Below are 115,858 nucleotides of genomic sequence, written 5' to 3' on the forward strand. Positions count from 1 at the left end.
TGATTTGTGAAGCCTCTGAGGACAGGACAAGCAGCAATGGGCTTCAACTGCAGCAAGGGAGGTTTAGGTTGGACACAAGGAAAAACTCCCCAATGGTCAGGGTGGTTAAACACGAGAATAAACTGTCTGGGGAGGTTGTGGAATCTCCATTGCTGGAGACACTTAAGAGCAGGCTAGAGAGACACCTGCCAGGGATGGTCTAGATGGTGCTTGGCCCTTCTATGGAGGGCAGAGAACTAGGCGCAAGGACCTCTCAAGGTCCCTTCCAGGTCTATTATTCTCAGACTCCAAGCTACAGCCCAACACAGCCATCCCCCAGACTATAGCCAGTTTCTGTAGCTGCTGCCACCTGCCGGCTGTTTGGTGCCTGCAAGGAGGTACAGCTTGTGTCACTCCACAGCCCAATGTATTACAAGGCGCCTGTGGTCTCAGGGTGTCCACATTACACTGGCACCAAGGGCGAGTTGGCAACAGCCAGGTAACCCTACCACTGCCATTCCCAGATCTTTGGCCAGCAGGTCATGCTGGGACAGGTGCCGAATAAAGAACTGACGGCAAGACCAGTTCTTTACAACCTCGGAGAAGGAAACCCGTCCCCAGACCAGAAACCTGCTGCAGGGGCAGGAGCTCAAGGCAGCCGGTCTGGGCACCAACCTGTGTCTTGACTTAAACCCTTGGACTCCGCGTGAAGCACAGGTCATCTCCAAGCCTCCTCCACGTCACTCTGTCTCGGGACAAAACTTCCAGCTGGCCCGGACAGTTCTCCAGTTGATGTCCTTCTGCCAGATGTTTGCACATGGGGACAGCTCCTTGGGGGTTTCACAAGAATTTCGCCGGTTGTTGTTGCGGAAGGGGGCAGAACCAGCAGGAGACTGATTAGAGGGCTGGAAAACCTGCCGGGTCGTGCCAGACTCAATGAGCTGAAGAGTGTAACGAAGAGCAGGTGAAGGGGTGACTGGATCCTGGCTTAGCTGGTTCAGCCCGGCCAACAAAGGCCGCTGTGAGCCACTGGCTGGAAGCTGAAGGGAGATCAGCTCAGCCTGGAAATCAGATGCAGATGAAACAGTGGAAATGAATGGTGGCAGCAAGCCAGCGCCGAGTATCCAAAAGGTTGAGAAACTAAAATGATTAACGGCAACAAAGGGTCCTGTGGCACCTTATAGACTAACAGAAAAGTTTTGAGCATGAGCTTTCGTGAGCACAGACTCACTTCATCAGATGCTGGTCTTGGAAATCTGCAGGGCCAGGTATAAATAATGCCCCTCTGCTATATACATCGGACAAACTGGACAGTCTCTACATAAAAGAATAAACGCACACAAATCAGACATCAGAAATTGCAATGTACAAAATCCCATAGGAGAGCACTTCAATCTCCCAGGCCACACAGTAGCAGACTTAAAAGTAGCTATCCTGCAGCAAAGAAATTTCAGGACCAGACTCCAAAGAGAAATTTCTGAGCTACAATTCATCTGCAAATTCGACGCCCTCAGCTCAGCCTTAAACAAAGACTGCGAATGGCTGGCTAAATACAAAAGCAGCTTCCCCTCCCTTGGTGTTCACACCTCCAGATCAACTGCTGGTAGTAAGCCTCACCCTTGCTGACTGAGCTAACCTTGTTATCCCCACCCTTGCTCTGGCTTATTTATACCTGGCCGTGCAGAATTCCAAGACCAGCATCTGATGAAGTGAGTCTGTGCTCATGAAAGCTCATGCTCAAAACTTTTCTGTTAGTCTATAAGGTGCCACAGGACCCTTCGTTGCTGTTACAGATCCAGACTAACACGGCTACCCCCCGATAAAATGATTAAGGGTTTGGAATGGGTCCCATACGAGGAGAGGCTGGAGAGACTGGGACTTTTCAGTCTAGAAAAGAGGAGATTGAGGGGCGATATGATAGAGGTGTATAAAATCATGAATGGTGTGGAGAAAGGGAATACAGAAAAGTTATTTACTTGTTCCCATAATATAAGAACTAGAGGACACCAAATGAAATTAATGGGTAGCAGGTTAAAAACTAATAAAAACATTTTTCTTCACACAGAGCACAGTCAACCTGTGGAACTCCTTGCCAGAGGAGGCTGCGAAGGCCAGCACTCTAACGGAGTTTAAAAAAGAGCTCGATAAATATTTGGAGGTTAGGTCCATAGATGGCTCTTAGCAAGGGGTAAGGTATGGTTCCTAGCCTTTTGTCGAAGGCGGGAGATGGATGGCAGGAGACAAATCGCTTGATCGTTGTCTTCAGTTCACCTCCTCTGGGGCACCTGGCATTGGCTGCTGTCGGCAGACAGGATACTGGGCTAGATGGACCTTTGGTCTGACCCAGTACGGCCGTTCTTATGTTATGTTCTTATGTTGCTGGTGATCACATCCTGCCCCCTGTGCCCGCCACCAGCCCGCACTCCTCCTGGAAATTCCCCGCCCGCTCCCCGGGTACCCACCTCTCCGGCATCCGCTCACCCAGAAATCATTCCTCAGGCTCGGTGTTTCGCCAGCAGCCTCCTGTAAGCATCCCCCTTCTGCCCCTCACTGCCGAACCCCACACTGCAGCCATCCCCCCCTACCCCCCACCCCCACTCCACAGCCCTTTCCCACCCCCAAACCCCACGCCACAGCCATCCCCCCAACTCCCCACCCCCGAGCCCCACTCCGCAGCCCTTTCCCACCACCAAACCCCACGCCACAGCCATCCCCCCCCACCCCCACACTGCAGCCATCCCCCCTCTTCCGCTCCCACCCCAGGCCCCTGCACATTCACCCCCACATGCTCCATACACCTCAGGGCCCCTCACTCCCCTGCTGCAGGCCTAGTGCAGCCCACGTCACACGTACCTGGGCCTGCTGCAGCCCGAGTCCCTCACCCCCCGGGGCAGCCGCCCCACAACACTGGGCGAGCCCCTCTCAGCTGCCCTCCCCTCAGCTGCAGCCCCACCAGGCCGGCCCAGCCGCGCCTGGGAGCCTGAGGCTGCCCACCCCAAAGCCAGCTGCAAAGGAAGCGCTCAGGCGGCCCGTGCAAAGGCAGCTTTATTCGCAGGGGCTCGGGGAGCCGAGCAGGACAGGCGAGGGACGCACCCAGCCAGGGTGCCTACGTGCGCCCACCAGGCCAACCTCCCGCAGGGTCTGCTCCTCCGCCCGCAGCGCCTTCGGCCCCTCCTCAGCGCGACAGGGACTTCTCCAGCAGCACCTTCAGCACCGCTCCCAGCTCCTGCGGGGGCAAAGCGACAGCGTGGGGCTCAGCCCAGCCAGGGCCAGGGCGGCCCTGGAAACCCCCAAGCCCGCCCCAGGGGCCGACGGGACGGGACTCGCCGCTCCTGGACAGCGGAACAGCTGGGAGGGGCCCAGGGAAGCAGCGTTTGCGCCAGCAGGTGCCTCGGTGAGCCCCTGGGCAAGTGGGGGGCAGTTCCATGCTCCTGAAAGGGGCAGAGCCTCGGGGGGAAGGGGCGGCAGGCAGCCCTCAGCGCTGCTCAGACCATGGCTGACACCCCCCCGCCAGCCCTCACAGCTACCTGGTTGCCAAGGAGATGGGATGCCTAAAGAATGGGGTTCGGGGCGGAGGAGGCGGGGTGCCTGCAGTGGGGGGGTTGGGGGGAGGAGGCGGGGTGCCTGCGGGGGGGGGTTCGGGGGAGGCAGGATGCCTGCGGTGGGGGGGGGTTCAGGGTGGAGGAGGTGGGGTGCCTGCGTTGGGGGGGGGTTTGGAGGAGGCAGGATGCCTGCGGGGGGGGGTTTGGAGGCGGAGGAGGCGGGGTGCCTGCGGGGGGGGGTTCGGGGGCAGGGGAGGCGGGGTGCCTGCGGGGGGGGGTTCGGAGGCGGAGGAGGCAGGGTGCCTGTGGAGGGGGGTTCGGGGGCGGGGGAGGCGAGGTGCCTGCGGGGGGGGGTTCGGGGCGGGGGAGGAGATGGGATTCCCCCCCGCACCCCAACTCACACCTGGGCACTGTGTGAGCAGCAGCACAGCCCCAGGCCAGGTGTCACCGTGACTGGCGCGACTTTCACACCGATAGAATATCCTGCCCTGACGTGAGGTGCTGGCAGCCACCTGGGTCGGGTTTCAGGGACAGCTGGCCCAGAGAAGCGCTGCGCTCCAATTGGCTGGGTGCGGATTGCCCAGTAACAGGCAGGCCAATCGCATCACACAGGGTGTCAGCAATGCCTCCCTGCTGGTCACCAATAGCCAGGAGCCCCCCCGAGCTCTGCAGTGTCCATCACCCTGGTTCAGATACCTTCACCTGGAAGGACCATCTAACGTGTCCGTCGGGTGCACCAAACCCATTGCCCCAGAGCCTCTGCTCGCTCAGCACCCAGTGGGACCAGCCCTCTGCGTGGGCAGAGGTGGCATGACCTGCCTCAGGGAACGTACCTTAAGCCCTCAAGCAGGTGGGTTCCTGCTAGGCTGGTTGGTCCCAGTCTCAGACTCTCTCCTGCACAGAGGTCCACCCAGCGCAGCAGAGGAGAAAGGCTATCAGGGAGCTGGATTGTTCTTGATGGATCTGCACTGGCCCGGACAGATTGGAGCAGCCTTGGGGCTGCTCTAACTTACATCACCTGGCCATGGCTTCAAAGGGTCTTCTGCCAGCTGCAGCACGCCTCCTTCTGATACACCCCCTAGCTCAGGCCAGGAGAAGTTGTTGCAGTCCCTCTCCCTGGTCCCCTCTCAAGTAACCAGTCCCAGTCCTTTCCCTCTCTCGTAGCATAAGCCTTGTTCCACACCCCGACCGTTTGCTGACGCTTCACTCTGGATAGGCAGCTCTCAGCACTGCCCAGTGCAGGCCAGTTGGGGGATGCTGGCACGGCGCCCTGTGTTTGCAATTACCCTTCAGCATCACAGGGAAAGGAGACTCGGGGGCTGTGTGCGGCGGCAGCCGGGGGTAGAAGAAAGTTCCCTGGGGGGACATGGGCTCTGCTACTGGACCTGGAATGGCACTGTGGGCTGGGTTCAGCTAACTGGCATCACACGCAGGGCCACCACCCTCCTCTCCCTGGGGGGCAAAGTCTGTGCATGTGGAACTTCCACGGTTAGAGGGATGCGACTCGTGTTCCTACCCGGAACTCTTCCCGCTGGCATTTACGCCCCCCGTTGAGTGAGATTAGGCTCCGGCTCCAGGAGAAACAGAGCCAGGGAGATGGGTGGGATGGCAGGGGCATCAGTTACACCCTTAAAGGGGACGAGACTCAGGCTGCTCTTGGTCTCTGGTGGCGATGCTCCAGACCCTCGGCCCGTCCTCCCAGGAGGCCGTGGAGAACCGCCCCTTGGTGCAGTCAGCCAGAGCACTGCTGCAGGGCCTGGGCACTGGGGGGTTATCGCCCCCCCCCGGTCCTCACTGTGCTGTGTGGTGCAGAGGCCGCCAGCAGATCCAGGGACCTTAGCCTGGCTCATTTCATGCCGTGAGGAAACTCCCAGCTGGTTCCTGCACATGACAGGTGCTGCGTGAGTGCAAAGTCCCATGGAGGGCAGCAAGGCCAGTGCCATCGTCTAGCACACACGGACACAGAGGGCAGGTCAGGACTGCACTGGGCTGATAACATAGGAACGGCCACACTGGCTCAGACCAAAGGTCCATCCAGCCCAGTAGCCTGTCTGCTGACAGGGGCCAGTGCCAGGTGCCCCAGAGGGGTGGACTGAAGACAGTGATTTGTCTCCTGCCATCCATCTCCCATCTCTGACAATCAGAGGCCAGGGACACCGTTCCTACCCCTGGCTAATAGCCTTTGAGGGACCTAACCTCCAGGAATTTATCTAGCGCTTTCTTAAATTCTGTTACAGTCCTGGCCTTCACGGCATCCTCTGGCAAGGAGTTCCACAGGTTAACAATGCGCTGAGTGAAGAAGAACTTTCTTTTGTTAATTTTAAACCTGCTACCCATTAATTTCATTTGGTGTCCTCTAGTTCTTGTACCATGGGCACAAGTAAATAACTTCTCCTTATTCACCCTCTCCACACCTGTCATAATTTTTCATGTTCCCCCCCTCAGTCCCCTCTTTTCTAAACTAACAAGTCCCAATCTTTTTAGCCTCTCCTCATACGGGACCCGTTCCAAGCCCCTAATCATTCTAGTTGCCCTTTTCTGAACTTTTTCCAGGGCCAGGATCTCTTTTTTTCAGGTGAGGAGACCACATTTGTACACAGAATTCGAGATGTGGGCGTACCATAGATTTTTATACGGGCAGTAAGATACTTCTTATCTTATTTTCTATCCCTTTTTTAATAATACCTAACATCCTATTTGCCTTTTTGACAGCCTCTGCACACTGCGTGGATGTTTTCAAGGAACTCTCCGCAATAATTCCAAGATCTCTTTCGTGATTAGTTGTCGCTAATTAGCCCCCCATCATATTGTAAGTGGTTCAGCCCCCAAGGGGAGAAAACCCTCCACAGGGACCAACCAACAAGAAATGAGAAGACGAAACAGCAGCTTTGCTCTTCGCTTCTTTCATGGCCTGCAGAGCTGGCGATCTGGGCCAGGAGGAGAAATCGTGGGGCCGGGGGTGAAGGGTGTTATTGAGCCTGGCGAGGGAGCAGGCAGCTGGAAGGGGCCATTATCGGAGCAGACACAGGCAGGTGAAATAGCATCTCTTGGTACCACGCTGCTGTAACAACGCAGCCGGGATGCAGGGCCCAGGCAAAGCGAAGCGGCAGAGGTGTGCGAGCCCTTCAGGGTGACCGAGCTCTGGCCGGCACCCGCCTCACCTGGGAGCGAAGCTCTGATTTCCCCCAGTTCTCGTCGATTGGCCGCCCCTGCGCCAGGCGTCTGAGGAGCTCGCTGGCGAGCAGCTCTTTCACGCCCTCCACGGCGGCTCGGAGAGTCGGGCTGAAACCCAGCGGGGTGGAGTTGTGTGCAGCATCCCCTGGAGACTCCAGGAGCGGCGAGGCCGCGATGCTCTTCTTCCCCATGAAGTGACCTGAAACCACACAGAGCACATGTGTTCAGAGGGGGCGGGACGGCTGGGGGGGGTGGGGGAGGGAGGTTTCAAGCACCAGCACAGGGATGAAAAAGCTAGACGGGTCCCTAATGCCAGTCGGCCTTGGAAATCGGCTGCGGCAGCTGCCACGGCCCTGACGCAGGGGCGTCGTTCAGACTCAGAACACTGTCGCACAAACCCCCCTGCAGCACAAGGAGGCAGAAGGGAGGGGCAGTGGGCCAACGGCCCTGTGCTTTGCTTCTGGTGGTCTGAGCTGGCGTGGGGAGTCTCAGGGCCCCGTGACTGGATGTGACAGGACGGGGTTTCTGGGCACAGCTGGCGAAATCAATCCAGGGTACCTCTGCTTAAAATCCAGGCCACTTACAGCCCCAGGCTGGGATTTCCTTCTCACCAAGGCAAACCCAACCTGCCTGGGGCTGCAAGTAGCCCGGAGTTTAGGCAAAGGTAACCTGGATTGATTCTTCCAGCTGTGCCCAGAAACCCCGTCCTGTCACACTCCGAAAGCCCCTCGGCAGCTCACCTTTCAAACCAACCCTCCAACAGCTCCCGAGGGAGCTTCGCAGCTCGGGGCCAAGGCAGCATCTCACGCAGGTGCTAACGCAGCGGCAGAGACCCGGGGAGCTGGGAAATCAGCTGAGATTTACCGCACATGTGGCTCTCACCCTCTCGGCTCCGTGGATGACACTGGGCACCTTTCACGACTGCCCGCCTGCTTTGCACACAGTCAGTAGTTGGCTGTGTAAGCCTGGCTCTCAGCCCCTCACACCCAGCTCCTCGTACCTGTCCTGGTGGCGCCTGGCGCCCTCGCAGGCTGGGGCGGGGTCCTGGGGGTTAACAGTGCAGCTCGGGAGCCAGTGGACTAGGAGCCAAGGTAGCCCAGGACTGGAGGGAACAAGCTTGTTGGCTAGCAAGGGGACTGGGCCAAGCCAGGCTGGGGCTCAGTGCGCCGCCGGAGGTGCCCCAGGAAGACAACGTCCATGAGTGACACCCCAGCTCTTAGAACACGCCTGGGCCCATCAGGGTAATTGTTTCAGCTGCTCCCGGATGCGGCACACAGCACCCCTACGGGGCCAGAACACCAGGATCCACAGCAGTGGCTTGAAGGTGCCTAAAAACATTCAGCCACATAGACACCAGCCCCGGTGGGTCCCAGTGATGGTCACCTCCAGCCCCTGCCCACTCCCAACTACTGGGCTCTCTGGGGTTCAGCATCCAGCAGCTCCACCCCTGCCGGATCGCCCCGGGCAGAGCCAGCACTGCTCTTATGAGAGACGGACGCCATCTGGGGGTTTGCTCCGCACCACGCTGTGCTGCAGGGTCACTGGAGGGCAGCAGGGGGTTTCACGGGGACGATTCTTGGCTTGCCAAGCGGAGCTAGCGACTCCTCAGTGCTTCCATCCTCCACCCCCATTCACACGTCTCGGCTGCAGGAAGCTACATGGCAGTTTTCTCCCACACACCACCCTCTTGCTCGCACTCCTTTCGAGAACCCCATTTAGCCGAGTTTCACAGGGGCACCCAAGGAGTTGGAACAAAGGGCTTGAATGCGCCGATTAACAGCTGAGAAACGGATTTGGTTTCCTCTATCTCAGAATAGCCTGAATCTGGAAAGTGTTTCTGCTTTTTCTCTGCTTTGCCTTAAATAACAGCCAGGTTCTCTGCTGTGCATTTTAGCCGAACGAGGCTTTACTCTATGCAGTTAATTTTAGCTACGTCAGGCCCAGGCTATTAGAGAGATGAGGCGAGGGAGGGAATTTCTTTTTACTGGACCACTTTCAGGTTGGGGGGAGAGACAGACTTTCCAGCTGTGACGCAGTGTGGTGTGCGAGGATTTCATTCCCCTGGTTAGGCTGCAGGTGTTCCCTGCTGTCCTGCAGCAACCCGAGGTGTGTGCCTCAGTTTCCCTCAATACAGCATCAGTGCATAGTGGTGAGAGGACCTTTGGTGTGATGAGTTCTCACGTGTAGGCAATGGTCCTCCCGGCTCTTTGTAACCTAGGCAACCAGGTGACACCTTTTTCCTTGGGAAACAGGACGGAGGCGGGCGGAGGGGCCTGGCTGGTTGGAATTGGAACTGGGCCGGTGAGTGGGGCAGCCTGGTCTGGCTGGGGAGGGAGGAAGGGGACCAGGGCCCGGCTCAGGGACCCCTCTGGGCCCCTCTCCCTGAGACGGATCGCGCTGACGGCTTCTGGTTTCCATGCTGACAAGTCTGTTCTACGCCGTGTCCCTCTCGCCTCGGAACCTCCTGCCGAGCGAGAGTCACGTCTGCCTGCGGCTGGGGGCAGGGCTGGGGACCCCCCACCCTGTGACAGAAGCAACACAGAGCTCTTCTTTCGCGGGTCTGGGTCGGGGTTTCTCCATATCCAGGGACTGACACAGGCACAAGAGCGCCGGTCTCTTGTCCAGACCCAAAGCAGCGCTCTGCCTGCCGGAAAGCCACCTCCCCCCCCACCCACGAAGGGAGCTGGCCCAGTAAAAGACACGACCTCACTCCTGGCAAGATCTGATTCCCTTTGGTGCCCTCAACCCTGGGTCGACTCCCCCAGGATCAGGCACAGAGGCGATCGCGGCGCCCCGTGGAGTCCAACGCCGCTCCCAAAGGTGGAATTTGAGGCCTGCGTTGGAGCGTTTGCAGCTGGGGTTGAATGGGCCGGGGACAAGCGCCACCTCCCCGCGACCGTGACGTGTAACAATTCACCCACGGCAGGAGGAGCCAGCAGCAGGAGGTCGGTAACGTGGGCCGGGCGGCGGAACTGTTGGCTCCCCACCGACAGCTGTTGTGTCTGTTCCGTTCCCGCCTGCTCCGGGCTTTGGGTTTCTGACGTTTAACGGGGGGCACGTGGTGTCCCGGGTGCGGGGGTGGGGGTGGGGTGGGCAGAGCCCTGGGAAGTGGGTCGCTCCCATTTTGGGGGTCTACACAGCAAAATAGGAGGGTGAGTGACGCGGGGTCACGCAGCAGGGCAGACCCCACTAGGGCCCTGTGTGTGGGTTGGCAGCCCAGGGCAAATCCAAGGGTCTCCACCACGGCTGGGAGCGAGTCTCCCGGCCAGGCAGGGATTCGGGGCAGTGGGGCTCAGGACAGCGGTGTGGACGTGGGGCTCCGGTAGCAGCTCACGCGGACCCCCGGGGCTCTGGCGGCCTAGGGAAGCCCAGGCTGCCACCCGGAGCCCCAAAGACCACACCTGCCTGCGCAGGGCGGACCAGCTCCGAGCCATCGGCCCAAGGAAGAGCTCCAGTAACACCAGTTATTTGCCCGGCTGCCCCAGGACTGGCCCAGGTGAGCGCTCAGCACAGATCCGCCAGCGGGGCCCAGGGCTGGCGCTGCCAACAGCGTGGGGGTGAAATGGGGGGGTGACACACGGCAGCTGCCCCTTTGCCCCCAAGCTTTGGAGCCCTCCCTCCCTTGTGTCCGTCGCCCCCACCCTGCTGCCTGCAGCCCCCAACAAAGGGCCCCGGGCAGAGGCTACGCCTGCCCCTTGGCCCCCCTTTCCCGGGGCGGCGCTGAGCTGGAGCGGGGGGAACCTGCGCTTTGCCCCGGGGCCGCAGTGGGGCTTTCAAAGCGCCGCCAAGACCCCGCGAGCGAAGGTGCCGCCTGGCCCGGGCGCAGGGCAGGCGTGGGGGAGCCTGTCCCGCGGCCGGGCCCCGGCAGCCGCGCTGGTAGGGGTGGGGGGCGCTCTGGGGTGGGGGGTGCAGGGGGAGCCCCAGCCTCGCGCGCTCCCCGGGCACTGCCCCCCACGGGCGGGAGGGGTCGGACCGGCGCCCCCCCCCCCCGGAGGTCCCGATCCAGCTCCGGGGCCCGATCCCTGGCAGCTCCCTCCCCGCCGGTACCTGTGGCCCAGAGGTTGCCGCGGGGGTTGACTTTGATCCGGGCCGCTCGGCTCCGCGGCGGGGCCAGGTCGGGGCGGGCGGCGGCCGCCAGGCAGGCGAGGAGCAGCAGCAGGCAGCGCAGCAGGCGGCCGGCGGGCAGCGCCCCCATAGCTCCCCGCCGCCTCCGGGCGTTCTGCCTCCCCAGCCGGCGCCGGCTGCCCTTTTAAAGCCTCCCCGGGGGGGCGGAGCCTGGATCAGCCACGCCCCGATCCCGCCCGGCCACGCCCCCGCCGACGGCCACGTGCGCCGACGGCCTGGCTCGGGCGCTGGGGTCGCGCGGCGGCCGGAGCGGGAGCCGCTACCAGGCCCGTGCCGCCCCTCCGGGCAGTCCCTGGGCTCGCTGCCGCGGCCGGAGCAGCAGCAGGCCCCGGCCCTGGCCCCGTCCCCGAGCCCAGCCGTGAAAGCGCAACGGCAGAGCCTGGACGGGGCCGCTTCAGTCCCGTTCCCGCCGCGCCTGGCTGCGGCCCGTCCTCCCCCCGGGGGAAGAGCCCCCCCCCCAGCCTGAGCCTTGGGGAGCTCTCCCCGGGACCTGCTGCCGCTGTGGGGGGAGGTGGGGAGAAAGGAGCAGCCCCCCCCCCCATGCTGCGCAGCGCCTGACCACCTCCCCGAGGTTCTGTCCCCCGCTCCTACCCTCCCACCCGAGGACGGGCTCCTCTGCCCCCCGCCCCGCGGGGAGTGCAGCAGAGGTAGGGACAAGCCCTGTTCTCCGGCCAGCCCTGCCGGCAGACTGCCCAGAGCTGGTGGCAGGACTGGGCGCAGGTGCTATGGGAGCTTTCAAAGCAGTGGGATGAGGCTGGCCTTGCCCCACCCCACTCCACTGAGATGGGGCCTTAGAGTCTGTTCCCATGGCCCTGTTAGGCTGGATCGTCCAGCAACAAGAAGCCCTGGGGTACCTGACAGACTAACAGATATTTTGGAGCACAAGCTTGCGTGGGCAGAGACCCAGTTCCTCAGCTGCATCCTGGTCCTATGCAGAGGGTCTCACCTTTGGTATCTGAATGGCCTTTCCTCCGTCCCTGTCCCCTGCCCAGGCTGCTGGGAGCAGCAGTGCCCTGGCCTCTCTAGAGCCAGGACAGGCAATCACTGTGGTCTGTAGTTGGTGCTATTTGCTGATACAGCGTCTCTTCCTCTTGCGAGCCAGGTATAGTCGTTGCCAACAAACGCCACCCTCCGTGGTGGGCTTCCTTAAGAGTCACATGGGCTCATGGAGCCATCACAGAACTTCCTGGAGTCTGAAACCTCCCGGCTTGGGTGTGCATCCCACAGGGACAGGCAGTAGTGGGGGCGCCCCTTAGAAATGCTGACTGCAAACAGCATCACCCAGCAGCGAGCTCAGACGGCTGGAGGGGAAGAGGTTACGCCCTGGCTCCTGCCCTGCTCGTCTCTCTGCTGAGTTCCCTCCCTCTGGCTGGCCCTCGCAGTGACAAAACCAGACTTCAACCGAGAGTCAGACACCTCACGATTCCTGGCTGCTGCAGGGCTGAGCCTGAGGGAGTGGCACTGGGGTCTTCCCCTTGCAGCTACCTCTGGGGAGTAGCCCCTTCCACCTGTTTCCTACAGCGCTGCCCCTCACATCCAGGGCTTGCTCTTCGTGGCTGGGCCTGGCCAGGTCACACTGTAGCTCCCCCTTCTGAATATTAACTTCTTGCCATGGGAACTGGCTCAGGCAGCTTCCAAGTCACTGCCCTGAGTGTGCCACACACTCCCCCACCAGCGGCAGGGGAACCCGGCCTGGCCACTACTCCAGCTTCCCCACAGGGACACTCAAATCAGCGGACAAAGCCTGCCCTGCCCTGCCCTGACTCAATTTACCAGCATTTTGCTCAGCCTCTTCCTCCCTCTCCCCTCTTTCTGAGCAACCCCTTCCTGCACGGCCTGGCTCCCAAGCCTTCTCCTCCCTTGGGTCACCTCATCGCCTTCGCTAAGCCCCAAGCCACTGCAGCCCCCTTTCAACCCTCTCCTCCTCCAGCCCCAGCTGCCCTCCGAGATGGCCTATCCTGGCCGAGCCCCATTAACCCTTGCCAGGTTAGTGTGGAAATCACCATTTCAAAGAGGGTTCGGGTGGCCCCAGGCTGGTTGTTCTCTGGAGGACCAGCATCCCCTCCTACGCTGTACTTCCTGCTTTCAGCCTGAAGCTGGCCCTGGGCAGAGTAAATCCCCACCTCTCCCACAGCTGCAAGGCACAGCAGGGGAACACCTGTTGTGTGTGTGACTCAACCACTGGGCAGCGCTTGGGGAAGGAGTCGCTAGGGCTGGAGGGGCTCTAAAGGATTACAGGACGGATGTTCGAACACTGGCTTCAGCCTGGGATTAAGTGGTACCAATTACAGCAAGAAGAAAGCCAGAAGCCGGTGCCGACGGGGGCCAATTACTGCAGGCACTACAGTGCGACCAAGGTTTAAGTGCAGCTTTCAGAGCAGCAGAATGCTGCCCCGATTACCTGGGCAGGGAGCTCGAGTTACCATATTTGAACGCTCAAAAAGGAGGACACAGCTCAGTATCTAGCAGCTGACGTAAACGTGTTAGAGAAAACACGCACGCATGGCACAGAGCTGAGGGGCTTGCAAAGATCTAAGCCACCAAAAGGCCAGATGGGAGGTGTGGTGGGGCCCTGCCTGAAATAAATCAGCCACACAGCGAGCTCTGGCTCCGGAAAATGAACATATCCCAACTTTCTCTGGCAGGTAATTCCCCCACTCACCTGCCCTCTAAGTCCTTGGGAAGTCCAGCCTGTGAGCAACAGCAACGGTCTTCTCCCTAAAGCCAAACTCTGCAACAGGCTCCCCTCATGCGCCCTCTCAGCTGTCGCTTTTCCAAACCGAACCATCCCGTTGCCTTTCATCGTCTCTCACTGGGCGTGTTCTCCAGCCCGTTAACCATTTTAGTTGCTCTTCTCGGGACCCTTTCCAATTTCTCCCCATCTTTCCTGAAGCGTGGTGTCCACACCCGGGCACAAGACTCTAGTCGAGGCCTAACCAGCGCAGAGCGGAGCAGGAGATTGACTTCTCGCCCCTTGCTCACAACGCTCTCGTTAATGCAGCCCAGAATCAGGTTTGCTTTTTTTGCAAGCGTCATGCTGTGGACTCGCACTCAGCTTGTGGTCCACTACGATCCCTCCATCCCTTTCTCCAGGGCTCCAGCCTAGGTAGTCACTTCCCGTTTCGTATACGTGATCAGGATCAGAGGTGCTCAGGAAGTTGGATGCCCATTGAGAGAACCGCACCTGCTCCAGGACCGTTCCAGAGGTGCAGGTGTTGACAAGATTGAGGATCAGCCCCTCACTACCACCCAAGAGGTGCAGCAGAGGGCTGGACACATCTGGGGAGAACAGACACGCCCCCTGCCCCCCCAACTGCATTGTGGCCAAAGAGCAGCTGTCCCCTGACTCCAGCTGCCATCTGGCTGCGTTGGCCAAGTTGTTGTGAGTCTCCTGCAGGAAGATACCTGCACTCCCTGCCCCACAGGTAAGAAAGTACCTGGCACCTGCAAAGACTCACCCTACAGCCGCTGCTGTGCTATGGAAGTTGGCTTCCTCAGGGAGGGGGCCAGGGATACTGGTGGCCAGAGCATCATTGCCCGCATCCATCCGTAGCAGCACTCCAACCCACGCTCAACCCCAACAGCTATTAGACAACTGTGGAAGCTTCAGGCCTCCTAGCAGGTGTGGGACGTGCTGAGGCCCGAGTATAAGTAACAGTGAACAACAGTAGACCCGGCCTTGGCGGAAGAGCAGCAGTCGGGATTCGGGAACACCCAGGAAGATCATTCCTGGCTGGAGAGGGTGATACAGGTACCCCCGACGACTCTAGTACAGCACTAACCCATGAGTTAGAGATCATACAGGGACACACTAGCTAGGCCAGAAGAACGGCCGAGGATGTTTTGTTCATGTTGGCAGGTACAAGGTCCAAGCAATAAGAAACACATGGGGCGTAATACAAACCGGGTTTGTAGGAGGGCATCGAAGGAGAAGTTCTAGGAGGGGCCAGTTTGCATCAGCTGCAGGGACAGGGCCCTGGCTTCCTGACAGAGCCTTCACCTTGTTGCAGGCATGCAATGTGTTGGTGGCCCTGTGACCCACTGGACAGGGTTGTCTGCTTTGCAGACTTTGCCACCGGGCCGAGCCTGTGGCCTCGCTAAGAACCACGAGTCAACTGAGTTAGCAAGCCAGCGCCGTGAATGCTGGAGCTCCAAAGCCATCGGCACTCACCCCCTGGCCACCCCAAATGGGCACCTGGTAACTGCTGAAGCTGCCACCACTCAAGCTCACAGCCTCCAAGCATGGTGGGCCATGTGGCCGGAGAAAGTTCCGCATCCTGCGAAATGAACAGCTTACATTCAACCGCAGGGGGACGGCGCTAGGCTCAGGTGCTTACACGGATTGTTAGAGGCTGACAACGGGGCTTTGCCGTATTCGGTTAATTCGGAGACAGAATTGTTGTTTCTGTTCATGCTGGACACAGCAAGATCACAGCATGGATTTCTCTTTGGCCTGTCTACAGTAAACCACCTGCCAGGAGTGGAAACCAGGCCACAGCTGTGCATTGGTGTGCGACGCTTAGGAAAGAGGTATATTATGGCTACTGTTCCTGTAAGGGCTCCAGGCTGGGAAGGAAAGGTCTCGGGGCACCCTGACCCTTTTCATCTCACACCTACTAGCACTTTATGTGGGATGGCTTTGAGCACCAAGATGGAGCCCTCCAGTCCCCCGGCTCACCCTAGGTCTGAAACACTGAACCGAACCTCCAGCCTGACGCTAAGGACTCTTTGCAAGTCCAAAGCTCCCCTTCTCTGCCATGAGGCTGGCCTCAGAACCAGACCCCTTTGTGCAGAATGCTTCTAACCAGTTCTCTTTCCGCAGGTCATTTTAGTTCAGGCAAATTGGCAGTATAAGTGTGTACTTGGGTAAGAGCTGAAAAATTCATTAACCTGGGAGCTCCTGTGTCTGATCCTTTGGGACTGGTACAACTTTCATATTTAGCCTGGGAGACAGCCCACAGGCTGGGTTACTTTTCAGGGAACTGTGTTTTGGCTTCTGGGTAAGCAGTAAGGTATTACAGAAGCTGTTTAGTGGCTAGATCTGAGTATTAGACTAACCAGCTGTAAGGCTTATCTGCTCCTAGCTTTGCAGTTTGCCCTGAGTAATCTCAGCGTGGCTTCCCTGGGGTCCCAGTCACGCTACAGAATCCTTCTTCCCACCCTGAGTTTGATGAGGAATGGAACCACCTGGCACTGAGTTACGGCAACCCCTATAAGTTTAAATAAAGTGGAGAGAGTGGGACTGGAATAGGTACGGCCCTGGTGGAGCCTGTAGCCTTGAAGTAGAAGAATAAGAGTAAAACAGACTTTTGCAGTAGGGCCATGGGATGGCGAAGACGATAACTCACAAAACCGTCGAGGCAAACAACAGGAAAAGCAAAACAGAACCAGACACAGCACCAGAGCAGTGGAAAGGCCGGCAGGGCAACAAGTAGGGGTAACAGATCCTTGGTCTGACCAAGGCCTGCAGCTGTGGTTCCCAATCTTTTTACTAGTGCAGACCCCCAAAAGCACCCCCCAACCATTCGTGGACGCCCCCCCCAAACCCAATTCTATTTTCTATGATGATTTTTATTTATCTCCCTATGGTCCCCCTGCAATAAATAACGTTACAGACCCCAGCATGGGAACCACGTGCCTACAAGCTTACAGCAAGTGGTGGTGGTGGTCTTCCCCCTCCTCCAAGGGTGAGGGGGCCAGACCGAACCCCCCATCACACCCTAAGATAACGGGCAAGGCGCCAGCCGGGCTGCATGGAATCTGCTTTTACAAACACCCTTGCTCAGTAAAATCAAGACATTGTCACAGATCTGCTGCTGGGATCCACTCACTGAAAGCGCTCAGGAAAAAGGCCCCCGGGGCAGCTTGCACATTCAAGGCCTCTGAACTCAGCTGCAGGGCTGGACAGGAGTTGAATAACTACGGATTAGGCAGTGCCAGAGAGGTAGCCGTGTTCGTCTGTTCTGATTACGAAGCAGTGGCCCGGACTCTGACACTGGAGACGCAAAAGCAAAGACTGTAACCGCCCTGACTCGGTTTCAATCAAGAGGCCAGACTGCATTCAGCGCAGTAGTTGGTTTGCTAAAGCGCTCCTTGCGAGCTCCTCCGTGCTGGAGAAAGACCTCTCGCTGTACAGATTTCTCTCTGGGACGAGCCCTGAGGCTACACAAGTCAGTGCTGTTCTGCAAACAAACCACATTCTCCTGCCACTACAGGTCCGCAACCAAAATAGCGACAAGAGCCATTGTTTCAAATGCACTTACCGAATTGGTACTTCAAGCCGCGATGCACGCGAGCACGAGACTGGCCTTCGCACACAACGCCAAACCGGCCTGCGCACCGCCCCTCTTTTAAGACCAGCGCACACAATGGGTCGTACCAGTTCCAAAGTTCAAGTTACTTTCACCCTGGATTGGAGGGCAGATGAGGACAAGGGAAACATGGCGCCTGGGGATAGGCTGGTAAGCAGGAAGGAGCAACGTTTGCATTGACCCATGCACCACCGCCCATTCCCAGGCTCTACCCCCCGACCCTCAAATCCACCCCCCATCTCCTGGCTTAACCCCTCTCAGCCCCAAACCTGCGTCCCCATCCCCAGGCTTTACCTGCCTCAGCCCCCAAACCTGCCCCCCAGTCCCAGGATTAACCCACCTCGGCTGACAAGCTCCTGCAGCTGCGTGTCTGCCGCTGCTCCTCCGTGGCCACCGCCTCCAGCAGGGGTGGGCTCTGCCGCCCCTTCCCCCACCTCTCCGGTGGGCTTGGCCTGTCCCTCATGTGCAGTGCAGGCAGCTCCCTGCCCTGCCCCGCTGAAATAATGGAACTGGTTTAACAGCCAGAGCCCTCCCGCTCCCTGTTAAACCAGTTACATTTAGTTCCATTATTTCAGCGGGGGCAGGGCAGGGAGCCGCCAAGTGGCTCCTTAAAGAGCCACACGTGGCTCCAGAGTGGCAGGGTGCCGACCCCTGTGCCGTTACATCGCATCTAGGACTTGGTTAATTGTGCTGAAGTGGGAGGTGCTTGTCTTGATCTGCTCATGCCATGTGTTATAAAACCAGGCCACGAAGCAGTCCAGAAGCAACTGCTCTCTGCAGCCTGCCTGTAACTCAGCAGAGCCAGGCACGTGCAGGGAAGCTCTCTGCTTCACCCACACTCAGACAGGCTCTCACAAACCAACCCAACCCACCACCTGTTTCGTGGACAATCCTCATCTCCCCTAAGCTGCTGTGAGCCCCGGGGACTCTTGGGCTCCATCACTGGCAGACCTTATTTCAGCTCCAAAGCAGGGACCCAGCAAGCACACGCAACTATGAACAGAGGAGCATTAGCACCCCAGCCTGCTCAAATCTGGCAGGTCGCCGGGTGCCCCGGGACTTGGTCCTGCAGAGTGGAAATGCTGGGGCAGCTTCAATGTTTAGCAAATCAGCTCTAAAAGCCAGTCGTGCACTCCATGGACTCTCGCTTGCTTTGGCATTAAAGTTCATCTCCGACACCGTCCCTGTGTCAATCCACCCCCATCCTCACCCTGAGCCTCCAGAGTGGCACTACACCAGCTCTCGGGGCGGGGAGGGGCAGTTGTGCTCTTTTAAGGACCTTGGAGACGTGGGATGTCCATTTTCTGGGTATTTCTGCTGCAATCAGCAGCCATGAAATAACTCACCTGGCACCTGCTGTCGTGTTGCAGAGATAACACCCGCTCTGCTGGCTGGAGCAGGCCACACGCGGCTTCCTCCGGCTGTAGGAAGCCACCCAGCAGCGTGGCCCTGCACGTTTGCAAGGTTGTCTTTGCCAGCGCAGGCCCTGTGTTCTGAGCCCAGGAGCCAGCAGGGTCCTGCCTACACCTCTCTCAAGCTCTCCCTGGTGCTGCTTCAGCCCTGGAATATTTACAGCAGCTTTTCGTTGATGACCCCAAACGGGTGGCAAATCACCGGAGCTAAACTCACCCCACTTCTGCTCCCTAGTCCCAACCTGCTCCTAACTAACTACACTCCAATTCCGGCTTCTCTCTCTCTTCCAGCCGGAGGTGGTGCCCAATGCCACATCTGGCCAGTCCACAGCAAGGCAGCCCATGACTTCCCTACCGTGCCACATGCTACCTCTGTACAACAGCTCCTCACAGCACACCCCTCATCTCCCTCGGGCAAGGGGGTCCCCCTCTCTCTTTCCAGGGAGGCCCAATGGGTGGGATTCTTTCCCCACAGATGCAGGGGTTGAAATTTACCAGTTCGTCCTACTGGCTTATTCTGCTCTAATTGGGCCCCTTTGGTTCACTGCACGTTCCTGACCCAGGCTCACCTGGAGCTCTTCCTGCTGTCACTCGTGCAACAGCTGTAGCTGCGCTCAGCTGCCCCTAGCGCCGACACCTGCGGGCAGCAATTGGTAACAGCTGTGGCGTAGACACGCCAGGAGCCACTGCACAGGCCTCCCTCTAACAGAGAAGCAACTCCTCTTCCGCCACTCAGCTTCTCCTCAACTCTCCTTGAGGCAGCAGCCCTACAGCCCTAGGCTAGCGCAGGAGCCCGGCCCCAGCCTCCGCTTCTGTCTTTCCTGTTATTGTCACCAAGCTAATGCATGTCGCAGGTACCGCGGCTGCCAGCCAAGCGCTGACACGGGTGGGAAGGTGACAGGACTCAAGAGAGAACCACGTCATTGGCACCTTCACGGTTTAATGAAGGCACGAGGTGTTGATGAGGAGAATTTAGAAGAAGCCTCCTTAGCCTGGGAGCAGCTGACGGACTTAAGAGTTCACGCCTATGGACCACCTGGCCTGCAGGCAGCCTGATGCTCGGCGGGAGGAGATAAGCTGCACCAGCCAAGGGGTAGGCATTCAGACCACAGGGTCCAGGGACTCTCCCCTGCATTCTGCCACTAGCAGCGCTGATGTTCTAGCAGCTGTTTGCAGGCTGTTGCCGCATTCTGCAGCCTGCTTTCCCATCTCCGTCTCTCACTTGCAGAGAGGCAGCCATGTGCCAGGGCTCCACCCCCAGTAGCTCCAATAGCTGGAGCAAAGGACCCAGAATACAAAGTTCCACTACGGAGCCAGAGATCTCCTTTGAGGGCACCTTCCCTCTCTGCAGATCGGTGCCTGCCCCTGGGGTCTCAAAGTAATCCTGCTTCATCCCACTCTGAGAGCAGAGCCTGCAAGTTATCAAAGGGGTGACTGGCTCCCTTTGGCTGGGGCCCAGGAGAGTGGCTGGGTTCTGGGGTACAAACAGCAGAAAGGCAAGAAGTTCAGGGGCACGCCACTGCTCCTGAGGGAGCTGATGGGCTCCGTAAAGTTCACCCCAGAGCTGGCCTCGCTCCCACCCTGAACTCAGCCACCCAAGGGTCTGGTCCCATACGGCTCCACGTAATGGCTGCACCCAGAAGAGAGCCTGTCTTGAGTCAGGAAGCCAGTTATGTCTCAACTGAGGCAGCTCTGCCCTGTTCGTAGGTGAAAGCTGCGACTGTCCTCTGTGGGGCTCGTTCCATGACGCCACGGTGCCCAGCCCAATGATGATTGCCTGTTGGTGCCAGCACCCTTCGCAGGGAATCAGGCTTTGGGAGACGTGTCTCATGAGGAACTGGAAGAGTCGACTTTCTGTGGCCTCTCCTCTGCAGGGAGGGCGGCTCAGGGGTTTAAAAAGCAGGGAATTCTGGGAACAAAAACCTGCTGAGAGATGTGGAAACTGTTTATAGCAAGAGGCCTGTCATTTGCAAACAAGCTACGGGCAGCCTGATGTGAAGCAGCACCAGCAGCTCACACGTCAGCACGAGGGGGTGGTGCGGCTAAGCACTCCGTAACGGCTGCCTCCGGAGGCAGGTGGGAGCCCCTCTTACAAAGGAGTGAACGTTAGATCCAACATCCTCCTAGGGGTCAGCAGCAAACAATGACTCACCCAGTGCAGCCAGTGGGACACAACAGGTAAAGGCCCAAGCTACAACACCGTCTTCTGTAGCCTGGACAAACCCCAGCCAGTGACTGCATCCTACCCAGGCTTCAGCAACAACTGCCGACTTCCTGTCGATCTCAGGTCCTCTGCGGTTGCTCTGCAGTGCACGTGCAGCCGGGGGTGAAGCAGCTCCCGCCACCATCCAGGACACGCAAGTCGTTTCAAGTGGGTTTTGAGATTGTCAGAACATTTAAGTTAATCGGAAGATATGAACTTCTTGCCCCTCAAAAGAAAGCCGAAGTGGCAGCTGCTATTTTACTGCAACACAGAAGCAAGACAGCTTAGTTCACGAGGCCTTCTTTAAACAGCAGCACACCACCAAGTTCTTGAGCTTCTCCATGAGGCCTCAGAAGAATTTGCGTTCCAGCTGTGTTTAAAACAAGACCACGGCCGGGAGCGTTTTGGAGGAGATGCAAAAATCTTTTATTCACGTTTCGAAGGACGATCCAATCACCGCAGTAGGTTCCTGCCCGCCCACTACACGGTCACACTGCAGACTGGCGGGGGGTTACTGATTTAGGCACTTCAGAAAGGAAAGCTCAGTTTCAAGGACACACACCCAAACACTTCGGCTTAGACTTTTAATATAAAAACTCATCAAAGTACAAAAAGGCTAAAATGTGACAAACCATTGGAAATACTGCGATTAACACCCTTCCTCACACGATAGAAAAAACAAAACAAACCCCAACGGGTAAGCACTGAAACGGACATTTTCCTCTCTCACCACACATCAAACCAAACTCCACTCAAAAGGGTTGGTTACAAAAAGCGTGGCATCTTCTCTAGGGACTTCAGTGCAACCAGGCTATTCTCGATGGACCAGCACGAATAAGCCCAGTAAAAAGAGGACTGCGTACTGAAAAACAAGATGGCAGGATAAGGAGTCAGGAGATGCATTCGGCTCTACAGACCCACAGTAACACAACAAGCACGCTAAACTGTTCATAGCAGCTGCTCTTCTAAGCTTGTGTGGACGACTCCTTAGCAGACCAACAGTGAAATCATTTCTCAGTGTAACTCAACAAACGTAAGGATGTCGTACCTTAAATTTGGGGTAATCGTTCATTAAAATAGTCACAATTCCAATGTAGGGTACAAATCTACAAGAGAAAAAATTTGTTTCAGACAGTTTTCAGTAAAGATTTGCACAGGTTAGGGCGTGCCCTGGGAGAGAGAGACAGCAACTGCCAGCCAGCAGCACACCACCAAGTGCAGGATCCTGCCTGTGAGCAGCTGCTTTGGTGAAAGATGAAAGGCTTCCGCTAGGGAATGTTTCCTCCTTGACTCTCTTTAAAGAGACGGTGGGTGAAGCTCTGAAGCAGTCAGGTTTATTTCCCTCCCCAAGTTCCTGGTTTTTAGTATAACAAATTGGGGTATTCTTCTTGTCGACAAGTCTCCCCCGCCTTCTTTTTGGAGCGCTGTGAGCTCTTGGCCTGGGTGCTATCTCTTGGCAAATCACTTACTTCAGCTAATTATGCACCACTCAACAGCATTTACCTTCAGTTTCAAGTTTGTAGCATCTCACTTTCATGGAATGTCCCCGTGTTCTCGTACCATGAGACAGGAAGACAGAGTTCCACTTCTACCTTCTCTACAGCATCGGGGTAGCCGTGTTAGTCTGCATCCGCAAAAACAACGAGAAGTCCTGTGGCACCTTATAGACTAACAGAGCTTTTTGGAGCATGAGCTTTTGTGGGCAAAGGCCTGTTTCCTCAGATGCATGTAGAGGAGAGTCCAGGGCTCTACATTGCATCTGACAAAGCGGGTCTTTGCCCATGAAAGCTTATGCTCCAAAAAAACAAAACCTGTTATTCTGTAAAGTGCCACAGGGCTGCTTGTTATCTTCTCCACAGCATTCATCATTTTGCGTTGTTATGGTGCCCTGCCTTATACTAAGATAATCAACTGCAGTATCTTCATACAGAAGTTTTTCCAAGCTCCTGATCGCTCTGGCCCTGTCTACACTTGGCCAAAATTTCGGAAGGGGCATGCTAGTGGCCAAATTGGAGAATACTAACAAGGCACTGAAATGAATATTCAGTGCCTCATTAGCATGCTGCCGGCCACGGCACTTCGAAAGAGCTGCGTTTCGCTCATGCACAGCTCATGTGCATAGGGCCCTTTTTGGAAGGGCCTCACAAACATCACAGTCCCCTTATTTCTATCAGCTGATAGTGGTTCAGAGTCTACCAGAGTCAGCTAATAGGAATAAGGGGATTTCGACGTTTGCGGGGTCCTTCCACAAAGGGCCCCATGTAGACGAAACGCGTGCGAGGGAAACTTGGCTCTTTCAAAGTGCCGCAGCTGGCAGCATGCTAATGAAGCACTGAATGTTCATTTCAGCGCCTCATCAGCATGGCCCTTTCGAAGTTTTGGCCAAGTGTAGACACAGCCCCTAGGTCTCTATTGGCTTTTTGGCAGACTCTGAACCACTGACCTATAGGACGACACTAAAGACCTTGATTGTTGCTCCCAACTCCCATACGTTTGCTCTTCTGACTGCTGCTGTCCACCAGGCAGAGATCGCCACTGAACTGCTCCCAACAGGACTTGTCATCTAGCAGCTGGCTATTTTAGGCCCAATAAGTCGTGGGAGTAATTCCACCGATTCCCTGTGGTGCACAATCCTATGCTCCACTGTAGACCCAATCGAACTAAGCGAATGGGCCTCCTTAAGCGTGAGGTTTGACTACTCGAGTCTAAACAACCGGCTAATGCTGCAAATTCCCACTTCCCTGTGCACACGCAGGTACTTTAACCAAACGAAACGTGTATGCCTGGTGCTTGCCCTGTGAGCTGTGCAAGGTGGTTATTGATACAGGTTGAACCTCTCTAATCCGACACCCTTGGGACCCGAGCGGCGCCAAGAGACCAGAGAATTTTCTGAACCACGGGAGGTCAATATTGTCTAGCAGCGCGACCAACACTTCCGCTGCTGACTGGGCTCTCGGAAGACGTTTAGGGAGTAAATTACACCAAAATAACAGCACAGAACACTGAGAGCCAGGACTGGCGACTACAAAACTTTATGGGACCAAGGGAAACTTGGCCACAACCACGGCAAATCCAGCCAACTAAAATGCCGGATTACAAACACTGCTGGATGAGGGCTCCAGACTGGAGAGGTTCAACCCGTACCCTGCTCACAATGAAAGTACTCAAGACGCAAAAGGGAAGTGCCACTCTGGAGTGACTGCAAGACATCTGGAAGTTCAGGCCAGATGGACTCTGCAGAGATAGGATGCCAGAAGTCCAGCCAGCATCTGCCGGTTTGGGGGTGGTCCTCTGAACTGAACTTTCTGCCCCTATAGTCCACTGGGACACAAAGGACAAGCCTGAATATTAGTAAGGAGAGCCCTTGAGAAACACCCACATTTTAACTGGCTCTTCAGGATACTGCCTGGCTCCGGGTCCAGAGCAGTGGAACCTAAGGCCCATGCTGTAGGCTGTGTGTACCCCACCATACGGACTGCCTCTGTAAGGGACAATTGTCCTCAGAGCCCTGCCGTATCAATGGACAAGGGACTCCGACCTAGTTCAGCACTTACTGCTGCAAGACACCGGCACATCCTGGGAGGCGGAAAAGTATTAACCCCAGTTTAGAAGTCAGGAGATCTGAAGCACAGACGGGTGACATGGATTGGTCACAGCCAGAGTTAGGCAATCTACGCCTGCCCCCTGCCCAGGTTTATGGCTTTAGAAAGGATCATTCCTTACCTGCAGTTCCACTCCCTGAAGATATCGTTCGACTGGACAGTGGACTGGACTAGCCAGTGTCAGATTAGAGGCTGCATTAGGCCAAGTCAGTATAAGGTCTGCAACCGTGACTTACCTACTCAGAAACGGATGTCACAGATTAGATCAAGATTTTCAGAAGTGGTGACCAAGTCTGGGTGCCCCCCTGAAGACGCCTAACAGGAGCCAGACTTTAAGAGGGCAGAGGCTCATCTTGCAGCGGGGCACCCAAAGTCACCAGCCACTTCTGGGATCTTGGCCTAAACCAGTCTCCCTGAAAAACACATTTGCAGGGAGATTTGTCCACAAGTTCCTCCCTCCTGGTGCTTCCCGAAGTGTTTGGGTCTGGACGTGAATTTTCAGAATCCCTACATCCCAGTCGTCCTTTGGCTCCAAGGCCTGGGCCTCACTGTGCGCCTCCCAAGAGGGAGTCAGCCAATCATCTCTTTTAATCAAGCTAAAATGATTCACTTGAGAAGATCAATAAATGAAACATGTCGTTCTTCAATCCACCCGTTCGACAAGGCAACGAAAAGCACCGTACGTGTGTAGCAGCAGCTACTCCTTAAGCCGAGCTGATCTTCAGCACCAGACAGGTTTGCTACTCCTCTTTGAAAATTTTCATCCAAGTGCGATTGACATTAAACAATTTCTTTTTTTTTCCTAGACTTCTGCCTCTGCAGTAAACCCTTGATTTTACGGACCCCAATTCGCGGGTTTCAGGAACAACGGACAACCCTGTTGTTCCCAAAATCCGCCAGGGTTGGTAAAATCCTAACCACCCCCCGGCCTTAGCACTGCCCTGCTGGGAGACGCCAGTGTCAGCTTCTCCAGCCACGTGTGAGTTCCCAGCTTTTGGAGGGGAGAGGGTGGAGCCTGGGGCTGGGAAAGCCTAGTGTGGGTAGGTGGGTAGGAAACCCTCAGATTTAACAGACTCTCAGGATAACAGACACTCCTCCCCTGCATTAGTTCGTTCAATTGAGAGTTTACTGTACTGGATTCTTTATGGTGGGTAAAAAACCTGAAAAGGGGCTTTTAAAAGTTTTCTACGGTCCGCGTCAAGAATGTTGAGTTTATGGATTCCTAGGTTTGCGGGGAACTTCCTGGGAGTCTCTGGGACATTTACGGAGCTCTTGTACCTTAACTGAAGTGCTGAACCTTTGATGGAGATGGCTTTTCTCCCAACTGTTCATTGATCATTAGAGTTAAATGGACATTAACCAGTCCGACTAAAAAGATCTCCTCCCTCTTCAGTTGCTAAACTTTCATCATCTTGCATTTGTGGCAAAATTGCACTATTGCATAATTCACTAGGCAGTCAAGACCTGAACACAATGTAAAGAGACTTTCCAGCCTCCTTTACCCAGCATAAAACAGTGAAAGGGCCCGTCTCTGTCACGAATCGTGGGCAGTTAGCATGAGTGAATAGTGTGACTGGTTGGTATGAGTGAACTGACAGTAAGGAGGCCATCCTGACTCAGTGCCCTGGTGGATTATAGACTTGTTCACCGCTTAGGGTCTAAGCCAGTGCCCCAGTGGCTTATGGACTTGTACCAAAGAAGGCCCGTTCCCAGATAACAAAAGTTCACAAGGGAAAAACAAACCCCAACGACACATTCTTGCCTGTGGCTGAGGCAAGCAGAATTAGGGTGATGTGAGCAGGATGTTCCAAAATTGGCCCTGGGCAAGCACCCCACCCGGACTGAAGGGTCCGGCCACTGAACTGAACACTTCCTCCAATATGCCTCCTAGCAAGAAGATAAATCGTACATCAGTTTGCCACACAAGTCAGGGTCCTTCAGTGCGGCGGCGTGCACACTGGATTCTCACCTCAATCAACTAACCAACATTACTTGGGGTCTGGCCAGCCCCAGAGGGTGAGGGCAAGCGGGTGTGTGAATGGGTTGAGGAGTGGGTACGTACCTAACTGGGTTCGTACCCAACTGGGTTCAGAATTAGGCTGTTAAATTGGGATAAAAATTAGATCATTAACCATTCAAGCTACACACTCCTTTTGATTTGCTTTCTAACTGTTAATGGTTCCAGTTTAAAACCCCCATTGAAATGTTCCCACGGGTGCATGCAATAAAATAATCTCTGCTATGGAAATTAATTGCGCTCTGAGTTCTCACCCGGGACCTGCTGCCAACCTGACCAACTGTGCAGCAGTGCCCGGTTCGTGACACCCCCACTGCAGATCGCCTGCCTGTGAGTTCTGAAAGGGACCACACGAAAGCTCATTGACCTGCCAGGCAGCAAGTGAGCAGAACGCAAGGGCGTAGTTCCCACCTGGAGACCTTTGGCCAAGGCAAGCCCAGCAGTGAACTTCCTTTCGTTGCTCAAATCTCCACGTTGAAACGGTGTGTCGGTGGGTAAGCGAAACCACGGAAACCCCAACAGAAGAATGCATTTTTCAGCTCACGCCACCAACCAAGCATACATCCTCTGCTAGTTAACGTCACTTACCCTCTCGCTCGGCCCACCACGTCTTTCTTCTCCAGCCAGTGCTGCCCTTGTTTGTACAGACCTCTGTCGTCAACAGCATTATTGTCTCCCTTTGTCAAAAATTTGATGTCTCCGTTTTGCCTTACAAAGAAAGGAGACCCCAGTTCAGACAAGCCACTTGCAGGTATTACGCTGGAGCACATGAATGCAGAGACGAAGATAGACGAACATTATCAGGCACAGGTTTGCCAGAAGTCCCAGCCAAGAGGAGTCCTCCTCCTTCAAAATCTTTTAGGAAGGGTAGATCAAAACTTTACGAACATTTAAACCTAAAAGAAGTGCCTGACCTGGCCAATCCCAACACACTGATGTTCCTTCCTGAAAAAAGGTTCTGGATGGTACCGATAAGGTGTGATTGCTTCTCTCTCCTGCTCTTGAACCTCCTGTGTCCCTTCCTGCTGGCAACTTCTCCAGACATTTCCTTCCAACTTTTCAGAGCTCCCACCTAATGCTTATCTCCAAGTGGCAGTCTGCAAGGTGGTGCTGCCAACGTGACTTCTGCATGTTCCAGCTGGAGCTGCTCTTTACCTAATAAATGGTTAGTCTTTAAGGTGCTCCAGGACTGCTTGTTTTTTGTGAAGCTGCAGACTAACACGGCTACTCCACTGAGACTACCACCCCCACCACTGAGGCTTCCTGCCCTTCTGAAGTTGAGATGATTGACAGCTTTGGGGTCATTCTATATTCCACTGCTCCTCAGTACCCACCCAGCTGTGGGCAACTAGAACTGCACTGAGACCGAAGATGGACAGCCACAGTAATCCTCGCGCATGTCATCTCTACTCTCCATTAGTGCAATACACTGAAGCTGGGAATGACTCCATCAGTCCCGATAAAGCAGCAGGCTATTCAAATGCAGCACTGGCAACTACCGGGAGCCCATCGCCTCCGGGAGGCGCTCTCTGCTTTCACTTAACATCGAATTTAGGATCTAATTTAAGAGCTAAGTCTCAAATCCCTCCCTGGGCCTGGCCCAAGTCATCAGAGGAACTGCCCCCATGTGTGACCATCACCTCAGGCTACTGGAAAGACAGAAGAGGGAGTCTCAGGCTTAAACAAAGACTGCGAATGGCTGGCTAAATACAGAAGCAGCTTCCCTTCCCTTGGTGTTCACACCTCCAGATCAACTGCTGGTAGTAAGCCTCACCCTTGCTGACTGAGCTAACCTTGTTATCCCCACCCTTGCCCTGGCTTATTTGTACCTGGCTGTGCAGATTTCCAAGACCAGCATCTGATGAAGCGAGTCTGTGCTCACGAAAGCTCATGCTCAGAACTTTTCTGTTAGTCTATAAGGTGCCACAGGACCCTTCGTTGCTGTTACAGATCCAGACTAACACGGCTACCCCTCCGATACTTGTCAGCCGTTCAAGAGGGTGTTTTCGTAGAGGCTGGCCCAGAACTTGCTCAAGGAACAAACCAGACTTCAGACTCACAATGCGCAAGACTCACTTTGGTTAAGATTTACAGAGAGGAATGACACCGTCCAGGTAACCAGGCCTTCCTAAGCTAGACTTACCCCGCCCCAGAATGAGAACAAGGCATTTTAAATCAAACACACCTCACTCCCCAGAGGAGCCCAAAGCTGTAAATATATAGAAATTCTTTTCCTCACCACTGAAATGCTGTCGCCTCTGGGGCGGAAGAGGGCAGCTACGGAACAGCGAACATGAACGCTACCCGATGGCACAGGATGAGAAAGGAGCAGGACAATAAATGCTCGATTTAACGGGCTAACGAACGCCGAATGCCCATTTAATGCCAAAAGTCTGTTAGATGGGAAGGTTTATCTGTACTATTCGCCATAGCGTGCCCCTGCCCCCAGGCTGCTGCGCCCCTCCCTCCTGAAAATAAATGCCAGCAACTCACCAGAGCCGCCACGTGCTCCTCCCACCACGGGTGGGGCACGTATGTGAGCGCTGCCTGTCCGTGTAGGCGCCCCACCCCCGGTGAGAGGGGCACGTGGTCGCTCCAGAGGCGGCCCCAGCAGCAGCTTGGTGAGTCGCCTCACTTACTTTCGGGGGCGCCCGCCGCATCGAGGGGCTACTGTCCTGTGTTCTAGTGATGCTGCGGGGGAAGTTACGGGAGGCAGAATTGCCCATAGCTGGGCAGGGCCCCAAAGTAAACCCCCAACTTACGAAAGAAGCCAGGAGATCTTTAGCACAAGCGGTCAGGACCTGACTGCAATTCATCTGGACGAAGACCCGTCCTTCAGCATGCGGCTTCCTGGCACTCTGGCGGGGACTCCCGGCCAAAACCGAGGAAACAGCACTTTCCACGGTACCTGGACTTTGCTTAATGTTTCCCATCTGCTTGCCAGACAACCCTGCGAGCTCTGCACGGCACCCGGCGATACGGCTACGGGCATCTGCAACACAATTACCACCAAGGCGCTATACCTACTTTTCGTGAATTTTCAAGACTCGATGAACTATTGGAATTTCCCTTCCTTCTATCCTGAAGACGACAATTTCTCCCACTCTGATGGGATCTTCAATTCGATTGGTTAAAAACAGGAGATCACCTCTGTGAAAAGCAGGTTCCATGCTGCCACTGAAAGATAAGGAAATAGCCATTATGAAACAAGGACACTTGAAAAACTAGAAGCTGTGTTTGAACCCTATCCTCCCAGAAAAGCCTCGCCTGTCCTCCCGCAAGGAAGAGCCCCGAAAGACACGGTAATAGTTAAACTACATCCCCTCTCCTCCGCTTGGCTTTCCTGCCTTTCCACTCTCCTGAGACTTCCCCCTTTCCCTACAAAACATGCAGCTTCATCACACACCTCCCCAAAAGATGCTTATAGGAATTGTTACAAACACACAATGCATTATGGTCATGTTTAATCTCAGAATTAAAAAGCAAAGGGAACGGTTAATGATAAAACAAGATACGATCAATAAGCATGTGCTGCTTAACGGTTAATTTGGTATGACAAGATGCACTTTTGTACTGCTCCTGTATATCAAGATAATGTAACTATGTCTCATTGCGCATCAAAGTAGCCATTTAAAATAAGCCTAATGCCCTCCTCCCACTGCAAAAATAAAGTCCCCGAGGAAAACTGCTGAAGCCGAGACATTTCAGTGACGCCTGTTCTATGCTTTGACTTCCTGCTGCTGGTGCAGCTCTGCAGGAGATAAAGCACTGGGAATCAATCAGCATTGCCGCCACAGTTGCAAAGAGGCTGGAGGTCACCGGCGACACCAGTCCTTTCTCCCCTCCCGCACCCCGCGCCCTCTGGTACAGCTGCCGTGAGACTACTGCGACATCTGTGCTACAGACTTCAGTTAACGCAGGCTTTACCAGCATGCAGTCTATTGCTTTGGTGTGGGCACGCTTGATTGCTTGCATCAGCGCTACATGTATTTGCCCAGAGTATGGATGCTATGTAAAGTGCAGTGCGTCATCCCAAGTACGGAACCTGTGTGCCACCTGGCCCCATGCTTTGCGGGAATTTTCACGATCACAGAGCACGAGGCACTGTGGGACAGCTGGAGGGCTGCTGGGGTCAATCCAGATCATATAGCATTCCCCACTTGCAGCGTGTTGAGCTCAGAGGTGGTTTTACCACACTGGTGCAACAGGGCACTTATGTCAAATGCAGAAAAACGTGAGTGCAACAGATACGATCCCAAATAAGTCAGTGCAAGGTGACTTACGTCAACCTAGCTTTGTCGTGCAGACCAGGCTTTAAGGTCAGTGTAGACACCTCCCTTGTGACTCCACATTATGCTCAGAGCAGAAAGGCTCTCCAGTTCCCAGACAGGCTGGGCTAGAGGTCAGTTCTTGTGAGTCAGCCGGTAACCTCAAACAATCTCACCACAGGCGCTCCTATTCCACTTCTTCTTCTGTTTTGTAAATGGCAGCCCGTCAGATGAAATCATTAGGAAAGGAAGGGATGAACTTCAAGCACTGCATCGTGCCTGGAGATATCAGGCAAAGGCTGCTAATCAGAAGATAAGATCAGTCCACTGAAAATGGCAGGTGACCTTGTGGCCTCCCATCTTACTGGGCAGGAGATGGATAAAGCCCCTTCCGCTAGCACACTGAGGAATCAGCAGTAAGAGGTAGAAGGTTCATTAGTTTGTTTTTAAAAGTGACATGTTATGACACACACTGGACAAGCGAGAAAGGAGCAGTCAAGTCCAGACATGCATGTTCTGGGGAAGTCCTATACCCACAACAGATACATTAGAACCTCGCTTACAAAACTTCTATTCCCAAGGTGTTTGTCACTCTGAGCACAACATCAGAGCTGTTCTTTCAGAACTTTACAACTGAATATTGACTTAATATGGCTTTGAAAGTCTCGTATGCAGAAGAAAAAAAAATACTGCTTTTAACCACCTTAATGTACACGAAACAAGCACAAATCTAGTCAAATCTATACTCATATACATCTAACACTATTGCACTGTCTGATTTTATTTTATTTCTCTGGTTTCTGCTACTTCCTGACTGAATACTAAGTGGTTGACTGGTCAGCTTGTAACTCGGGTGTTTATAACGGTGAGGTACTATTGTATAGCCACTGCCCCAGGAATGTCGTCAACAACAGGAAGCCATTTCATGTCACAACTTGCGACACCAGCCCTGCTGGTTTCTTATAGCATTTTTTAGCTCACACAAAGCTAAGATGCCACGTCCCACGAACAGATTGTAGCCAGATCGACTGAAGTGAGAGGGACAACAGGTTCAGTAGTCTACAGTTCATCAGATGGCCAGAAAATAGAACACTGGGTGTGGACCACTCCTAACCTTGTTTCAAGAACGCACCACAACACATTCCATTAAGACTCTAAACAACTCTCCTGACATTTGTTACAGCAATATCAGTTTCCCTGCTGAGTGTCTCCATCTGTTACATTGACTTATTCATGATTTCAATTTCACCACCATTAACAGCTCTTTGTATACTTTAAATATACATGTAGCAACAATATGGCAAACAACAAAGACAGGAGAAAACAATGCATTTATATTTGCTGTCGTCGTCCACAATTTAGTTTCAGTTAAAACCGTTGTTCTTTTGTGAAGATAGTTTTCATAACAAATAGATGCACGGCTGTACAAATAATCTAGTCTTGCAGACAATCAATGGACACCATCTTTACCGACAACCATCCTCCTCTGTCAAGTCTTAATCTAGACATCTTCATGTTAACTTCTATGCTGCCCTGAGGCCTGGAAGGTCCACACTGAAACCATTCATAAGGCCATTACATTGCTTTCCTTCCACAGCTCACAACGTCACAAGACTTTCTTGTCAAATTTCTCCTGGTCCTAGCCAATACGGTCATGTGTTGGTCAGGCTTTGGTGTTTTTTTTAACCCCCCCAGTTTGAGCAAGTGGGCCTTTATTGCCTAATCCTTGTACCAACGACAAGGTCACACTTCTGGCAAGCCCCTCTCCCAGAGCTACTTCTACCTACGCCCACGTGAAATTAACATCTAACAGCTACGTTGAGTTTATATGTTATGTACGGACAGTAGGGTCTCAACATTCGCAAACGTAAGGTTCGTGAATTCAATTATTCCCGAGCAGCCACTTCCCCAGGGCTCCAGGCGGGGAGCGGTTCCCATATTTGTGAAATTCAACATTCGTGAGGGTTCTCAACACGGAACCCTTGCAAACGCTGAGGCCCTGCTGTCTACCAGCATCTGCTTTCCCTGTCTCCCTCCCCTCCCCTCCCCAGACCCTCACACCCTGCTCCTCCGAGAGCCCAGCTCTTCGAGGCAGGGACTGTGACTTCCGACCGGCGTCACACCCGAAGCCCGTTTCAAGCGATTCTAAAAATACTCCTGACAGGAGTTTAACAGCCTTGAGTTTCCCGAGAGCGCCACCTGCTCTACCACACGCCCCGTGTGAGGCGTGTCCCCGGCGCGCTGCGCTTCCTGGGTTCACAGTGTCTGCGGGTGGGCTTCGTTTCTCACAGCGCTACCGTCACACGCCCCCACCCCCACCCCCAGCACTCACGTAGCGTTTTAAAGACGAACGAAACAACACGTTAGGTGATGAGCTTTGGCGGGACAGACCCGCTGCTTCAGACCCAGGCCCACCAGCGGCCCTGCGGGGACGCGAGGCGGAGAGAGGCGCAGCACAGCCGCAGGCCTAACGCCCGCGGAGCAGAACGAGGGAAAGGGGAAATCCGGCCCGCAGGAGACGCTGGGACTTCGCACAACTGTGGTCCCGCCCCGACTCCAGCCGTGCCCCGGGCCACGTTACGCGCCAGCAGCCGCGCGCCCCGGGAAGCCTGAGGCGAGGCGGCTCTTACCTGAGGACCACAACGATGGGGCTCTCGCTGCCCGTCACCACCATGAGCCCCTTCCAGATCATCAGGGCGGAGGAGACGATCATGCCGAAGTTCAGCACCTGGTAGTACAGCTGCCGCGGGAGAGACCCGGGTTAGGGGGCGCGGCGGGCAGGGAACAGCCGCGGCTCCGCTCCAGGCAACGGGCCCCCCCCGCCGCCGCCGCCGCCGCCGCCCCCGCCCCGCGCCGCCCGAGGGCCGGGCCGGGCCGGGCACCCAGGGGCCGCGGCGACGGGTCCTGCCCATCCCGCCCCGCCCCGCCTCGCCTCACCTGCCGCTTGTTCATGCGCCGCACATCGTCCAGAAAGTCCAGGGACAGCATCGCGGAGCGCCAGCGCCGGCCGCCGCGCGCTACTTCCGCTTCCGGCCCACGGCGCAGCTTCCGGCCGCGCCACCCCCAGTGCCCGCCCACCAATCGCTACCCTACCCGCGGCCCCGCCCACTTCCCTTCATTGCCCCGCCCCGTCACTGACCCCGCCCACTTCCCCTCCTCTGACCCCGCCCAGCCCCCCCCCCCCAGTTCCCACCACACCCCCCCTCTTCCCTCTTCCGCCAGGGCCCCCCCGGCTCCCACCACACCCCTGCTCCTTCAGTCTCTGCCCACAGCCCCACCTTACCCTGCTTCCAGCCCCACTACACCCCTTCATTGCCCTGCACCCCACACCAACCCCACCCACATCCCTTCATCCTGCCTCCAGCTCTTCCCCCATCCCTTCAGCCCCCAGCCCTCCCCCGATTCCTTCATGACCACTGACCATGTCTCCAGCTCCACCCACCTCCCTTCATCCCCCAACCCTGTCCACAGCAGATTCAGTACCCCACCACCACCTGATCCGTACACTTCCGCTCCACCCCAGCACTTATTTCCTCAAGAGCAGCTAATTTTTCCAGGAGCATCACACTGAACTTTTATGCAGAAAAGTGCGATCCATGCCCACCGCCAATGGACAGCAACTACACATCCGTTACTTTCTTCTCTCTTGCACACCTGCATGTATGAACTTGGGACAGTTTTAGGGCTTGTTGTTCAAATGAGCGGAGATCAGATGGAACAACTGCCTTCAACCAGCCATTTTTCTAAAAATCTTGCCATGCTGCAGGGAACCCTTCATCAACTGTAGAGGCCATGACAAGCTTCCAGGAGAGAAATCAAGCACTTGAGTGGATGACAGAAAATGCCTGAAGGGCAAGCTGCCTCGTGTACCTTGCACTGGCTTACCCATCCCGCCTATAATAGAATGCAGCCCACCCACACATTGTTGGATGCTTTTATTTGAAATAGTTTGAAGTAAACACTATAGCAAGGCACAAAAGCCACTGCAGATTAAATAGATATGTGATGGCTTGGGAGTGACCCCTGCTATTGGTACTCTACATAGTCTACCTTGTAAAACATTCCCTAGGCTAATGTACACAGTATCAAAAAATACAAAGCGTTCCAAACTGTTTGTATAAAACACATCAAGACAAGAAAGTAAGCAATTCGAATCCAATAAGATAAATAGTTTTTAAATTATTTAAACGTCATAGTAAACAACGAGAAGGATTCCATCTCAACATAAAAACTGTATTGAAACAATTATATTACACATAGCATGTGAAAAGAACAAATGAGGAAACAGCATGGGCAGGGAAAAGTCAATATGACTATAAGGAAATAAAAAGTCTCCGAAGTAATTTATAACACTGAGTAAAGATGGGAGATCTGCTGTCAGAGGAGCTAGAGTTTTGGAAGCATTGCAGTATGGTGCTCCCTCAGTTCAAACACCTTCAAGGATGCTGCTACTCTTCCTTCCCTGACCATGAAAATGGAACACTTTCATGCTATCAGTGCTGCTGTTGCCGCTGTTAGTAAGGCAGTGCTCTCAGACCCATCTAGCTAGATGCCGCACAGAGGGATGTGTCACAGTACAGTGCTGTCAACAGACCGACTTTTCTTACTGTAATCAAATTATCCGTTAGTATCATTTTCTCCCCACCAGGGTGCTAACAAACTATAGTCGATTAAGTGCATTTCTCTTGTAGAGTTTTTTGTTCCTGTGACTGACAATATATAGACCAGAGGGGAGCAACCTGTGGCCTGTCAAAGACAGTTTACTCTGAGCATCTGCAGGCACCATCCCCTGAAGCTCCCAGTGGCTGCGGTTCACCGTTTCCAGATAATGGAAACTGCAGGGGACCGTGCCTGCAGATGCTCAGTGAAAACATTAGTTCTGTCTTCAGCAGGGTTTGCAGCAGTGCAGCCACCTTTGTGTCTAGCCACCAAAGGCTTTAACTGTGGCAACTCCCTGGTGTGGACTAGGCCTCTGTTGTTGGGTGAGATCTTGTGCTTTGATCACTTAAAACCCATAGATTTAGCAATATTTATATTAACAACTAAAAAGATAACACAGGCTGCAAAAATCTCTTCTATGGTGATTTAAATTTATAACACACCTTGAGTCAACAACGTTCGTGGGAAAACTAGAAGACGAACCTGGCATACTCCTAGAGCAATGAAACGGCACTGTGCACCCAGCACAAAACCCAGGGTTTGCATCTGCTGCGTGATAAAAGCAGGTGTGTAATGTAAGGCTTGTCGTGGCCAGGGCAAGTGTATTTGGTTGACACACGGTGTTATGGATTTGCGTGATAAAGCTGAAGGATGGTAGAGCAATACAAGCCATAAATACTAGAAAACACTCAACCAGAAAGTGACACGGCTGGGGTCCCAGGCAGAGGCAGTGTACACTCAAAGGAAGAGAGCGCATTTTCAGAAAGAAAAGTACAGCTTGAGAAGTGCTCTTTCATCCTTAGGCGTCAGACAAGTTCCAGGGGATTCTCGTCTAGTTTTCCCTTTTCACCTCTGATCTGGCAGACAGTCAGTGCTATGGATGTGGAAGCAGTTTTTATTTCCCTTACAAATAAAAAGTTAATGGAAAGCACAGTCCAGCGCAAGAAATAAACAGTATATTTCAAAGATCTGCCCCGTTCCCACCCGATATTTTGTAAAAATTGTTCGTTTCTTAAATTTTAGTAGCATTTGAATGATTGCTCTGGGAATTGCTACTGGAATCCTCCAAGCCACACCTCCGACTGTGTGTACAAAGCACTGAGTCACTCTTGCATATATTGCACTTCAATCTATTTTCTTCCTCCACTGTAGTGTTCGTCTCTCTGTTATACTCTTCATGTCCATTCTCATTCGGCTCTGTTTGTAACTCTTCCTCCTCCTCCTCTTCCTCCTCCTCCTCTTTGACTTTATGAACAATGAAGAGGTGCCTGTTCAGAGAGATCTGAGATGTATAACACAAGCCACAGAGCAAGCACTGATAAGTGGAGTTGTCTGTCTTGTGCTGAGGTATGTGTTCCTGAAATTCAGTACTGATGTCTGTTGCAAATCCACATTTAGCACATTTCCAATGTGCCTTCAGTTTTTTGGCTGGTGGAGCTTCCACGGTTTTCATCTGTCCCGGATCATCTGCAGACACCCTCTTTGGAGATTTTTCCTAAAATAATACATATATAAAAAAAAGTCTGTATTACTATATTCACGTAAGAACAAGAACTTTGGCTTGCTGAATTGATTAACAGGGTTACCACAATGCTGGTACCTTTACCAGATCCAAAGACGAACTCTAACTCTCTCACTAACATAAGTTGGAGCCATAAAAGATACTAATGCACCACTTGTCACAATTAGAATTTGATCAAGGGTTTTGTGGGCTCACAGGCTTATGAATATGCATAACTTGAAGACCTTAGGCAAAATGCATCATATAACACGCCATTTTTAAAGATACAATCTGCTGAATGTGCTTATTCTATTTCTGCACACATGCATCATTCTTGTATGTGAAGTTACAAATCTGAAGTGTAAACTTGTTTTATTAATCTAAATCTTCTAGTGAAACCCATTAGTGGGACTTGAGGAAACTTAATATCCTGGTGCTCAGGACAATGATCGGCAAATGGGTTTGCTGTCCCATAAGCCCAAACTGTGGCTGGTCCTAGAATACATGTGACTGTGCCAGCTACTGCTGAAAACCATCTTGAATCTGGTATCAGAGAGGCAGCCGTGTTAGTCTGTATCTTCAAAAACAACAAGTCCTGTGGCACCTTACAGACCAACAGATATTTTGGAGCGTAAGCTTTCGCGGGCAAAGACCTGCTTTGCCAGATGCATCTGACGAAGCAGGTCTTTGCCCGTGAAAGCTTATGCTCCAAAATGTGTGTTAGTCCAGAAGGTGCCACAGGACTTCTTATTGATCTTGAATCTGGTATTTTGCCATGGGATTTGGAGATAAAACAAAGGATTCCTGCCCTGGGGAAAGCCTATTTAAGGAATAGAAAGCAGTCTTTTGTCTTCAGCCGGCTCTGTAAAGTGCCTCACCACTCTAAGAAGACACACATTAAGAAACCCGAAAACAAAGAACTCTAAAGACACAGAGTTGTAGAGCCAGGTTGGGGGGTGGGGAAAGGAGGGAGGGAAGGAGGCAGAGAGGAGAAACACAACTCTGCCTTGAAGCATTTGCCTGAAATAAGGAAAAGGGGTGAGGATTATATTTTGAAACAATTTCTCTTGGGGCTCATCTACACAAGCCCCCTCCTTCAAATGGGGCATGTAAATGAGCCCAATCAGTGACTAGCAATGAGGTGGTGTGCTGCATACGCACCACCGCATTAGCGCAATTCTCGCCACACGAACTTGTACCGCGCAACTTCAAAGCTCCCTTACTCCCAAAACGTTTTGGGAATAAGGGAACTTTGAAGTTGCGTGGGTACTTTGCAGTGCCTGCGGCTACATGGCTTGCCGGCGCTTCGATGTTAGCAACTTTGAAGTTCACAGGATGTGAATTATGCTAATGAGGTGCTGCATATGGAGTGCAAGACCTCATCGCTATTCACTGATCGGGCTTCATTTACATACCCCCCTTTGAAGGAGGTGGCTAGTGTAGATGAGCCCTTGGTATATTAAGCTTAATGGCTGTGTTTTATTTATTTTGGCCTAGTAACTTTGATCTGCCTGTTTTCACCTGCAATCCCTTTAAACCTACTTTTTATCCTAACAAAACCGCTTTTACTGTCAAGCCCAGTGTAACTAATTGTTACCACTCTCTCCTTCATTTATAAAGAGGGCTAACTTTCCGAGCTGGGAAGATCAGAGTTTCTGGCCCAGCTGGACAGGGCAGTGGGGTGCTCCAGAGGACAGGTCGACTGGGCTCCACTGGTACGATCAATACATTGGGCGACACTGGTGAAGCAGCCTTCCTAGCTGCCCCCTCCCCTGAGGCACACTAGGGACTAGGGCTGCTCCGGCCCAGCTGGATCTTCCCTACCTGTGCTGTAGGCCACAGAGGAGGCTGAAATGGCTGAGGAACGTGCGGAGAAGGGTTTTGGTGATGGGGCTTCTCGAGAGACATCGTTAATGGAAAACCAGCCTAATTTGATAACAGCCTGGACTGAGGAGGGGAAGAAGCTAAAAACGGCAAAGACAAATAGGTGAGAGTCCAGAGGAGACTGGAAAGTAGTCACATTGAATACCTGCTAGAATCATCTCCTCAGCAGTGTGACCTCAGGAAAAAAGCTGCTGGCAGCTCAGCCAGAAGGAGCAGACACAAGCAGATGAAGACGAGAACTTGAGACAGGATGACATCACCTGCTCCTGGCAGCTTTTTACAATTTTTACTCCAGAGGTTTTCCTTCCTCTGCTGGTCCCCCCTTTGCTCCAGCTCCCTCTCAGTCTCCCCGGTTAGTCACCCTCCCTCTTCTTCCCACCCTCCCCATCAGTGTGTCCTGTCCCTTCCTCATCTCTCTTGGCAGCTAATCCCCTCCCAAAAAAACCCCATATGGCAAAATTAATCACGAAAGCAAACCAACCAACAAATGACTGTAGCACTGACATGCCATTTGTAAACCACACATTATTCATTCTGCTTGTATATTACATGCTTTCCACTCAGCCTTTTGTCTGCCTTATCTATTGAAATCTTAAGCTCTTCAGGACAGAGACGGTTTCTTCTGCAGTGGTACTGTACCTAGTACACTGAAGGTCTGATATGGGTTGCAGTCCATAGGCACTACCGTAATGCAAATAAACTACTACAACTATATCTCAAACCAAAGCAGCAGAAATGTAGCACTTTAAAGACTAACAAAATGATTTATTCAGTTGATGAGCTTTCATTGGACAGACCCACTTCTTCAGATCAATTTTATTTCCAATACAGACGGACATTTATAAGTACAGAAGACAAAAAAAAATTGCAGTAAAAACCGACAAGTCAAATAGGACAGAAGGAAGCAAGTGAGAGGTGGGGGGATGTTGATTGTCCTGTCTGAGATAATTACGAGCATCAAAGGAAGGGAAGCAGTCCTTGTAATGTGTGGGGTAGTTGATGTCTCTGTTCATACCACGTGTTAACGTGTCGAGTGTGACTATGTACTCTAACTCACGAATCTCTCACTCTAATCTGTTAAATTCTCAGTGTTCCAGGATACGAATTCTCAGGTCTTTAACAGAATGGCCCACCCCATGGAAGTGTTCACTGACCATCTTATGTGTATTGAGTTTCTTGATGTCTGTTCTGTGTCCATTTATTCTTCGGCGAAGGTTTTGCCCAGTCTATCCCGTTTTTAATACTTACTAAAATATAATGAAGTTGATTAATTTATACAACTATAACTTTACCTAGCTCTAAATAGAGGAAATAAATAGCCCTTTTATCAATTCAGGGATACTGAAAGTATTTTAATAGAAAAACAGCCCTTATAAAAATAAAAGTGATGGGAGAAGAAAACAAAACAACGAGAGGAAATAATTTAGGACACAACTATTTAATGGAAAGGGGAAAGTGTGTGATAAAAGTAAATTGGATCTCAGATTGTTTTTATTTGCACAGCCATATTACACCGCAAACAAAAATGCAATTCTAGGTTGCATATGCAAAAGCACTACAAAGTCAGGAGGTATGTGGCCCTCATACTATCACTGCTGCAATATTATCTTCAGAAAGGTATGGATAAACTGGAGGGAACTCAGAGAAAAGGAACACAATAATCATGGGGCAGGAGAGATGAACCTCAGGAGAAAAAATAATAATGAGATTTGGCTAAAGGATGAGTGGGGTGAAGGACAGTATTGACTAAAAGGAAAAGAGAAGTTACTCACCTGTAGTAACGATGGTTCTTCGAGATGTGTCCCCGTGGGTGCTCCACAATAGGTGTCGGGCTCGCCCGGCGCCGCAGATCGGAAATCTTCCAGCAGTTTCTCCTGGATCGTGCATGCGCCGGTGCGCGCCGCCCCCCTGCGCGCCCCCAGCCGTGTGCGCGATCCGGTCCCTGCCAGTTCCTTGACCAACCGCCTCGGATGCTCCTGAAAAACACTAGACAGAGATCCGAAGCGGGGAGGATGGGCGGGTGGTGGAGCACCCACGGGGACACATCTCGAAGAACCATCGTTACTACAGGTGAGTAACTTCTCTTTCTTCTTCGAGTGGTCCCCGTGGGTGCTCCACAATAGGTGACTACCCAGCAGTAACCCAAGTAAGGAGGTGGGTAATCGGTTGATGTGCAGCTTGCCCCCGAGAGGACTGCTGTCGACAGACGGGTATCCTCTTCGAATACCAGAGGCAGGGCATAATGCTCGGCGAAGGTGTCGTAGGAAGACCTGGTCGCCGCTCTACAGATGTCTTTTAACGCGATGCCCTTGAAGAAGGCTGTTGACGCCGCCACCGCCCTGGTGGAGCGAGCCGTGGGCGGGGCCAGCAAAGGAGCAGTTTGAAGCTCGTAACACATTTTTATACAGGACACAATGTGCTTAGAGATTCTCTGTGAAGAGAGACCTTCTCCTTTTGACCTGGGAGAGAGAGAGACTAGGAGCCTGTCCGTTTTCCGGAAGGACTTAGTTCTGTCTATGTAGAAGGCCAACGCCCTCCTCACATCCAGGAGATGCAGGCGTGCCTCCGTGCTGGAGCTGTGAAGCTTCGGGTGAAACGAGGGTAAAACTATTGGCTCGTTAAGATTGGACTCCGAAGAGACTTTTGGAACAAAGGCTGGGTGCAGCCTTAAGGTTACCGCCTCCTTTGAGAATACTGTGCAGTGCGGTGTTGCCATCACTGCCGCGAGCTCACTCACCCTGCGGGCTGACGTAGTAGCAAGGAGGGAGGTTGTTTTTTTGTTTTTTTTTTTTATCATAAGGAGACGTATGGGAACTGTGGCTAATGGTTCAAAAGGTGGACCCGATAGCGTGCTGAGCACCAAGTCCAAATTCCACGATGGTGGAAGCGGTTTCCGAGGGGGGTACAGGTTTACCAGCCCCTTCTAGAACCTGGTAACAATAGGATGGGCGAATACCGTGGGCCCTTCCTCTGTATGCCGAAAGGCTGATATAGCGGCGAGGTGGACCTTTAGCAAGGATAGAGAAAATCTGCCTCTCTTGAGGTCCAATAAGTATTCTAGTATTACAGGTATAGGAACGTCAGGGGGAGATAACTGCTTGGCAGAACACCAGGCTGTGAATTGAGTCCATTTCTGCTTGTAAGTCCTCCTGGTGGAGGTCCTTCAGCTACATTCCAGGACTTGTTGTACTCCCTCCGTACACGTGTTCTTTAAAGAGCTCAGCCATGGATTAGCCATGCTTGTAGGTGCAGACCCTGAGGGTGCGGGTGCACTAAGGACCCCTGAGCCTGCGTGAGTAAGTCCGGTGCCACCGGTAGAGGGAGCGGTGGGCGGTCCGACATGCGCAAAAGCAAGGGAAGCCATTGCTGCCGATCCCAAGCGGGACTATGAGTATCATGCGAGCTCTCTCCCTTCTGGCTTTGTGCAAGACCTTGTGGCAAACAGATCGATCTGGGGAAACCCCCATGTACGAAAAATGCGCCGTAGCAGATCGGAGCGGATCTGCCATTCGTGCGTGATTGCAAAGCGCCTGCTCAGCTGATCTGCTTTCACGGTGTGAGCGCCGGGCAAGTACGAGGCTTTCAACGTTATGTTGTTGGCGATGCACCAATTCTACAATTGGACTGCTTCCGCACATAGGGCACGGGATCGTGCTCCTCCTTGTCGATTGATGTAAAACATAGTGGAGGTATCGTCAGTATTGAATCCCGACTACTTTGCCACGTAGGTAATCTCGAAAATGTTTGCAGGCGTTGAACACTGCTCTGAGCTCAGGCATGGTTATGTGCAGCATCTGTTCCGCAGGGGACCATAGCCCTTGCGTTACCTTGTCACTGATGTGCGCTCCCCATCCTATGTGGGAGGCGTCGGTAGTAAGAAAAAAAATAGAAATTTGTGGTTGGTGAAAAGGCACCCCCACTAGCAGATTCTCGGGGTTTTCCCACCATGCCAGGGATCTGCGCACCTCTGTTGTGCGCGACACCACCCTGTGGACAGTGTGGGATGCCGGTTTGTAAACGCTCACCAGCCAATGCTACAGGCTTGACATGTGCAACCTGGCATTCTGTACCACAAACGTTGCTGCCGCCGTTATGGCCCAGCAGCTGTAGGCACGTTAAGACCGGTACCGTGGGGCTGTATGCAATGCCTTGCACCAGCGAACTGATTGCACGGAAGCGGGAGTGGGGTAGGTACACCCTTGCTGTGATAGAGTTTATGCGTGCCCCTATGAACTCTATGGCTACGTCTACACATGAAGCCTACTTCGAAGTAGCCTATTTCGATGAATAACGTCTACACGTCCTCCAGGGCTGGCAACGTCGATGTTCAACAACGACGTTGCGCAGCACCACATCGAAATAGGCGCAGCGAGGGAACATCTACACGCCAAAGTAGCACACATCGAAATAGGGGTGCCAGGCACAGCTGCAGACAGGGTCACAGGGCGGACTCATCAGCCAGCCGCTCCCTTAAAGGGCCCCTCCCAGACACAGTTGCACTAAACAGCACAAGATACACAGAGCCGACAACGAGTTGCAGACCCTGTGCATGCAGCATGGATCCCCAGCTGCAGCAGCAGCAGCCAGAAGCCCTGGGCTAAGGGCTGCTGCACACGGTGACCATAGAGCCCCGCACGGGCTGGAGAGACAGCGTCTCTCAACCCCCCAGCTGATGGTCGCCATGGAGGACCCCACAATTTCGATGTTGCGGGACGCGCAACGACTACACGGTCCCTACTTCGACGTTGAACGTCGAAGTAGGGCGCTATTCCCATCCCCTCATGGGGTTAGCGGCTTCGACGTCTCGCCGCCTAACGTCGATGTTAACATCGAAATAGCGCCCAACACGTGTAGCCGTGACGGGCGCTATTTCAAAGTTAGTGCCGCTACTTCGAAGTAGCGTGCACGTGTAGACACGGCTTATATGTTGTGTGGGTTCGGACTTTGACTTTGCGAGGTTGATGACTAGGCCCAGCGAAGAAACGTGTCCGCTGTGACGCGTATCATGCGTGAGACCTCTGCCTTCGAGGTCCCTTTTAGCAGGCAGTCGCCCAGATATGGGAAAAATAAACATCCCCTGTCTGTGCAGGTAGGCTGATACCACTGCCAGGGTTTTGGTAAAGACTCTGGGGGCCGAGGAGAGGCCAAACGGAAGAACCCTGTGCTGGAAGCGCTCCTGGCCGACCGTGAAGCGGAGGAAGCGTCTGTGTGCCGGGGGGATCGTTATATGAAAGTAAGCATCTCGTAAATCGAGTGCTGCAACCCAGTCTTCATCATCCAGTGCCGTGAGTATCAAGGCAACTGTGATCATCCGAAACCGCTGCTTACGCAAGTAACTGTTGAGGCCCCGAAGATCTAAGATGGCCTCCAGTGTCCTGTTTTCTTCTCTGGTAGGAAGTAGTGTGAATAAAAACCTTCCCCTGGAATTATTCCGGCAGTCTTTCCACCGTCCTTATGAACATAAGGTGAGTCACCTTCTGCTTGAGCCTCGCCTCGTGGCAGCGTCCCTGAGGTGAGGCCTGGTGGGAGGCTTCGTCGGTGGAAGCGACTGGGAGGGGATCGCGTAACCCATGGCTATGATCTCCAGCACCCATATGTCTGTGGTGATCTTTTGCCATTGGGAGTGGAACGGTCTGAGGCGATGATGGAACATGAAATGAGAGTGGCATTGAGCGAGGGTATTGATAGTGCAGCCCCCGACCTACCCATCAAACTTGTTGCCTTTGGGCCTGACCCGAGGGCGTACGGCTTTGTTAAGAACGTCGCCTAGGAGTTCTGTACTGTTGCCGCTATTGATAGTGCCCTTGGCCGTAGCCCCATTGATACTGAGCACGCTGTGGTTGTAAGCGTAGCGTCTTTGCTGAGGGTAAAAGTTTTCCCTCCTGTATGGGGGAGTATAAATGCCCGAGGTTCTAAGTGTAGCTCTCGAGTCCTTACTGGGGTGAGGGACCGAGTCGGTTGAGTCCGCAAACAGCTTTTGTGTATCAAAGTGAAGGTCCACGATCTTCGCCTGTAAGTCCCTCGAGATACCCGACGTCTGGGGCCAGGATTCTCTACGCATGACCACTGCTGTAGCCGTTGAACGTGCCGCCGTGTCCGCCACGTCCAGGGCAATCTGGACTCCCGTCCGCGATGCTGCGTAGCCCTCTTGAACCATCGCCTTGAACACTGGTTTTTTATCTTCCGGAAGTGAATCCATGAGGGGAGTAAGCCCGGAGTAATTATCAAAATTATGGTTTGCTAGGTGTGCCCATAATTTGCCATTCTCCATAGCAGCATAGGAGAGGAATATACCTTCCTGCCAAACAGCTCTAGCTTCTTAGCATCTTTGTCCGATCCCCCGATTTGTACTGAGAAGCCTTTGACCTCTGCTGGGACAACCCGACCACCAAAGAATTTGGTTGTGGGTGACTGAAGAGGAGCTCCATGCCCTTTGCCGGGACAAAGTATTTCTTATCCGCTCTCTTGTTCACAGGCGGAACAGAGGCCGGAGTCTGCCATATAGTAATGGCTGACTCCAGAATGGCTTCGTCCAGCGGAATAGCAATTTTGGATGAAGCCGGGGGTCTCAAATTTTTCAGGAGTTTGTGATGTTTCTCCTGCACCTCTGCCATTTGAATGTCTTGCGTGAAAGCCACCCTTTTAAACAGCTCCTGAAACTGTTTAAAGTCATCCGGGGGAGAGACGTCCCCAGGGACCATGGCCTCATCTGGGGAGGATGAGGAGGAACCACTAAGGTAAACCTCCCTCGAACCCTCGGGTTCCTGCGGTCGATGACACACTTGCTCGCCAGAGGATCGTGAAGGAAAGTCTCAGGGTTCTAAAATTAACTCCCCTTTAGACAACTGTGTTTCCGTCCCCGATCGGGAGTGCCCACGGGGGTACTGAGCGGCCGGGGGGGGGGGGGGGGGCGGGACCTGCCTCTGGGTGTAGGCCTGTGGTTTGTCTGTGTCCAGCCTGATAAGGACAACCATGGCAGCACGGGCAAGGGTCTGGGGATGGAGACTTAGACCACTCATGGGGCGTGTACCCCCGATGTCTGGGAGAGCGAGACCTCCGCGACGACACAGATAGAGGTGAAACTGGCTTGTGATAGTACGTCAGGGGATCCAATCCCAGAAATGGTGAAGGTGGCCCAAGCCATGGTGACATTGGTTGGAGGAATGGAGGTTTTTTTTTGGTTTCTTTTTTCCGGATGGGCCGGTGGAGAGACAGGCCTTCGGTGCGGCATGTGTATCACAGGGGAAGGGCTTGGTGCTAACAGCAGCACAGCCCTGTCCAGAGATGGACTGAGGTGCCGGGTTTTTGATGTTGCCTTGCCCCTCCGCTGTGGGGCCGGCACCGCCCCCTTCTGTGCCAGGGATCTCGGCCCCGCTGTCAGCGCTGCGCTTGGCACCGTCAGCTGCGGTGCCGTGCGGGTATCCCCCTCCGGTGCCTGCAGGCTCCGTGCCTGGCAGCCCTGCACCGCTGGTGCCGCGGGGGTCTGTGCCGCCTGTGGCGGTGCCACCGGTTCCGGCACTTGCCTGGCTCACGCTCTAGGCGCCGCACGGGCCGGCTGTTGAATAATCGGAGGCTCAGCCTCTGCCACGTGCGCTGCCGCGCTGCCGCTTGCCTGAGTATGCGGCTGGTGGCTGTGTGCTCCGCTCATCCTGCTCGCTGCAAACGCACGGCAAGGATCGAGCCAGGGAGAGTTTCCTCTGTTTCTGCGCTGAGGGGGTCAGAGAGAAAAGCTGCCCTCCTCTTATGCAACCCAGAGGGCCCTTCTGGGTGAGGCTTCTCCGGCAAGTCCGGCTGGAGAGCCTTATCAACAAGAGCATTTTACGCCTCATCGCTCTGTCCTTCCTGGCCCTGGCTGTGCGCTTAGCACAGTGAGAACGCGTCTGGGTAAGCTGTAATTCCCCCACGTGTCGGATGCCTTCGCTATGCCCCACGGAGGCCGGCATAGCTTCACGGCATGACTCACACTTTTTAAAACCTGAAGAGGCCATTGCGGTGAGTCCTTTACTATTAATAGGGTACTTAGCACTTAATCCGTGCCTTTCCACCCCAAATAGCAATCACCAGCCTGCGGCAGTGGGCGGCCTAAATGGCCTTCACGTCCGCTCTTCTCTTCTCCGCACCTCTCTTTTTTCTTTTTTTTTGCTGATATTCTCTTTGTCTTTGCTTTCTCTCTTCTTTTTTTTTTTTTGTGTTTAATAACCGAAACAACAAATTACACGTGGAAAAAAAACCACTAAGTAATCTGACTCTGGCCTTAGCCTGAGCGGATTCCGTCTGCAGCTGATGGCGGTTGAGAAGGAACTGGCGGGGAACGGATCGCGCACACGGCTGGGGGCGCGCAGGGGGGCGGCGCGCACCGGCGCATGCGTGATCCAGGAGAAACTGCTGGAAGATTTCCGATCTGCGGCGCCGGCGAGCCCGACACCTATTGTGGAGCACCCACGGGGACCACTCGAAGAAGAACAGGTTATTATTCAGAATTATACACAGGTATAACTAAGGGTAAGGAGATAAAACAAAGGACTTCCAAGGCAGAGATCTTAGATTCAGGTGGGGGGAATGTGTGAGTGTTTGAAATTTTAAAGGTCAGCCATTTGTAAGATGTGACCCAGCCACCAAATTGAAAAAAGAAGAATTGTGGATCATTTTTTATAGGGTGAGCAAAGGTACTTAGCTTATGCACTAACTTGATTTCTCCTTAGAATCATTTGAAAATGGCTAAACAGATTTTCACAAACTTCCCAGAAAAATTCTCCTTTTGGTGAAGTCCCAGTATGTAAAGTTTCAGCAATAAAGTAGAATTCTGCTCTTCCCATTAAAACTATACAGAGCAAATATAGGGTTATAAATTTTGCTCCCTAACTCTGAGTTTTGTTTCAGGCACAGGACTTCTGTCTGTTCTCTACCTTACACTGTTAACTAGATGATACTCCTGTAAATAACCCTGGACACATGTACAAGTTTCTAGGATATAACTCTATGTAAATCCTAGAAGTCCTGCGGCACCTTATAATAGACTAACAGATATTTTGGAGCGTAAGCTTTTGTGGGCAAAGACCCGCTCTGTCAGATGCATGAGGTGTGGGGGAGGAGGGATTAAGAGACTGGGAGTGGTTGGTCCATTACAAAAGCAGTTGCTCTGCTTTTGGTGTTCACACCTCCACATTAGAATCTGACAATGGGCCACATCCCCCATGACTGATCTGACTTGTTTTCTCCTCTCTTGATGTATACTACCGGTAATGGGCCATTTCCACCCTGACTGAATCACCTTGTCAGTTCTGGCCCTCCCCTTCACCGAGACCCCCCCTTTAAATCCTCCTCTGAACCGTCCCTCCCCTCCCCACACTCATGCATCTGATGAAGTGGGTCTTTGCCCACAAAAGCTTATGCTCCAAAATATCTGTTAGTCTATAAGGTGCCCCAGGACTTCTAGTTGGTTTTGAAGATACAGACTGACACGGCCACCCCTCTGACACTACATAAATCCTGTGAGTCTATTTCAGAGGTGGCCAAACTAACCCTCTGAGCTGCACTGGATCATTTTCAGAAGTTTGAGAGCCACAAGACACACACAATCTGCCCTACAGGGAGTATGGGCTGATGCCCCATTTGAGCTGGGGCCCCCATCCCCACCACCCTGTTTGCGGGACAAATGTCCCAAATTACCCTTGCTATCTGGTAGACAGAGAATAGGGAAGGAGGGCTCAACCAGCCACACTTTAACTGAAATACAGCCACAGGCAGCTCATGAGCCCAAGGCCAGGGGGGATATGCATGCATGTTTATAAACAAGTCAAATACATTTATTTTTTCAAACAACCACATAAATTACTTTTGTTGAGTTACTCTCCAGAGCTTTTTCATTGGCCATCAGTGACAGGTCTGGGTTTTTGATGCCATGCATGAGAGAGATGTGATTCTCCAGCAGAGAAGGCTGAGAAAATGTTTGATTTTCGTCTGTGCAGTACCTTAAAAACAAAGGAAGAAAATTACTAGTCAAGTGAAAAGCACAAGTCTCCTGATCTAAACTGCAGGCAGCCTATTGGTAATGCAGAACTGTGAGCCGCTAAGAGATTGTTCTGAATGCAGAAACTAAAAACATCTATTAGATCATCTCATAAAATGCAGGACTGCACCCTACACTACATTTACTACCACTTATTATCTATGTTCATCTGCCAAAATACTCCCTCTACTTAAAAGTCAAGTTAGCTATGGAAGTGGGGGCCGAGGGTAGAAGGGACGGGGCCCAGACTAGTCAGCTCTGGCCACCGCGCCTTTCTCAGAGACGTGCTGAGTAGTGCTGCTGTGGCACTTCAACGGGGCCGAGAGCTCTGGCTTCCACCACTGCTGAAGTAGCAGCGGTGGCAGCAGCTAGAGCTCCAGGCCCCTTTGAAATGCCGGATCCAGGGGCAACTGTCCCCTTTGCCCCCCTCCCCAGTTGGTGGGCCTGCAGCTTGGAGAAAATAGCTCAGAAGCAGCCTCTCTGTTTCAGCACTGGGATAATCATCGTGAAGTTCTGCAGTTTGACAAACGTGCTTAGGTTTCAAAGACCTGGGATTGGTTTCCACCTACTGGCTTGCTTTTGGATCAATACATAGTGGGAGTAAAAACCCTTCCCTCGGTGCTGGGATGGGACCAGCTCTGCGGCTCACAGTTGCAGAAGGCGTTTTATTTCTTCTCCTAGAATGCACACATGAGAAGTGTCCCTGAAGAGGGACGGGGACGGAATGCGTGTATATGGGTTACGTAGGAATGGAATGGATTATCCTTCCTTGATGATCTTTAGAACCCAGGAATCCTGCAACACGCTGCAACAGTATAAATGGGCATACACAAGCAGATAGGAAACTTGTCAAACTCAGGGTATTTTCAGAGACCAGTACCTGGAAAGCTAGTATTCCAAACAAAAAATAAGAAAGGCACGGAACAGATTAAGGAACTGGAGTAAAATGACGGGCTGGATTTTAATGATGAGTCAAGAGTTTTATCACTTTAAACCCATCCTATAAATACTCCTTAAGTGCAAGTTGAAGGCAACAGTGCTGCACAAAACAGCTTCCTGAAGACTGGGTTTGTACTGAACTTTTCTCCTGCACAACAGTATTATTGGGTTTTAGTTATAAACCGGACTGATACTGGCAATTGTCCTCTTGAATATATTTCCAACAAATCAAAGGAGCGTCAAATAATTGACCATACAATTTATCAGCATGAGAATCAGGCCCAGTGTTTCACTGGCCTTTCTGCTGGTGTGTGACTGTACTCTCACATACATCTGCAGAGCTCAGTTCTAAACCTCACCCCAAGACTACGGGGGAAAACTATGCAGTCGAGAGCAAGGACCTAGCTTAGCCAAAAAGTTACTCATGTCCATCCAATTCTTCTTACTCACCTCGAGTGTCATTTGCATTCTGGAGCAGACAGGAGCAGACGTTATCCATTACCAAGGGCTTCTGAACGTGAAAGATGGACTAATTTCTGGGAAAGCAGCACTGGATACTCACCCGCAAGTGTAAACTTTCTTTGCTGTGTCATGATTATTGCGAATGTGTCTGCGCAGACTGCTGAAGTCATTGAACGAATGTTCACACTGCCGACAGGGGTATCTCTTCACAGACTAGCAGAGAAACAGAGACATCTTTTAACAACAGAAGACAGCTAGCTACTTCTGTCTGCTTGGGTCGAATGAAGGAATGACTAGCAATGGAGCAGCACAGTGCTTACACCCAGAGAGAGATCCCTTCCACTGAGACCCCGCCCAAGAACAATTTTAAGATTTTTGGGATCCCCAAGTTAGTCAGCCCAAAGATGGACTGTCCTTGCTCATCTCACTTTTAAGCAGGTAAAGATCAGAAGCAGCTCAAGAACAACCCTTTGCTTTTATTATTTACTGCTGCTACTGGACACCAACGGCTCTTTCCTCTCTTCTTAGTGGTAGGAAGAAAACATCTTTGTGCTCCTGAGGAGAGAGGGGGACTGGATTACCGTTTCCTCCTTAACAACAGAAGATGGCCCTCACCACTGAAAGAGGAAGATTTGGTGTAAACAGAAGACCTAATCCAGGAGAGCGTTATCTGCAAGCCCAGACAGCCACCTTGGCATCAAGAGGAAAGGTTCTTGACAGAAAGAAGTTGGCTTCACTCTAGGATCCTGCATGAAACTAATCCACTGCCCATGTGCCCATTATACACTCAGTCCTCCCAGAACTATGTGCTTCTCTGGTCCCCACTAGCATGGTAATGTGGCACTTTGGAACATGCTCATGAAGTGCTGCCATGAATATGCAGTGCCTCATTAGCATAATTGCAGCTGCCCACACTTCGAAACTGCCGGTTTCGAAACACACGCCACCTGTGTAGCCGGGGGCCTTTCGAAACGGCCCCCTGAATTCAAAAGACCCTTCTTACCATCTGGTTTTGGGAAGAAGGGGCTTTTGAAATCAGGGGAGTCCAAACAGAGGGGCTAGTGTGGCCACGGCCGTAGTGCTAATGTTGGGATGGGAGCGGGGGAAAGTACTAGGTATCAACCTTCTCCTGTCTCATCCCTTCTCAGGGCAGAGGAGGAAAAACAGACTCTAGACAGAGTCAAATCCACCTACTCATTCTCTTCTCCCAAGAGCAAGCCAAGGTAGCATTCGGATCACACTGTGATCTAGTAACTACTTCCAGATCTCTCTAAACGTTTGTTTCCCATCCGACATCCTCCACAGAGTGAACCACTGTGTGTCATCTGCTTTTACCAAAGTTAAATCTCACATACATGCATTTGCTCATTTCTAAAAAAACAAACCCCCCCAATAATCAATATTTAATAAGTACGTCCACCCCCCCCCACTCCCATTTTTTCTCCTCTTGTATTTATGCAATGGCACAAAGCAGACTTCTGTGCCTGCTGTTCACCAGGCTTCAATTACATGCAATTCAACACATTTACCTCAAAGTTTTAAGAGTCTGACTGCCAGAGAACCTAGTCTATGTTTTGTCAATGAGCCAGGGCTAGCCCTGAAAAGCCCATTCTGACCCCAATCTGTGCAAAACCATATGTCAGTACAACACAAGATTGTAGGCGTGCACAAATCAGAAAATCCAGATTTATGGTTCCAACAGAAGCCTCACCTCTGCCCCTTGCACAAATTTATTACAATTGTCTCTCTCGGGGTCAGATATCTAACAGCAGACATTTCCCCCATCAGCTTTCAACAAACCTATGGATGGAGGCCACGCTCCATGTAAACTACAAGGTTACTTCCAATTACGTTTACTTATATTGCTATCTATGTTGTGCTGAGTTGGTTAGCAGTGTGGAACAGCTATTTTCATGGCCAGCTCACAGTACTAAGTGAAGCACATTGACAACTGCTGAGGGAACCAGCACACACAACCCAATTGCAATCTGTACAAAGCAGGGAACCCCAGCCAGCATAGCTGACATAGCAGTGACGGGAACAGATACGCTTACCAAAGCGCGAAGAAAAGAAACCTGGATGTGACATACGGTAAGGGGAGAAGCTGAAAAAAGGGCGACCTGCTGAAGAATAGCTCATGCCATTCAAGGAGACCAATATGCTCACAGCAGATCAAGTCAAGTTCTTTTTTCTGGCTGTGGTGAACAGCTACTGGGTTTCTTTTTGATTGCAATCTACATGATTGAAAATTCTACTTCCGAAAAGTTTGTATGCAGACAGAAACGTACCGGAAAGGCAGGGCTCCCTGCAAGCTGAGTGCTTGGGCAGCCACTCAGGAGAGATTCAGGTGCCACCCAGCTGATTAGCAGAGCGCCCACAGCCGGCCACCCACAGTGGGCTGAAGGTGTTTCTACTGGTGGTGCAGATCTGCACATGCCCTCGTGCACGTAACAAAATGTGTTTGGCCTGCGGATGGAATAAATGAGAGGGAACCCCGTTGGAAGGTTTAATTCGGCTCCTTACCTTTCCATGGCTTTTCTTCATATGGGACACATAGTTTTCCCGATCTGGGTTCCACTGAGAACATTCCCTACAAGTCCAACCAGCACTTTTCATGGTGAGTTTTGATTCTGAGTTGTCTTTCACTCTTGTGTCCTTCTTCGGCAAAGAGGTATGGGAAGTACCATTGGCTACTGACAACTCCTTTGGTGGTGTAGGAACTTGGCTGCTGGAAGTTGTCTCAGCTTTCTGCCTGCCTTCCTCAGGATTCGGAGGCACCCCATGGACTGCCTGATTAATAATAAGGGAGCAGAGCACCAGAATGAAATACAGCTCAAGCAATATAGCACTAAGGTACTCCTAAATCCTCACCAAGCTTCTGCCCTTGAACTAAGTTATAAAGTTCTGCCTGACAGAAGAGTTGTTTGAGAAATGTTGGTGGTACTTTATGTTACTACAGCACACGTACAGTTGAAATCACAGCATGCTTTAAGAACATGAATAGATTAATCCCCACTACCCTGCTGGACTGGTCAGAGTTGTTATACCATTTTCAATATGAGGAAATTCAGGCACACAGAAGTGCAGTGACTAGAGCGAAGATCCAGTTAAATAACCTCAGATCGCACAACTCCCAATCTTGTGCTTTAATCAATCAAAGGCACAAAAGGTCTTCAGAAAAATTGATTCCATTGTTTAATCTGTGAGCAGAACAGATAATGAAAGGTTGACTCACTGATTAATTCCCTTATCCCGTACAAAAGCTCAAGCCAGGCAGCTGCTATAACTTCTGGATTAATAACCAAGGCCCTGTCTTGACACGCAAAAAGGGTGTGTTGTCCAATCATGTTAGCTCAGTCAAGCACGCTTCACACGACTGAAAAGCCCACTTCTTTTGTAAACCTCAACTAAGGCACACAGCCATTAACAAAAGACAACACAGTCATGAGTTTAAAGCATGAGAATCAGGAGGCCTGGATACTATTGTGGGATTGGCCACAGAAAAGTCTCTTGGGCTGGAATTTTCAAAGGGAACTGGATACCCTTTGAGACTCTCATGGAAGGGTTGGGTGCCCCTTTGAAAACAGCAGCATTATCTACTGTCATGCCTCAGTTTCTACAGCTGTAAAATGGAGATACTATTTACCTGCCTTACAAGGTACTTTAACTCAGTGTCAGCAAAACATAATAATTTTCAAATGAAAGGTGTTAGGGAAGGGCAAAGTATTACTGATCAATATTTTACTCAGTCAGGAAGTAAACTACCTATTCCTTTGCCCTCCAAGGCCTGGCTATAAGTAAGAGTGAAGAAAAAGGACTTCAGGAAGTCTGGATGTGTCCTTTTGTTAGAATAAAAGTACAGCTACACACTTCTCAATGGAATTTCATCTACAAGAAAGATAGAGACTGTTACATGGAAAACAATGGGGTGTTCATAGCTATAAAATTACTTCTGATAAATTTACTGGACTACCAAAGAGATTACGACTTCCAGTATTGCTCAATGCCACTACTGGCATGTAAATCTAGAATTAGTGAAACAGAAATGCTTCTTTACAGAGCACGTAGTCACTCTCTGGGATTCAGCTGTAAGGGGACAAGAAGACATTCTGTAGCAGGAGACATGCACACACAGACATTTCTTTATTTTCCCAATAATGTTATTTTTAGATCGGCACTTAAGATAGGGGTCAAATCTCATTCTTTGAACTGATCAAAACCAGCTTCATCAAGACTTTGTTCAACAGCTTCTTAATTAATCAAAAATTCACTAAACGTTTCAACATTTTGATGTTTTATTGATAAAAACCAAAAGAATATTTGACCGAAGTGAGATTTTTAAAATCCAACACCCATCCAGTTCTAACTGCTGCCTGATAAAGAAAGGTTACTCACCGTAGTAACGGTGGTTCTTCAAGATGTGTCCCCGTGGGTGCTCCACATTAGGTGTCGGGCTCGCCCGGCGCCGCAGATCGGATCTTCCAAGCAGTTTCTGCTGGACTGCGCATGCGCCGGTGCGCGCCGCTCCCTTGCGCGCTCCTGGCCACGTGCGCAATCCGGTCCCCACCAGTTCCTTGACCAACCGCCTCGGATGCTCCTGCAAAACACTAAACAGAGATCCGAAGCGGGGAGGATGGGCGGGTAGTGGAGCACCCATGGGGACACATCTCGAAGAACCACCGTTACTACGGTGAGTAACCTGTCTTTCTTCTTCGAGTGTCCCCGTGGGTGCTCCACATTAGGTGACTACCCAGCAGTAACCCAAGATAGGAGGTGGGTAATCGGATCATGTACAGCTTGTCCCCGAGAGGACCGCTGTCGAGAGCTGGGTATCCTCTTGGAATACCCTGTGAAGGGCGTAGTGCTTGGCGAAGGTGTCACAGGATGACCAGGTCGCCGCTCTGCAAATGTCTTTTAGCGCAACGCCCTTGAAAAAGGCTGTTGATGCCGCCACCGCCCTAGTGGAATGAGCCCTGGGCATGGCCAGTAAAGGAGTCTTTTTGAGTTCGTAGCACATTTTTTGCAGGATACGATGTGCTTCGAGATTCTCTGTGAAGAGAGACCTTCTCCTTTCGATTTGGGAGCGAGAGAGACTAGGTGTCTATCCGTTTTCCGGAAGGACTTGGTCCTGTCTATATAGAAGGCCAGCGCCCTCCTCACGTCCAGGAGGTGTAGGCGCGCCTCTTTGTTAGAGTTATGAGGCTTTGGATAAAACAAGGGTAAAACAATAGGTTCGTTAATATGAAACTCTGAAGAAACCTTAGGAACAAAGGCTGGATGCAGCTGTAGAGTCACCGCCTCCTTGGAAAAAACAGTGCAGGGTAGCATTGCCATAACTGCCGCAAGCTTGCTCACCCTGCGAGCTGACGTGATTGCGAGAAGAAAGGTCGTCTTTATCGTAAGGAGGTGGAGGGAAACCGTGGCCAAAGGCTCGAACGGTGGTCCCGTTAGCACATTAAGCACCAGGTCCAAGTTCCACGAAGGTGGAAGCGGTTTCCGAGGGGGGTATAGGTTTACCAACCCTTTGAGGAACCTGGTAACCATGGGATGGGCGAACACCGTGTGCCCTTCCTCTTCGTGTCTGAACGCCGAAATGGTGGCAAGGTGGACCTTTAACGAGGATAGTGAGAGTCCTCCTCTCTTGAGGTCCAGTAAATACTCTAATATTACAGGTATAGGCACTGAAAGGGGGGCTAGCTGTTTGGTAGAATACCATGCTGTGAAGCGAGTCCATTTCTGCTTGTAGGTCTCCCTGGTGGAAGTCCTCCTGCTACTTTCTAGGACTTGCTGCACCTCCTCCGTACATGTGCTCTCTAGGGAGCTGAGCCATGGATTAACCACGCTTGTAGTCGCAGGCCTTGGGGGTGCGGATGCACTATGGACCCCTGGGCTTGCGTCAGCAGATCCGGCGGAACCGGAAGGGGCATCGGTGGACGGTCCGACATGCGCAGGAGTAGGGGGAACCATTGCTGTCGATCCCACGTTGGGACTATCAGGATCATTCGAGCTCCTTCTGCAAGACTTTGTGGATCAGCACTGTGGTAGGAAAAGCGTAAAGCAGGGGGCCCCTCCAGGAGATCGCAAATGCGTCCCCCAGGGACCCTCGTCCCAGTCCTGCCCTGGAGCAGAATCGTGGGCACTTCTTGTTGTGTTGAGTGGCAAACAGGTCTATCTGGGGAAAGCCCCATGCGTGAAAAATCAGTCGTAGCAGATCGGGACGGATCTGCCACTCGTGCGTGAGTGCGAAATGCCTGTTCAGCTGGTCTGTCTTCACATTGTGAGCGCCTGGTAAGTACGAGGCTTTCAAGGTTATATTGTTGGCGATGCACCAGTTCCACGACCGGACTGCTTCCGCACGTAAGGCATGGGACCGAGCTCCTCCTTGCCGATTTATATAAAACATGGTGGAGGTATTGTCTGTACTGATCCCGACTACTTTGCCTTGTTTATGGTCTCGAAAGTGTCTGCAGGCGTTGAACACTGCTCTGAGCTCCAGTATATTTATGTGCAGTGACTGTTCCGTGGAGGACCACAGTCCTCGCGTCACCTCTTCGCCCATGTGTGCTCCCCACCCTATGTGGGAGGCATCTGTAGTAAGAAAAACCGATATTTGTGGTTGGTGGAAGGGTACCCCTGTCAGCATGTTCTTGGGGTTTACCCACCATTGCAGAGATCTGCGCACCTCTGTTGTGGGCGACACCACCCTGTGAACGGTGTGTGCTGCTGGTTTGTATACGCTCGCCAGCCAGTGCTGCATGCTGCGCATGTGTAACCTGGCGTTCTGTACTACGAATGTCGCTGCTGCCATGTGGCCCAGCACCTGTAAGCACGTCAGAACCGGCACCGTAGGGCTGAAGGTGATGACTTGCACGAGGGAGCCGATGGCCCAAAAGCGAGTCTCTGGTAGATACACTCTTGCTGTAATAGAATTTATGCGTGCCCCTATGAACTCTATGTCCTGTGTGGGGTCTATCTTTGATTTTGCCAGATTGATAACCAGGCCGAGCGAAGAGAACGTGCCTGCTGTGACGCGTATCATGCATAGTACCTCTTCCTTCGAGGCCCCTTTGAGTAGGCAGTTGTCCAGATACGGGAATATAAATACCCCCTGTCCGTGCAGGTAGGCTGACACCACTGCCAAGGTCTTGGTGAAGACTCTGGGGGCCGAGGAGAGGCCAAACGGTAGGACCTTGTATTGAAAATGTTCTTTGCCTACCATGAACAGGAGGAATCGTCGGTGAGCCGGATGGATAGCTGTGTGAAAATACGTGTCTTGTAAGTCGAGGGCTGGGAACCAATCTCCATCGTCCAGTGCCGTAAGGATGGAGGCGATTGTGATCATCCGAAAGCGTTGCTTGCGCAGGTACCGGTTGAGGCCTCGAAGATCTAAGATGGGCCTCCAGCCTCCTGTCTTTTTCTCCGTGAGGAAGTACCTCGAGTAGAACCCTTTCCCTTGCAGTTGCTCCGGCACTCTTTCCACTGCCCCTATGAGCATGAGATGGTCTACCTCCTGCTTGAGCCTCGCTACGTGGGAGGCATTCTGCAGGTGGGGCCTGGGTGGAGGTTGTGGCGGTGGGAGCGACTGGAAGGGGATCGCGTACCCCGGGGCTATGATCTCCAGCACCCATTTGTCTGTGGTGATCCTTTGCCACTGGTCGTAGAATGGTCGGAGGCGATGGTGGAGTAACAGCTTCGGCTGACATTGTGCGATGGTAGTGATGGCGCAGCCCTGGATCTGTGTGTCAAACTTGTGGCCTTTGGCCCTGCCCCGAGGACGCACGGCTCTGTTGGGAACGTCGCCTGGGAGTTCTGTACTGCTGGTGCTGTTGATGTTGCCCTTGCTCGTAACCCCTGTGGTACTGGGGACACTGTGGCTGGTACTGGTACCGTCTTTGTTGAGGGTAGTACTTTTTCTTTCTGTATGGAGGGGTGTAAATCCCCAGGGTCCTAAGTGTGGCTCTTGAATCTTTACTGGAATGAAGGACTGGGTCAGTTGATTCAGCAAACAGCTTCTGCGTGTCGAAGGGAAGATCGACGATCTTTGCCTGCAGATCCCTCGGTATACCCGAAGTCTGGAGCCAGGACTCCCTTTGCATCACCACTGCCGTAGCTGTGGAGCATGCTGCTGTGTCCGCAACATCCAGGGCGATCTGAACTCCCGTCCTCGAGGCCGCGTAGCCTTCTTGCACGACGGCCTTGAGCACCGGTTTCTTGTCCTCTGGAAGCGAGTCCATGAGGGACGTTAACCTAGTGTAGTTGTTGAAATTGTGGTTCGCTAGATGCGCTGCGTAATTTGCCATTCGCAACAGTAGTGCGGAGGAGGAGTAGACCTTTCTGCCGAACAGCTCTAGCTTCTTGGCATCTTTGTCTGTTCCCTGTCTTGACTTGAGATGTCTTTGATCTTTGTTGCGACGACTCTAGCACCAAGGAATTTGGTTGTGGGTGGCTGAACAGAAACTCCATGCCCTTCGCCGGCACCAAGTATTTCTTGTCCGCTCTCTTGTGGACAGGCGGAATAGTCGCAGGGGTCTGCCATATTGTAGTGGCGGACTCCAAGATTGCTTCGCCAAGCGGTATTGCTATTTTGGAGGAGGCCGGAGGTCTCAGATTTTTGAGGAGCTTATGGTGTTTCTCTTGCACCTCTGCTGTCTGGATGCCTTGCGTGAAGGCCACCCTTTTAAACAGCTCTTGAAACTGCATGAGATCGTCCGGAGGATGGATGTCCCCTGGGGCCGTAGCCTCGTCCAGGGAGGAGAGCGAGGAAACACTAGGATATGCCTCTCTGGACCCTTCCGGTTCCTGTTGGCGATGGTACATCTGCTCGCTGGAAGCTTGTGAGGGAAAATCTCGGGGTTCCGTAACCAGTTCCCCCTGAGATACTTGAGTCTCTGTCCCCGTTCGCGATTGCCCTCAGGGATACGGGACCGTCTGTGGGGATCTTTCCCTGGTAGACTGCCGGTGGTGTCTATGCCCCGCGTGATAGGGGCGACCATGGCAGCATGGGCACTGTTCTTGGGAAGGTGACCTGGACCACTCCCTTGGTGCGTATCCCCTGCGTCTGGGGGAGCGAGATCGTCGAGAGACATGGGACACTGGAGAGAGCGATTTGTGATAGTACTCCAGCAGCTCAAACCCCAAGAAGGGTGAAGGTGGTCCCAGCCAGGGCGAGGCTGGTTGTAAAAATGGAGACGGGGGCTCCGGGTAGGCTAGGGGGGACCCCTGCCTTCTAGTTGGAGTCCGCAGCATGAGTGGAGAGCTGAGAGAAAGCAACTCTGCAGCCCTGTCTGGAGAGGGGCTGCGGTGCCTTGTTTTCTGTGCAGCCTTCCCCCTCCCTTGAGGGGGTGGCTCCGCCCCCTGACGTGCAGGGGATCTCGGCCCCGTCCGCGCCGCGCTCGGCACGCTCTTGGGCGGTGCCGCACGAGCGGTGTCCTCCGGTGCCTGCACACTCTGCATCGCCGGTTCCCCGGGGGTTGGTGCCGCTGCCTGTGGTGCCGCCGGTACCGGCACTTGTTTAGCCGCCGCCCTGCCTGCGGTGCGGGGCGGCTGTTTGATCATCGGTGGCTGAGCCACCTCCATGTGGCTCTCCGCGCTGCCGCTGATCAGCTGTTGCTGTGGCTGGGGGCTGTGCGCTCCTCCCGTCCCACTCGCTGTTGCTGCCGGCAGGGATCGGGTTGGGGAGACTTTCCTCCGTTTTTGCGCTGATGGGGTGAGGGAGGCAGCTTTCCTTTTATGGGCCCCAGAGGGTCCCTCCTGCTGCAGCCGCTCCGGCACGTCTGGCTGGAGGGCCTTGTCGAATAGCAGCATTTTAAGCCACATCTCCCTGTCCTTCCTTGCTCTGGCTGTTAATTTTGCACAGAAGGAGCATTTCTGCGTGACATGGGACTCCCCAAGGCACCTTATACAGTGACTGTGCCTGTCAGACGCTGGCATTGCCTCTCGGCAAGACACACATTTATTGAATCCTGAAGAGGACATTGTTGGTGAGTCTTTTAGTTGTTAATGGGGTACTTAGCACCTTCTCTGTGCTGTTTTCCCCCTCTCGGATAGCCTGCCACGGCAGGAGGGCTAATGGCCCTGGGCTCCTGGCCTCCGGTGCTCCGCTTGTTACTAGGACTGGACTGAATTCCGTCCCGCTTGTTGTTTCTTGGTTTTTTTTTTTTTTTGAAAATAACAACTGGCTAACTTAACAATAGACTAAGAACTTGAAAACTTTAAAGAAAAACAGCTAAAAACCACTGAATACGCTAACTTGGCCGTAGCCTAGTCGGATTCCGTCTGCAGCCGACGGCGGTTAAGAGGAACTGGCGGGGACCGGATCGCGCACATGGCCAGGAGTGCGCAAGGGAGCGGCGCGCACCGGCGCATGCGCGGTCCAGCAGAAACTGCTTGGAAGATCCGATCTGCGGCACCAGGCGAGCCCGACACCTAATGTGGAGCACCCACAGGGACACTCGAAGAAGAAGGAAGGACTCTATCCCACACAGTACGAACAACCTTGAACCGACTGCCAGCTGCCTTACAGGGCTGCTGCTACTACTACCACCAGTAATATTATGGGGCTGGGGTTTTGCCACTTGCCATGTGATGTGATGAACCAACCCCATTCTTTTTATGCAAATGTCTATTACTTATGTAATGTACAAGGAAGGTAATCGGAGAAAAATAGTGGTTAGAAATAGAAATGTTTCTCAATGGGATATGTTTTATGCTTTTCAGTCTGTCCTCATTAAAATCTTCCCTCTTCGTTATATGTGAATTATGAAAACCATTTACACTTTTTGCTTCAATATAAAACAACTGCCAACCAACCACAAGTCTGGGACCAGCTATTTTAAACAACAGGTACTCTTCCCGTCAGAAGAGAAACTGCTGATCTTATCTGCGAACTGGAGCTCTTTGAGATGTGTGGTCCCTGGAGGCATTCTACTGGGGGGGTAGCATGCCTTCCATGCCTCCGAGACAAAGACTTCTGCTTGCAGTATCTGCTGATCTGCACCTAACGCCCCTCCACTCCTCATGCTCCGGACTGAGGGCAGAAGGGGTGATGTGGACCAATAGCCAAGAGGTTCTTCCTCTAGCATATGTAACAAGTGGAGACACTGAAGCAGAGAGAAAAGAGGGCAGGTGGGGGAATACAGATTGTGACTACAAAACTCAAAAACTCCAGCTGTCACGCATGGTAAATACTGCCGATGCTGCGAGTGTTGCTTCCTCCATGTACTCCACTGTGGGCGACTGATAGGCCCTCCTCCTTGACCAGGCTGTGAGGACCTACACAGTATTGATGACTCAAGGGCCAGCACTCAAAAGGATGTATCAGCTGCAGAAGCTTAGACAGTGCAAGTCGTGCCCAGAGCGCTCTATTGCTGCCTCAGAGATGTCAGTGAATGGCACTTCATGAAGTGGGGCTACAAAAGCTGCCTTGACTCTGGTAGAGTGGGTCCTCATGCCTGAAAGGGGAGCGGTTCAGATAACTGATTAGCACAGAAGACAGTTTGAAATACATTTCGAAAATCTCTGTGAAGTGATTGCTTGTCTCGTCCTTCCTTCTGCCAATTCTAGCAATTTCTTAGCTAACACCAATGCCTGCCACATGCCTGGAGAACAGAGTCTCTTCTTCTCCCTGTCATGAGGCTTTGGCTAAGAGATGTGATGTCTGATTTACATGAAAGACTGAAGAATTTTGAGCGTAATCCCAACAAAAACTTTTCCTTCCAGAAAACTGCATAAGCTAGAGAAGCCACAAGATCTCCTAGTGCTTCAACTCCTTTTGGTGACCTGATGGCCACTAGAAGGAAGATTTTCATAGATCGATGGGACAACAACCATATACTAATGGTTCAAACATCTCAGTGATTGATGTTGAGAGTATCAAGTTAAGATCCCATGTGGGAGTGCATTTAGTTTCAGAAGGGAAGGGTCTAATGCGACCCTTTAGAAAACGTACAATTCCTGGATGAGTAAAAGTGAAAGGTTATCACGGACAGTGTCAGGTGCTAATTGCTGCTAAATGCAATCATAGGGAGCGAAGGGAAAGACCTGGGGTCTTCAGGGTTAGTAGGTAGTCTAGAATACTGGGAACAGTCACAGCTTCAGGAGAGAGCTGGAGATGTTGTACCCAAATAGACAATCTCTTCCACTTCGCTAAACAGAGTTTGCTGGTGGATTCCTTACTACTACTATTAAAGGTGCATGAATTGCTATGGAACATGAGGGGTACTGAACCTAAAGCAGTCTTGAGGTAGACACTCTGGATTATGATACCCGATCTTGCCCCTCTTCTATGTCAAGAAGTCTGGGAACGACTGGATACAGATAAATGGATGGCTGAATGCTAACGGCTGGAAGAAGTTGAGGACTAATTCTGTGCAGGCCAGTGATGGGCAACCTGTGGCCTGCAAGCTGCATGCAGCCCACTGGGGCTCCAGCTGTGGCTGGCAGACCCCCGGGCTGTCTCCTTCCCCCATGCACCTCTTGCACACTGAGGTCCCACACTTCCTATGCCTTCCCCTTCCTCCCAGAATTTTCAGAGTGCACAAATCGCCTGATTCACACTCCATCCCTGTCCCACTCCTCCCGCCCAGCTCTTCATGGCTGTTCCAGCTCTTGGAGGGAGGGGCAGGAGCAGGGACAGAATGTGAATCAGGTGATTTGTGGTGCTCCAAAACTGCTGGGAGGGCAGGGGAGGAGCAGGTAAGTGCAGGGCTCTGGTGCACGAAAGCCACACTGGAGAGGCAGGCGGCACAAGGCTGCAGGTGGAACGCCAGCAGACTGTGGGCTGCTGTGGCCCACGGTGAAGGAGAGCCACTCGTGGCCCACCTGAGGATTTGTGGTTGTTCCTCACTGGCCCAGGCCACCTGGGAACAATGAGGATAACCACTGCCCTCTCCTGCTGAAACTCCCTGAAGGCTCAAGATAGGAGAGGAATGATGGGAAAGGCTTATCTGAATCTTGGTCTACCCTTCCTTGCTTCTGTGTTAGATTTGGGAGAGCTACTCCTTGCCCAACATGCAAGGTGGGAGCTGCTTGGGCTGGATTGAACTGAATCCTCACAGTACTCTACATTAGATGCTTAATGTAGATAGAAGAGGCACCCCTGAAGGTTGCCATTTACTGAGAAGGACTGGGAGCATGAGATGCCCTTCTTAAAGGTCAGATTCCTGGGCCATAATCTGCATTCCATACCTGGGATGAGATGTGGTGGAAGGGAGTTGTTCCAAACTATACCTGACCAAAATAGGTCTAAAACTAATACTTGACAAACAGATTCAAAGTTGGAGTGACTGTTCTGTGGATAGTGGAGGGTTCCACCTCAAATCATGGTGTGGCAGAAAGGAACTGGGCAGGAAGCCAGGTCCTACTTAGTCCTGAGTATAAGGAGAGGAAGGGCATAGGTGTGGACCAAAGATAAATCCCACCAACAGAGAGGGAAAAACTTCAGTTTCTGGTTCCCAGAGCACATGTATACCCCCATAGAGGAACACGCAAAAGGGCCAGCATTTGAAGGAATACTGTGTCCCATTCTCAGAGTCACACTTTGGGGCAGACGTGGATGAACTGGAGAGTCTTCAAGAAGCAACAAAAAGGATGAAGGTCCTAGAAAACCTGACCTATAAGAAAAGGTTTAAAAAATTGGGTGTGCTTTAGTCTGGCAAAAAGATGACTTGGAGGTGGAGGATGGCACTGATGAGTTTTCAAACCCGTGAAAGATTATGATACAGAGGCTGGTGCTCAAATGTTCTGCACATCCATTTTGGGTATGGCAGGATGTAATGGGGTTAATCTGCAGCAATGGAAGGAGACTGTGGAATCCCCATGCTGGAGGTTTCAAAGAACAAGTTGGACAAACATCTGTCAGTTTTAGTTGTTCCTGCCTCAGCACAGGGAGCTGAACTCAATGACCACTTAAGTTCCCTTCTAACCCTACAGTTCTCTGATTATATAACAATCGCTACTATGACATTTACTAGTGTTACCTAAAGATGTCTAGTGAAATTTTACTTCACACCACGTCTCCCAGCAAAAATTAAGTACATACATAAAATAAAACCCCACCACTATCTCATCCCCTCGGACTCGTTTCTGCCTGTGTAGAGACACACACAAAAGCAAGGCTCTATGCTAGCAGGAGGTCAGATTCAGCTACCTACCTTGACATGCTGCATTAACTGCTGTTTCTGCATATACACTAATTGACACTGTGGGCACTTAAATACTCCCACCAACAGCTTGTTGGTGTTCTGCTGGAAGTGCTCCTGGAGCAGCTTCTTCTTGTTAAAGACAGTCTCACAAGAACATTTGTAGATAACCCTGTAACAATTAAAAATAAAGTTCAAGCTCAATTTATTAATTCTTTAGAAAAGATACTAGACAGAAGAAATCTCTGTGGAGCAGTCTTGGAAAAGGAAGCTACCCATCAGAGCATGGAGTTCTTTCAATGAGCTGCCTGCACATACCCTTGTGTTTTGGTTATACCCCCCAAAAGCTACAGAGGCCCCAGAATCACTTGAAGCCATTCCCTGGAGGGGCTAAATGCTTCAGGCCTGTACTGGAGCACCATTACATAGATCCTCCACAAAGAGGATCCATTAAATAGATGGGGAGGGTAGCCATGGATGTACAGAGGCAATTCATTCAGAGAACACCTGTTACTTTCAATCCAATCTGATTCCCTGCGCCCACAAGCTCTTTCAGCCATGACTAGAGGGGAAGAATGAGAGGCTGCAGAGTGGAGAACACAGGAGAGTTTCTCCGGCTCCTCAGGCAATGGTACCCCCATCATGCAGATGCCAGGAGGCAGCTGTAGTGCAAACTCCTTGCCACTAAGTGCCACTTTTCCTCACGGAGAGGCAAGAGGCCACAGCAGAGACTCCTTGCTGCAGCCGCTCCCTCTCTTTTTTTCCCCCGTCCTCAAGCTAAAGAGACGTTCTGTTGTTCAGGCCTGGGAACTTCATCTTGGCAGAGTCTGAGCCCCTGGCTAACAACAAACTTCTGCTCCTCCTCCTCTGACAGGTCCGGTGTGCGCAGGGGGGAGTGGGGATGAGGAGAAGTAGTGTGAGGGAATGTCAGTTCCACAGCCATCCAGTGGCTGACATGGTCTACACAAAACAACTGGCAAACGGCAAACTGTGTGAATGCTTCCAAATGCTAAAGGGCACTTACTGAGTTGTCTTGTGAGCCTCTTCTGGATGCTGGCTAGTAATATGCGCAGTGGTGCTGTCTGCAGATTTGAAGGCCATGGGACAAAAAGAACATTTGTGGAAAACTTCGCAGTGTTTCTCATGAATGTGCACTTTCAGCATAGCTAGCGACATGAAGACAACTCCACAGTGGATACACCTGGAAGGCAGAGGGGAAAAGAATCTGCATTACCAACACCAGGCATTGCTTCGCTACAACTTCAAAGGAAAACCCACACATGAGGAGTGGGGGGCACCAGTGTATGGTGTTAGCTCTCACGTGACCTCCTCAGTAGAGATCTGGAAGTGGCACTAAGCAGAATGTTAACAGAATTGACCAGTCCTGAAATGTTGTGGCATGTCCGTCAGTGAGAAAAAGAAGTAAAACAAGACACCTTAGAGAAACTACGAATGCAGGCAGGAAGGAGCAAAAGGCTGATTCAGCTCAGAAAAATGTGGCTACCTAGATCTGGGGGGAATGGTCCAGAACACACTACAATGCAGCTCACCATGGCAGCAATGAACGCGACTATGCTTTTCAGATGGAATGTCCCATGTCGCCAGGTACACAATTCTGATGAGACCGTCTCTTTAGTACTGCATTCAGCACCAGGCACTTCAGAGTCAGACACATGGAAACAAACAGCGGAAAAGAGGAGAGAGAGAAAAGAAACCACACTAATGAAGAGGTTGGAAGGAATGAGGTATGGAGAGCCCTGCGGGGCTGGGTAGACAAGGAAGGGCCTGCTGGGAAAAGAGCACAGAGCAGCCTCCAGGGATAGTACACCCAGCCCAGCCCAGCTCTCTGCATCTGGCTTGCTTAACAACTAAGGCTATTGATACAGCACAGAGCTTACTGTGGTGCAGCTGCATCCAAGCAGCTTTGCCAGGAGTGTTGCTGGTGCAAACATTCAAGTAGGCAGGAGAGAGTTCTCCAGCTGACTTCCTTACTCCAGCCCGCATGAGTGGTGGTAGCTACGCTGGCAGTAGAAGCTCTCACCGACGGCGCTAGCCATATGTGTGCTTTAGGTGGTGAAACTTACGGCACTTGGGGAAGAGAGGAGGTGGTGGTAATGCACACTCCAAGTTACATAACTCTTACCAACCTACACTGCAGTGTGTACATACTCTACATCAAAGGGAAGGGACAGTGGGGCAGCCAACGGCCTACAGACAAGGTGTCATCCATTCATTCAGTCTCTCAATTCATCTTTACACAGACCTAGGAATACTGTCTCCACTGAGCTGGCCACACAGCTGCTCACAGCTTAACCATTCCTTCTTTCCACCTATCCCACATGTTTTTCCTGGTCAAAACCCACACGCACGCTATTCTGTGCATCAGGGAAGGGTCCTCTACACAACACAGCTAACGCAAAACGGCATTGTCAAGTAACATGCCAACAGACCTGTCTGCAGGCGTAAAGAGCAGCCAGAAGACCTCAGAGAGCAAGAGTAAGAACTTCCATTCCTGTGATACAACCAAGTTCCCATCCCTGTGTTACAGCCTGTTACAATATTGGACCCCATACACAAAAACACGAGATAGCCACATCATCCCCTGACACATGCGTTTAGATGTGGGAACCTAGAGAGAACCAGTAACCAAGGCAACCCTGGCTTCAGCCCCATCAGAACGTTAAAAGTGGCGTTGAGCCGGTATGCGCACACCCAGTAAACGGCTAAGAGATAAAATCACTGTCAGGTCCCGCCCCAGCTGATTTTCACCAGGGAGTCTTGGCCTTAGGACTGCCCCGGACTTCCCCCCAGCTGGAGCAACGTGTGCTGCGGCCTTAAGTGAGGCATTTTGGGAACAGAACTCCCTGTAGCAGAAGGGGCATAAGTAAAGCCAAAAAGCCTCCTGTCTAGACCTATACATTCCCGATGTACTTGGCTTACTAATGTGTACCTTGTGAATAATTTGCAGTAACTTGGAGTAGATAACCTTAATAAAGTCATATTGTCCCTAATCAGTTCTGTGTTGAAGAGAATCCCATAAATCCTGTCTGGCCTTGGCCTTGGGAGTTGACACTCATCAGCAGGAGCAGGAGCAGGAGCAGGAAAAGGAAAAGGAAAAGGTAAGCCCTCTGACAGCATGCCCTCTCCTCCTCCACCCAGACGTGTGCACCCAGCACAACCAGCTATATGCAACAACCCCAGGAATTGTCTATGCTTACAGTGCTGCTTGGGTGAAGCTGCTCTGCTGTAGTGCTTAATGAAGAGACTACCTGTACCAATGGGGATTTTCTTTCATTGGCACACATACCCCACTTCCCTGAGAAGAGGCAGCTATGCCAATGGGAGAAGCCTCAGCAGTGACATAGCGCTGTGCACATTGGGTGTTTAGTCACTATGGTCCCATGAAAGCTCATCACAGAATAAATCATTTTGTTAGTCTTTAAAGTGCTACATTTCTGCTGCTTTGCTTCACTGAATACAGACTAACATGGCCACCTCTCTGTTACTACGTGAGCAACGTAGTCAAGCTGATATGTGTGGATCAAGCCCAAATCTGTTGTTGAGATGCCAGCCCTCCGGCAAGTGCTCTCCAAACTCTTGCCACCTCAAATGACCTATGCTACCCCACCAGCTCAGCTGTCCTTCCACACTGCTCTGGGAACAGTGTTCACTCAGGTTTGACATCAGGTATGTGATGTGTAGACCCGGAGCCTAAGAGTGGTTTTGTGTATTCATTTCCCAGGCTTCTCCATTCTAGACAAGATCTCCAACACAACCAGAAGCTGTTCGGGATCTTCACAGCACTGATCAGCCACTCCAAAGCATGTGAAAGCAGCTCTCCCAAAGCTCCTCCTCTCCAGCGCACATGAATGCTGCTCAAGTAGATCTCACAAGAGCAAGTGCGTCATAACCACTGCTTTCCACATTGGACAGTTTTGGGTCATTGTTTCTCTGTGCTTCTCTTATCTGCTTGCTGCATCTACCTGTTGTCTCTTGTCTTGCACGTAAGATTTCTGCTGTAGGAACTCTCTTTTTGTTCTTGTATGGTGTGTGCAATGCCTAACACAATTCATCCTTCGCTCATGACAGAGATTCTTCGCTGCAATCCAGTGCAAATCAATAATAATAATAATAAATAAAAAATCTCTTCTGGGCCTCAACATCAAAGAATACCCAGGGATACCGATAAAACTATGAGCGACAACTGTGGCCTCACTGCTCCCCTTCTAGGTACTTTCATAAAAATCCTGTCCTTTGTAAAAGGAGCTGCTGATTTATCAACATCGTCCCCCCGGTGACACAACACACATGATGCTGAAGTACAAAATGCCCTTCCCCTTCCCTGTGGTAAGCCTTGGGGCAGGGGGATGTGGGGGGATAAGAACAGATATTATCATACAGCAGCTACAAAAAGTATGTGCTTTCCTAAAGCATTCAGGAAATATTTCAAATATCACACTGGAGAACGTGGATAGGTGAGGAAGCACGTTACCTGACACCTCTCTGTTCCAATACTTCAATTATGTGAAAAATGCCAATTTTGTTCCTTTGTGTTAATGAAAAAATAAGGCGTTATCCATTTCTCAAATTGACTGGAGGAAGTGATTTTTATGCTATCAATCTAGCAAAACCAATCTTTTAGTAAGACCTTGGATTCAACTCTTGTAACTTGTGCACCTCAATCTGCCTAATTTTCTGTAACAGGTAACGAAAAATCTGTCTTCTTTCCAAAGAGATGAAACAGGCCTCCATTCTTCCTCACATTCCCAAGCAGACGCGTTTAAGCAGCACAAACCTGTATCCAACTTTGCGAGAATAATGCAGGCAATTCTCCTTGACATGGGTTTGGAAATAGGCTGATCGGCACAGTGTCCCACACTCTGGGCAGCAGTAGGGGGACTTGTGAGTATGGATTCTTTGATGGGCACAGTAGCAGCACTGGTTAGGTAGCATCATCTGGCACACTTGACAAGTCTGGAGAAAGAAAAACAAATCACAATAACTTATTCTACGTATTTTTTTCTTAAGTGATCTAATTTCATCCTCGAATCACTGAGATTGGAAGGAATCTAAACAATCCCTGGTTTGCCCACTACATATCTACTGATGAAGGCTCCACAACCCCTTGAAAGCTTCTTCTATTGTTGAACTCTTATTAAAAATTCTTCAGAGTTAGAAACCATTAAAGTGGATCTGCTCACTCAAAGACCATGTCTTGTCACTCATATTTCTTCAAAACTCTGACCCACGAGACTGAAATGTTCTATATTAGGGCTTTTCCTTGGTGTAAGCGGCTCTACAAAACATCTGCAAAAACTGTTCAGTCATTTTTTGGGTAGCAGTCAGGAGGGAGCAAAATAATTAATCTTTCCCATTATAAAAAGCTTGCTTGTAAAGACACTGCTAATGCTAAAGTTGCTCTGGTAAAATGTTGGAATTTGGTAGTGCAATAGCCTGCACAGAGCAACGCATTTGACTTTCCTCAGGAAAACTGCTCCTGACTTTGACAGTTGTGAGGCTTCAAAAATTATATGCCATGCGTGTTGTACCATGTGCAAGGGTTCTCTCGCTCACCTTGGATAGTGTGAAACTAACGAAGGAAAGAATGTACGCACATGCAAGAATAACCTAGCTACGCCGGGAAGGAGCCCCCTGTCCTCAATTTCTGCAGATGCAGAGTCCAGCACTCCTGCCTGTGTGACTGAAAGGAAGGACCACGACAGCGTGCGTTAGAAGCATAGGGGTGCAGGGAAAGAGGTTAGCACGTGCATTTTCTGCATGAATGTGGTTTTAATTTCAATGGCTCCAAAACCCCTGACCCCAGGATCCAGCAATCCCAACTCCTCTAACTTCCCCCAACAGATTTCTGGACTATTGACCATCTGCTAAGGAGAACAGCAGGGGAAAGGCTCAGCAATTCTACGGCTGTGGTAGACATCTGCCAGGAAGAGTTCTGCTCTGTGACATTTAGCGGCCCTGTATGCATACATTCCACAGCTCTTTCACAGGTGAAAGACTCCCTCATAACATGCTTGGGAGTGTTTTGATGGAGTCCAGCTAAACTACTCCAGGTCATGGAATTCTTATTTACTAATCTTTTTCTTTCAAAAGCCTTGAAGAAGTTCACTCAGTTATGTCAATTCAGAGAACTCTCTCTCTTCTGTTTGGTTTCATGAGAAGCAATCCCATTTCAGGCACAACCAAACCCTTATGTTGCTTTGAGTTATCATAAGAGGAAGTGGTGTACTGAATTTGGTGGTCCTAGCTCTTATCGTTTAGGAGGAAATCTTGATCAAACAGACAAATTCCTTAAAATATATAGATTTAAATGTCACCTAAGAATTATTTAATGACAGTGGGGGTTCAAAAAGTTAAAGCTTTATGCCCGTTAAAACAAATTGTCAACATTACGTATCAAAATACATAAATATCCCTAAATCAAAGTTTTAAAGCAGCATTTTTTTTACTTTTGCTGCCTGCAAATTACAATCAATAGAAATATCTTTGTTGATTTGTGTGTAAAGTGAAATTGACTTTTACGGACATTTACCAATAAATATAAAATCCTTCCAAGCGTGTCTAGAAATCAATATTTACCTTAAGTTCAGGCTGTACACTCTACCTTAACCCTGCTTCTTTGTGGGGTATGTGTAGACCTGTATTTGTAGTATCACATGCTACTTCTACAATACAACATACAAATTGTTTTTTCCTACATCCATAGATACAATGTGTCACATTAGCTTTGGCATATGCACAGCATATAGGTACACTGAGTCCTTGGCTACATCTACACTAGAGCAGTCTGTCAACAGAAGTTTTTGTCAGAAGTTCTGTCAAAAGATGGCAACCAAATTACCAAGGAGATTGCAAGAGCAATCCGCTCTGTCAACAGAGAGTGGCCAGACTGCCCGACTGCTCTCTCAACAAAACGGCCAACTGAAAGTACAGCAGACAGGCTGCCCGGTGTCCCAGAAGCCCTCTCTTTCGGTCAAAAGCCCCTGGACTGTCCAGACTGGCTTCCTGTTGTCAAAGATCTTTCCAGAGAGGCATTCTGCCTCATGGGGGAGCGGCAGAACATGGCTGACAGAAACGCCACATTCTGTCGATGTGCTGTTAACATAACGCCTTGGGAATGTGGACGCTCCACGGGTTTTGCCAGCATGTCACTATATATATTTAGTACACGGTTACACACAAATTAAATATACACGGTAGACAATAGATAATGTAGCATATAAAATGTTTATCTCAGAAAGCTAGATCGTTACAACAATGAAATTAACGTAAAATTAAAAGAGTGAAGATGCTGCACATGCCTATCTCAAGCTGTAAACCTTATTTTATCATTGTGATGGGTTGGATCACAGAGCTCTTGTTGGGACTGTCACCTGATGTGTTGATCATGCTCATGAGACTGCTTATCTGCCCTCTAGAGCGCCCCATCACCCCCTTCTGCTGGGGGCCAGAGGCTCCGGTCTCACCCAGACAAGGCACAGAGCTGCCGTAACAGCCTCCTCCCCACCAGCAGAGCACCACAGGTGCTGAAGCAGCTCAGTTCTGGGAGGACTCAGCAATAGGGCCATTGACAGCAACCAGGAACCCGACACCTATAAGGACCCAAATATAGCCATCTTACTCTGCTTAGAAGTTTTACTCAGAGAAAGTTCATGTCAGTCCTCTTTAGCAACGAAAGAGAGATATGTACATTGGTTGCGCCTCACGAGGTAACAGTATAAAAAAGTGGGATTTAAGTATTTGCAAGTGAAAACAGAGCAAAGTTGCCAAGTCAAAAGACACAAAGCAAGTGAATTAATCCTAATACACTAACAGAATATGTTTCAAAGTATATTCCTCTCCCTTGCCCTTATTTCAGGTACAATGCTTCAAGACAAAGTTAATTTTTCCTTTGGCCTAGATCTACAGCGCTTTGTTTTTTAGAGTTCTTTTATTTCAGATTTCTTCATGTGTAGCCTCTTAGGATGCGGAGGCATTTTCAAACACCAGCTAAAGACAAAAGACTGCTTTCCATTCCTTAAACAGACTTTCCCCACGGCACGAGATCTTTGTTTTATTTCCCTATCCCAATGGAAAATTACCAGATTCAAGATGGATTCCAGTACCAGGTGGCACTGTCACTTGTATTCTAGGACCAATCACAGTTCAAGCATACAAGAAAAAAGTTAACAGATTGTTACATTGAGTACCAGACCATAAAGTTCTTAAATATATATAACGGCTCTGACTACAAATTCTAGATTAATAAGCAGGTTTACACTTTAGTTCTAACTTCACATATAAAAATTATACACGGACAGAAACAGAGTGTACACATTCACTGACCCACAACCCAACAAAGGTTCCTTGCTCCTAATATACTGGTATAACTGCACCTACACTAGGGGGGAATTTCCATTTCAGTCACTGTCTTGGTCCAGTTGAAGTAGAATATAATTTGCGTGGAGACAAAGCCTGGGGCAAACAATAAATGTTTATACAGTAGGGTCTTAACATTCGCAAACCTAAGGTTCATGAATTCAAGGATTCACCAGCAGCCATGAGCAGCTGCCTCCCCAGGAGCCCCAGGCAGGGAGCCCTGGCAGCCGCAGCTTCCCCAGGCAGGGAGCCCCCAGTATTTGTGAAATTCAACTTTTGTGAGGGTTCTACTGTATCCTCAAATAAACATTTGGTGAAGGGGTGTTCAGACTTGCCTTTGAAGATGGATTATCTTCCTTTAGTTAACTGGCACCCAAACTGAGTTAAAAAGTTTAGTGTAGACAAGCCCACCGTTAAAAAGGTGTGTCATATTTCCAATCTGAATTTGTTTAACTTCACACTTCAGCCACCGGCTCTTGTTCTGTCAAGTTTCCACTCAGCCAGCTGTCTTCTCTTTCTGGAATGTCAGCCCAAGGGCTACCTTCTTGTGCCAGGCACCCATCAACAGAGTTTGTGCCACTCCTCTCTAGTTCCACTTCCCAGGCATAGTTTGCCCCAATCACTCCCCACCCCGCAGGGCAAAGCACACTTGAATGCACTGTCTATAGACACTACCAGTTATAATTCCTAAATACCTAGCAGTTTACATTCAGGTAATGTAACACCCCCACCTTTCTAATACCACCTCATTGTCATGGGGCTATCCGTAAGCTTTATGGAAATATTCTTATGAATATGCATAATGGGAAAATGCTTCATGCAACATACTTCTTGAAAGGTAGCATTTGAAAAGTTACCTGCTGAATGTGTATATTCTATTTCTGTGCATCTATTATTCCTGTATTTGAAGTTAGAAATATGAAACATTAACCTGTTTTACTGATGGAGACATGCTAAGTGAAGGTCATTAAGTGTATTTCCGAAACAAGATGGCTCATTAGCAAGGAAAATAATTTGTAAACGGGCTTGTTTCTTCCTATGAACCAGACAGTAGGAGGTCCTCAGAGTTCCCCACAAGGACATGGATTTAGATCACCCGCTGCTGGGATCCATCTTGGACGTTTTACTTTTCCACTGAAAATGAAAAAGTTTAAAATGAACACAAAGGTTTCCTGCCTTTGGCAAAATCTATATAAAGGTGGGAAGCCAAAGAACAGAAACTGCTGCCAGACATCAAGCCATCCTGCGCACCACGCAAGATGACTGCTGGAAACACGTCAGACTGAACGGGGAAGGATCAAGTTCAGACCGGGAGCCTGTCGAATCGGTGAAAGAAGCTTATCAGAATATCTCACCCTCAGTTATTTCATGTGACCAGCTTCTTAGTGTATTAAGCTTAGCTGGCGTGTTTTGTCTTATTTTGCTTAGTAATTTGCTTTGTGCTGTATGCTATTACCTCCAACCACTTCTGTCATACTTTTTGTATTAATAAAATCACTTTAGTATATTAATAAGCCCAGTGTAATTGTTACTGTGGAGTGGGGTAGGAGGAGGAGGAGACAAGCATCTCTCTTGACACAAGAAAGAGGGTGGACAATATGAGTTTGCCCTGTATAAAACTTTATACAGAGTAAGATGAATTTATCTGGGGTTCTGACCTTACTAGGGCTGTGCCCCTGGGTACTGGGGCAAGTCCCTTTAACTGAGCCTCCCAAGAGCAGAGCTGATTCCAGTGTCTGTATTATACTGCTGTGGACTGTGTGACTCCGTCTATACCATCACTGCAGAAGGGCTGTGGCCCAGCAGGACAAGGTGGTCGTGCAGCCCCAACGGCAGGTAGGCTGGCTCAGTGATAACTTCAACACATCACTCGACAATCCCACGGGGGTTCCTGTGACCGAATCTGTCACAGTGTTCCCCAATATTATTACTAAACCATGTAACGTTGTTACCTTAAGCCACTTAAATATCTCAAATAGCTTTTCCCTTTATCAAAACCCTTACACACGTGTTACAGGTAACCAATTACATCCTCTACCTTGCAGCACGCACAGAGTCCATCTTTGTGTCTACCGATCGGATATGTTCATTTATATCACAGCAGCCAGCAAGCATTCTAAACAAAACCACTTCATTGTTCCTGTCCTGGGTCTGAAGCACATCACTACAGCAAAACCTCAAGTCAGTGGACTTTGGAAACAATGGACACCCCCATTGTTCCTGAAGTCTGCTAAATAGGGGTCAGTAAAATCTTAAAAGTCCCTCCTGCCCCCTCCCACCCAAAAATTAAGGGACATACCTGCTCCAGCCTGGAGGACCCTCTGCTGCCACCACCTCCTTTGCCAGAGCCGCCACATGCTCCTGTGGCAGCTTCTCCAGGCCACGTGGTGACCCCTGCAGCTGCCTGTGGCAAGGCAGCTCCTGCCGTGCAGGGCCAGGCGGCTCTTGCCGCAAGGCCAGGCACCCTGTGACCAGGCGGCTGCTATCGTGCGGGGCCAGGCAGCCCCAGCTGCGCAGCCAGGTGCCTGTGGCAAAGTGGTTCCAGCTACTTGGGACCAGGAGGCTCTTGCCAGACACCTACCCAGGAGGTGCCTGAGGCCGCCTGCAACCAAACACCTCCCGCCAGAGAGTTCCCGTGGGTCCTTCACCAGAGCCAGTGAGTGGCAGGGGTTTGGGGTTTTTTTGGAGAAGGATTTTTCCGAGGGGCGGGGGGGTTGTTTTAGGGAGGTTATTTTTGGGGAAGGAAGTTGGAGGAGGACTGGGGCTGGGACAGCCCACGGGGAGGGGGAGTAAACCCTCTCATTGAGTGGACTATTGGGAAGAACTGACAGCCCTTCCCCACATTACTCTGTTAAATGGAGTACTCTGTTACTGTATCCTCAACTCTAGCGTGCAACTGAAAACATGGGCCTTCTCATATTTATTGATGCCTTTTTTTTTTTGCCATTCCTCTTTTAAACTTTTTGCACTAGCTTTTGAATTCCTCTTTACTCAAAGGCATTTATATATAAGTAGAGAGAGACTGACAGCAATTTTAGCTGCTTTGTCAGCCATTTTGTTATAAATTATCCTGGTATGTGCTGAGATCCAAGCTAATGCTTCACATATCCCCATCTGTACTAAATAATTAGAAATACGATGAGATTAAAACACTACTGCTTACAGGTATACCCTTTTTACTGCCATATGATGGGATACTGAGCCTCAAAAATACTTTCACTGCAATTTAACATTAGCATTCGTTGCTAGTAGTTTGGCTGTCATGAACTCCAAAATTAGATAGTCTTTTATATGCATTAATTCCAAAGGTTGGCATTAATACACTGTCCTCACTCTTACTCTTCTTCTGGGTTTTAGACTCACCTAAATACATATTTTCAAAAATGACTCCACTTTTCATACAGAGACACACTTTATCTTTCTTTATAGCTATAGTCTCTTTTACACTCAAGTTTATACAATAATTTTGAATCCACATTTGGACCTGTGACTTTCCACCCATAACCAAGTTTTCAATTTAACTATTCCTTGTCTTTCAACTCACGCATTCATATTTTAACTCAAATCAGTCCCCAACAAGCCTCATGAATTTGTGCAGCATCTGATGAAGTGAGTCTTTGCTCATGAAAGCTCTTGCTCAAAACTTTTCTGTTAGTCCATAAGGTGCCACAGGACCCTTCGTTGCTGTTATGAATTTGGGCCGTACTTCTGTGGAATCAGAGAACACTAGACCTGGAAGGGACCGCGAGAGGTTATCGAGTCCAGTCCCCTGCCCTCATGGCAGGACCAAACACCGTCTAGACCCGCCACTTGCCACATGTGGCAAATAGGACACACCGCACAGTGGCAAATCTGGGCTCTGGAGCCATGTGCAGCTCTTGAAGACTTTTAATGTGGCCCCGCAGAGCTGCACACGTGAGTGTCCTCCGCCCACTCCACACACGTGTCCCAGCACATGGTGGCAGCGGCAGTGGCAGCTCCTGTGGCTCCCACACCACCATTGGTCGGGCCCCCTGCTGCCACGGCTCCAGTGGTGGTGGCGTGTGCGTGCCTGGCTCTGGGGGAGGTCTGGGGGAGCCCAGCTCTGGGGGAGGACATTGATTTGGGGGGAGGTCTGGGGGAGCCGGGCTCTGGGGGAGGACATTGATTTGGGGGGAGGTCTGGGGGAGCCTGGCTCTGGGGGAGGACATTGATTTGGGGGGAGGTCTGGGGGAGCCTGGCTCTGGGGGAGGACATTGATTTGGGGGGAGGTCTGGGGGAGCCTGGCTCTGGGGGAGGACATTGATGTGGGGGGAGGTCTGGGGGAGCCTGGCTCTGGGGGAGGACATTGATTTGGGGGGAGGTCTGGGGGAGCCTGGCTCTGGGGGAGAACATTGATTTGGGGGGAGGTCTGGGGGAGCCCGGCTCTGGGGGAGGACATTGATTTGGGGGGGGGTCTGGGGGAGCCTGGCTCTGGGGGAGGACATTGATTTGGGGGGAGCTGGATAATTAGGAAAAATTATTTCAAAAGATTCTTGGATTTTTAAAGAGGGAGGGGCAGCTTCTGATCTCCATGACCCCTGAACAGGGGCTGGGGAAGCCTGGCTCTGGGGGAGGGGAAGGCATGGCAAGTACGAAAGGATGACAACCACAAGCGTGGCAATCCTTGAATTACTAATGGACACCACTGTTCTAGACCATCTCTCTCACCTGCTCTTCAATATCTCCAGCGATGCAGATTCCACAACCTCCCCAGAAATTTATTTTCCTCACTACAAGTCTCTTGAACTTTGGCCCAGAAAGTCAGGTCCAGTGGTTTCGTAGGAGCTCTGTGTAGCATGCCTATAGGTTTAACAAATGCATCACAAACTGCTTCTAGTGCCTGTGCAAGTGCTAAATCTAATTTTGTAAGGTTTTGATGCCGATTCAAAAGCTTACCAGTCATAGTTGATAACAAGTTTGATTAAGATGCTCTTTCTCTAAACCACCTGCAGGGCTTTCTTATTAGCCCCCCAATTAATTTCACCAATACTTTAAAGCAAGCTGATCCTCCTTTGCAGTTATCGTTCACACAGTCTGTATGATCTTTCCACAGTAACAATATCAAATATTACCCCTAGGAATTTAATCTTTTAGCTACATTTAGCTTTCCTCCATACAGAGACAGTATATACTCCTTTGTAGCTTTCCTTTTTGTAAAGATCAGCCCTCTAGTTTTAGCAGTGAGAACCTGAAACCTCATGCATTTTGCCAGCCTGAAGTTTCTTCCAAAGCTTTGCTGATTCTCTTTTCAAACACCTCAGTGTTCCTGTTCCTAACAGACAGAGCACAATTACATGCAATAGTTTAGTGGTTTGAGCACTGGCCTACTACACCCAGGGTTGTGAGTTCAATCCTTGAAAGGACCAGTTATGAAGCCAGGGTAAATATGCTTTTATTTAAAAAAAAAAAAAAATGCCAGGGATGGTGATAGGTCCTGCTGTGAGGGCAGGGGACTGGACCCAATGATCTCTGAAGGTCTCTTTCAGTTCTATAAGATTTATATTATATTATATATTTTAATGTATTCATTTTGCATGTATAATAATATTAAATAACGCAGGGCTAATGACACTTCACTGAAGTGCACCATTTTTAATACTATATGTATATATCTATCTATACTGGACATAGCATGCCCAACTCTGAGTTGCATGGTTCCTTTACTTGAAGAATGGATGGATTAGAGAATTCTTCCTCCTTATCCATAGTGTAATTTCTCTGTATAATATGCCTTCCCCCCACAACATGTTATATGCTTCTCCAGTATCTAAAAGGACAGGTATCATGAAACCTTTGTTTCACATACTACTTTGTAGTTCCATTTCCAATTTAACAATATGGTCAATGTTTCCTCTCTCTCTCTCTCTCTCTCTCTCTAAACAAGGCATCAGCAACCCTTCCCGGCTGCAGTGCTGAAACTTGACCTTTTGACCCCTACGCATGGGCCCTGATACCTTTAAAATTCACTAATAGTCCTACTTCCAACAGCTTCATTAACAAATGAACAGGCAGAGCTTTACCCTTTAGGGGACTGTGGTAGCATTAGCTGGTCTTTTGTTAAGTCACAGGCAGCATAGCTTTGGCCAAGCTCCTGGCTGCATGGGGAGGAGGTGGAGGACTGAGCTCCCAGCTCATGTGCCAATGAAAATATTGGCACCAGTGCCGGGGGTTGCTGACCCCTGCTCTCAACCATGCTGATCTTTTACCATTGCTTTCCAACTAGGCAAACAATCTTTCATTCCCAACTCTAACTGTACTGAGACTGGGCATAATGGGAATTGGTCTATCAGTATCCACTGCTGTGGACTAGTTGTATCATTTCCTTACTGGAAATACTACTGTATGTTTCCACCACTATCACTCTGTTTCCATACAATATTATGTCATTCCAAAAGAACCATCAAGCTGCTGGCAGGAAGCTACCTAAACATTGCTACATATATTATCTTTACGTGGGGATGTACTTTTGGTTATATCAATTAATGTCTCGAGTTCCTGCATGTAAAATCTTGCATTCACTATAACATCCTCATGTCTTTTAATCTGGCAACAAACTGGACTTTGATTTTCCTCATTACTTATCACTCAGAGTTTCTGCTAAAATTTCTACTCTCTCATTATCAGAGCTTCTTTTCTGTCAATCCCAACAAGACTTGGCATGCAACTGCTTTGACTCTGAATTCCAAGCATTCTTCTAAATTTGCTCATATATTTCTGATGTTTCATTATTTAACCTCTCACAATACTACTACCACCTCTTTCCTTGTTTTTTCACAATGCTTTGTGCTGTTGCCTTACTTCTTTTATTCCGCTCTTGAGCAGAACCTCAGATATTTAACATTTTGACTTTATATAGCTTTTTGGATAACTCCTGAGAGCAAAGACCTTGTCCATCACTGATACTTTCAGAGGCCATTCACATTGTTTTCACCCATTCAACCTCCGTTCATTTGCCAAGCTGTTGTTTTCCCCATCAGATGTTAATGAGATAAATGTGATTAACAAACCAGTCCCATATGACAACAGCTTCCTTGCCCTGATAAGTGAAATGAGCTCCTCGCTGGTTGTCCATATAGTACATTGCGTTTGTTATCTGAACAACTTGTACTGCCTCCCGTTGCAAATAAGGAAAGCCTTGAGAACCCAGTGAACTGCTATCAGTTCTTGAGAGCTTCAGCACAAGACAGTTGATTGCACAGCTGGCGGAATGGGAGTGGGGTGGGATTGAACGCTACTCCTTTAGGACATCTGAGACCCTATCCACCATGATAGGGATAGGAGCCGCTTCTCTTGGATGAGTCAATTTTAAGGCCATGGCTGAACTTGGCCAGAAAAACATTATCTGCCAAAGCTGCAGACTCTCATCTTGAGCCAAACTCATGAAAAATAATTTAGTACTTGTGGGCTGCCAAGGTTTAAGAAAGTAATCTGTGAACTGGAAATCACTGTATAAGCACCCACCTGGAACCAGAGTTTGTTGAGACGCCAAACCAATCTTTCAATAGTGGTAGTATTTTCTGCAGGTGCAGATTTCACTGTTCCTCGTGGTTGTAAGTAAAACCTCGAGAATGTGAACTGACTCCAATCAATGCAGTCATGACTGCCTGATGGTAAATGGGATAAGCTTTTGTAGGTTGGAGGTTTGACTGTTTTGTAGCTATGGTGTGATCTGTGGAGTCCAGTTGTTAGGGTAGTGGCGACTTGTGGCTGAGGAAAGAAATTGTATCTTTTAGGTAGATTTTGACTTCCTTGCAGTCATGACTGCGCCACATTTGTTTTGTTCAATAACCTTGGCTGGGTCTACACTAGCCACAGAAGATTGAACACGTAGGTGTGATCCTCTGGAGTGCCAAATTGAGCATGTGCAAAATAGCGCATTCCGGGGTCAATGTTGACCTCTGAACTCCTTGTGAGCCACAAGGATTAAGGAATGCCAATGGGAGGGGCACTCCTGTCAGCATTCTGCAGTGAGGACAGGGACAAATAACAACAGCTGCAAATTGATTTTTGTATGCAATGGCGTACCAAAAATTGCATAGCAGCCTTCGATATTCAAGGTAAGTGTAGACCCAGGCCTTGTTTCATTGATTTTTGTGTACAATTTCTTAGTTGTTTTGTAATACACAAGTTATCTGATGTTACACCTACATGGTGGGGGATATAAGCGGGCCAGACATGTCCAGGGTGGTGTTTCACACAGGTAAGGCCTGCATTAACTTACAGGGGATGCCTCAAGAGCTGTGACAGCATTCCTCAGCCTTGACACACCCTCACAACATAGATCTGTACATCCCTTTGCTCCAAATGCCTAATTCATGTCTGTGAAACTGGGTCTTAAAATATTCACACTCACCCGCCAAACCAGGAAAAAAAGTTTTGAACACAGCACATCTTGTTTCAGCAACCCCTCTTACTCCTTTATTCCTGAGGCCCTCAACAAACATCCAGTTTCTGTTTCAAGTTGCAGGCAGGCGTGCTCCTGAGCCGCTGACACTTACTCATTGTTTGCCCAGTTTTCTTCTTTGCAATTAAGTACCTGTATTGGTCTCAGAAGTAGAAACACAAAACTTGTCCCTTTCATCAATAGAATTTGGTCCAATAAAATACACTACCTAATCTACCTTTGGTACATATTCTTCCTGTACACCACCAACTTCCAGCCTTCTTTGCACACAGTCTATCTGGTAATATTTCTGATATAACTGGCATTTTCTTCCTCTCCCTGCAATTTTGCCTGATAGAGTGTTGAAAATGAGTCGCCCGGTGAACACCAAGCTGTGCGTCCACAAAAAGATATTCCTTTACTTAGGCCTGGTCTATGCTAGGTTAGGTCAAATGTAGCCGACCTAGGTCTATTTTCCACATGACAGGGTCCATTCTACCAACTTGAAGGGCTCCTAACTTTGACATTTGTACTAATGCTTTTCATGAGCAATGCCAAAATCAACCTTACAAGGCTGATTTAGGGCACAGTAGAGTTAGGGTGAAATTCAATGTTTTTGGAGTCTTGGAGGTGTCCCACAGTGACCAGTCTGGCCTAAACTTTCTGCTCCACTGCTATCCAGGTGTTCTGGGATTTGATTTTATGCTATCAGGACTCAACTGTTGACTCCTATACTCCTCACTACTGTGAGGGTAAAGGAGGTCGACGTGAGAGTTTCTCCCATTGACCTCCCTCTGTGGAGACGGCCAGATAAGTCAATCCTAGATACATTGCACCAGCTACGCAATTGTCATTACTGGAATTGCATATCCAGGATCGACTTCCAGGTCTAGTGTAGATCTGGCCTCAAATTCATTCCCAAATGCCCTTTTCACTACCCCAATATTCACCCAGTTTAAAGAGTCATGGCAAAGATCTGGCAGCAATGTAAGATATTCATTTGTCAGTAATTTCTCATGCATGCGACTGAGAGCTTGTACAAGTCAAGTTTCTTACATACTTGTTCTTTCCAGTAATTTATTTTTAAACAAACCTCCATTACTTTCTAAATGCCCATAATGCTTTATTTTTAAACACAAGTGAGTAAGGCAGTCCTTTTAGAATCATTAATTTTATCCTCCTTTACTTATTAGTTTCCCTGAGAAACAACAGCCTCACTGAGAACAAGTTAAGGTCAGAATAAATATCACCCGCAAACCCTTACCAGATGTGGCCCTGTGGTTGTCAGCATGCTTGTGACTCAGGAAATTAATGGTTAAAGGACAGTGCCACTCTGAAAAATGGCTGTGCAAAAATGGCACCATCGAGCTTCTTCTTTCAATAAAACAGCTGTCAAAATGGCTATCACAAGTTAAAGTAATTTTAGCAACTGACAGCTCTGCAAAGAGCTTTGGAACAGTCAGTCTAGGTTCTTTCCTACACCCCCATCACCAGCAAGACCTCTGCAGGCTGCATACTGCCCTCAGCGTCTACAAGCATGTGGGACAAGGTCTTCATCAATACCCAAATGATATGAGACTCATTGAATGATAATGACATGCAATTAACAAGTGACCACACTGAATTTCTTTAGCACTGCAGGACCTTTAGAAGGTACTTTTAAAATTTACTGACTCTGGCACGTGTCCACCTTCCATTGACAGCCATTAGCTGCATGTACAGAAAGCCCGCACGAACTGTACCAAAGCGTCAGCAAAAGATGAAAGAACATGCCAACTATAAAGTACAGAACCCGATGTATAAATTATCAAAAGGTGCTATAGTAAGGCCTTCCTGGCCCTTATACAAGTTAAAGAAGAACAAGATATGCCAGCCTTCAAGTGGGTCAAGGGGAAGAGACTGAAGAGCCTGATGTTTCTGGAATGTAGGTGTATTGTGAAAGCACATCGCTGACAAAAGACAAGTTACATACACAAAATTATATGAGAAAGAACATTAAACTTGCAAAACGAAAACCTGACATGTGGTTTGTTAGTAAATGGAGGCAGGTCCTAAAGGATAACAGGGACTTTCAATACCCAAGAAGGTATCACAGGCATTTTGGAACTATGGAATGGAGATCAGCAGCAAATTAAGATTTAATTGATATGTTAAATTGACTGGTTAAGTTTCAGTTCCTACTCCACTGATAGGAACAGAGGCAATTCACATCCCTGAGAGCAATGGTTTCAGCCTCTCTTAGGCTTCAAATACAAGGCTTTTAGTGACACAGACATGTCATGAAGCTAAGGTAAACTGTTCGCTCGCGTCATCCTTGGCAGACTCTACATAGCCTTCATCGACTTGACCAAGGCTTTTGACTTGGTCAGCAGGGATGGTCTGTTCAGACTGCTCCATAAGATAGGCTGTCCTCCACGGTTACTCAAGATGATCCAGTCATTCCACGAAAACATGAGAGGAACCATCCAATATGACGGCGCATTATCGGATGCTTTCAGAATCAGGAGCGGCGTCAAACAAGGATGCGTGCTTGCTCCGACATTGTTCGGGATCTTCTTCGCACTCCTCCTGAAGCATGCCTTTGGATCTTCAACAGAGGGCATCTTACTACACACAAGATCTGATGGGAAACTGTTTAACCTTGCAAGGCTGAGAGCTAAGACTAAGGTGCGAGAAGTCCTCATCAGAGACATGCTGTTCGCAGACGATGCTGCTGTAGTGTCTCACACAGAAGACCAGCTTCAAAAACTGCTGGATCGGTTCTCCAAAGCGTGCAATGACTTTGGGCTTACCATCAGCCTAAAGAAGACAAACGTACTTGGTCAAGATGTTGCTGAATCCCCATCAATCAGCATTGACAACTATACGTTAGAGGTTGTCCATGAGTACGTTTACCTCGGGTCCACCATCACTGACACCCTGTCGTTGGACACTGAGCTAAATAGGAGGATCGGAAAAGCGGCCACAACTCTGTCCAGACTCAGCAAGAGAGTGTGGAATAACAACAAGCTGTACACTCACACCAAAATGCAAGTCTACAGAGCCTGCATCCTCAGCACCCTGGCAGTGAGACTTGGACCCTGTATGCCCGCCAGGAAAAGAGGCTGAATGTCTTCCACTTGCGCTGCCTCAGGCGCATCCTTGGAATATCATGGAAGGACAGAATTACCAACACAGCCGTCCTCGAGCAAGCTGGAATCCCAACCATGCACACCCTCCTCAGGCAGCGTCGACTCCGTTGGCTTGGCCACGTCCACAGGATGAGCGATGGAAGGATTCCAAAAGACATCATGTATGGTGAGCTAGCCTCTGGCAAAAGACCCCCCAGACGCCCCCAGTTGCGTTACAAAGATGTCTGCAAGAGAGACCTCAGAGAGGTAGACATCAAGCTGGACAACTGGGAAGAACTAGCAGACGACCGTGGCAGATGGAGGCAGGGGTTACACAAGGGCCTTCAGAAGGGTGAGTTGAAGATCAGACAGCTAGCAGAGGAGAAGCGAGCGCACAGAAAGCACAATAAGGACTTGCCAGACACCCACTACATCTGCAAGAGATGCAGCAAGGACTGTCACTCTCGTATGGGTCTTTATAGTCACAATAGACGCTGTAAATGAAGTCTTAAATTGAAACTTTAAAGGGCGCGATCCATAGTCTGTGCAGACTGAAGGATGCCTACTACTAAGGCTGACACAACTGTCACCATTCTCAAGCCTTTCTAAAAAAACAACCACCTCTAACGAACACTGCAAAACCAGCAGTTTTTAGCACACAGTGGGCCTGTCCACCATTTCAGCCACATCTGCCTTGCTCTGTTTCAATCCGTTCATCAACTCCGCTTATTATCTCACGTTTACGTAGAGGTGTGGGAAAGTATTCAACTCCAAGGGAAGAAATAAGGCTCCCATAACTAGAAGGCTGCAAGAGGGGATTGCAGAGGATCGCCATGAAAGTTTCATTGGAATCACTCAGAAAAATTTTAGGACTGAAACAGCTCAGCACAGCCCTGCCGTATAACACTTCAAAGAAATGAAAAACAGGTAACTACCTCCCTTTGTACCACTACACTCTCTAGTACAAATAAATTAATGAGAAGTGGATGCCTGTCTGATGAGGTGGGGGTGCCGCCAGTATACCACTGCAATGGAAATACCTTTACACACTTGAGGTTAAGTTCCCTTCCCTTGGGTCAGCCTCACCCACGCTCAACTATAGGAATGAACATCACTTAGGTTGAGTCTCAAACAGGTTGTGGCTCACTGCATAGCTGGACCCTCCAATGGAGCATCTCTCTCTCCTCCCTATCCTTGCTATTTATGCAAAGGGGGTCCTGTGTCTCAGAGCCAACAGGGATATCCTCCGTGGTTTGCAGTCTCTTCCAAGTTTCCCATAGAGCTCGTGGTAAAAGCAGGTGGTCGGTGGCTCAACATTGGATCGACTGTTGAAGTCCATGGTCTACTGGCGTGCCTACCACATGACTGCCGTGTGGTACAGGTTGAACCTTCCTGGTTCTGAACCTTGGGACCTGAGCAGTCCCAGGTGAGGGATTTTTCCAGACCAGGGGAGGTAAATGCCCTTGGGGCTCCCCTCCTGGTCACCAGCCTCAACCACTTTTCTGATACCACTTGCAACTAGCTGGGACCAGGGACACTGGCTTCCATATCCATTGGCATTAGTATTACAGCCCCAGCTGAGGTTCTCTCTCCCTGGAAGCTGCGGCCCCACTGCTCCCCAGTCATCTTCCTGGCCAGCTCCCTGGCCCCACTGGCTCCCCAGCTGCGTGGTCCACTGCTCTCCCGCTGGCTTCCCGACAGCTACATGGCCAGCCATGTGGCCAGTCAACCCCACCCAGCTTCCTGCTGACTCCGCGGCTGCCTCCCAGTCTCACAGTTCCCCAGACCCGAAGTTCCTCAACTACCCTCCTGTTGTCTCTCCAGCCTCACAGCTTTCCAGTCCTTCGCTTCTCAAGCTGGCTGCCTGGCAATGCCACTCTCCAGTAGCAGCAACCCAGCCACTCACCGTTGTCTCCCGAGCCACCAGGGCTCGCCAGATTCTCCCACTAGGCACTCCTGAAAAGCTTTGGACGGAGCAGCGGGCAAGTAGTATCTTAAATCAGAGCTTCACAGCCCCACATTCGGGGGGCTTCCCCCCCAACAACACCCCCCCACCCCCCTGCTTCAGCAGGGCTGGTGGTGACTCCAACTCTGGCCAGGGCCTGGCTGCCAGCCACTGCTCTGGCCCCAGCCCCTGCCCCAGGAGTCTCTGGTCCTGCTGGACAACACACATTGCCAGATGAGAGAGAACCAGATTTAAGAGGTTGAACCTGTACTACTGCTGATCCCTGTCACACCCCTTCTCCTGCATCCCCCATGCAACGTACTCATAGATGTCCACATTTCTAGAGCTAGTCCACAGCTACGGTGGCCCAGTCTCTCCTCTCTACTCCAGGTAAGAGTTTATCTGGTTGGCAGGCCACACGGGAGCTGCTAAAGGTGCTTGATGAACTGGACAGTTAGGAAAAGTTATTTCAAAAGATTCCTGGATTTTTAAAGGTGGAGGGGCAGCCCCATGAGCCCCGAAGAGTGGAGCTTACAAATGTGAACAGAATGACTCATTCCCTTCACCCCAGTGGGTCCACTCACCATGGCTGGTGCTACGAGTGAGTGATGGTGTGCACAAACACCCCCAAGCAGAAGTGTTAATGAACACTTCTTGCTTCAAACTTTAGGGGAGCAAGAAGAAACAGAAGGGTGTTCTGAAACGTAACACCCCCCACCACACCAAGTAATCTCCTGAGAGGCCCTGGGCCCTGCAGGCTCCATCCCGTCCATACGACAGTTGAGGCAGCCGCTATGGGACCCCCAAAGAGCGGGACTTGGGGCAGCTGTCCCGAGCCATCCTATCAACAAGATGGCTCTGGGCACAGTTGTGAGTAGCCCAAATGTACATCGCTGTCCTTTCCCCTTGTTAAGTTTTTCCATTAATATATAGTTTTTAAGGTATTTGCTTTACAGATTTGATTGTGGGGTTTTGTTTTTATTTGGCAAACAGGTTATGTTATGCAATAAAATTGTAAATTTTTGGAAAATAAATCCTCTAATTCCCAAGGTACGCTGCAGAATGCCAAGGGGCACTGAAAGCACCCACTTGTTATGGCACAGTATAACAGCTCGTAGGATTAGTGACAAATAGCGTAATAATTAGAAATGTAGAGCAAAGCACCACAATATTAATAGGTGCACTCACACTGTATATTCACAGACTCAACAAAGCAACCCATCATTCCTAACAGGCCACAGTCTTGCAGGGCAAGGAGGAAACAAATCCACCACAACACATTACTGTGGCTCACGGTTAAAATCCTCTTCCAAAGCCTCCCTCAGCCACATGGCCCCACTCTGAGCTCATTTAATACTCCTTGTGTCTAGCTGTTAAAGCAGCAAATACCCACTTAAACTTCCATGCTCCACCACAGCAGCAACTTTTGTCACTTTGCCTCACAGATGCTGTGCAGGATGTACCAGGCAGCTATTATGATGGAGAGATTCTCTCACAAAAGTCCAGTCTTGTGCGTAAACTACCCTATCCTCCTTTGAGTTCACCAAAAAGCACATTTAGCTGTCATTTTGCACCTACAGAGTCTGTACGTGAACCTTTCCTTGTTGCTGTCAAGGTGGCTGATATACAGCTTCATAAGCCTTGCAGAGTTCTGCAGTATCATTACTGGCATTTCAATATTCCCAGTAGTAACCAGCACATTACGAGAGTCTATGCTTGCAGCTTTCTGAACAGTCCTGTGTTCTTAAAGATGTGTGCATCACACACCTTCCCTGACCAGCCCACATGAAGCCTGCCCACTCAATGTCCCCTGCTGATGCTCTAGCACTTGTATTAACAGAGAAAAGTAGCCCTTTATGTTGATGTATCATGGGGCAAGAAGAACTAGTTGCCAAAACAGGGATGTGCATGCTATCTTTTACAACATCAGTGTGTGGGAACTCCATTACCACAAATCCATCCACTACGGCTGGCATACTGCCAAGAGTCAGCCCTGCACATATGTGGAACAGTCGCTGCACTGGCTTTTCCACTCCAAAAATTATTTCCCACTCCTGGTAGCAATCCAGCATTGCAAATGCAGTGCAATCACCAGTCACTTCTCCACCGCCAGCGCAGCTCTCATTCTGAGGCCCCTGAGCTGGAGAGCTGAGGTGAGCTCGGCGCACAGCTCCAGGAAGTGGCCTCTCACATCTGAAAGTCAGGCAGCTGCGGGTTGTCATCACAAAATATGTACAGCAGACAAGAGTTACGAACTAACCAGTCAAACACACACGTTATTTGGAACTGGAAGTATGCAATCCGGCAGCAGCAGGAGGGGTTAAAAAGAGCACAGTATTGAGTTAAACTACTCAAAAAAAGGAAAGCAGCATTCTTCTTCTACATCAAGTTTCAAAGCTGTTCAGTTGCAAACTTCTGAAAGTGCAATCATCGCACTTTGTTCAGGGTTATGAACATTTCAGAGTATGAGCAATCTTCATTCCCAAAGTGTCTGTAACTCTGAGGTTCTGAAGCGTTATAATGCAATCCCACCAGCCAGGAATCATCTCTTGGCCTCAAAGCAGCACTCTGCCATCTGCAGCTGCTGCAGGAACACCACCAGCCACCCTGAATTGGTTTTCATATTACCAAAGGACTCTGTCCTCCATGAAACAATCATGATGTTCCCCAGGGATGCAGTTACTCTACAGGCACTGCATATTTCCAGAGACTCAAGCATCTTGTGCTTGCAGTACTCATTACAACAATACAGAGCTACGCAGGTTTCATGCTTCTTCTGTCAGAGACGATGGACAATAGTGAGAGCAGAGCAGGTTCACAGAATTTTGTAAAAAGCACAAAAATTATAGCCCCTGAATGGCATTATGGGATGGAGAAAGTTACATGCTGGGAAGCTCACCCACTGCAGCACTCATTTCTGCCCCACCGTATATTACCAAAATTTCCCAAGCCACAGTGCGCTGGACTGTGGTGAACTGCACACTGGGATAAGTGTTCCTGTTGAGTATATTTAATGCTGATGAAAAGATCCAAGTGCACACACACATAAGCAATATACTAAATAGAGCAACTTTATGCTAATGTAAGTTTGTGCCAGCAAAGTCTATAGTAGAAACATAGGCTACACCCACAGAACAACGCTTCTGTTTACATACCTAACCTCGTTTGGAGAGATGATGATGTTATACTAACAGAAAAACCCTTCCATCAATAAAGGCCGTGTCTACAGTGCAGGATTACGCTGGAATAGCTACACCAGCCTCGCACTTCTGGTATAGTTTCAGCCTTAGTGCTAACTGTAGACAAGAGTAGTTAGCAGCTTCAGCAACTCTCCAAAAAAGGAAAGTTCCTTCTCAGAAATGTGACTACTAATTTAAATGAGTTTAACTACAATCAACTCTCCAATCACAAAAGAAGGCTGAGAGGAAGTGAAAGAATCCGAGATACAAGGTTGAAAATGACAGCAAAGGATACATATGTGCATTTCCTCACTGGTGACAACTGACAGGGACACTAAAGGTAGGAACAACACAAAAAAAAAAAAAAAAAAAAAAAAAGGCAAAGACCAGGGGCTTATCTACAATACTGCAGAAGATCAACCCGCTCAGAGCTGATCTTCTGGGGTTCAATTTCAGCATCTAGTTTGGGTACATGAACTCGAGTTCTCTGGGGTTGCGGATGACCCCTGCACTCCTCATCGGACATGAGGAGTAAGGGAGGTCGAAAGGAGGAGCTCTTCCAGTTGACCTTCCCCTGTAAAGACAGACAAGTTAGCTGAATGCAGCAGATACATAATTTTAGCTATGCCAGATACGTAGCTAAAATCAAGATATCTGCATTTGACTTTCTAGGTCTAGTAGAGCCACAGCCCAGGAGGGTTAAGGACAATAAGAAGGAAATCCTGAAATATATCAGGAAAATACAAAATGACAATGGTCGAAAACTAGAAAAGGATGATCAGTAAAACTGTCAGACCATAATACAGAACAAGCAGAAATTAATATTTCTGCTCTGCACTGCATTTGGACAGAAGTAGAATGATATATCATACACTGATAATAAAATACTTCCTATTTCAGCAATAACAATGGGACATGACAAACTGCAACTTTTAAAGCTAAGCATTTTAAAACACACAGGTCCCAATAATTTGCATCCAGGAGTATTAGAAGAACTAAACAGCTCTCAGAATCATTAATGTTAATTAATGGTGCTAGAATACTGGGGAAGCTCCAAATGACTGCAAAAGGCCAATAACGTCCCAGTATTTAGAGAGTCAAGTCTCCTGGTCTGCAGAGTATATGCTGGTTAGTTTGACGTCATTCTTGGACAAATAATAGAAAGGTTAATATGGAATGCAATCAGTGAAGAACAATGGTATAATTATTGCCAAACATGGTTTTCCAGTAAACAGATCTTGTTAAACAATCTTTTCATAGTTTTTGGATGAATATACAAGTTTGGTTGATAAAGGTTAACTACTTAGACTTCTGTTTGGCATTTGACAAAACAGGATCCTTGGATGTATAAGCAAGGAAACGTCAAAGAGTAGGGAGATGGTATTACCTCTTTACATGGCACTTTTACTGAAATACTCTGTCCAGTTCTTGTGCCCACACATCAAAAAGGATACTGAAAAATTACAAAGGATTCAGACAACTGCTACAATCTTAGGGACCATAACTTACACCAAAAGCCTTAAGAAGCTCAATCTGCATCAACTTACCCAAGAGAAGGTGGCCTGATCGTCCCCAAGTATTTACACAGGGAAGAGATTTCTGATAGTAGATGGCTCTTTAATCCCATGGTTAGAAGTTGAAGTTAGAGAAATTCAGACTAGAAATAATGCATAATGTTGTATGTCAGGTTAACTTATCAGTAGAACAATTTACCTAGGGATGGACAAATTCTTCATCACTTGCTGCTTTTAAATCAAGACTTGATACCTTTCTAAAACTACACGTTCTCCTTCAGATCCAGGTTATGCACTTGTGGCAGAGTTTACCAGGTGAGATTTTTTTAGCCTATATTATGCAAGATGGACTAGACAATCTTAAGGGTCCTTTCTGGCCTCAAAAAAAATCAGTGAATCTTTGTCTTAGATTAGATCACTGGATCAAGTAATCCGTTCCCTGCATGCCACGGAGGCATTAAAAAAATTAAGTCACCAATACTAGGCCAGAGCAAGTCTGAAAAGTCCTACTTAGTGCTCTCAGTGTTTCTAAATGGAATATTCTAGTGAAAGATGTGAAGCTGTGTACTTCAGATTGTTCAGTGTACCCATGTTACCAATGGTCAGAAATGTTTCCAGCGCCTCCTGTCAGCTTGTAATCTTTGTGCAGGGAGCTAATTCAGGGAACAACAGCAGAGATCGGCTAGCAGATACAACGAACAGTTTTTGCAGCCAAAAAATACACGGGAGGCTTTGCCCCCTGCTAAAGAAACAGCAACTATTCAGCTATGGCTGTTTGTATTTATTAAGAAATGTTTGTTTATTTATGTATTAAGAAACACTCTCACAGAAACAGATGGCACGGTCTTGCTGCTCGAAAAGGCAATGTCCCCCTCTCCTTCATACCTAGTGGGGAGGGCAGACAAAGGATACATAAAACTGCATAGATTATTAGGCTCCCAATGGCGGCATTGGTGATCACTCAGAAGAAAGAAAGAACTCCAGAGAAAAGCAGCAGGACAGCAGCTTCTTCAGTTACTTAGGAAACTAAGTGAGCTCCTTGCTCAGGAGCAGACTGCACTGAAGTGCTACGCCACTTCCTTAATGTCCCACCAAAATACCTAGGTAGGCATTGGCTTCTTCACAAGACAGCCACAAAGAGTCTGCCTCAGCTATCAGACTGATGCTACAGGCCTCTAGACCATGACTCCACTGCAGTTAGACACCAGCAGATGGTACTTGCTAGTCAACTCCGACTCTCAGGGCTCAGGCTTGGCATTGTTTAATTCAGGTTTGAGCTGCAGCCCAAACTCCTGGACCATCTGAGCTCACAGGGCTCTTGAACCCAGGCTCCAGCCTGAATGCCTCCATCACAATTAAACAGCCCCTCAGTTGGAGCCCCATGAGTACAACGCAAGTTTTCATACACAACATGTGGATGTACACTCAGTTTCTCCTTTTCTATGAGGGGCTTGCTGGGCTCAGCATGTTACCAGAGTTCAAAGTGCTGCACAAACAAAACTCACCTTACAAAAATCAGGAAGTACATGCAGGTTCTAATTTAAAACCCTGTTAGAATTCAAAATGATCTTCAAATTGGAAAGAGCACTGAAATCCAGAAGAAGAAATTAAATATAAAAAAGTGAGAAGTGCTTCAGCTAGGAAGGACAAAACAAATGCACAGCTACAAAGCGGGAAAAACTGGCTATGCCATACTACCACTGAAAAGACTCTGGGAAGCTATAAAAGATCGAACTGAATAAGACAACACTGTGATGCAATTGTGAAAAGGCTAGTATTTTGAGGTGTATTAACAGGGTTGCTGTATTTCAGACACAGAAGGTAACTGCATCACTTGATGCTGGTGAGACCTCAGCTGGAACGCAGGACCTAGTGGCTACCACACTTGAAAGATGTGGATGAACTGGAGAGAGTCCAGAGGAGAGCAAATCCACGACAAAAGGTCTAAAAACCTGACCTATAAGGAAAGGCTAAAAACGGGGCACTTCTACTCTTGATAAGAGAAAACTATAGCAGGACATGACAAAAGGGCTATTATAAAGAGGAAGGTAATCAATTGTTCTCCCTGTGCACAGAAGGCAGGAATAATAGTAATTGCTTAATTTGCAACAGCTGAGATTTAGTTTAGCTATGAGGAAAAACTGCCTCACTGTAAGCATAGCTAAGCACTGGAACAGGTTACCACGAGGGGTTGTGGAATTCCCATTATTTGAGATTTTCGTAAATAGGTTGGACTAACATTAGTAAGGGATGATCTAGGTTTACCTGTTCCTGCCACAGTGAGGGGACTGGAATAGATGGCCTCTCAAAGCCCCTTCCATCCCTACAGTTTTATGATGCTAATTAATCTGTGTAATTCATCCTATAGCTTACACACTCACCCTGCAACACAGATAGTGAGCAACTAGTCGATAGGTCTGGCATCCACGTGCTCAGAACTGAAGAACAAATTTAGGTGCACTCTCTTCAGAGAGAGCCAGCAAGATCACCACCTTCACAGTACCATGACACGGTGCGTTTGCACACACACCCCAAAACCTCACTGGCAGCTGCTTACTATTTTACTTTCCATCATCTAAATTTCATCATCATCATCTAAATTTATGATAAGCTATATTAACATACAGGCCCAAATACAGAACTACAAGTTTAAATAATTCACTTTCAACGACGAAGTCTATTTTCAAATGGCAGTTACACTTCCCATCGGGGTTAAAAGAGTTAACATTTTAAAGAATTACTTACCAGCCCCTCATTATCTTCTGAGGTTCTCTGGTAGTGTGCTGCAAGAGCAACATAATCCTGTGCCTGCTTGTTACATTCAAGACACTTTAGTCCCTGACGGATTAGTCTCAATGGGTCCGCATACAGAGGCATGGCTGGGTAAGCGACGATAGACATCCCTATCCCACTTCCTGATGTAGCACTTGGTTTAGATAAAGGAGATGGGAAATGTGAAGTCTGAGGAGCCGAAGACACTGAAGAGTTTGTAGGGGCCAGTGAAAACATTTCCTCCATAGATATTGGTTTCATTAACAGCTGAGAACATTGCATAATCAGTCCTTTGCTCTTGTGCTCTCTTGCATGTCTAAGCAAACTACACCTGTTAAAGAACAGCAGCAGAGTTGAACACTGAGTACACATAACTTCAATGTGGACACTTCGCCTACTATAATGGTGAGCTAGGCTTTTTTCTAAGGCAAACGCATCTCCACATTCCAGGCAACAATACCCAGATGAAGGTAACTGAATACTGCTGTCAGGCGGTGGGCTGAGGTTTGGAGCGTACACTGGCACAAGATTGTTACTATTTAATAGTTTATTAAACGCCTCCACAATTACAGGAGCAGCTTTCTTCACTTGATGCACCAGTGGCACTGACATTTGAGTTAACTGAGGCTGACTTCGCTTTTGCACAGAAGATTTTGCTGTGACAGAAGCAGCTACACTGTGTGGAACTAAGTTGAGATTGGCTAGATGTACGGCCTTGGGAAGGAGGCTTGAAGTTGTGGGGTTAGATGGCTGCATCACGGTACCGTGCTGCTGCTTCTTGCCGAGCTGCTGACCTACACTACCTATCTGTATGGCATCACTGCCACAGCTTGGCAATGGAGACGAAGACACACTGGGCGCACTGTTTTCGGTAGCCTCTGCTTTCGTATCATCAATACATGGGCTTGCAACATTTGCCACCTGAATAGCTGTGGCAGCTGCGCTCTTGGCGGAAACTATACTTGCTTCAGTCTCTGTCACCACACTAGTATCGGGGGAAGGGAAGGCCTTACTGAACTCTTCCATGGCTGAACCTTCTTTAGGCGACTCCTCAGGGGATTTACACAACTCTTCAGCTTCTGGCAAAATTCTGGTCACAGTTCTTTTAATTTCACCGGAAGACATCTTGATAGTTTTTATTCGAACTTTCGGAATAGCTGGGGGAGAGCCAGCTGCCATGGAGGGAGAGCCTTTTCCACTGCTATCACTGCACACGCTCCGAGGACTCTCAGGCTGCTTGTTGGCCTTTTTTACCACCTCAAGGGGGCTTCTTGGGCTCTTTGGTGACTTGGGCATTTTGGGGCTTCCTTTCATGCCATCTTTAAAATGGACAGAAGGTTCTTTTGTAAGACTCGTTGGATCTTCTTTTGGAATACATGCAACTTTTTTGGCCTGAAGCGCTACTAAGGCAGCAACACAGGATGACAGTTTTGAGTGAGCTGGCTTTAAACGCTGGCGAGGTGGGATGGATGAAGAAAAGTTCACCTCTGGCAGAGAGCTTCTGCTTTCCTTCAAGTTATTGTTGTGGCAGCTTCCAAATGCCAAGCTTTCTCCAAGGAAGCTGTTGGTGTCTAACAGATCTTTGCTGGATTCTACACGTTTCTCTGCTACTCTATCTTGTTCCCTTCTGCTCAATTCTAGCCTACTTTCTTGCTGGCTATGAACCTCCATCTTTGGTTCTTTCTTACTATATTGATCAAACATGCTCAATTCTGGCTCTGGTAACTTCTTAAGCGAATCTAGAACAGCGGCTGCCGTTGGAATATATGTAGGAGTTGGTGAGAAATATGGAGTTTGGGCATGTTTTGGTTTATCGCCAATACAGTTCTCCTTGAAAGCATCCTCTGGTTCAGGGCTGGAGATAGGGCTGAATTGACTGAATGTAGGTAAAGGTTCACACTTTGACTGGTCCAATTTTTCAGAATAGTTTTTTGAACTATCACCATTAATAAAAGCAGAATCAAATTTCCCATAATTGTGTACTAAGTTGTGAGCCTCTGAGGGCAGATCAGACCCACGGAATCCATTGTGTAACAGACCAGCTCCAAGGTGATTCCCTTCCTTCTCTGCTTCAAAGGATTCCTGGCGACTTGTGTTCTTCACAATAACACTCACAACAGGGACATCAGAAGCTGGCACTGAGTGGGACAAGGACACATTTTCATCTATACAAATTCCCGATGGCTTTAAGTTATTCTCATTCTCTTCACCAGTTGACTGTATGGTCTCCTTGGCATCCAGGCTAGTTGGGTCTGGGATGTCAAAAGCAGCCAAAAGATCATCAAAGTCTGGGGTTTTCATGTCCCCCATGATGAAATCTGAAAATAAAAGCAAACCAAACTGTTAAAGTTTGTCTCTGGAAAAAAAAAGTCTATTAAACTCTTACCTGGATTGACTCTAAAGGAGTCAAAAAAACACCCACCTAGGACTCCAGCAGTGCTCCCTGTAAGCTGTGCACTTCGCCACAGGAAAGAATCAATCAGGTGCTGCCCAGCTGATTGGCAGCACACCCACAGCCTGCAGCATGCACTTCTACTGGTGGTGCACATCTCTATATGCTTTGGTGCCCGTAACAAAATGTATTCCGCCCATGGATGGAACAAGTCAAAGGGAACATAGGGCTCTAGCTGCAACAAGGAAGCTACGACGGGAATTTTCACACGTTATCACTTACACTTCCAGTGGGATTTTATTCTTCATTTGTGGATGGACTCGGTGCCATTCAGCCTCTCTTTCCCAGGACCTAATGTGTTACCTTAGAAGGTCAAGGAGCCACAATCAAGAAAATGGGGCAGCTCCTCTACTGTTCTGCTCCCTACAGATTACTCTGGCAGCAGAAGCCACCTACAAATACCCTTGCTGTGGATTCCCAAAACAAAGGACCCTACATTCGGCATCCAGCTGCCTCCTACACTCCTTTAACACAGGTGTCTCCGGCTGGGAGGGGAGTTGGTGCAGTTTCCTGTGCTCTGGCTACTACACTTGAAACATGGTTCCTTGGGATTACTGACAGCTGCCACAAGCTAGAACAGGTGGGAATCTACCTTAACCCGGACTGAGGCAGAAAATCAGGGAATCATCAGAAGTTAGTTGTTCTCAGCTCTTCTTAGCACCCCCCACTCCTCTATTGCCCAGGGTCCTGTACAGGAGAGGGGACATGTCCTTTCCTAAATGCCCTCTACATTCAAGCAGAGTCAGCCAAATTCCAACCGTACTGTCCCAAGGGCTCCCAAAGCCTGAGGGGGAAGCAGGCAATGAAGCAAGTGATGCTTCTCTCCTCTCCCATGCAACCCAGCAGGGAGCCATCCGGATAGCTACAGCAGCTGCTGCTCCAGGAGATATAGGACAAGCTGTAGGGGGGCAATGCCTCCTACCTCCTCATTCGACGTACAGGGCTGATCCAAACACTTCCGTGTAAAAATTAAGCGTCACAGGGCACGGCTCAGGGAGAACATTGTCTTCAATTCACACAGGTACCCTCACAGGCCACAACATAAAGTCTCAAGGATCACAGAACAGATACCTCTGGACAAACTCAAAAGAGAAACTAGGATGATCTACAAATAACACTAGCTCTTACTTCCTGAAAAGGATACAGCATAGCCAAACCTGAAGTATTAAGTTCTGCCAATTGCCTGGAGAAAAGCCAGAAGCAACTGGCCAACCCAAGAGAAACAGCACTGGAAAACGAGAGCTTTGGTTTCTGCCAAAGCAACCTAAATAATACAAGTCTTCACTTAATATTTTAGCATGTTGTACAGCACCTTGGGCGCTCAGCTGGAGGTTACTTTAAAGGCAGTCCTAACGACACAGAGGAGTTTTGCCTTTGTACAGAACAAAAGCACATGCCTAACAGTTATAATCGAAAACAAATGTTTCTAACCATTACTGGCTATAACTGTCTGCAAAGTAAGGTAAGGATTACACAGGTATTGACTGCTGATTCACAGGGAAGGTTATAACTGAGTTATGATTACACACCTTCTCTAACACACAAGAGATTTGTGATTACTGTTAGGAAAGAGTAAACCTCCTCCCCTTTAGTTGCACATAAATTCATTAAATACTTAAGTTATTACAACTTAAAGTAAGACTTTTTTGAAACTTAAAACAACTCATGTTTTTTTCAGACACAAATTCGAAAATGGCAAATTTATGCATCCAAAATTCATACAGAAACTATACGCACAAAACATGTGTGCAGAGGGTTCTTTTAATGAGGGGAGGGTAAATTAAACAGATTTTTTTTTCCATTTTTCATTACCAGTGAAAATACCTTCTCACAGAAGCTACCATTCAACAGTTGAATAGTTGAAACTCATGTTTAAAATATATTTCCTCCCAAAATGCTGTACAAGAAACAACTTCTCTGTGAAATGACAACTATCCATTATACTTTGTTACAAAACGATGGAACATACCTAATGGTCTTTATTCTTCCTTTGCCCCCTCTACACATCTCTACTTAGTTATTAATCATTAATTGCATTACTGTGGTGCCTTAGGATCAATCAAAACTTAGGTCCTCACAATGAGCAGCCAAAGGTCCCTGCCTGGCCTGAGAAGAACTTTACCTGACACAAGGACCAAGGCGAGAAATTATGTTCTGTACCAATTCCTCAGCATATTAGGCGTAGCTGGCATATTTGGTTTTATTTCAGCTTAGTAACTTTGATCTGTCTGTCATTACTTACAATCATTTCAATCCTACCTTTTATACTTAATAAAATCACTTATTAAGGCCAGCGTAAATAATTGTTACCTAGGAGAGGGAGGGAAGCAGCAGCGCATCTCATTTATAAAACGGAGCAAACTTTATACAACTTCTCTGTGTCAAACTTTCATACCACGTAAAATGGATTTATTTGGGGCTTTGGTCCCATTGGGCCTGTGCACCTGGATGCTGTCAAGTCCCTGCGGTTGAACCCTCACAGTGACGAACTGTTCTCAGTGTTACTCTGCTCGGGGGGCTGTTACTCCAACTCCATGACTTTGCTGGGGAGAGACCAGAGCATGTAGCTCAGCAGGACAGAGCTGAGGGGTGACCCAGAGAACAGACAGGTGGGCTCAGTGAGCAACCCATCAGATCACGGTCTCAAGAGGATCTGTGTGATCCAACTTGTCACAGTGGCGGAGTCTAGCAGCACTGTGTGTACAACTGGTTGCTCTGGAATGCTAGTGGTAATCTTAAGAGAGCTTTAAGCGTGGTGGCTGGAGAACAGATAAAGTGGCTACTGGTTTGTTGTTGTCTGCTTCCTTACTTCAAGTAAGGGAAATAGAGGAGGAAAAAAACCCAGCAAAATGAGTGAGATTCAGAAGAAACTGGAACTTTACTGGGCCCAAGCTGCAGAGGAGACCAAATGCAAAACACGAATGGAGTGACAGACAACTGAGACATAAGTGCAAGCTGCCAGGAAAAAGGTTGCCTGTGAGAGCACCATGGAAGCCCAGCAGTTAGTCCTGGAAGTAAAACTTAAAAAAGAAAGCAGCAGCCAAAAAGCTGCTCATGAGATGACACAAACTGGCAAGACTGGAGGCTGACTGGCAGAGGGAAGTGCAAAAGCATACACTAACTGTATTGAACTGGAAAAGAACACCATAAAACAGCAGAATCCATTTCTCCAAAAATCCAGACGCCACCATGAGGGTGCTCAACTTAGGAGTCTGCAGACATGTCTGAATATTTCATCACCTTTGAGAGACTAAGTGCCATCCATTCTCTCCTTGAGGATCCGAAAATGACTGTTTTGGTTGCAAAACTGATGGGGAGAGTCATGGATACAATAAGATCCCTATTAGTGATGCTTTTGACTATTATAAATTTAAGGATTTAGGTTTAAAACAGTTTCAGATTACACCTGAAGTCTACTGGGTAAACCGTAGATCCTGTAAGAGAGAGGCTGAGCTATGGGGCTTACATAAATTAAATGGAAGATTTGCTAGATAAGGTGGCCAGAGGGAAAGCTTTGAAGAGATGTGCAATTTGATTGTTCGGGAACAGTTCCTGAACATGGCTGATGATGACGTTAAGCAGCGTGTGCGCAATAAAATGGTGGAACGAGCAGAATCTCTTGTTGGCTATACTGATCAATTTCAGCAATCACAAGCACCTGGCTGGGGTAAATCACCAGCAGAAGAGCTAAGATTGGTGGAGGGCAAGGTCCTCACTTTATTCTGGGAAGGGGGATGGATGCGAGGCTGAGCGTTGTCCTCCCCAAGTTCACACCACTGTTATTCGTCTCAAATATCCTACACAGACAGAGGTATCCAAAAGGTGCTATTGCTGTAATTCCACTAAGAACCTGAGCAACAAATGCCCAATACTGAGCATGAACAAGCAGTAGGTAATTCATGGAAATGCTGCTCCCTAGAATACAGGGGACACTTACCACACAGGGTTGGTGAGTTCTGAGCATCTTCATACTGTCAAAATTAATGACAGAGAATGCCAAGGGTGGAGGAATAGTGGTGCAGAGATTCTGTAGTCTGGAGGGACTTCATTCATGAAGAAGACATTCTCCTTGGGAAAATGACAGAATTAGAACTGTCCATATGATCCTTGCACTCTTGGCCAGGGTATGGATTCAGACAAGGCAGAAACAAGCTGAAGTGTTGCTGCTGTGTCACAAAATTTTACATGATTTATTTTGGAAAATGACTTTTGATGTTACTGAATCCATCCCAAGGGTATTAGCAGCAAGGGATCTTGTCCTGGAACTCGAATGGGGACAGCAAATCCACTGAGACTGTTGAGGAAACAGAATGTCTCTAACGCCTCTTCAGGAGTGCTAGGGAATTTGAAATGACAGGGTAAGGAGGAGGAAGCTGGCCTTGGTCCTGTGTTTCTTTACATGAGAGGAGGGAGAGTTTTTGCTTGGTACAGTATTAGGGAGGCTGTTCAGACTGTAACATGCCCTTGACAGGCAGAGCAGTCAGGGGCAGGTCCAGCCCTGGGAGACATGTGTCATGGAAGGATGCCTTCAGGAAGAGCCGGGGTCCAAGAAACCACTGTGGGGGCTGAGGAACCCAAGGGCTTGGCAACTGAGGACCCTAATTCCCAGGGAAAAAGGATACAGGGATTACCAGGAAATGGTCTGTCATAGCCAGGAGCTGAATGCCTACAGCTGAACAAAGGACAGATGGCGCAGGGTGGGAAGTGCAGGAGGCCTTCCCCATCTTTTGCAAGATGGACTTGGAGACATGGGCTGGCTCTGCATCTGTAATCTCAGGCTGTCCACGTTAGTCAGGTTTCAAGGGGAAGTTGTGCATCTGAGCTCCTGTGGCAGGGTAACTCCACCACTGACCTTTGGAGAGCAGAGTCTGGGGGAATGATGAAAACCCCACTAATCCAAAACACAATACTGCCAGACACTGGTCTAACAATACAGGACAATTCTTTGAGACAGAAAGATAAAAATGCCTTTGAAGCTGAGTGTCTGTAAATATGCTAATAGACCACCGGAAGAAGAGGTTGGAAAAAACCACAACACAAGGAAGGAGAATTACAGAGAATCTTCTGGGGTTCAGGTAAATTCTTTGTAGGTGTTTACCCCTGCGGGGACAGTGCATCTCCCTTGGAAACACTTTCCTCTCCCAAGCCTTGAATAAGCACATGGACTGGAAACTTTCACCGAAGAAAACAAAAAGCCTGCAGCTAAACACATGCTTTGGTACACAGAGGAGTTGAACAGTAACTGAGTGGAAGGAGGGTGTGACAGGGTGGCTCACAGGGATGTGGTTTCGCCACAGAGATAGCCAATCTATTCTCTGGGGCCCTCAACCACCCTCGCCTGCTAGGCCAGAAGCTCTGGTCTTCCCCAGCCAAGGTACAGAATTGGAGTAACAGTCCCCCACCCAGACCAACGCAGATGGTGAACTAGCTCAGCTCTGGGAAGGCTCAGATGTAAGACCATTGACAGCACTCAGGAACATAGTCCCAAAGAAGACCAAAACCCCAAAGAAATCCATCCTACTCTATATAAAAGAGTTACACAGAGAAAGCTGATAGGTTCACCCTGTTTATCAGTGAAAGGGAGATAGCACAATGGTTGCTTCCCCTTCCCCCAGGAATTATTTACACTGGGCCTGATAATAAACAAAAGTATAAAAAGTATGGTTTAAGCAACTGCAAGTGGAAACAGACAGATCAAAGTAAATTACGAAGCCAAAAACAAACAGAACATGCCAGCTAGTGCTAATATACCAAGCAACTTGTTACATGCAAATTACTACTGTTGTTCTACTCATCCCTTCCACAAGCCAGGTTGTCTCCTAACTTGGCCCCAATCCTTCCATCTTAGATGTTTTCAGCAGGCATCTTGAGTGGTGAGTGGGGGGGGGTGTCTTCTGGTACCTGGCCACTCACTTTTGTTTGGTCCCGCCTAAGTCCATATCCATTTTGCCCAAAGTAGGAATTTTTTGCTCAATTCAAAGTTTATTCACCTTGACTGGAAAGTATCTGATCCAAAATGAATTCTAGCATCAGATGACATGGCCACATCTGTTGGTAAAACCAACTGCAGTTTGGGCTTACAGGAAAAACAAAACTGTTCATAGGTTTGTTGACTTGATCACCCAGCCATTAAGCTCCTAGAGTATCACTAATGTCTTCTACTAGAATACCTGGATTAATTAAACAGATTCCCATTTAATATTTCTAACTTTAGGTACAAGATACTTACAAATGAAGAGGATATACAAATTCAGTGGATTACAACCTTTAAAGTGACTTGTTACATTATGTACCTCATAAAAAAACATTTCTGAGTTATGCATAAGCCAATTTTCCTAAAGCATGGAGGGGGGGCTGAACTTGCTCACTGAGATCACTGCTAGAGGGCTGGACAGTGTCCAATGCAGAAGCAGTGTGTTCAAAAATTCTGTTTGACTTTGGTTACACATCCACCTAGTGTCATTAAACCCTGTGATGTTATTCATAGGAGTTTTTCCAAACGTCTTTGCTGCTGTCCCTTGATTGCCTACAAACATGTCTGGGTGTATCAGTGGTTTCTGTAAAGGGAAGTCATGTTTTACTAATCTATTAGGGTTCTTTGAAGGGATTAACAAACATGCAGACGGGGGGGATCCAGTGGACATAATATACTTAGATTTCCAGAAAGCCTTTGACAAGGTCCCTCGCCAAAGGCTCTTATGTAAATTACGTGGTCATGGGATAGGAGGAAAGAGCCTTTCATGGATTGGAAACTGGTTAAAAGACAGGAAACAAAGGGTTGGAATAAATGGTAAATTTTCACAATGGAGGGGGGTAACTAGTGGTGTTCCCCAAGGGTCAGTCCTGGGACCAATCCTGTTCAGCTTGTTTATCAATATTCCAGAGAAAGGGGTAAGCAGTGAGGTGGCAAAGTCTGCAGATGACACCAAGCTGTTCAGGATAGTCAAAACCAAAGTAGATTGTGAAGAACTTCAAAAAGATCTCAGCAAACTGAGTGATTGGGCAGCAAAATGGCAAATGAAATTTAATGTGGGTAAGTGTAAGGTAATGCACATTGGGAAAAATAACCCCAATTATACATCCAATGTGATGGGGGCAAATTTAGATACAACAGATCAGGAAAGGGATCTTGGAATTATAGTGGATAGTTCTCTGAAAACATCCACGCAGTATGCAGAGGCAGTCAGTAAAGCAAATAGGATGTTAGGAATAATTAAAAAAGGGATAGAAAATAAGGCGAAGAATATCTTACTTCCCCTGTATAAAGCTACGGTACGCCCACATCTTGAGTACTGCGTGCAGATGTGGTCTCCTCACCTCAAAAAAGATATGCTGGCATTAGAACAAGTTCAGAAAAGGGTAACTAAAATGATTAAGGGTTTGGAAAGGGTCCCATACGAGGAGAGGCTGGGGAGACTGGGACTTTTCAGTCTAGAAAAGAGGAGATTGAGGGGCGATATGATAGAAGTATATAAAATCATGAATGGTGTGGAGAAAGTGAATATTGGAAAGTTATTTACTTGTTCCCATAATATAAGAACTAGAGGACACCAAATGAAATTAATGGGTAGTAGGTTCAAAACTAATAAAAGAACATTTTTCTTCACACAGCGCACAGTCAACCTGTGGAACTCCTTGCCAGAGGAGGCTGCGAAGGCCAGCACTCTAACAGAGTTTAAAAAAGAGCTTGATAAATTTTTGGAGGTTAGGTCCATAAATGGCTATTAGCCAAGGGTAAAGTATGGTGCCCCTCGACTTTAGTCAAAGGCTGAGACAGATGACAGGAGACAAATCGCTTGATCATTGTCTTCGGTTCACCTCCTCTGGGGCACCTGGCACTGGCCACTGTCGGCAGACAGGATACTGGACTGGATGGACCTTTGGTCTGACCCAGTATGGCCGTTCTTTAAAAAAACTTGCAATGCCTTTTAATGTGGAAGTGGCATGGCATTTAGCCCCCGTAGCATGAGGTGGTGTGCCTCAGTCTCCCCTTCCACACAGCACTATGTTCCTTATGTCTTTTCTGTAACATTCATCCCCCTTCCACATACTGAATCCCTCACTTTGGGCCCCACCCCAGAGTCAACGGACACCCACAAAAACTACTAGCCCCAGAACCCTAGAAGAGTTAATCTGGCCTGCAGGAAGCCCTGAACCTTGGTCCTTCTCCTACCCGCACCCATGGGTTGGAATGTACAGGGAGTGAGATTTCACATCCGTGAGGGGTTTTGTTTTTGTGCTTTTCACTTTTGTGTAGCCCCAGACTGATTTTTCTGGGAGTCAGTGGCTCCCAATCCAAAAATGTTTCCTCACCCCTGCCATAAAGTCAATATCAAAACCCTTTGTTTTGGACATAAATTTTTACTTTATTTACAATGAAGTTCAGTAAACTAACATGATATCTGCAATGAGATTGATATATATGCCTTATGTTATAGCTGCATATTTACGTTTTTACTCGTATTAGGCTACTGGAGCATAATTTGGTATACACGGTACTTAGAGATAAGCAAATGCATTTTGTCATCACGGACGGCTGACTGCTGATCCATGGAAAAGTTTGCATTGGGTGGGTTGGGCCATGAGCAAAAAGTTTATCCTAGAACAGCGGTTCTTAATATCGATAAACAGGCTTAGAGATGGGAGTAGAAGCAAGGGCATAACAAACCTACACTGCTGTCTGGAAGGGGAAGCTGAGGCACTCCACCTTATGGCACTGGTGGCTAACAGCCAAGACACTTACACTTTCAAAGGCATTGCAATGTGTATTCTGGGAGCACTGCTACATCCCAAAACATTTTCAGACACCTCAGGGACAGGAGTCCAGGACTTTGGAAAGACACCTATAAATGACATCCCAGGGTTTAAGGACACTGAGTCGATGTGTAACCAAAGTCAAACAGAAATTTTAAGCACGCTGCCTCCTCACTGGACACTGCCCAGCCCTCTGGCAGCAAACTCAGGGAAGAGGTGTGATGCTGTACTCCCGCATTTTTATGGAAATATGGTTTTGAATATGAATATGTATAACTCAGATACGCCTTCACACAAAATGGGGTTTGTGACCTATTGTTAGAGAGTTCGTAAGCTCCTGATTGTGTAATATTCTGTTTGTGTGTATGTATCATTCTTGTCTTTGACATTAGAAATACATAGTATAAACCCCTTTACTAACCTAGGCCTTTTACTGGAAAAGTAAAGGAGTACTTAAGGAACTTAACTGAAGACAATGATCTCTAAAATATCTTGTTTTTCCTGTAAGCCTAAGCTACGGTTGGTCCTACAAAGACGTGTGACTATGACACCCACTGCTGGAATCCATCTTGAATTTGGTTCTTTCCCACAGGAGGGAAGAAGTATGGAACAAAGGCTTCCCCCGCTCAGAGGAATTCTTATTAAGGGGCGGGAAGCAAACAATTGTACCTAACTGGCTTCACACACTGCTCCCCATCACAAGAGGGCACAAAGAGAGACCTGGAAAGAAAAGAACTCTAATGCAACAGTAGGGGGGAAAAAGCAGCGTTGGACCCATGTCAGGAAAAAGATCAGCTCTGGCATGAAGAACTTTACCTGAAATAAGGATGAGGGTGGGAAACTATGATTTGTAACGATTTCTCTTAGCGCGCTAACGCTTTGCTAGCATGTTTTGTTCACTTCAGCTTAGTAACTTACTCTGAGCCGTCTTACCACGTGCAACCACTGCAACCCTACTTTCGACACTTCACAAAATCACTCACGCTTTTTATCAAACCCAGTGTAAATAATTGTTACCTGACAGGAACATCACAGCCTCTGCCTGGCAAGGGCAGGAAATGGCCCTGGGCTCCCCTTGCCACTGCCGTTCCTCCTCCCCCTCCGGCAAGGGGGAATTGCAGCATAGCCTGGAGAAGCTTTTCCCCAACCGTCTGCTTGCCTAGAATTGCAGCCAATCAGAGCAGAGGAGGGAAGTGCCTTGGAGCAGGAGGCACAGCACCATGTGTGTACCCAAGGTGCTGCAGGTAAGCACCTCCTTCCCACTCACACCCTCACCCAACCCTGCTCCTGCACTTCCCTCCCATCCAGACCTACCCCCCCAGCAGACCCCATGCTGCAAGCCAGCTGCCTGGCTGCCCCCTCCCAGGCTGTCCCCTCATTTTTGGCTCCAGCTGAGGGAGGCACACAAAATGATCTAGCTTGGCCTCATCCCCTGGCTCTGGGCCTGGCGTGCTGGGAAAGGGAAGTGTTTTCCTTGTTTGCTTGGGGTTTTTTGTGCTTCTCACTTGTGCGAGCCCCCGACAGTGTGGTTTTTGTACGGGTCAGTGGGCTTCAACCCAAAAAAGGGTCCCCTCCCCAGTCTTAAATTCTCTAGGGTACCGAAGGAACTGTGGACCAGGTAGAACCGTAAACTCTCAAGACGCTTTGATATATCTTCATTCAAAGAAACTTTGAATTCTACAGGAGCTACTGTAGTACCAGTGCCCCAAAATGTTAACTTTTCACTGACAGTATTATTTCTGTGGAAATCAGTAATATGTCCCACAGATTTATCGTCAAAGGAACCTCCCATGCTTTATGAAAACTGGCTAATGAATATGTATAACTCAAAAACGCATTAGGAAAAATGCATCATGTGACATTTTAAAGTTATAATCAGCTAATGTCTATGTATCATTCTCGTATGTGAAGTTAGAATACGAGGTATGAATCTGTTTATAAAACTAGATGCGCTAATGAGGGCCATTTGTGATACTCCAGAAACACGATAGTGTATTTAGATGACCAGAAAGCCTTTGACAAAGTACCTCACCAAAGGCTCATAAGTAAAATGAGCTGTCATGGAATAAGAGGGAAGGTCCTCTCATGGACTGATAACGAAGGGTAGGAATAAATGGTCAGCTTTCAGAATTGAGAGTGGTAACTACTGGTGTCCAACAGGGGTCCACACTGGGACCTATTCTAGTCAACATATTCATAAATGATCTGGAGAAAGTGGGAATGGGTGAGGCGGCAAAATTTGCAGGTGATACACAACGGCTCCAGGCCGTTAAGAACAAGGACTGTGAAAAGCTTCCAAAGGATCTCCCAAAACTAGGTGACTTGACAACAAAATGGCAAATGAATTTTAATGTTGATAAATACAAAGTAATGCAGATTGGAAAACATAATCCCAAATAAACATATACAATTATGGGGACAAAATTAGCTATTACCATTCAAGAAAGATCGTGGAGTCCTCACGTATAGTGAAAACATTCACTCAATGTACAGCAGCAGCAGTCAAAAAAGGAAATACAACGTTAGGGATCACTGAAAAAGGGATAGAGAATAAGACACAATCTTATTGCCTCTATATAAACGCGCGGTACAGCCACATCTCGAACATTGCATGCAGATGTGATTGCCTCATCTCAAAAGAGATATCTTGGCATTGGAAAAAGTTCAGGAAAGGGCAATAAAATGATTCTGGGGGTTGGAAAGGCTGCCATATGAGGAGAGATTAAAAAGACTGGGACTTTTCATCTTAAAAAGAGAGACTTGGGGTGAGTGGGGCATGACTGGTACTGAGAAAGTAAATAATGAAAAATTACTCATTTGTTTCCGTAACACAAGAAATAGGGACTTCCAAATGAAATTAATAGGTAACAGGTTTAAAACAAAAGGAAATATTTCTTCTTGCAATGCACGGTCAATCCTTGGAACTCCCTGCCAGAGGATAACATGAAAACCAGGACTTCAACAGGGTTCTATAACAGAGCTAGATAAATTCATGGAGGATAGAGCCATCAATGGCTATTAGCAGGATGGGTCGGAATAGCATCCCTAGCCTCTATTTTTCAGAAGCTGGAAACAGGGGGCAGGGGAGGGATCATTTGATGACTACCTGTTCTGTTCATTCCTCTGGGACGCCATCATTGGCCGCTGTTCCAGAAGACAGGATACTGGGCTAGACGGACCTTTGGTCTGACTGAGTATGGCTGTTCTTATGACCCGTGAATATTTTTGTTTTTGCCCCGAAAGTCTGGACTGTAGCTGGTCCCACTAGGACATGTGATTAGACCACATAATGCTGGAACTCATGTAGGATGTTGTATTTTTCACACTCAACTGTGAGAAAAGCTTAAACTAAATACAAGAAAATTCCCACTTGGGGGCAAATGGAATATAAAGGTGGAAAACATTAAGGGCAGTTGCCAGAAGCCAGAAGACACCCCCTTCCCAACTTACCATCCAAAATGCTTGCTGGAAACATTTAAGACTGAACAAGGGGAAGGATTGGGCCCAAGCTAGGAGTTTGTCTAGCTTGAGAAAAAGATCATTGGAACTACAGTTAGGGAAAGAATTTACATATAACAAATTTCATAGTATAGTATCAGAAAAAGAAAACACTCCACCTATGCCTTGGTAACTTACTTTGATCTATTATCACTTGCAAGCACTTAAATCCCGCTCTTTATACTCAACAAAAACACTTTTCTTATCAAGCCCAACGTAAGTAACTATTACCTGGGGCAGAACTACTATGCACATCTCTCACAGATAAAGAAAGCAAATCTTCTGCGCCTCTGTGTCTTCTCTGTGTAAAACTTTTACGTAGAGTAAAACAAATTTATTTGGGGTTTTGGTCCTCTTTGGGTCTGCGCTCCTGAGTGCCGACAAGTCCCTGTAGACAAGCCTTTCCAGTGCTGACTGAGAACTCGGGGTTCAGCGTCTGTGTTGCTCTGCTGGAGGACTGTTACCCCCACCTCTGTGCTTTTGTCAGAGGAGACCAGAGCTGTGGCTCAGGAGCACAGGCTAGCGGAGTGCATCAGAAGACGGGTAAATGGGCTCACTGGTATGATCAGCAAACCGGGTAACAGCCACAACAGGACCTCTGTGATCCAACTCATCACAAACATGTAACACTCTATTTGAAATTCAAGATTATCATCTAACAAAGTATGAACACACACATCAAGGAAGGCTGCAGTCCTAAAAATCTAAGTGTTTAGAAGTATACACACCAGAGGACAGTAGAAAAAATACCAACCGATGGCAGCTCTATATGAGTGTTCTCTAGTCCAAAAGCCAGGGCAAAGCAGAATACTTTTAGAGAACTTTGAGGTCAGAATCAGGGACTTAGTAAGCACAGAAAATAGAAGGAGTCCTATGTCACCTTAAAGTTCAACAGATTTATTTTGGCATATGCTTCCATGGGTAAAACCCACTTTGTCAGATAAATGCTGACAAAGTAGGTTTTACCAACAAAAGCTTATGCCCAAATAAATCTGTTATTCTTTAAGGTGCCTCAGGACCCCTGGTTGTGTTGGCAGACACAGACTACTACAGCTACTGCTCCTGTGAGACTTAAGCACACAGAGTATGACTGACAGTAGAAGATGAAGCTGAGTTTGTTGAAGGAGGAAGTTGTTTTGGGATACTAAAAGGATAGAAAGATTATCTAGCTAGGAGAGGATCAAACTGGAGGCATCCACAACACATGAGGATGTATTCAGGATTCAAAGTTTTAATGTGCATTAAATATAGGAAACAGTAAAAGGACAGAATAGGCAGGTTCCAGAACAAACTCCTTAAGTGACATGACTTAGCATGAACGTGTCCTGGTCATTCACTACACAGACTGGGTAGACAGCTGTGTTCTAGGTCAGCAGTTCTCAACCTAGGGTCCAGGAAACCCAGGGGATGCTCACCAACTGCATATGGAGTTTGCATGGTCAAGTATCAGGCCAAGGATAGATAGCCTCTACAACCATGGCGTGGCAAATGCAGCTCTGTGGGCTGGTGTGGGAGCTGCCTTGGGCGGTCCTGGCAGCATGGCTTTGGTAAATCACTGGAGGCAGAGTGCCTGGCTGCAGGGGGAGAGGTAGGGCAATCAGGCATCTTATTTTTGCACACCACTGCACATGAAAGGATAGCTCAGTGGTCTGAGCATTGGCCTGCGACTCGCAGGCTTGTGAGCTCTGTCCTTGAGGGGCCATTTAGGGATCGGGGACAAGTAGATTTAAAAAAAAAAAAAAATCATCTGTCAGGGCCCTTACTCTACAATAAGCGGCAGGTGCACCAATTCCAGGAGAGCCATAGGGGCTCTAATCCCTTTTCCGCCTTAAGGCAGCACCACGAGCACATGCTGGCCCCAGGCACACCGATACCTCTGTCACTCAGCTGCTCCCTTGGGGGGTCCGTGATTAACATGAGGCTCGCAAAGGGTGGGGGGGTCGGAGGAACTCAGCTGTGGGCGGGGGAGTGACACGTCCCGGGCTCTACCACTTGCTCGGCCAGTGACTCGCTGCGAGCCCGGGGGGCAGGCCGCGGAGCTGCTCCGTGCCTCAGTTTCCCCGCCACGAAGCCGGAGGCTCCCACTTACCCACCTCCACCCAGGGCTTCCCGAGCAGACGAGCCGGGCCGCGGCACCGCGCGGCCAAGGCGAACCGGGGCTCCCGCGCGGGGCAAGGCCGCACTCACCCCCGGAGCAGCCCGGGGCGGGGGGGGGCAGTGGGGCGCCGCCGCGGCCGGGGAGCCGCAGCCACGCCCTGGGGCGGGACGTGCAGCCGGGCGGGGCGGGCTGTCTCGCTGCCCGGGGGCGGCGGGAACCCGCCTGCGCGGCCCCTGGGGCTGCCGGGAGCCCGGCCAGTCAGTGCGAGGGCTCAGCCGCCGCGGCCCGGCCCGGGGAGCGAGGGCCCCTCTGCCCCGGCGGGGGGTGGGGGCCGCGTGGCTGAGCCGGTTCGGCCCGTGCGCGGGGGCGGGGGCAAGGCCCGGCCCGGCCGCACTTACCAGCGCAGGCAGCTCCTCCGGGGCCCGCACAGGCCTCACCCAGCGCCGGGCAGCAACGGCCGCAACATGGCGGCGGCGGGCGGGGCCGGGCCGGGCCGGAGGAAACCGCCCCGCCCCTTTGGCCCCGCCCTCGGGACAGGCCCCGCCCACGGCTCCCTGCCCGGCCCCGCCTCTCCCGCTGAATCTCCTCCCCCCTGCCCCTACGCGCGACCCCCCCTCGCCCCCAGCCCTGCTCGTGCCCAGCGCGCTCCGCCGCTCTGAGGCCACGGCTGCGCGCCGCCCAGGCCGGGGGGGGCGGGGCTTGCGGGCGGGGGCGGGGACGCGCCTCGGAGCGCTGGCCCTGCCCGCGGGCGGTTAACGGCGGCGGCGCAGGGTGAGGCCCGGGGCTCGTACCGCTGCGTTCGCTGAGGGAAGCGCAGGCGGGGGGCGCCCAAGTCCGGCGGTTCGGGTCCATCCGGCCGGGACGGGGGGGGCCTGCCTCGCCCTCCCCCCACGCACCGTTCTAGGGCGGGGGCGGGTGATGCAGCCCAGCTTCTCCGCTCCTATTGGCTACACACTGGCCAATAGGAGTGAGGGATTTTGGGGGCGGGGAAGCAGAGAGCCCGGCGTGGGGCCGCTGGCCGGGACCTGGTTAGGCGAGTGCTCTGGCACCTCCCCCCCCAGCCCGATCCTGTCCTGCCCCCCCCCACCCCTCCCTCACCCCAAGGGCCTCTCAGAGCCCCCCCGCCCCCTCTGCACCCCACTTCCCCCCCTCGAGCTCCCGCCTGCACCCAGCCTGCCTCGGAAAGCGCATCGCAGCCCTGGAGCCGCTCCCCGGCCAGACAGCATTGCCCGCCCGGCTGGGAGCGGTGCCCTCGGCTGGCCGGCCAGGAGGGAGTCAAGCGTTGCCCAGCTGGCTGGCGGAGGGGAGGGAGAGGTGGAGCTATACGGGTATCGGAGGGGTGGCCGGGCTAGTCTGTGTCTGCACAAACAAGAAGTCCTGGGGCGCCCACGAAAGCTCATGCTCCAAAATATCTGCTCGTCCGTAAGGTGCCCCAGGACTTCTTGTTGTTAATGGAGATACATGTCTCTGGTAGAGCTGGAAGGGACCTTGAAAGCTCATCAGGTCCCGTCCCCTGCACAACCTATCGCCATCCTTGACAGCCCTTTTTAAAATTTTACCTTCCTCAGGCCCCCAAAAGGCCCCCTTAAGGACTGGGCTCACGGACCTGGGTTTATAAGACCAGCGCTCTCACCGTCAAGCTATCCCTCCTCTACAAAGCCTGAGTACGCACAGCATGTGCATCTGTTGGTAGCGGGGCTTGCCCCTGCCTTAGCATATGTAACATTTATTCTGCACCTGGCTTTTAAAAATAGAGGGAGTGTTGAACTGGCTCATCTGACTGGTGTCCCTGGCAAAAACACCTTCGCCAGTCAGTCAGTAGTATGGCTAGCTACCCTGGAGAGGTGAAGAACATCAGGCAAGCGTGCTTTTGAGGCGCTCTTGAGGACACTGATGACACAGTGAGATGACAGCCTGAAGGGTGAAGTCTCTGCAATTACAATCATCCTGCTTTTTCCTTGCATGCTTTCAAGATGACCTGCAAACCTTCAGAATCTTTCTAGCAGCCCTGACTTGTAATTGGCCTGTAGGCTTTTTAAAGCCTACCTAATAATTTAAACCCAACAACAAAATAACCATCTGTCTTTTATTTCGCTGTGTAGTTTGCCTTGTGGATGTATCCTTTCCCTCTGCAATTCATGAAATTTCTGTGATATCATAGCATCAAACATCTGAGCTCCAACTAGTGTGAATCTTGTGCCCTCCCATGCTTTCTGAGCCTGGACATATGAATGCAAAAATATATAGTGAAAGTAATAGGGGGAGAATGCTTTTTCCTGGACAGGCAGAAAGCACTGCTGGTGGCAGGGTAGGATTTTCTAACGAATTCTAGAATATTAAACCTGAAAGAGACCTTGAAAAGGTTGTTGAGTCTCCATGTCATATGGTTAGCCGGAACCTCAAGAGGTCATTGTGTCCAATCCCCTGCACTCACAGCAGGGGCCTATCTCCATCCATGACAATTTAAAAAAAAAAAAAATCTAATCCGCCCCAGATGTTTGAAAGGCCCCCATCAAGGGTTGGACTCACAACCCTGGGTTTACAAGGCCAAAGGTACTAACCTTTCCTTCCTCTGCATTCATGGCAGGATCAAGTACCATTTAGATCATCCTCACAGATATATATCAAACCTGCTCTTCAATATCTCTAATGATGGAGATTCTACAACCTCCCTGGGTGATTTATTCCAGTGTTTAACCACCCTGGAAGGACATTTTTCATGTCGAACTTAAACCTCGCTTGATGCCCTTTAAACCCATTGTTTGTAAGTTACTGAGCTAAAACAACACACGCCAGTTAGACTAATACACAAGCAGAAATTGTTACAAGCCATAAAATTTTTCACCCTACTTCTTATTTCAGGTACAATTCTTTAGGATAGAGCTGATCTTTTTTTTTTTCAGCCTGGGGCCAGCTGCTTTTCCACCCTCTCTCCCATTAGAAGTGTTTGTTTCCAGATATTTTCATGAGTCCTCTGTTATGGAGAGTGCTCTGTGAAGTCAGCTGAATACCACTGTTTGCTTTTCCTCTCTCAAATAACGTTTCCCACCGTGGGAGCTCTTTGTTCAATTTCCCCCATCCCTTTTGGTGGAAAAGTACAAAATTCAAGATGGAGTCTAGCACCAGGTAGGATGGTCCCTTGTCTTTGTGGGACCAATCACTGTTCAGGCTTATGGCAAAAACAAGATAATTTAAGGATTGTTGCCTTGAGCACCAGGCCATTTAGTTTGCTAAGTACCGCTAATGGCCTTCACTAGAAGACCTAGGTTAATAATCAGGTTTACACTTTATATTTTCAGCTTTCATATTGAAGAATGGTACATGCATGTCATAGAGTACGCACGAAGGAAGGACAGAGGAGCGGTGGGGGGCCAGAGGAAGCAATAAGGACATGATGAAGGCACACATAAAAAACTGCAGCATTGGTTTAGACACTTGGGAAAACCATGCCCAGGCCTGTCCCCGGGGGGAGTTGTAATCTGTGAGGGAGTGGCGCAGTTTAAGAGGTCCTGCCACAGTACAGACAAGGAGCGGTGGAGAAGAGGAGGAGAGTGGTAAAAGCTGCACCACACCCCTCCAACAGCCACCACCACCTGGCCCTTCTGTGGTAAGACCCGTGGCTCCAGAATCGGGCTGATCAGCCATCAACAGATTCATAAATAAGAGGGTGACATGAAGACATCCAACTCGTTATCGAGTGACTGCCAAGAAGACACATTTAGGGGATTCCAAGCTCTTGAATGATAGATCACCTGCCCCATTTTGCGTAACACATTCAAGTTATGCATGTTCATATTAAAAACATATTTCCATAAAAATATGGGGGCACAGTAGGTACTCTGAGAACAGCTTTATCGGAGAGCTTCAGAATCCCCTCGTGGGAACAGATCAGTTCCACAGCAATTCACAAATGGGTTTCAGGAGGGCAGCATGAGTCAAGATTCATTACTTCTCTGAAGAGCTGCTAGTAGCCTTCAGCAGCACCTGTGTTTCCCCTGACCCCAAAGAAGTCCAGGGACTCTGCACCTTGGCATTCCAAAAGCTGCCGTTCTGAAAATTTTCTTACCTCTTCTGATCCCCATAGAGGACCCTAGAAGTTTATACTCTCCCTCTCTTCCTCACCTTTTCTTGTGTTCTATCTACGTAACATGGCTTCAAATAGGAAAAAAAAGCATCCTTGCCCTCAAACCATTACCACAGGGATAGGAAACCTGGACATTCTGTTGTATCCTTTTCCTTCCTTGATGACAATCTTCCCCCCACTTTCTCTCTCTCCAGGGATTAATGCTAGACACCAAACCCTGGGCAGTACCATGAAGGGTTCAGACAGAGAGATCCCCTCGAGATTGTCACGTGACTGGCTAAACATACCACGGAGCCCGCCTGCCTGCACTGCTCTCCTGCTCAGCTAGAACCTCAGGACTCCTCCAGCAATGGCACAGAATTGGGGTCACAGCCCACAGCAGCGTAACACAGGCGCTGAGATCAGCTCAGTACTGGAAAGGCTCCAAGGAAATTGACAGAGCACCCAGGTGCTCAGCCCCAGTGGGACCAGAACCTCAGCCAAATCCTTCTTGCTTTGTATAATGTTTATATACGATAAGCTCATAACGTGGTTGCCCCCTTCATCAATTAAAGAAATGCGCAGCTGTTTCCCCCCATTAACAATTATTTGCATGGGGTTTAATAAGTGATTCTTTTAAGTATACAAAGTGGGATTTAAGTGGTTACAGCTACGTCTACACGTGCCCCAAACTTCGAAATGGCCATGCAAATGGCCATTTCGAAGTTTACTAATGAAGCGCTGAAATGCATATTCAGCGCTTCATTAGCATGCGGGCGACAGCGGCGCTTCGAAATTGCCGTGCCTTGCCGCCGCGCGGTGCGTCCAGACAGGGCTCCTTTTCGAAAGGGCCCCACCTACTTCGAAGTCCCCTTATTCCCATGAGCTCATGGGAATAAGGGGACTTCGAAGTAGGTGGCGTCCTTTCGAAAAGGAGCCCCGTCTGGACGCGCCGCGCGGCGGCAAGGCGCATCAATTTCGAAGCGCCGCTGCCGCCCGCATGCTAATGAAGCGCTGAATATGCATTTCAGCGCTTCATTAGTAAACTTCGAAATGGCCATTTGCATGGCCATTTCGAAGTTTGGGGCACTTGTAGACACGGCCTACAAGTGGTAGCAGCCAGATCAAATAAGTCACTAAGCAAAATAAAACGAATCTGCCAGCTAAGCTTAATACATTAAGAAAATTTATTATAAGTTGTAATTTCTCACCCAAGTTCTTATTTCAGGTAAAGTCCTTCTCACGCCAGAGATGTCCTTTCTGACCTCCGTCCAGCACTTCTCCACTCCTGTCATTACCTTCCCTTTTGTTTCCAGGTATCTTCATAGGGTGGGGAGGCAGTGAGCACAGCCAGCTGAAGACAGTCATCGTCCACTCCCCTTGCCTTAAATAAAATTTCCCTAAGGTGGGAAGCCTGTGTTCGATTCCCTGACACCTCTGTGGAAAAGTACAGAATTGCAGCACTGGC

At 49.6% G+C, this 115,858-nt stretch overlaps 3 protein-coding genes across 5 annotated transcripts; all 3 read right to left on the reverse strand.

Moving 5' to 3' along the window:
* Positions 1-3,006: 3,006 nt before the first annotated feature.
* NMB (neuromedin B) lies at positions 3,007-10,898 on the reverse strand. The gene is made up of 3 exons (XM_075007133.1): positions 10,743-10,898; positions 6,683-6,894; positions 3,007-3,205 (listed from the first exon to the last, which is right to left on the reverse strand). Exons 1-3 carry the CDS (start codon positions 10,888-10,890, stop codon positions 3,155-3,157), a joined length of 411 nt encoding a protein of 136 aa, XP_074863234.1. The 5' UTR covers positions 10,891-10,898; the 3' UTR covers positions 3,007-3,154.
* Positions 10,899-21,316: 10,418 nt separating this feature from the next.
* SEC11A (SEC11 homolog A, signal peptidase complex subunit) lies at positions 21,317-33,679 on the reverse strand. The gene is made up of 6 exons (XM_075006951.1): positions 33,571-33,679; positions 33,264-33,373; positions 29,393-29,542; positions 26,954-27,073; positions 21,795-21,852; positions 21,317-21,608 (listed from the first exon to the last, which is right to left on the reverse strand). Exons 1-6 carry the CDS (start codon positions 33,619-33,621, stop codon positions 21,558-21,560), a joined length of 540 nt encoding a protein of 179 aa, XP_074863052.1. The 5' UTR covers positions 33,622-33,679; the 3' UTR covers positions 21,317-21,557.
* Positions 33,680-34,792: 1,113 nt separating this feature from the next.
* ZNF592 (zinc finger protein 592) lies at positions 34,793-110,843 on the reverse strand. 3 transcript variants are annotated; one of them, XM_075006677.1, is made up of 9 exons: positions 110,726-110,843; positions 93,499-95,843; positions 69,021-69,199; positions 65,250-65,426; positions 64,238-64,397; positions 52,611-52,877; positions 50,188-50,300; positions 48,513-48,648; positions 34,793-36,787 (listed from the first exon to the last, which is right to left on the reverse strand). In XM_075006677.1, exons 2-9 carry the CDS (start codon positions 95,833-95,835, stop codon positions 36,305-36,307), a joined length of 3,852 nt encoding a protein of 1,283 aa, XP_074862778.1. In that variant the 5' UTR covers positions 95,836-95,843; positions 110,726-110,843; the 3' UTR covers positions 34,793-36,304. The 3 variants fall into 3 exon arrangements, with proteins under 3 accessions (XP_074862778.1, XP_074862780.1, XP_074862779.1); XM_075006679.1 differs by lacking the exon at positions 110,726-110,843 and adding an exon at positions 110,323-110,425; XM_075006678.1 differs by lacking the exon at positions 110,726-110,843 and adding an exon at positions 99,915-99,930.
* Positions 110,844-115,858: the final 5,015 nt, after the last annotated feature.

The sequence above is a fragment of the Carettochelys insculpta genome, chromosome 12 (genome assembly GCF_033958435.1).
Source record: "Carettochelys insculpta isolate YL-2023 chromosome 12, ASM3395843v1, whole genome shotgun sequence".
Lineage (NCBI taxonomy): Eukaryota > Metazoa > Chordata > Testudines > Carettochelyidae > Carettochelys > Carettochelys insculpta.

Excerpts from the sequence above, each read along its gene's own strand:
- NMB (XM_075007133.1), bottom strand. The coding sequence starts at position 10,890 with ATGGGGGCGCTGCCCGCCGGCCGCCTGCTGCGCTGCCTGCTGCTGCTC. Across the intron at positions 6,895-10,742 it reads CGGCAACCTCTGGGCCACAG|GTCACTTCATGGGGAAGAAG; the intron begins GTACCGGCGGGG and ends GTGTGGTTTCAG. Across the intron at positions 3,206-6,682 it reads AATCAGAGCTTCGCTCCCAG|GAGCTGGGAGCGGTGCTGAA; the intron begins GTGAGGCGGGTG and ends TTGCCCCCGCAG.
- SEC11A (XM_075006951.1), bottom strand. The coding sequence starts at position 33,621 with ATGCTGTCCCTGGACTTTCTGGACGATGTGCGGCGCATGAACAAGCGG. Across the intron at positions 21,853-26,953 it reads GTGGTGGGCCGAGCGAGAGG|ATTTGTACCCTACATTGGAA; the intron begins GTAAGTGACGTT and ends TTTCTCTTGTAG. Across the intron at positions 21,609-21,794 it reads ACGATTACCCCAAATTTAAG|TACGCAGTCCTCTTTTTACT; the intron begins GTACGACATCCT and ends CTTGTTTTTCAG.
- ZNF592 (XM_075006677.1), bottom strand. The coding sequence starts at position 95,835 with ATGGGGGACATGAAAACCCCAGACTTTGATGATCTTTTGGCTGCTTTT. Across the intron at positions 69,200-93,498 it reads CAGAAGATAATGAGGGGCTG|ACTTGTCAAGTGTGCCAGAT; the intron begins GTAAGTAATTCT and ends TTCTTTCTCCAG. Across the intron at positions 52,878-64,237 it reads AGTTAATGCAGCATGTCAAG|GCAGTCCATGGGGTGCCTCC; the intron begins GTAGGTAGCTGA and ends ATTATTAATCAG.